General features: G+C 40.4%; 1 protein-coding gene across 3 annotated transcripts; it reads left to right on the top strand.

Annotated features, from left to right (window-relative positions):
• Nucleotides 1–448: 448 nt before the first annotated feature.
• Nucleotides 449–64,074, top strand: trabd2b (TraB domain containing 2B). 3 transcript variants are annotated; one of them, XM_086161905.1, is made up of 7 exons: nucleotides 449–854; nucleotides 3,515–4,084; nucleotides 38,845–38,991; nucleotides 44,789–44,963; nucleotides 59,047–59,143; nucleotides 62,096–62,374; nucleotides 63,248–64,074. In XM_086161905.1, exons 1-7 carry the CDS (start codon nucleotides 738–740, stop codon nucleotides 63,477–63,479), a joined length of 1,617 nt encoding a protein of 538 aa, XP_086018031.1. In that variant the 5' UTR covers nucleotides 449–737; the 3' UTR covers nucleotides 63,480–64,074. The 3 variants fall into 3 exon arrangements, with proteins under 3 accessions (XP_086018031.1, XP_086018032.1, XP_086018033.1); XM_086161906.1 differs by having other exon boundaries at nucleotides 62,099–62,374; XM_086161907.1 differs by having other exon boundaries at nucleotides 449–627.
• Nucleotides 64,075–136,129: the final 72,055 nt, after the last annotated feature.

A 136,129-nucleotide genomic window follows, 5' to 3' on the forward strand; every position in this document is an offset into this window, starting at 1 on the left:
CTTCTTTGGCTGAATGTTTTGGAAGTGAGTGAATGGGTGACCCAGGTTAACGCTCAAGGTGAAAAAAAAACCCTAGTGATGGGATGTTTTTTATTTTATTTTTCTTTTGAAATGTTGTTAAAGGGGGATGAGTGGAGCTTCTCCCGGTATCCCACAAACTTCTCTTTGTGAAAGCTGCATATCAGAATCAGAATCAGAGAATCATATCATGTGAACAAGTATACATGAGCCAGTAGGTAGATACTAGGCTAAAGGCACCAATCAGTGTATCGATAAATGAGCAAATTATTGCCAATTTGGTTGCTTTATTCACACAAACTTGCCATTGTTCTTCTAGTCTTTTAATTTCTAAGAGAGAAGTGTGCAAGAGGGTGCGGTGGAAGGGAGGGGGTGATCAAATCGTCCCACCTCCCACTTTCCACACACTCCAAACTTGCGGAGCGCACCGCTCAAACTCTCACCGAGTTTCCAACTCGGCATCGACTTCCAGAAGACCGCGCGGAGGTGAAGGGAGGAAGACAGTAATTCTAGAGTCGAGCACCAAAAGTGAGCGCAGGAGGAGAGGGAATGGCGAAGGGCTGGAACGGTCACCCAGCCGAGCGGCACATGTAGACCCGGAGGCCACCGGTAACGGGACTTTTTTTTTTTCGGTAGACGATCAGTGACAAAAGGGGAGATACGTGCACACACACACGTCTGCGCGGAGTTGAGTCACAGCAGTGTCCTGTCACCTCGGCATGATGGTCTGTTTACGGGGATTCAGCTGGGTCTTCCTGGGCGCTCTCCTGCACCCCGTGGCGCTCTGGCGCGCAGAGCGGCCGGGCAGACCGAGGCAGTGCGCTCCGCCCGAGTCGGTGAGTCGCGCTCAAATGCTTATTTTCAAACTGCGATTTATACCCTTTAAAAAAGAAGAAATCCCATTCCGTGCGATGCCCACTTGTTGGGAAAATTCTACTCATACATGAACGAAGACACTGTCATCCGGATTATAGCAACCCCTCGATATAACGCGCAGTGCGCCTTAATCCAGCAAATTATTCTCTGCGGTAAGGTCAAAGGTTACTTTAAAGGTAAACCAATCAAGATCAAAAAAAAAAAAAATCAGAATCGTTAAACGGACGTGGACTAAATTGTTAATTGACAAACTCCATGTGGTCAAAAAATAAAAATTACTATAAATATAATAAATTACTTGGAAATTTCTGTTTTCGATGAAGAACCACTATAGTTGTAGTTGCCGGAGCAGAAGAAATATACTACAACTACTACTACTTATAATAATAATAATAATAATAATAATAATAATGATAATAGTAATAATAATAATAATAATAATAATAATGATAATAGTAATAATAATAATAATAATAACAATGCTCCTATTAAATATCTATATGCAGTTTCAGACCTCTTTGTAGTGTATCTTAAAACACTCTGGGTTGCATATAATAGGATCAGGTGAGATTGAATTAAAAGCAGTCTGCAGGTGAATTGGTTGCTAGTCACTAATTGTTTTTGCTGTTTAGGTGAAGGAAACAAGAGGAGTACATCTGGAGGTGACTTTATTGGAAATGACAAGATTTTGTCTCAGTACAGACCATTAAACACTAATACTGGTTAAATGGGGGATTTTGTCTCGGTCTGACACGTAAGGTGCGCAGCAGTGTGGAGCGACAGTCCGCCATTAACTTCTTTGTGTTAGAATGAAATGCTTATGATTTTGTCAATCTGTTGCACAATGTGCACCTCATCCTCAGCACATTTGATTAAATCTTGGTGGGAGAGTGCACATCCAGTATATGTAACAAAAATTACATTGGAATTAGCAAAATAAAAAAAATCATGGTGAAAGAGAGGGAGAGAGACAGAGAGAGAGGGGAGAGAGACAAAGAGCAAAAGGCGATATGATAAAATGACACCCCCAAATGTGACCACAAGTTTACATATTATCACCAGATAGTCATTTATAAGCTTGATGTTTATTAGTGCATGATGTCTCTTATGGATCAAGTGTATGTTGTCAGCAATGACTGAAGGCTTCGTGCTCCTTCGCTTTGTGTGATTTGCAACACAGTTCTGTGGTCTCTGTTTTCTGTTAAGAGTAATTACTTCCATAAAAAAAGAGCCCCGCGCGTCAAGGCTCTCCGGGAAAGTCCAGCGTTAGTAGAACTTCTTCTCGGCCCATAGACAAGCCGGGCCACTTTTCCATGTCAAAAGTCTTCCTTTAAGGAGAGGCCTAACCTTTGCATTGGCTTGTTAATGAACGATAAAATGCTGCACATGCAGAAACAAAAAAGAAAAGATTCCGCGTTTCCCAAAAATGATGATGAAGAATACACAATTATGAATGTGAAGCGATCCAAACCGTTCACTCTGGTACTTCACACACTGTCAGCGAGACCCGGACAATTTGAAAATTGAGTCGGAGAGCTTGAAACAATGTAACTGTTAAGGCACAGAGTATTCTGACATTAAATAAAGCACTCGATTATTTCATCTTAAAGGAGATTATGGTAAAAGTTACTGTATGTTCATTGCAGTTAAATATGATGATAAAAGCACATCCCACAAGGCGAGTTTGCTGGCTTTTGGCAGCAATTTGGAAAGTTTTATATGACAAATGCTGGGTTGGCAGTGTAATTGGAACACAGCTGAAGGAAATCTTGATTAAATTTTACTGGTAAACATTTTCTAAGAATAACTTTATTTTACAGCAATAGGCTACAACCTTCAAGTGCCTGATTGCACTATGTTATAGAAGCCAGACGTTTCATAATGTTTATAAAAGTTAATTCTTTTTTCATATTTAAATAATGCCAGCATGAAAGTCCTAGCACATGCACAGCGCATTTGCAGAGCACTTAACAAGAAACATATTTTAAGTGCAATATGGCCTTGTGCTCATTCTAAATGACTGCCTTTAATTTCTAATGTGACATAGTTGTGTTCAAATATGACCACGAGGGACAAACATCTCGTAATGTAACCCATCGAGCGCAAAGAAAAAAAAGGCTGTCAGCGATGGATCTCCCTGCTTGGTGCAAAAAAGAAAAATCATAAACAAAAGAATCACAGCGGGGTCAGAAAGGAGAGCAGTTTTCTTTCAGCTTTTGGATTTTATGAGCTCAGTGTAGTATATTTGCACTGCAGCCTTCAAAATGCTTCCCAGGCCGAAAAGAGGCTTTGGCAAGTGAGGTATGCACCTCAACAATACACGGGGGTCTGTTTACAGCCCAGAGGGCCCCTCTATAAACTCCCTGCCTTCACCACAGCAGCAAGCCCTCATAGCACAGCCCGGAGCTGAATAGACATCATATCTCCCCTGCCCTCATCTCAAAATGGTATTTCAGTCTTTAACTTATTGGCCCCAACATATGATCTGCTGAACCACAATTTATGTGCCAGCTTTTTTTTTTTTTTTAGGTAATTGTTTCTGTGTCATGACGGTTGTGGTATTTTTGTTTCCATTTGCTCTAAAAAGTCTTTTCTGCATTTCTTATTTTCATATCCTCAGCAAGGTGACATGAACTCTTTCCTTTGGAGGATAAAGCGTGTTCCCCCTCTTAACCCCTCTTACCTTTTCGGTACCATCCATGTACCCTACACCCGAGTCTGGGACTTCATCCCTAATAGCTCAAAGCAGGCTTTCCACAACAGCAACAATGTTTTCTTTGAGTTGGACCTGACCGACCCCCTGACCATCTCAAAGTTGACCAGCTGCCAGTTGCTGCCCCATGGGGAGAACCTGCAGACGCTGCTACCTCGAGACTTGTACCGTCGCCTCAAACGCCACCTGGACTACGTTAAACACATGATGCCTTACTGGATGACAGCTGATCAACGTGGTCGTGGCCTGTATGCTGACTACCTCTTCAATGCCATTGCGGGAAATTGGGAGAGGAAGAGGCCTGTGTGGGTGATGCTGATGGTCAACTCACTGACAGAGTGGGACGTCCGCTCCAGGGGGACACCGGTACTGGACTTGTTTTTGGCTCAAGAGGCTGAGAGGATGGGAAAAATCACAGGGGCTGTGGAGCGAGTGGAGGAGCAGTGTCACCCTCTCAATGGCCTCAACTTTTCTCAGGTAAGGGCAATAAATGGAAAACCGCATTTTTTCACTTGTGCTATATGTATACACAGCTGGACAAATTGCACTAACAAGACAGGCCTAGAGGGGGCATGAGTAGATCCCGAAATGCCCAGCGGTCCGTCACTCTGCTTGCACTTAATTAGTTTTTTCATGATTAAAAATTCAGTTTGGCTGTCTTACCAAAAACTAAGCCAATATTTTGGGTGTTGCATTTTTCTGGAAGAAAAGGCAAAAACATAAGAAAAAAATAGGGATTAAAATGTGTACGCAGGAGACAGCTTTATGGTTATGGATTTCCCTGCAGCTCTCTAAACAAACATACTCAACAGCTGAATATGCAGAGAGGGTGTCAGGCTGAGAAATTTACATGCAGAACAGATTAGACAAGGTGAGAAGAGTGAAGAGTTGTCTCTTCCATCAATGCAGACTGGCTGTCAGGATTTGGCAGGGATTGTGATCTAGTAGAAAACTGAAAGATGAATACAATACCTTGAATCACATGAGGAAAACATAAAGATTATTAATCTTTGGTTTCTTTCTTGATGATCAGAAAATGAAGGGAACATGTTTCTATTTAAAGAATTAGTCAGCTGGTCACATAAGCTGGAATCTGAAGACCATATGTCACTCTGGGAGGTCCTATAAAAATCCACAATCAGCCTTGACAACATGAGGAAGATGCTTCGTTCTGACTTATGCTCCTTTTCAACCTTTGATCTACATGAAGGAGGAAAAACCAAGATCTGTGTGTGAATTCGTTCAGGACTGCTAACCAAACACATGCTCTGCATGCACGGCATGCCACACACAAAGGCAAAGTGTAAGCAGTATGCTTGCAAAAACTGCATACGTGCATAGGGTGGGGTGGTGCAACAGAATCTGTGAGGACCTCAGCATACATGTGACAGGTCTAAGGGCTCTGGGAGCTAATTTGAGAAGCAGTAGGCTCCCAGCCTCTCCTCTTTCATCAGCACCTCCTAACTACACTGTCAAAGTCCCAGTGTGTGCCTCTCACATGCCTGAGAGCTTTACTACCCCAAGAAATAAGCTTAGAAAACCACAGTGTGCTTCTGAGCAATGAAGAGGACAAGCGCTGATGCTGCCAGAAGGACTTTGCAATTTGTATAGTAAGTTATATCTCATACTGAAGATTTGTCCTCTTCTTAAAAGCATTTATGCCCCGTTACTTTAGTGTAGTCTCAGTCAAACCATACTAACAATTATATGTATTTAGCGTAACAGGCTCAGCAGTTAGTCCTAAAAACAACAGTGTTTTTTTTTTTTTTTTTAAATACACCACAACAGATTTGAGAACAGTACACATTCCAAAACTAAAAAGTCCTTTTTTTTCCCTGAAGACCTACCTCAGAATTTCCAGCACTGATAATATTTCTACTGCTTCAGTGTCCGTCAGAGGAAGGGTGCGACAAATTTACATTAAATCACATGTTTCAAGACAAGGGATCTATAGTGATGGGAGTTTTACCGCCACCTGGGGCTAAACCCTATATTGGCTAACCTGAATATCATTGCAGTCAAGCACAAGTGCATCAAGCACAAGACATATGAGTAACCCCCTCACGGATAGATATAGTGTATATGAGAGCATTACAAAGCTGAACTGAAACTGACATGGAAACCATTATTCTCAATTATAATAATTTGTGATTTAATCTGAAAACCATGGTTGATTGGATCCCTCTATGCTCGACTGTAACGGCGATGAGGTCATTAGGATGGATAGACGAAGAGTCAGAGAGAAAGTGTGTGGGTGGGAATGAGAAGAAAGAGAAGAAAGACGAAAAGAGAAAATAGAGATAAAGAATGACAAGGAAATCGAGGGAACCAAAGGAGGGCAGCGGGGTTGAGTGGACAAAAAGAAAATGCAGCGAGACTAATGTGCATCATCTCCCTGCTAACACTAATCGGAAACATAAGCTATGTTTGAAGAGGGATCTTTATTGGGACAGGTTCCAAACCTTGCTGGCCTGTATATTATTTGTCTCTAATAAACCTAGCTGCTCTTAATATCCCGTAGCTAACTTTACAGAATAGCTCCACTGGTGATCCATCTTCTGTCACAGGCACCTGGTCCCATTGGTGGCTGGGCAACAAGACTATTACCACTGGGAGATCTGCATGAATAAGCTGTTGCTGGGGGACCAGTTACCTCAGAAAATGTTTGTACTGAAAGAGGTTAAAGCAAATAAATCCTCGTCTGGGGATAGAAAGAACCAGGGCAGCTGTCCGAGCGGTTTTAGTCTGCAGTGGTGATATTGGTGATAGAGTAGGAGTATGGAGAGACATTAAGTGCGCCACAGCCCTCTTTGGACTCTTGTGCCTTAATGACAGCTCTGTCAGACTGAGGCCACTTCACGGTCAATTCATTTCCAGGAGAAGAGGGACATGTCACTGTGAGACTGAAGTCAGAGGCCGTGGAAACAATGGAGTGTCATGCTTCTCGTTTAGTTCCACTGATTCTGATCTAGGTGGTCGCTGTGACAATTAACAAAGTGTATAGAGTATCAGTTGGGAGGTGGGGCATTAGTGTGAAAAAAGTTACAAACAGCTTTACCTGTCATCGCATGCCTTCCAATATCTTACCTGATATTCTGTTAAAAAGGTCAGCCGGTAAATTTGTTATATTTGACGCATGGTTCAAAGTTACACATCAATAAAGATATAACAGCACATTTTACTTTAATTGGGTTTGGCAGACAACAAAAAGCCAATTGCTCAAAGGCAGGTTTGGCAAGGAAATAATGAAAAGGGGTTTGATTTTATTTATTCTTTCATATGGGTGTAACATCCTTTCCTTGTTCCAATGTTTTCTTATTCTGTAAACAGAGTTTTGTAAAATAAATCTTGCTTTTGCCTTTTCTTGCAGATAAACGAACACTGGTCTCACAATTTCATTGACTCAATATTAAATTTCCCTTTTTAAGTTTGTGGATAAACATAGTTGTTTTGTAATTTTGATACTATTATTACTTCACTACAAACCAGCAAATTGAGATGTTCTCTGTATTCATAACATCACAACAATATAGGATCTTAAAATCAGATTGTATATGTATCTTTATGGTACACAGCACCATAATGTAATGGTTTCTATTCATGTAATTACATTATTGGAAAAAGGAGTTAATCCTCTAGCCTATAAAAGCACTTTTGGGAAAGTTGAGGGCGGCTGCAGCCGCTGGGCCCCCTCACTCTCAGTGAATAAACACATGTATTTATTTTCCCTGGGTCACATTGCAGTTGAGGCCACCAGCCCATGTCGGCGAGAAATTACATCATATCAGTGGCGCCTGACTCCTGGCCAGGGGTCAAGGGTCATAGAGGGACGTGATATCCCAGTCACAGAGTGGTAGAGCACAACGGAGACTGGCAGTCTGCTGGGGTCAGTCTGGCCACTGCCCAATGTGATTGAGTACCTGGATCGATTTTTAACAAGCCCACATTCCAAACAACTCAAGCTATTTTTTGCCCCAGTTTGTGTACAGAGAGAGGCTGTGACTATAACATTAGTCCCAGGACGATCATCTCAAGGCTTGGGAGACGCGGTGCAACTTTTCATGAAAAAACAAACAAGCGTTTCTTGCATTTCCCCGATACGGACTTGCCATTGGATAAAATATTCAGACGTATGCTGCTACAACTTCGCACTTTCTGGCCTTAGTGGCAAGCTTTCAGGTGTGGCGGTACAGGGAACATTTCCCGAAGACTGTATTTCTTCATGGTAAAATAATATAGAATGTGAAGACATGTCGTTTGTGTAATATATTTTGGGAAATGTTTATTGAAAAATACACAGAGCCTCAATGGTAACCGCCGTGTACACTGATACAGTGGTCGTAAAGTGAAAACCTTTCCTGTGTGGCCTAGAGTCTTTGTTTCACATCAGTCAGTCATACTTTATAGGATACTAAATTTGATTTGTATTTGTCTTTCCACTTCACATTGGACCTCATAAAGTATGTGCCCCCAGGATACAAATTGGTGATTTGAAAATGATTTTAAAAACAGTACGGCTCATATCCAGGAGGAATGCGTTTCTCTGTTTGGATCCAGAAGTTTCTGGCTGTGCATGTAGCAGTTATTTGATAATCACTTATGGTGAAGGGTGAAAATAACATTGTAAGAATCTAGTAGTGAGCGTCTCCAGAGTCTGGGCAAGGGTTGCTGACAGCAGAAATGAAATCAAAATAAGATTCTGAAATCATGCAGAAGACTTTTTGTTTATCTTGGACTCTGTTCATCCAAATTGCACGTAATTTAAGGGTAGATTTAAGTAAAAACCCAGTCCATCGTCTAAATATTTACATTCACGTTGACAGTTTTGGTTTGACGAGTTGTGTTGACCAATGGGGCTTAATAACATAAAAAAGTGATATAATGCCTCAATTATACTCTTTCTGTTGACCTTCTCACTCCATTTGGAATTTTCTGTGTGATGTGTTGAGAAATTTGTGTCGTCTCATGCTAGCGGACGACTTATCTACTCATGTACAGTAGGATCACCACACAGAATGGAAAAAGGTTATAGCGATGAAGCAAGGGCAGGAGATTACCTTTACAGTGCGCTCGCTGACGTGTATATCCCCTCTGTAAGCATGCCATCTGAGGGTGTTTCACATCTAGGCTATAATTACCTGCGAAAATATGTGGAAAACTGCAAGGCAACACGTATCAGGCTGATCATCTGGTGCTGTCAGCAGGCAGACGGCAGTCCCACTGTTGCACTAATGACTTAATAGGCTCCTTAATGACCAAATAGCCCGCTGCCACCCAGAAGAACTTAGACAATTATTTGCTGGCCAGAACACTGCAGGCTGACTGAGATGGAGAAAGGGATATCAATGCCGAGAAAACAGTGGCACTGCACGCTGGTCAATGAGACGAATACAAATGTCTTTAACTTGATTTATAGTTTGTAAGACAAAGTTTGAGATAAAAGAAACAATACTGCAGCGCTGTAATTGAGTGTGATTGCAGGAGGCAGATAAGAGCCGAGAGTCATTGCGGTTTGGAAAATGTTCCATTTAAAGAAAGTGCCACAATTCCAGAGTTGTCTGATCTGGAAAAACAACAGTCAGCTTCACTTGCTACACCGGCTCATTTATGCAAAGTTAAAAGTGACCAATTCACCAATTAAGAAATGGAAAAACCCAAGTTCTCTATGTTTCAAGTTCTGTTGGTCGCTTTTCTTTGTCTTGCCCGTTGCTGTCCCAGGAAGAAACAAGAAACATCGATATTCATCACTCACGTGATAATTGTTCCCTGTTGATCAATGCTCTTCCTTATAAAAATCTATTGCCTCATTCAGTATAATGGCCCTGATAATCTGAGATGAAGTATTAATGACTCGAGATGGTGGCTTAAGCATGGCAAGTCGGAGCGCTCCTCCATACTAGTGTTCAATGTGCCAGAATCGCCCACACTCTCCCTTTGGACGGGAAAATGGGCATTCCTTTCTGCTTAAATTGCAACAGCCTCACATCACACAGGCTCACACACTCCATCCTCAGTCCGCACTCCTCTTCCACTCAAATACGGATAAAAATCTGTTAAACACATGCCTACACACACATACACACCCAGACACACTAGGTACTGAACTGCACAGGGTGTGAGGTTGTTTTCTATGGGAAGGGCAGGTAGTTTCCAGGATGGCTGAGGTTAATCTCAGGTTGTCTGGGCCAGAGGCTGATTGATCACAGACAGGAATGTGACTGACTGATTTCCTCAGAGACCCACTTGGCCCCTTTGGAATGTTATTGTCTTTTGGGACCTTGTTGTTTTATAACTTTGTTCTAACAAGGTTAGTCCTTACCATAAGCAAGGATCACTGTATATTGGCTGCTAATGTGATATCTTTTGCCACTGTAGTATTTCTACTTTCATAACATATCAGTAGTCAGTTCATACAGCTTTCTTCTTGTCAGCAAGAAGTATTCTACACTAATATATGAAATAAAATATAACCAAATAACAACTATAGTTAAATACACATTTTAAGGGCAGATTGAGTATCAATATGCTGCTAATTATGTGCCACTTGTCATAGAAATATAGTTAAACATGGAAAAAGATTGTTAGTAAGCCAGTGTGCAGCTTTTATCGTTGGATGCTTGTAGGTCTCACATGAACTGTGTCCTGGCCTGTGTTTGACATAAGCCACAAAAACCATTCCACACACACACACACACACACACACACACACACACACACACACACACACACACACACACACACACACACACACACACACACACACACACACACACACACACACACACCACTGTCCGGCGTTCATTAATAGGTGCAAGTAGAAAACAACTGTCTGTCTGTTGTGTGAGCCAGGCTTGAGGATTATGATGAAATAGGAGATCCCTCTCACTAAACCTGGTTTTGATGTGACCCAAGCGTCTTCCCGGCCCCCCTCTGGCTTGTCCCCATTATACACAACCCAGAGGAGCACTTCAACAATACTTGTACCCCATCATTGCACCTGTCACCTCTCCATGTGCCCTCTGTGAAACATATTAAAAGGCATAAATTTCCTTTAATATCAATTTCCTTTCATTCATCTTTTTTTACTTCTTTTTTTTTTTTAATCATGGTTATCTGAGCAGTCAAACTTCAAGTAATTGTTGGTCTTGTTTCTTTTTGGCAATGCGTTTGTTCTTACTTAGATTTTAAGCATGCTGTTTCCATTGCAATTTCTTTGAAGCCTTCATCCTTTGACCTATACAGCGTAAATTCAAATTTCTCAAGCAGTCAGTAGGGTAGGACAACCAGAACTTTTAAGTCAAGTGACGGAAACTACGAATATGGAATTTCTCATATTACCGCTTTGGCTTGAAAACTGATGATTTCATGCTTGTTCACAAATAAAGAGGAATGAAGAAATTAAACTCAACTGGAAGTGTTTTCTGCCAGAAACAGAATATAAAAGAGTCCCTGACTGATGTGAAAACTGTCAGTTAGACACAAAGCCCCACTCATAAACTGTAATAGGGAGCACATAAATTCTGTCAATTCATCCTGTCTCTCTCTGCACAATCAGACAGAAAAATACCATTATACACCTCTTATATCTGTCAGAAAGTACTTCTGACGGAGGCAGGAAAACTGCACTGCCGAGAGGGCAGACGAAAGCTGTCAAGAAAGTCAGACAGGCAAGAGTTTAAGCAGGAAAACTGAGCGAAGGTTGGTTGATGGATGTTGCCACAAGGGTCAGGGAGTAAAGGAACAGACAAGAGGAGAGGCGAAGTATCCGACGGGCAGGAAGCCAAGAAAGTAAGACAAGACAGCAAGCATAGAGAAAGGAAGAAGTGAAAGCAATACCATTGACAAAATATCCGTTGCCGTTGTGCCAGTCAACACAGTTTCACATCGATAAATTATTCCGAAGTCTTTGAACAGGTTGCACTGATCTGGAGCTCGATACTTCCTCACAACTGTTCTCATAAAGTCAGTAACTAATATATCAGCTGAACTTACTCAGTATGGATCAAAGTCTGTGTTTTTCAAGAAGCCTCTGTTTAAAAGGTGATCTGAATGAACAGCTGAAGCCCCCTATTGACAAACATCACCATCAATTAGCACGGTCTTCATTGAAACCCTTCACTTTCTACCAGATGGTACAAGGGATTTCAGACAATTGTGCAAATAGTCCTCTGTGTCACGTTTCCAATTTGAGTTCCCAGACCTTTTTCTGAGTAGGATTGACAGAAGGAGCTGGTAGCCCCTGTGTCTGCCCTCTGAATGACCCCTTCCCTTTGGCTAAGCCCACAGTAGCCCCGTCCTCATCTCCTCTGTACTCGAGTGGAACGTGACATTTAACAGCACAGACCTGAGCCAATTAGTTGCTGCTACAAAATTCCTCACAGCTTTGAGAATATACCAAGGAACGATGAATTATGAAATGATTCCTGCATATCAGGAAAATGACAGTGTTTGCTAGTGCAGTTTCTATAGTACAATCAATACCGCCAAGTGTTTTCATTTATATTATGGGAATTCATGTTCATTGGACATATTAAAATATTTTTGTAGGAGGAGAGGCAGGTATAATGATGCCAATCAGGCTTAAACCAAAAAAAAAGAGGAAAGATTGTTGTTCAGGTTGGTGGTATTGGAGAGAGTAAAAGCAACAATAACACAGGAATCCTTCCATTTTCTCCTCCTGACAGTTTCCTTTGAGCCAAAAAATAAATAAAAATCAACTAAAAAGGATGTTGCTCTGAAGTCTCGCTCCCTTCCCCTTTTTGGTTTTGAGGTTCTTTCCCCTCCTGCTCTCTCACGTCACGCTCAATTTCACCTGTCATTCACCAGTGCTGTTTTTCAAACACAGACCTTGTACCTTTCTCAAGGCATCCAGTCTCTTGGCATGCACTGGAACAGTTTAAATATAATATCAAACATATGGCAGAGTTTATGGAGCGTAAATGAGATGAGAAATCAAATTTACTTAAAGAGTCGTAGTTGGAGAACTGTGGTCTCTGAGGGGTGCTGTTGTGTTTTGGGAGAATCACATTGATGGGCAGCTCTAATTACACCCACAAAGTGAGTGGGAGAATTTGGGCAAGAAGGGATGGTGTAAGTCCATGCGCCACGAGGAAAGAGAGAATGAGAAGATGGGGGGGGGGTTAAGACAGAGGCAATCTCAGTGGGTGGCTCATTTTTCTAAGTCTGTGTTTCTCTCATTCTCTCTTGTGAGTGTGCATCATATGACGATGCGTAATTGGCCTGTGGTCACACCAGAGCTGTGCAAACAGATTAGCAGGGAAACATGTCAGCCTGCGGGGCCGCCTAGATGAATGTGTGTGTTGTGTGAATTACAGATGTGGGATTGTGTGGCTAATGGTTTGATGGAGTAAAACCTATATTAATGGTGAACAGGTGGGGCAGAAGACTTTGTTGCGGACAAATTTGTTGTCGTGGGTTCATATCGTCGCACACTGATGTGGTTACACACAGCACTTCATGCAGTGAAAAACATGGGCTTGTGACAACTCTTGAAACATTTTCTAGGTAGCCTTAACACTCTACACCATCATTTAAAATACAATATAAAATTGAAAAAAACATTTTTTTTGATCTAGCATCATCTAAAGTACTAGGACCACCAAATAAAGACATGAAATAAAATCTTGCAAAAATGTAATCAAACAATAGACAGATGTCTCTCAAGTGTGCATTCCAGGATCTGCGCTGAGGAGACAGAATCAGAAAGAATCGGGAGGAAAGAGAACGAGAGATAAGTCTCATGAGCGCTCTTGAGTTTAACTTGGCTGAGGAGTGTCTGTGCGGAACCACTCAAAGTTATTGGTTTTTTGATGCTCTTTGCCATACTACTTCCCCCAGCATTACACGATATAAGACTGGAATATAGGGTAACTTATAAGGGCGGAGGTAGTAGCATGCAGGTAGATCTTACATCTTGTATAGACAAGGTAACCTGAAAGAGATCAGTGGCTGCAAAGTAGTTGTGGGTGAGAGTGTAGCCAGACAGCATAGGATGGTGGTACAGCTAATGTTATCAGGGAGACAGGTAGGAGAGTACGTAGTGTATCATCTGGAAGGAAAGTAGATAATGAGACTTGGTGGTGGAATGAGGAAGTGGAAGAGTACATACAGAGAAAGTGGTAAGCAAAGAAGAAGTGGGACACTGGGGGACTGAAGAGACAGACAGGAGTACAGGGATATACAGTGTAAGGTAAAGATAGAAGTAGCAAAGACAAAACAAAGGGCGTACGATGACTTGTATGCTCAATTAGACAGTAAGGAGGGAGAGAATGATCTATACAGGTTGGCGAAAGAGAGATAAAAATGGAAACGATGTACAACAGGTCCGGGTGATTATTTAGAGAGAGGAAAGTGTATTGACAGATGCTAGAAGAGTGATGGATAGATAGAAAGAGTATTTTGAAGAGCTGTTGAATGAGGAAAATGAATGAGAGCCAAGGGTAAAAGAGGTGTCTACTGTAGACCATAAAGTCGCAGAGATTAGTAAAAGTGAAGGGAGGAAGGCAATGAAGAGGATGAAGATTGGAGAGGCAGTTGGTCCTGATGATATACCTTTGGAGGTGTAGAAGTGTCTAGTAGAGGCAGCGGTAGAGTTTCTGACAACTTTAGAGGGATAATGTTGATGAGCCATACAATGAAGTTATGGGACAGAGTACTAGAAACTAGAATGAGAGCAGAAGTCAGCATTTGTGAACAGCAGTGTGGCCTCATGCCTAGAAAGAGTACTACAGATGCAGTATTTGCTTTGAGAATGCTAATAGAGAAGTACAGAGAAGGCCAGAGGGAGCTGCATTGTGTTTTTGTAGACCTAGAAAAAGCATATGACAGTGTGCCAAGAGAGAAACTCTGGTATTGTATGAGGAAGTTTGGAGTGGCAGATAAGTATGTTACTGGTTTAGGACATGTATGCTAGCTGTTAGACAGTGGTGCAGTGTGCTGTAGGGGTAACAGAGAGGTAGAGGTGGGACTCCATCAGGGATCAGCTCAGAGCCCCGTCTTGTTTGCAGTGGTGATGGACAGGCTGAAGGATGAGGTTAGACAGGAATCTCCATGGACCATTATGTTTCCAGATGACATCATGATCTGTAGTGAGAGCAGAGAACAGGTTGAGGAAAATCTAGGTTGAGGTATGCTCTGGAAAGGAGAGGAATGAAGATTAGTCTCAGCAAGACAAAGTATATGTGTGTGTGTGTGAATAAAAGGAACCCGGGTGGAAAGGTGAGGCTACAGGGAGTGGAGATCAAGAAGCTGGAGGATTTCAGGTACTTGGGGTCAACAGTCCAGCGCAATGGAGAATGTGGAAAAAGTGGGTTCAAGCAGGCTGGAATGGGTGGAGAAAAGAAGAAGACTAACAGCCAGAATGAAATGAAAGGTATACAAGACAGTAGTGAGACCAGCAATGCTGTACAGCCTAGAAACGGTTACAATGACGAAAGGACAGGAGACAGAGCTAGAGGCCGTAGAGATAAAGATGCTAAGGTTCTCTTTGGGAGTTACCAGGACGGATAAGATCAGGAATGAGTCTATCAGAGGAACAGCACTTGTTAGATGTTTTGGAGAGAAGGTCAGAGAAGCCAGATCGTTCGAATTTGAATTAAAAAGTTGAAATTTTTCAGACAAGGGATGAATAACTTCATTAGATTAAAACTCTCAGCCTTTGTCTAACATCATGTTTAACTATTATTATAGAATGTACTATTCAAGAGCTTCAACTACCATTCATGTCTCTTTGAATTCTGCAACACCCACTGCTTCACCATATTCCAATTTTTTTCCGCCCAGTATTCACATAACTGCTTTATCCCCTTTCTAATTTTCTATATACATTTAACTTCCCTTTCTTTCATTATACATGGCCTTATTCTAAGAATCGTATCATAACTATGAATATTTTACTCCTGCATTGTAGCTGTAAAATGATCATGCTGTTAAATACTTTTACTTTGACCAGTTATCTTGCCAAGAAAAGCCCAGTGCCCCAAATCATTCCAGTAAAGATCCAGTAACTGCATGGCTACCTGGTCTTTTCATGTTCAATAAATTAACATCGTACGGACAAGTGTGATCCTGGCTAAAATAGGATGGAGATTTATAACATTTGTATTTGCTCCAAACTAAAATAACAAATCAAAATAGTGGCGAATGATGAAAAGTTAAAGCTTTTGAACTTGGGTTCTCCATCCAGACAAGATCTGCCATTAAGTCTACAAAGGACTCTCCTCTCTTCTTTTTGACAAACTACTTTGTCATAATGGAATTTACTTTGTTCGAGCGCAGTGTCTGTCCCACCATTGTGCCAGACATTATTGTGATGGTGTGTCAGCAAGTGAAAAAAGGTACCGCAATGGTGTTCAATTCAATGCATGTGGTCGCTCTCTTGCGTCACACTTAAACTTTTGAGAATCTCTTCATATGGAAAATATGGATTCTGGATACACATAAATAAATCCCATCTTTTTGATAGATTTTTCCACTACTTACTCACTCAAGTAATGGTGTCAGCGCCTCGGGCAACCGACAGAAGCCTCACAGACAAATGGGGCAGGCGTGCGTGCCATTGTTGACAGGCAAAAGCTAGATCACTGTGAAAATCTCGCATAGAGCTAGTGAGTATTGGAATGGAAACATAAGTCTATGTCATCAGCTTGCCAAAATGCACCAGGGAGAGTGCATGAGAGGCACAGAGAAGGAGTAACAAGGAGAGATGCAGAAAGAGGCCAGACACCCTCAAAGCCTCTGTAGTCAGCTCTGCTGACAGCCAAGCCAAGCACATGAGAGCTGTGTGAATGGCTTTTTAATGCCTGCTAACAACCACGGTATTTAGTGGGATGGGGGGATGAATGAAGAGATGCTGTGAAGGATGGAAGGGGCGCAGATGGGAGATGACAACAATGTTTGGACATGAAGTCCCAGCTGACCACGGCTGCACTGCTGCCCTCACTACAGGCCCTGAGGCTGACGGACTCTGGGTTTCATGCTGGAGAGATCACATTTTTTCAAGTTTGTGGTCTTTTCTCTGACTCCATCCTCATTTATCTTGGTTGTGTCTCACTATTTTATTGAGGTCTTGTTATTTTCCTGGAGACTGACAATTTCAGTCACGGTTATGTGGAAATCTGTGGTAATTGCCTGTAATGCTCTATTATCTATAGATGCATGTCCAGCTGGCCAGTGATTACACACTTGCTGAAACTGGATTCATATGATGTTGAGAAATGCAGTCCATTTTCAGTACAATACCAACACCAATGAAATATCAATATTGATTTTCAAGAACTCTCACTGTATTGCGGCAATGGTCAGAAGGAACATATTGGTGAGGTTTTGTCCTAAATTGGTTTTGACTCACTTTCCACTGATACTTCATGACAAGTGTGTAGGAGAGGGAATGTTACCCTCACACTGTATTGTGATGGTCACAGTGTACCTGTATCTGAACCACAAAATCCATCAAACTGACAAAAACCCATTTTTGTTGATTTTGTTGTGTCAGTCAGTTGGCAGTGGCTGTACATATTACGCTACAGTGGAATGATAAACTTACCATCACACTCATGACGAATCTCCTGGGGAAGGTTTTGGCGTGTGTTGTTGAGCTGTAACATCTGGACCTCAATAGATATTTCAGTAGCTATTTCATTTTATAGCTAAATGAAGCATCGGTAAACATCTGAGTTTGATTTCCATAAATCGGATCTATAAATAGTTAAATTAGCAATTTATACATATTAATATTAACTGCATATGAATTACTATTATTTTTTGCTAAAGGAGCAACAAACTTTTTTTCAATTTGATATTGCTTCTGTTGCTCTGTCTAAACATTGAGGACTTTTGTCAATAGTTTGTCAATATTGTTACGGAGTTCTGCGTAATGAGTTTGAAAAACTATACAGTTTATGTGATGTTGGATTATGGAATTTTAATAAACAGAAGATGCAGGATTTGTTTCTTTTTGTGTGCAGCTAAGGAGAACGCAGATGTAAGAAAGTGATCTGTACGTACAAAATAACAAACCTCATCGGTTTACGTCATCCACGCTGCTTACACAAAACGCCCTCAGAGTCAAACAAAAGCTCGATGTCTCCCTGGAAACCTTAGGAGGAGGTAAAGATTAAGATGAGGCAAGTACAGAAAGATGGGAATTGACAAAAAGTAAAGAAACTGGTAAAAGAAATCTGCAAAATGAGTTTTTGCAGCCAGGATAAATCAAATATTATTGTAGTTTCCATCTAAGTCAGATACAAATAACGTTTTCTAATCTGTAGCATATGTTGTTTGTATAGGAAAAGTTTTCCTACATGATTTTTCAGAACATAGTTCTATTCCCTCATTAGATATACTCAGGAAGCTACAGTAATACCAATTTGGTTGGAACCGATTGCAGAGCAATGTCAAGATAATGGTCACTGGTTTTTAAATCCTTCATAGGCCCACACCAACATGGGCTCTGAACAGACAGAGCTGCTCAAGTTAGCGAAACCTTCCGTGCTCATTTCTTCCTTTTACACTCAAAGCGATGCTGCCAGATTTGGCAGACCAAACCCTGGATTGCTGAACACCTTCTGCTACTGACTCATAGAACCCAGTGACACTGACAGCTGCTTTAAGGTGGCATCTCCTCACACCTCACATGCACCCACACCCCAACCACACTGGCCTTTGACAGGTTATTTGTCAAAACCATCAGCAGTCTCAAGAAAGTTTAAACAGAATCACAAAGTGTTAAGTCTGGTTTGATGTTTCCAGGAATTCCATCCGTCTTCGCCCGGTTGAACCTGGGATGAGGCAGACTGTGGCAATGTGGGGTTCTTTGTCTGGGAGGGCGTGAAAGCCATGAAAAGATGGGTGTTCCTCTCTACTAAAAATTTCTTTGTGGCAAAAAAAGAATTAAACTGCACCAGAGGTTGTAAGTAAAATAATTTTAAAGGATGACTAGGTTCAACGTTTCTGCAGCAGCACTGCCCACCCAGGGGGACCTGCTGATCTGGCTCTTGTAAAAAGCAACTTGATTCCACTTTCTCCCTAAGAAAAATTCAAATACTTTCCTTTTAATCAACAGTGGGTTCTTTGACGACACAGTTAGAGGGAATGGAATTGTAAGTTACGGTAACATTATTCAGAAGGAAAATACATGTTTAAGCTTGAATTCTTCCTCGACTAGCTGCCTTTTAGATACTCCAGAAGGGCTGACTGTTTTTGATAAAGACACACTTGTTTGGGGTGGATTTGAATCATTTAAAAATCTCAAGCAGCAGAGACATTTTAAAAAATGATTAAATACCACCTCTCTAATATAATGAGACATCCTTGGCTCTCACTTGCCGTCTGTCTTGGCCGCTTTCCTTCATGTGTTGGCTTCTGTCGCACTTTGGAAGTTGCTGAAGGGAGAAGGTCCCGAATTCAGCTCCTCTGAAAGAGAATCCAAACCTCATGCTAACAAGAACAGCGGGCCTAACAGGGAGTGACAACATATTGCATTGAAGTGCTTTGTATGTATAAATACATGTGTATGAGTATATGTGTTTGCACAGAATATGTATGTGTGTGTTTGGGTGTATGTGTGTCTGTGGAGGGTTCGGAGGTGGTGCCAAATATCTGTGTGCATTTATTATGAAAAAGTAAACATCCCTGGTGAATTAATAGCATGCATGCAGGAATCCATCCACATAAATGCATGCAGGGATGAGTGCTAAAATGCACACAAACACATCCAGTCATAAAGTTGTTCCAATGCATCAATCACTCAGCAATAATCTTCTGAAAGAATTTGATAGGAAACTAAAGGATAAGCATCTCCTCCCTCCTCGCACAATTCCATCATAACCATAACCACCGGCTTTCCCTGCTCCTCTGGGCTCAGATGAAAAACAGATGGGTCACATGGTAGTGAAAGTTAGAAATAAAGAGACAGGAAGAGGAATAAAATGGGTGTAAGTCAGATGAAGGCTAGGGGGTCAGAGGTAGACAGGAGAGACAAGAAAGCGCTTAAGAGAAATTGTCCAGGGAGACAGCAAGGGAAAAGGTAAAGAGGTCATGTAATATACATTAGAGATAGAGCTAAGAGAAAAGTGAGGGAGACAGCGATAAAGGCAAAGGAGAGGTCAGGCTGGAAGCAGGCGAAAAGTCGTTTTTAGATGAAAGGAATCCAACCAATCCCACGAATGATAAACATGTGTCTGTGTCACCCATCCTGCAGCTCTGCTTTGCTTGTGTGTGTGTGTGTGTGTGTGCGCATACTAGTGTCTGCGTTGCTCGCAGTTACAGACACTGACTCCTGACATTGACAGTGCGTTATGATACACACTTAGTTGCACAATGACATATTTTCCACAATCTCCACTCGGGCGGGGGGAAACCAACTGGATGAGTGCTTACTGACAAAAACCATCACACCCTCAACCCTGCAACCACCAGATAACAAAGCATTGAAGGCGATCTCCTGTCGTCTCCCTGCTGCTCCTCCTCACGTTGCGTTCTACATACAAGCGCACTGTTCCCCTCAAGAACCAGACAACTCCCCTTGAACTCATTGACAAAACAATGTGGAGGAATGAATGTCTCCAAAATACACAGGAGTAATTTGAATCCCTCATCGGTATTTTTTTTTTTAATCAGTTTTCATTTTGATAACAATTTGATTAAAGTTTTGTTTGGATTAAGTGCATGACTGCTGTGGCAGACTTATCATTTTATATGTTTAACCAAAGGAGTAGAGAAAAATGAATTAGTGCTTGATTTTTGCACTGCTACATATCAAATCAGTAAATAATAAAATTAAAATGATAGTTCTAACTTGTGTCTAGCTGTACTTGTTTTTTGTAACAAATTGTAAATCTGCTGACAATTTACAACAACAGACCAAAATATACTTATTTTTAAAAATGCACTGATGTTTTTATTGTGAAAATCTGCTCCCGTTTATATTTAAGCTACTCAAAGCTTTTGGCTAAGCTTTTCAAAAGACTGCGGTCATGGTTAGATACTTCAACTGTTGGATCTTTCATGGAGAAAAGATGTCTCGACGCTTTCAATACTTAAAAACCAACCAAATGTACCTAAACCCTTACTCTAATTTTGTAATGCTATGGTTTTGTCATGGTGTTTTCAGCAGTAACGCTTGACTTCTGATACTTTTCTTTCTGATAGATGCAGTCTGCATACTCTTTTTAGTTTCACATTTCTTTATAAACAAAGCAGCATAGCCATTTGATTTCTTGCAGATGTAATGCCACCTCCCTGGTATTTTAAATTATAATCAAGAAATTATAGAATTTTAATTTTAAATAATAATCCTCTCCTCTCCTCTATCATAACCTCTGTCAGTCAGCGATCTACAGCTGATCTAATGTTGAGGTCCCCCAGGCAGGGATTGGATAAGAGCCTCTGTGGTTCTCTGTTGACTCATCAAGGTTCATGGCGGGTTGCCATGGCCACTGGCAGCCTGGCCTGAAATGAACCAGGGGGCAGTGGTGGTTGGGATGGGAGCTGGACAGAGCAAACACAGAATCATTAAGAAAGGGAAAATGCGAAGGAGTGAGAAAACTATGTTGACTTGAGGAGAAATAAGACTTGTTTTGTCAGAATAAACTCTTGGCCGCCTTCCATTTGTTTTAAAGGCCAGACTGCAACATCGGTCTGTCCATGGTTTCCAAATGATCTCTTTGGTGATGCATGTGTTTGTATGTGTCTCTGTTTATTCTGGTATGGGGTTTTTGTGTACTACTTCATTTTTGGTATTTCCACAACAATAGCTGTAGTTCACAAGATATTCACTCATGGCACAAACTACACAGCTACACAGCAAAGTCGCTAACCCATAGGAGTGTGTGAGTGTCTGTGTGTGCAGTCCCTGAAGCCATGGCTATTCACCCATAACCACATTCTGACGATTAGGTCACTGGCACACAGTCATGCATGCAGGACTGCATTCATAGACGAGCATACAAAAATATACATACAGATTGCGGCATTGCATGATGCGGCTCGGTTTGAGCTCAAGTGACTTCAACATTTTTTTTTTCAGTGACCCTTAGTCAACAACATTGTGTGAGCGAGAATGAGACACTTTGAGTAGCACGCTTCATCTCGACCCCAGTACTTAACAACTGCTGTAGATGAGGAGTGCTGTGCGGAGTGCTGTGAACTAAACCAGCCGTGATGTTGTGAAGTCCCATTGTGGAATAAGACAGGCTTGCATTAAACAGAAAGTGTGGTGTGATTGTAAGTGAGAGCAAAACGCTCTAGAAAAACAACTATTCACAAGATTGAAAAGTCGGTGAGACGCCGGTATACTTTATACGGTATACTCATTATAAAGAAGGATATTTATAATTAGCTAAATGAAATAAATGAACTGCTTATGAAACTCAAAGCAGCTTTCCACCACAGAGGAAATAGTTTCCTCTGTGGTGAGACAGACTGAAGTGAGCCTGATAACATGCATGAACTTTTATTTCTGTGGTGATTAAGAGCAATATAATTCTAAATAGTTAACGCAACTCGACCTGAATAACCTCTGAGATACAACACATATGAAGTACCATTTCATATATAAAGTGTATTGCGCACACGCCAGATGAGACGGCCTCTAAGAGGGCAAGATTTGACAATGAAATGTCATTGAAATGAGTCAGCTTTGCAGTGATGAAAGGAGAAACCCAGTAGGTGCCAGTGACTCAAAATGCATAGGTTCCAAGTAGTACTGATCTCAACCGCAGAGCGAGGCGATGAAAAAGTACTACAACTATTGAAGCGACTTATCACAGCAACCAGGACGTCGAACTTCAACAAGTGGCAGTTATTTGAGCAATAAATAGCAGATGAATTCCTTCTATGTGCCGTATTACATTTGAAATTCCATCTGTCACCTGCAAATGTGTAGGCATGTTTTCTCAGTCTTACCAAAAGCTTGGAGCAAAGTGTCTAAAAGAGCTGCAATTGACTTTCATTTTGGTCACATTTATACCACTTGGGGAAAAAAGCACTAATGTTTTCCTATAGAAATACTGGATTTGTGCAAACAAACTCAGCATCAGGAGGTGACTGGCCTGACCAGCATGCGTGGATGAGTTTGCTTGAGGGCACAACTAATTTAAACCTGCTTGCAACCGAGTGATGACTGTCATTGGTGTCTGGGACCATAAACACTATGTAACAGTTTCCACAACCATTTTTAAAGGTAATACTTTACAGTTCAGCAGTGCTGCATTGAATGTTAGTGCAAAAGATTATAGGTGTTATTTTTGGATGGCTCATGTGTTTTGTGCTGTTGCCAAGGTTGTGTATGCGCAATGTACTTTTAGTGATACACCTGAGTTTCTACAAAGAAAGTATGGTATAAAGTCTGTCTTGTCTGTCCTGTTTAAAAAAAAGAAAAAGAAAACGCACAGAAATGTGGCATTAAGCTCAGCACTATATTTCACAAACACAATGAACTAGACTTGCTTGCCTCCTCACATAAATCGATGGACATGTCAAATTATAACATTGTTCTTATTTTACTCTACTGTCAATTGTTGGTTGGTTTCATTGTTTATTGATTTTTGAAAGATTATTTATCCACTCCTCCTATGTCTGCTTCAACATTCTTCTTCTCAGTGTGGTCTCCTTGATGATTTGTGGCCCATTTAGAGCCACAATCATGTGATCTTTTGGTCAGGGTGACCACAAACCCTTAGCAAGGCTTACCAAGTCTGCCAATCTGGGCTATTCTGACACACACACACATACATACATACATACAGAATAAAATAAACAGATGCAGACAGTAGTGTGTGCCTATATAAGACTGTTATGATTCTCAGATTGGTTAATTGGCCATTGTCAGTGGCGGATCTCTTCTGTCGAAGCGTGTGCTGAGCTGTGGTCAAACCCAATGTTTTCCTTTGCGGGGGTTTGGGTGTTAAAGCCATTAGAGAAAGTAGTCATGGCCTTAATCACACAGAATCTCTCCTCGCCAAATACTTTACCTCTCATCTCTTGGTTGTTCGAGGTTGGGTGAAAAATGGACATATGTATGAGTCTCTTTATGGGTCTAAATTTGTTTCTTTGAACTAGAAAAAACCAGTGTGTACGTCTTATAATTATTCATGTGATCTGTGTTTTGCAAGTTTGGTTACGTAGCAAAGCAAAACAAGCTTCGGTAGCGCATTATGGTTTATGGCCCAGGAGAGTAAAGATGTATGCACATGAACAAGAAATACATATTAAAATAGAAAATGTGATCAATTTAGAAAAACACTGTATATATTCAAAAATAGATAAAAAAAATCAAAATTACAATTTAGCTTTATCTGTAATACTGGCTTGAAAAAGGATGTTCAAATGACACTAAAGGGACCGCCGATCTCTTGTTCTCTGATTGTACAAGAAGTTACAATTATCACATTAAGTTGTACAAGCTCTCACACATACTTGCAATCCACACACGCAATCATACATTTTCCAGGATTTTGTTGTCTTTCTCCACCCACACCCACACAAATGGCTATAAATAAATTTTGGAGAGTGTAAAAACATTTTCTAATCCTTGAAAGCCTTGTGAAATAATGAGAGCTTTACAATGATGGTTAAAGGCCCCTTCTATGATGTCACAGGCAGCAAAGCTCCCTGTCAGGGCCAGCCAGGAGAAAAGGCACCCAGAATAAAGGGCTCTGCAGTCATGACATTTGATTTCCATATCCAAACCACTGACAAGGGATACTTCCTGTTTTCTATCATCATCTCACTTCACTGTCTCTCTTGGTGCTTCGGTATTTTTTTGTTTGTTTGTGATTTTGCCATCTTTTTCCATGTCGATTCTGCTGACTCTTCTTTACAGGCAGTGTTTCCATGTTATTATTTTTTGTTATTTGCATATGGAAGCAAACCTGCACAAAAAAGTTGTTGCTTAGATTTATCATTAATGTAATTCATTAACCTTCAGTGATGACTGGGTATCAACAATAAATGTATGTATGATCAACTTGTTTTGATTTATAACAGTCAGGCTAAGTCAAAGTACTGATAGCAGGGTATCAACTTTAAGTGTTTTATTTTAGTATCACATTACAAGAGTAGATGTATACATTTGAGGTTATAGCGACTGGTATGTTTGTCAAGGTAGGAGAAAAATCACATGCTGAATTTCAAGTATAGGTCATCACGAGTGTGGAATTAGTCAGTTTTATAGATTGGTTGATATTAAGATTTGTTCCCATCTGTGCACCAATGGGGACCTTGATTTTCAAGTAAGTGATATTGTGCCAGCAGCTCCTGTCTGTTGCTAAACAGTCGGTGGTGCCTGTTGGGCAGAGAAGTTGAAAGTAGTAGGTTGAATAATACAAATGGGTTTGCAAGTAATAACAGTTTGGGAGATGATTCTAAATGGATCGTAAATCTGTGAAAAACACTGGGTTATCACTTACTGCTCTTTCTGTGTTCGTGGCAACATGTGAGACCCACATTTTTAAGTAGTAAGTACCAAATAGTTACTAAGGGAGCCACTCTCGTGAGATGTGAAACATCTTAAAAAAACTGAACAAGTCCAACATTTTTACAAGTACCTTGACCTGGATGATTGACAACCTGCGCCGACGTATAAAAAAGTAATTTTTTGCATGATATGGAGCCTTTAACTTTAAAAGGGAAACACACAACACAACCTCCTTCAAGAAATGTAGTTCAGATTTGAAACTTTCCAGATCTTACCCAGATGGGATGCATGTGTGAAGTAAATGTCAGAATAAGCTGGATGAGACATTAAAGGTTTGTAAACAACAAGGCTTCTTGTGCAAACTCCGCTTTATTGCCAACTGACTCATGGAGGTGCTTACTCCAAAGGATTCACAGTCACTGTGGGTTTTCCTGGCTTTTTAACATGCCTTGAATGAAATGAAAACATATTGGATTCATACAGTTGATGCGAGTGAGCGCAACATGGTTACCAAACATATGATTGGAATAACAACATAATTTTTGACTTTGGTCCAGTTATTGATTTTATTTGGATTTCACTCGGCAGGGGATACAAATTAGTTTTATTTTTTGCTCGTAAAAAATGTATTGAATTTATTTTTACGAGAAGATTTGTACTATAGCAGGAATATGTTATCCATTGTCATGCATCTCCTTTTGAAATATTTCAAGTTGGCTAAATACACTAAAGTCTATAGAGATGTCATATATATATGTGTGTGTGTGTGTGTATATATATATATATATACATATATATATATATATAGATAGATAGATAGATAGATAGATAGATAGATAGATAGATAGATAGATAGATAGATAGATAGATAGATATGTGTGTATATATATATATGTATATATATACATATATATTCTGCTACCTGCTACCTGTTCAGCTTCACTATGGACAGCAAAATAAGAATTTCATTGAACAGAGAAACATGTTTCCAGACTGTACATATGACAATAAACACTCTGAATCCTCAATCTAGAATCTTGAAAAAAGTCACCCCAGTCTCTCACACACACATGCAACTCACCTTCGAAACCACAAAGTCACAAAGTCACAAAGTGAGCAAATTGAACGCCAGATTTTGCTTCAGGGACATAATAAGTAACACTAATCGAGTTGTCATATTACTGTATACTTTTGGGCTGTGCAGTACAGCGTCCTGAAGTTTGCTCTCTCTATTCTGGCCCCCATCTTTGACCCTTCTCCCCTCATCATGTCTAATTCATCCCTGCAAGTTTTGGATTGAAAGCAAAGGAAGCTGTAACTTGTGACATTGAACTTGATTAGTTTGTTGTACTGATTGATTTGATGTTTTGTCCATGCATTCCTTTGTGGTCTGTATTTTCGCAGATGTACATCTGTGTGTTTGTGTGTGTGTGTGTGTGTAATAATGTTCAGGGCTTTAAGATGAATGTAAAACATTCAGATGTAGAATATTTGAATTAATGTACTGAAATCTCTACTAAATGCGTGCATGTACCCACACACACACACGCACGGGGGGAGATGGAGCGGGGAGTGGGTAAAGTCGTACACATTGGGTCTGTGTATTGCACTAAGTGCTTCAGGCTTCTCTATGTATTTTTCAATCTTGTCCTCTCTCTCCCTTTCTCTCTCTCTATGCCTCTGCAGCCTGAATGTGCTTGCATGAAATTGCTGATTTGCCGTGAAATGGTGTGCTTGTGTGGGATTACACTACTTTTGCTTCAGCATCAAGTCTAATAGACCCGTGACCAAGGGGAGCACAGAACACGTCTGGTCCACCTCACCCGGCTGCTCTTGTTTCTGTGACAGTCCCAGTATAGAGCAAAAAGGGAAAACAGTTGTGACAACAGGCACATATGGACCCGTAAACAGTATCCATATGCATGCACACATGTCTGCAAGCACTGATTTGCAAGTGCAATTCCTCAGAAAAAAGACTTTGTGCATGGAAATTGGAGGATGGGGGAATGAGAGAGTTCACATTAAAATCAGATTAACCTGAATTGTGAAAGAGAAAAATTTTACATTTTCCTTTTTTTTTTAGGGTCAACCAAAAAACAATGATATACTGTGCATATTTTGATATGATGAATACAGAATAGATTTTTTCTCAGCCTTCAGCTGAAAAGTAATTGATTCAAGTGCAGTAAAGCCCAGCTGTGTGAAACAAAAGTTGACATCAGCTACAACAGACTGGAGGTTTCTTTCCCTCAACTCTTTTAATCTAAGTGTGGCCTTTTAGAGATTGACTCAGTGATGCCTGACTTGCAGCAAGGTTTTTTTTTTTTTCCTTTTTTTTACCTCTCACAGCTGCTCAATGATTCATTTGACTTTTGAGGAGGAGACATTCTTTTGCTCTCCTCATATTTCAAAATGAGATTTGCCTTTAGGTGACGGAATAGATTCCTATTGTTCGGACCATTTGCAAGAAAAAGTGGCGTATGATCACTGTCACCGGTGTTTTTGGTCTCCCACTTTTCTTTGACACCCACATCACCGTGGACTTAAGCTTCACCTTCTGCCACTGTCATCTGTCTAGGACCTGGTTTGTATTATATATTGGCTCCTCTGGATAAAAGGGACCACAAAAAGAAATGGTCACATTGTGAAATTGTTACAAATTTAACTGCCGGATTAACCTTTACTCTTGCTTCCATCTGAAATGCTCATATAATTGAAGTTATCACATCACCATTGATTTACTGACACTGACTAGTGACTGAAGGAACTGGAGTGCAAGATTAGAACTCCACCGGTGAGAGCAGTATAGTTGAAATTCATAACATATGGCAAATAGACAGTATTTCCAAATCAATTATGTGTCTACTCCTACTTAAAATTAAACAAATTGAGCAATATCCCTCACTTTACATTTTTTGGGGGGGAAGGATCCTATGTGGATATAAAGAGAGACCCTTAGACTTTGGGGTACGGGAAGGTCAAGAAATGGAGGGGGCAGGAAAAAGAAGGAAACAAATTGCTCTATCTTCTGTTCTGTACATGTAATGGCTAAATGTAATCATACATTATACTTCATGCTAAATCTTTTCTGCTTTTGCTATTTCTTTTTTCATTTTTACCCCATTTCCAGGTGACAATTTGGTGACTCATACCCTGCTGACTCCCCATTAAGAGTCAATTATGAAATTATGACTCATCAGTTGGATTGGAGATATGTTTTCTAAACAATAGTCAGTCCTGTACTTTATGGTACTCAAAGATGTTTAGAAATTCTGACCGTGCTACTCAGCATTTTTGGGGTTAGCACAAATGCAAACCTAAGCACAAACAGTTGTTGAAAAAATGATTTATAAAGGGAAAAAGGTGTTGACTCTGTTCAGCATTACATCATTTAAAGTGCATCACAATGGTGCTGCAGGTGTGCCTGACAAACACACACGTGCACCCATACACACATAGAGATAATTCGCTGTGAGATTTTTTTTTTGAAAACGAACATGACAATATTCATCAATGCTTGTTTTTAGTTTAGATTAATTCCGTCTTCCCACAGTGTGATTCTGTCATGTCGACCATTAGCTGTAAAAAAAATCCCTTTTTCGGGGGGGATGCCATCCCATAAAAGCGGACTGCGGTGGTTGTTCCTGGTCTGAGGTCATTGACTCATGTTTTACTCATATGTTCATGAGCTTCCCTACTCCCTTTCTCACGCAAGCATAGATTTCTCACATTAAATCTGGTGGAACTCAACAAGATATTTTCTTACAAGTATAAAGTAGTCTGTGAAATGTGTGGACAACATGATATGGTTAAAATGCAGCATTTTAAGGATAGTCACTCGACGATCAATGAGGCCTAAGGTCAAAGGTCATTCAGTGCCCCCCCTGTACATTCTATAAATAAATGTAGCGAGGTGTGGGTTTCGCTCTTTAGAAATATCGGTTATTGCTCAGTCAGCCTTTCGCGGTAACAATGGCTGAAGCCCGTTCAGTGTCATTCACGACTTCAACTTTGCTTTTCCCAGTCAAGGGACCAGAGGACGCCTCCGGAATGCCACGGTAATCGAAAATGACCAGTCAACTGACAAAACACATACTCTGAAATAAATTTGATACTTAAGGATTTTAAAGTAATGTTCTATAAAATATGTCAAAAATATATTATGTCCAGTTTATCAATGACACATTTGGGCTTTGTCTAAGACCTAGGTAATACAGGACGTATGGCTTCCTGGAAAAGCTGTCAAAGTTTATAGCATCCTATATGTTCTTCTTTCTCTTCTTTTATCTGTTCCCTTTTGGGATTGCAACAGCAAATCATCTGCCTCCTTCCAACCTTCTCCTCTGCATCCTCTCCGCTCAAACCAGCTAACCCCATGTTCTATTTTGCACCATCCATAAATCTCAACCCTACACTTTTGGTAGCTTCTTAAATATGATTAAAGAAAATTAACATCTGAGGGAAGCGGTCATTGGTTCAGATAAGTGTTTGAGACATTAAATCATATTTTAGGCAACAAAGGGTTGTTGTGGACCCCAAACAATTCCCGCTATAATGAAGGAAATAATGCATTATCAAACAAACCAATACTCCATGTTTCCCCTTTTTTTTGTTTGTTTTTTTATTGGGTGATTTTTTTCAATAGGGTGAAACTACATTTTAAAGAGCGGGCCCAAGCATCATTAGGGGTAGCATTCAAAACCTGCTCTTCCAACACCTCATAAACACAGAAGGTGTTACCTTCCTCTGCAGTGAATCTAAAGGGAATATAACAATATTAATTTTTCTGGACCGTTGCCGTGAAAGCGTGGGCCACACTTTCAAAACAAAATTTAATAGACAAATCAGATTGTTAACACTGACTCTGGGCAAAATATAGTATTTATGGTGAGAGATGAGCTACATGCCCTTCATTAATGGATCAGTAATACTTTATTATAGTCTCTGTTTACTGGGGAGGCAGGATGGTGATGATGACTTGTATTAGTGGCTCTGCCAAGTTAAGCAGTGAGATTTATTTGTGCGCAAGTGAAGTTTGGGCAACACCCACCTCCACATTCACTGGAGACTCGTCAGAGGAGGCAGAACGGGTTGGATCCTGTATGTTTTGTGAGAACAAAAGTGTCTGCAAAGAGAAAAGTGTGAAAACTGGCCTGAAGTAAGTGGCAAGAAAACAGTTTAGTTTAAGTCAGAAGTTCTGAGACATTTTTAATATGTAAATACAAGGATATCTCCATCATTAGACCCTCACATTTTGCCTCACAAAAATAATTTTAAAAAAAGGAGGAAGAGAATGGAGCTTTCAGGCAAGGCAGTGAGCGGCAGGCTTCTGCTACTCAGATTGTCGCCCTGGTAATCCCTGGATTTCCTATACTGAGAAAGGAGGTGGACCAGGCAGGGTGAGAGACTTAGTGAGACAAAGTAAAGCAAAGAGAAAAAGTGATGTGTGAGTGTGTATTAAATCATTTGTGTATGCTTATTGGTGGATGTGTTTATAAGAGTTCATGCGCGCAGTGTTTAATGTAGTATTAACAGGGATAACGTTTTGGAAGAAGCAACGTCTCTCGGTCACTGCAGCTCGTGCCAAATGGGATGAGTGAAAGGGCTGCGAACCGTCAAATAAGCAAACATGCTGAAAGGGCGCCAAGTGATTGCAAAAGTGTTTTGGTAATCCTCTGACACTGGAGAGCTCATTTAAGTTTTTTTTTTAAATTCTTTTATATTGTTGAAGCTTTCTTCGAAAGCCCTTGACAGTGTGACCTTATTATCTGGAGAATCTAGGCGAAGATGGTCTGAGAAGATGTTTAAGGAGACAACAAGGAAGCACTCTTGTGAGACTCTCCAGATTACTTTGATGTCGTCTAGCATGACACCATTTCTTCCCGCCGTCGGAGTAGATTTACAGATCAGACCACTGTTGTCTCTTAGTACACTTCTGTGTGCATTTAAACGCAACATGAAGGAAAATAGATGAGCCGTGTTTTCTCCTTTTATGGTCGTACACTTGGGCTTTGAAAGGAAAATACACTCAAAAAATGCTGTCCACCTTTTTGTGTAACTGTTCTTCTGGGACAAGGAATGGGATATCGCACTTCATCCTATTCTTGGGTTGCTCTGGATGTTATTTCAACTCTCTGCCTCCTTTCCCTCAGTCACCCCGGGGTGCTGTGAACCCAATCCCCTCTTGTCATCTGCTGCCGGAGCCTATGGGAGAAGCTGGCTCTGCCCTGGAGGAACCCAGCAGTGCGTGTCCTGGGTCAGGGGTCTCGCTCTTCTCTTGCTCTGGCAATGAAACTCAAGCAGCTCGGAGAGAGATGTGAGCGGTCGAGGGGAACACAACACCCTGTTGCAGTGTTTTCTTTATCAGGGACCGATTAAACGGCCAGTGATAAAAACAGCTGAAATCGCACACTGTTTGAATGGTCTGAATTTAGCGTGTTTCTGACTCTTGGAGTATCTTGTGCTTGCTTATGTAATATTAACTACAGTTTGCACAGGGAGAGCACAAACTTCTGTCAAGGTCCATTCAGTACTTTAGCATAGATGACATTTAGATCACCAAACGTGTTAGTTGACATACCTTTAAGAATTCAGTTTTTTCAAAGAATATAAAGACTTGCTCTGCAGCTATCTCGTGTGTAGAGTATTGTTTGTGGCATGCGATCCATCCATGGTGTATTTTTGCAGAATCCTTATGCGTCTGACAAGCGTAGAGGTGGATTTGGTCGATGCAAACCAGACAGGGAATATTTTGGCACACATCGAAAACACTCAGGGCTGTACAGAGTTTAAGGGAATTAGATGTACATTGTGAATGTCACTATTGTTGGATTTCCAAATTGAGCACTGAACGAACATTCAGTGATCAAATAATGCTTTGTATTTTGGTCTGTCTGAACTCAATTTAAAACATAAAAACAAGCAGACAGCAATTCATCCTTCTGCAAATTTGTGGTTATCGTCTGTTAAGTATTTACTGAAGTAACATTGTTTCTGAAATCAGTCCACCTAAGCCTCCAGACAATAAAGCAGATCTGAAGTTCATTTTCAATTTGTCACTGATCTGGCTTGTCTACAAATAGCCCCATTTTACAACTTGTAAATAGTGTAACATGCCGTGTTTAGAGCCTTCGGAGTACACAATCATTGCTTTTCAGAGTAGAATATTTTTTCTCATCATTTTGAATGTAAATCTACATGCTTGAGATCACTTCTCATGATATATGTTTCCAAATCCATTGACATACAATTATACTGCTATCCTTGTAGCAGTGAAGAGTGAAGACTCTGTATTGTAGCAGCACAGACTCTTCAGGTGGTTCGAAAATACAATCAGTTTCTAACAAGTGTTTTTTGCCTCCATACATTTTTTTACACCCCGTTGTCACTTTGTGTTTCTGTGAGGCCTCCAGGCCACAGCTTTGCTGAAACAGCATACCTTGTTTTTTGAGAAATCATTTACATTATCTGCCATACAGTACTTTTTTTTTGTTAAAAATAACACTGTTAATCCATTGACATATACATTTAAGTGTATAAGACCATAGTGTCATGGTGAACAAAAGCATTAGACATCAATGAAGTAGACTTATTAGCTCACTTGAATCAACTGGAAGTAATTTTTAAGGATTAAGACAAAGATGCTTCTGATACCTGAACTTAGACATAATAACCTTGGACTGGAGATGCTAGTGACATATGTTTTACGCTGTAAGGACTTGCACACTCTTCTAAATGCTTTGATGATGAAACTATTTGTTTGTGATGTAAATGTTGTGAGGTGTAGAGCAACTTGAAAGAGTGTCCTAACTTAATTTGCCTTCTGCAAATCCTGGTCTTAGCTTTTGAGTCTACTTGACTGTTTTTGGTTTACTGAGGATTGTGGATCCAAGATGTTTTATTAGCTTAGAAAGTAACAGTGTGTAAAAGATGACGAAACTGCCTCTATACTTAAAAAAGAAAAGGACCCCTGAGAATTACTTGAGCTAAGAGGTTCAAGAAGAGTTCAACACTTTTTCACTGTGTGATGAAACCTCAAAGGCCTGTTAAAACAGTCTCAAAAAATGTCATTTCTTAATATTAGAAAAAAAAAAAATCTGGATGTCATTGCTCCTATTTTGTTCAATTCTTTTACCCAACTTAAATTACAATGAGCTCTGCAGTTGCATAATTGTGTCCACTGACAGAAATCACTGAAATCTAAACCTGCTTGGCGCAAGTAATAGCCAACCAGAGCATCGCTGACAACTATTGTTTCTTTAAATAAGTATCACTTCTCCAATAACCCCTGTTGATTTTTAATGACTAACATAGCATTTCCTTTCCATGCTGTGAGGCCTCTTCATATTAGAAATCATTAATTCAAGTGAACAATTCACTTAAAATTTCATCACAGCAGCTTACAACATTAGGCATGCACAGCCGGGGATAGTTTGTAGGAGGCCTGGTTTCATTTTAAGAGGTCATGGGCTAAAAAAATGGCTCCAAACAAAAAGCAATAGATAGTGGTTTACCTAGACCAGGAGCGCGCAACTGGTCAATCTACTGTCTTTTAAAATACTGCACAACTTAAAAAAAACGACTCAGCCACAAGCCACAGAATACACTACAGTACAGGTGGCGTGGGTAGATCGCATGTTATTAAAAAAAGCTGATAGGCTGTCATCCATCCCCAGTGCAGCATTGATGCACATAAAGAATAGCCAAGCCGAGATCTCAATCCGAATACCATTCCACCATGACTGACGAACATTTGGAAGTGTGTTTGGGGCTGAACTACCTGTTAGTTTACTGAGTCCATTCAGTGCAGGAAGTCATCAGAGTCAATGGCCAAAAATGTACACAATTGTATTTTGCCATACATGTTAATGGTGTGATGCTAGGGAAACAATACAGATATCAAATATTAAGTACAGTTGGTATACACACACACACGTAAGTATAAATTATTTTGACCATTTTGATTTAGTCATTTTAAGAGTAGCTAGCAAGCCAAAAATGTGACCATTATTTAATGATATTAGGACCTTACTTTATTTAGTAAAATCAAGAGAAATACATGGATCAAAACCAGTCTATCTGCCCCTGATGGCATGGCTGATACCCATCACCTATGCCCGGTCTTACTCACATACTTTGTGTACTCACAAACCTAATCTCTCCACTTTGCAATCTGAGAAGAATCACCTCCATCTGTCCAGCACATGCTCCTTTCCAAACGAACAAGCCTTTATATGTAGTCCTTTCACACTTTAAACCCCTGCTGGCATCTCTTCTATTACTCATCCTCTCTTTGTTGTTTCATTTGGCTCGCATGAAAGTTAAATAGTTTCCCATTGTATAATGGAGTGAGGATAATGCATGACAATATAACAAAGTAACACAGTATTTTGATTACTTTCCCTTGTAATGGATAATCTAATATGCTTGTTTATAATAGGTATTCATTACTTGGTTGCCTTTCAAATAAACAATTGGTTGTTTGCAGCTGTGTGCAGAGTTGCTGGACTATATTTTCAACGAGGACCCTAAGACCTTACATTGTTTGTGTGACATTAGAGAACTGTTTGGTGCAAAATGTCCGTATCCAGTGAAGTCAGATAATGGTTTGTCAGATCCACTGAGAACACCTTTAGATTGCAAAGCGGGGCATTAGATTTAAAATTGATCAGAACCATCATTTAAAAATCTATCTCAATAGCTCAAGTAATTGTATATAAATAGTATGGACTCACATTCCCTCGTCCTGTCTTACTAATTTTTTCCATCTTTCTCAAAGCAATCCAAACGCTTGCACCTAAAACAAAATAAAGAAAAAAAAAAGGAAAAGTGTTTTACTTTAGTGAGGATAACAGCACAAAAAGAAGTCAAATAAAAGAAAAAACTGTTCTCAATACTTATCTAACCACTATAATCATTATAAGAGTGTTAATTTTGGTGTCTACAGTCTGACTCTTCCTTCTAAAATGTTTTAGCCAAAAGGCTTCTATCCCGTCACCCGCATGCTGAAATTCAGATTTAGTGAGATATAATAAGTGATTGATGGATCTGACAAGAGAGAGCTCTCTCAGTTCCAGCACCATGTCATCAGCACCTACTCATTACATGCCTTGACTTGTAACATCATCAAACAGGCCAACGCTATTCTGAAGAAAGCCAGGATGTATTGTTCAGCAAAGTCAGTTAATGCACTGTGCATACCTTGATATATGACATTTTTCTAACAAATGAAATGCCTTCCAGTTTGTTTTTTTTACATTATATTTTAACTTATTTCTGTCTAAAGTCTGTCCTCTTCCACTTTTTCCCTAATGCGTTTTTTGCGTGCTGCTTTTAATTCACAGGCCCAAACTCTTCTTCATCAGTATGCTCAGAGCTGTCTTTTTTTTTTTTTTTTTGGAACAGAGTCCAAGTCAGTTACTTTGAAAATAGCGGGTAGAAGAGCTCGTCTGTCAGACTGAGTGGACCACTTCACTTCAGCTTAAGAACACCCACTCCTTCTGTCAGCATGCATACACAACCGCTGATCCAAGGCGCGCACACGCACACACGCACACACGCACACACGCACACACGCACACACGCACACACGCACACACGCACACACACACACACACACACACACACACACACATATATTCACAATAATGTTTGCATTTCTCCCTTCCTCCTCCCCCAACCTTTTAACTTCCCCTGAGTGATTGACATGCTCTTTCATTAAGCCCAGTACATGCTTGGCTGCCATGGTTACACCTGTCAAGATATTCTTCTCCTGGAGACTGACAATATTGAAATAACAACCTCCATAGCAACACAGTTGGTACTGTCTTCCTATACAGACCCCTATGTCTGTCCCCCTTTTGCAAGTTTTGTAAGACTAAAAGGAACTATTGTGGCTGCAAAAATCAAAAAGCATCCTTCATATGCTCTTTCAGCTTTCTCTCTGTAGGGGATTATTGCTATTATTGAGAAAATGTTCTTGACATGACAAAAACGCAGATGAGTCAAAAATGTGAGGAACTGGATACTTGCTGGCTCAAATCAGATTCTCCATTACTAGAATCAAGCACTGTGACTAGAATTAGCCTCAAGGAGTTTTTTCTTGCCATGACAAGACACATGGGCAGACTTTCAAAACTGCCTTTACAAAATAAGTGGACAGGTGGAGAACCAATTAGCAATGCAAAAAAGAGATTTAAGAAAATAAAAATGTGATTCAGTTCTCTGCTCCAACTCATAGATGAAGTAATAATAATCATCATCATCATCATCATCATCGTCATTACTGTTTTCATCATTATCATTAAAAAAACATGTGCATCACTGAACATTTGACTGAGAAGCAACACAATCTCCACCAAAAAAATGCTTGCATTTGTAAAATATGGTATATATATGAATGTAAACAAATGCATGTGTGCATACATGGTTGTGAATGTGTGTGTCTGCCACATGGGGCTAAGTGGCCTGCCACTGTAAGTTCTCTCTAGTGCTGACAGAGAAACTTAGTTTCCTGCAGCTGATGAACGGCTGCTCTGCATCATGGATGACAGTTTATTCATTATCTTCCTTCAACTCTGTACAGACAGAGCCGGCCCTCGAGATCAGTTTGTCAGCACCCAAAAAAATAGGCAGATGCCTCCACATCAAAGCTTTTTCACTCCCAATGGTCCATGAAATTTCAGTCTCCTTCACGGGTGGATACTACTTTTTTGTCTTGTTCAGTTTATTATTTAGGTGAACAGGGCTCATACACATGATCTTCCCCAGTGTATTCAGGTGGAAGGGAACTCTGTTCAGTTTCTGCATTATTATTTTGGTGGAGGATCCACTGGTGCCAGACCATGAAGTCCTTAATCAGTCCGCTGTTGTCATCACCATCCATGATGAGTCAGGAAACTTCTGCTGCTGGCATTTAGATCTGCTGCGAGAGGAAGGAGTACAGGAATGGAGAAGGAACTGGCGCAACTCAAAATTTAAAGCTCTCAAGTGTAATGAACTGATCATAGTCAGATCTACAACAACACTTATGTGATATCTCTTTTTTTTTTCCTCTAATAAAAAAAATCTAAATAAATATACAGGCTTGCTCAAATTTCATATTCTTACTGAAACTGGACATTTAAGACACAATTTGAATAATCATGTTACAATTGTAATATAATCTAAATTTCTTTTGTTTTATGGTCTGTCCCTTCTCTCTCAGTCTGTGGCCAAAGACTCTGCAGGCTGATGTGAAATATGTGTGTGAAGTATTTGTAGGGGAACACACATAGTGCTCCCTAAAACAAACTCACGCACACTTATTTTGTGTTTTGTGTGTAGGAAACAGTGTGAGGTTGTTTTATGCAAACATTGCATTTATGCATCTGGCACTCAGGGCAGTATCAAAATCTAATTTGAGATGGAAATAGACATTGTATTGAGGTATACGGTCATTACTGAGCCAGCAGGAGGGCTGCTGAAATGGGAAATCGGGTGCTGAGATATGGGTTTATAAAAGTGTGGGGGACATGTTTTTTGTGAGAATGAAACGGTCGCTGGTTTTCTCCAAAATTGTTCCTACGTTACTTGCCTCTCAGCAAACATAAGAGCTGCACTGCGCGTGAAAAAAATCACATCATAAAGAATAAGTAGGATCAGACTCAACTATAGACAGATAAAAAGGGCTTATTAGACAAGTGGGGTGGATAGAAAGAGAGCTTATCAGAAGTATTTTTGCATTATGGAAAAAAATAAACCCAAAGCCTGGGTAGGACCTCCGAGAGAGGGAGAGAGAGTCACAAGGTTGGGCTTAGAACTTAGTTGTGATTATCCCAGTGGAAAGGTTACCTGGAGTTTAAACATTCAGTATGCACGATATGGGCACGATATAGGACTGCAAAAACATAACCTAATTGTTTGGATTATGACCCAGACTCTAGACATCAGACTCAATCAATTGTGCAGCTGCATCAGTCTTTAGCTGTTCCGTAAATCATATGTCTGCATGTTGACGCTCTCCCAGCAGTATTTTCCAAAGCAATAGTCAGGTTTCTTGGCGAATGTAATTAGGATCATAGGGTGGTGTGGTTTGAAGATATGATTAGATGAGTCACTTGGCGCAATCAAGTAAAACAACTGTAAAGCATTGGGGGGAAACTGTGTCAGTGCAATGTAGAAGTGTGTGAAACCTACTGTAGTTCCACTGAGGGTGGGAAAAAAAAATCTCCTCATCTTTATGCACACCTTTGATTCCTACAAGAGAGCTTAACAGTGATTGACAGCTATGTCCCAGTTGCGGGGCCAGTCAGATGTTGTCGGCAGCAGCCGGGTGTTTAACCCACACTGTGTAGGGGCGGCTATGCGCTGGCGTCTGCCGCACACAATGAATTCCCCCTAAAGTGGATTTACTTTTGATATTAATGAGTGTTGTATATTTATGACACCCTGGCCCTGGTGAAATAATGAGAAAAGATATTTTTGTTTTCTGCTTTTTTTTTTTTCCCTTCCTGCCTTTACGAGACTTTCCATGCCCTCTGTGGGCTGCTTTACCTGTAGTTAGCCTCGATGGAAAAGTGTATGAAAAAGTCCCGACTGAAATGAAAATGCTGCAAAAGAACTTACAATTCTTGAACTCTCAGTATAACGGTTTCATTGTATAATGGGACCAGATTATATTTTTTAAAGAGGAACACGGGCCATATGTGTACAGTTCTCCCCCTCATTGAATTCCTCTTGAGCACATAGCAGAGAAAAACTGGGGTTGTGGACAGAGAAACCAACCCTTCCTGTCTTTCTGTCTTTTTCTTTCTTTTATCAGGTGCTGTTTGCTTTGAACCAAACCCTCTTGCAGCATGAGGGGGTTCGGGCAGGCAGTCTGCAAGGCTCCTACACGACTGAGGACCTGATCACACACTACAACTGCGGGGACCTAAGTTCTATCATCTTTAACCATGACACAACACAGGTCTGTCCTACCGTGTGATTTCATAACAGCATGCTAATTTGCACAGAAACACACACCATTATTTGGTTGGCCACTACATATTCTTGTATTTGACAGGTTTTGTGTCATCGCACCCCAAAAAAATCTGTCTCGGGAGTTGAGACACGCTCAATAAAAAGACATGCCTCACTTTTTACTGGGCTACAATCTCTCCCTGCCAAGAAAGAGAAATCCCTCTCTTTCTTATATCATGATGTTTTTGATAAAATAAAGGAAAAAAATCAAAGGTAGTTACTTGCTGTTTCTGTCCAACCGAATCTGTACTGTCAGCAAAATTCCAAATCTGGGAGACATTTTATTTCAGTTTCTAGCCCTCTCACATGCTTCATTCTGCAGAGAGCTTTTGGCTTTCACATATACTTCACAAAAATTTACATTACCATCATAATACTTGTTAAGATAATTCATTTGATTGACTGTTTAACAACACTGGACCAGATGTAAAGGTGTGCAGCATCTGATTCCATCTGGTTTTACATTTTGCAGCTCAAGGTCTCAAAACACATATTTACAGACACCAAATGCAGTTTCTCTACAAAAACTGAGGGGCAACATTTAACTCCTCATAATCTGAGGCCCTATTCTCATTATTTGTGAAATGGCAGGTGGTGGGTAGAAGGTAATACACAACAGAATGCAATTATAACAAACACATTTCAGCTATGGATTCCATCAAAATCAATCAGTAAAGTCAAGGACAGACAAGGAAATGGGGATAAGAAGAAAAAACTAAAACAAAGCAGAAGTAGAAAAAGGTAGATGTCTTGTAAAAAAGCTTCCTTGTAAAAAGAGTGAAATGATGAGCTGATAGGGTAGTTTGCTCTTTGTAGTACAATATTTTACGAGCAAACATGACTCAGCAAATATTATGGAGTTAACACCATGTTGAAAGATCATATATGGGAGAAATGAGGAGGAAGAAATATATTGATAAAAACACAAAATTCAAAGACCGACCCAAAGATGTTTACAATCGGGAAGGTAACTAGGAAGTTACCTTCTCGATGGTAAACATCTGTGTGTGACTTTGCCTGGAGAGTCTGCAACATTGTGATTGTAGATAAGCAAAAGGAGAGCAGATTCAGCTGTACAGTTTATGAGAGCAGCTGCCAATTCTCTTTCCATCTCATCACAGGAAAAATGCTTATAAAGAATCATGTTGTACAGGATAAAGTAGCTCCGAAAGTGTTTTCCCAGAGATGTTTCAAGGGGTCCTGAGCTAGATGTTTTCTGTTATATGGAGCAACTGTTAGAGATGCACTGATCACAGGATCAAGACTTTTTATTAACCTCAGCATTATCATACAACATCGAACAATGAGCTGGACAAGACACCTTTGCTCAATCTTTCAAATCCATCTTACAGCAACTGCGTGATGGGGTTCATGTCAGAAGTAATTATGGTCAAAGTTGGACCGAACCACACTGTTTTTCAGTGTTAATGACCTCCTCCAAGCCAACACCAACCTGTTGCCCTGGAAAGAGACAGAGTCCAACTGGAACACTAGCTTGATGGAAGTCAACTCGACGTCTGCCAGTTCAAGGCCCATAGAAAAACAAGGACTTTCCAATCTTCCAGCTTCAAAATGCAGATGACTGTGCTGTTTAAGCAAACAGCCCTGAGTAAATGCAGCATGATCCAAACAGTGTTTCTGGCATCGGGCCCTCAAGAGACCCTCGCCCTGTCTTGGGATGATCGATTTCCACACACTTTCCAAAGAGCTCTGTTTGAGGCAACAATGGCCAAAAAATATCTCCACGGTGCAGCCCTGGTCCGTAGAGAGGACCTAAAAAGATGTTCCACCACTGTTATGTCAGCACCTTGGCTGTACTCCCAATGTTGGCAGGGCAAATGTTTGACTAATAAATCAGGCTCCAGAGTCACTCATGGCATCAGTGCAGCATTCCCCTCCAGAATTAATCTGCCAATGATACCGGAATTTGTAAATATTTTTCATTAAAAATTCTGAAATATCAATAAATGATGCTGACTGAATTATTTGACCTTCAGAATAATTGCAAAATATTACATTTGAAAGAAAAGTATTGTCCTATAGCCAAAGAAAAAGAAGACAGTAAGAGAGGGAAAAGGCAACATGCAGGACATACAGGCTGGGAGACTGGATGCTAAAGTGGAGCGGTGGTGAGAAAAAGAGAAAATACTGCTCTGTGCCTATACATTTCTCAAGAGAGAAAAAGCTAATGGCCTTTCCTGTGATAACCTATCTACATTTTTAACTACACTCCCATCTTGCCCTCTCTCCGACCATGTACTCTCCTCTCTTTTCATGAAACACTCACGCTATCCTCACTTGTCAGAAATGATGAAGCACTGCTGCTTAACCCCTCTCACTGACTTATTTTCCAATGATAATCCAAGTCTGCTTCATTTTTCACTTGTAAAACTTCTTTTTTATGTGTGCAAAGTCCTGTCAAACTGGAAGACACCCAATCACACACAAAACAATAAATCAGGCCAGAGACAGCTGTATGGTTGTGTTAGATTTTTCCCCACCCAAGCTAAAAAGGTAAATGTATTTTCACATGATGGGCCATGAGACTGTCAATATTCCCTCTGGCTGCCCTTCCAACTATGTGAGTACAGTTTATGAAATAGAAAGGCCCATATTAGTAAACCGTTGTGCTGTTTTAGTTAGAAAGGAATGGCTCTTCTGGTACACCATAAATCCACATGCCCAACATGATTAATTGGAATGTGTAGTTTGAACTTGCTGTTTAGAAGTAGTTAGACTAACTAAAAACACATTGAGTTTCAGTTGCATGATTTTGAGCTCAAAGTTGTGCTCAGAAAACAAAATAATTGTGAGAACTTTGACTTATCTGTAAGTAAAAGTCATAGACAAGCCAAAAATAAATTGTACTAGCCCCCAAGGGGACAAATAAAGTTTTTTTTTAACATGAATTTGAATAGCAAATGAAAATGCAAGTATGCTTGTTATATGAGATTTAGTGTAACACTAAGAATTTTTACATTAAACTTCATCTTTGCTCTTAAAATATATAAATGACAGGTTTCCTGCTCATCTCAGTAGCAGTCATTTCATTTAAATTTCAATGACACAGGCTCCCATTTGTGGTAACAGGACAGTATTTCATTCTACATATATATCACAAAATATAATTGAAACATTTTGAATGTATGGAAATAACATTGACGTTGAGACACCTGCAAAAACATACAATGCATACCTAAGAGAAAAACTTTTAGTTCATATATAGTTTGTCAAATCCTTCAATTCAAACAGTGAACGCACCTGCAGTCATACAGCCGAAGATTCAGACAGGGGCAGACAGAAGTCAAATGTTGTCTTTCGTTCCCCAGACTTTCCATCACTCACATTTTCCAACTGAAGATTTTTTGGAAGAAAGGCTGAAGAAGAAGGGCCTTTTCCTTGTGCAATACTCCTCCGTGAATTGGTCCACTCCTACATTGTGCATAATGTTGAGACTTTGAAATTGTAACTGAATTGTAGTTTATCATAGAAGGAATTTCTAGAAGGAAATATCAGGATCCAAGTTTAGTGTTGGAATGTGGACATGATGGAGGAAAATTGTAGCCTGGCAACTAGACGAATCTGCCAAGCTCAAGTTTCGTTTCCCTCTTCAGATCCTTCTGGCCGCCCTCCCATTCATTTTGATTTCCAGCGGTTTCTCAAATATGGTCCAATCACAACTAGTTATATCGGGTGGGGTGGGTTTAATTCTGAGAAAGGCCAATATGCCCAACCCTGCTGAGGCATTTGAGTAAACACAAGATGGCTGCCACCACTAAAATGGACTCTGTGTGCATGTGTGTGTGTGTGTGTGTGTGTGTGTGTGTGTGTGTGTGTGTGTGAGAGAGAGAGTGTGAGTGTGTGTGTGTGTGTGTGCGTTTCAATTTAGAATTTTATGATATTAGCAGGAACAATTCATTATGTGAACAACATTATGTTTTATAACACCGAGTTACACCAAGGTTCCTTTAACAAGATTTAGTCTCCCATATATGGTCTTTAATGATTTTTTTAAATATTTTTTATATCTTTCAAATAATGAAGATTTGAGTTTTTTTTCCACTCATGATTTTCCAGTTTCATGTTGATTGGGATTTTCCATTTGTAAAAAAAAAAGACGGTGTTACTCCCAGATGGGGTCTTTTGACGACTGAATAGATATAAATATTCATTATAGCTTTAGAAAATTAATAAAAGAATGATAATAATTACGGAAATTAATTCTCAGATCTATATCTTTGGGGGTTCTTAGTCATCCACGTCATGGTAAATTCTTGTCAAAATTTTCTTGTTGTGGCAACTGGACTTGATCATCAGAGAGGCTTCTTCAGTTCTAATGACCTGTGGGGAGTTTCTGAATATAACTGCCAGGGTTACGGTGGGTAAATGTAAGAGTTGATTGGCCGAAACTAGGTTGTTATGGAAATGGGGTGTTGTTTGTTGGGACAAAAGAGCAACTTTTCTGGGATTGGAATATGAAAAGGTAAAGCTAAACAAAGGAGTGAAACCTGTTGGATCACATGACCTGAGGCTCATATGGAAATTACCAGAGGCTGGTTCTGGTGGTGAATCTTTCCTGGTTGGTTGGAGGGTGCAGATGGGCCTGGTTTGTGTGTGCAAATCTGTCTCGGTATTAATCTCAGAACAGCATTATACCTTTGTGAAAGGTTGTGTCTGGGGCCCCCCTCCTCTGTTCAGAGATGGTTTTTCTGTTTTGACAAAGATGGCTTCTTTGAATCCTCTCTCTAACCATCTCTAGCCAGAATACGGACATTGCTGTCTTCCAAACAATAGCTTTTGTCCTTCAGGTGTAGGTAGACCATGGAGTCCGGTCCTGAAGTGGTGGCTCCCTTGTGTTGGACCATCTGTTTGTGCAGAGGTTTGGTGTCTCCGCTGTAGACATCATCACAATCTTCAGTGTAAATCAATCAGTCAGAGTCTGTAATACTGCTGCTCATGATAATATAAACAAATTTAATTATTATTGTTATAGTCATGTTGTATGTATCCCATCACCTAAGTAATAAAATACACAATATCAACAAACATTATTCCAAAGCATCTAGAATAGGGATTACAGTGCAATGGGGCTCTTACGCAATTCAAACGTTGGTATGCACGCACAGTGATATCCAAAGAGGGAAGAAAATTCTGAGTGTCCAAGAAAAATGATCCAGTGTTTGCAGTTCAGCCCTCCTTCTCACTCATCCTTGCAGATTGAATGCCTGTTACATCTATGATCAAGACCAAAGACGAGTACCAGAGGCTTTGTGAACTTTACCCTCCTGCCTGGTTCTTATAAAATCACGCTGCAATTAAAAACACCTTGACACACTTACTTGAGGGTACGCTGTACTTTCACATGTAAACAATTTCTTGTTTGTGGACTCACATTTGTAAACACATTAGTGTGCACAGATACACATGGTGTTGACACACTCCCAACGGCGCTCATTCATACTTTCTCATTTAGAAACCAGCTTGTGGAATGTTGCCGTGCTTTGATCGTCCCCAGCCGAGCTGTCATACTAAGAACGCATTTGGTTGCCATTTCTCACACGTACATGGAAACCCTCATGCGGCATGAATCATCCCTCCATATTTTCTGCTCCCTTTAATGGCCTATATTGACATCGGTTGTGTATGCGATGTTGGCACTGACTATGTTACTTTACCTTGCACATTTTTAACATTCATTTTTCAAAAATCAGATTTTACAACTTATGTTTTCTTGTTTCTTTTAGCTTCCTCATTTCATCAACAGTTCCTTGCCGGCCCATGACAGAATGACGGCCCAACAAATTGACAGCTACTTCCGCCAGGAGCTAATCTACAAACGCAACGAACGTATGGCCCGCCGTGTGTCTGCCCTGCTGGAGAGAAATCCAAACCAGACATTCTTCTTTGCCTTCGGTGCAGGTAAGTTATGCTCAATTGTGTTTGGAAGTGTTAATGAATCAGACCGCAAAGAATTTTGCTTCAGGTTGGCTGTCACTAATAAACAGGGATTAATCGCATTGTTTCAACAAGTAGAATAAAAGGCAACACGTGAGGAAAACAGAGGAGCTGACAAAGATAGGAGGACCAAAAAAGTATAAAAAAATTATAGAGATTGCCTCAAAAAGGGATGTGTGTCAAAATATGGGGCAGACAGAGAAAATGAATTGGTTGAATGGATGAAGATGCTGGCATAGGAGACAAGGAAGACACTCAAGAGCATAAACACTCAAGCAAGCAAAATATATAGAAGAAAACAGTATGCCATATTTTAATGTTAATGAAAAATTATGCAACTTACCTCGACATGTTCATGACTAAAAAGGCTGACTTTTTGTGCGAACTTAAAAAAAAGCTCAAAAAGCATCTTGAATTGCTATCACAAAGGACTACAGTTACAGATTCTAACAAAACATGCAGAAATATTGATAGTCAGTTTGATCCTGCCCTTTGGTCACCGTAATCAATAAATCAAATTTCAAATAGTATCAACTTACATAGCCTTTTCACAAAGTAGCATTTACCCATTCACATGCACGGATGATGACAGAGCTGCCATGCAAGGCACTACCCTGGCCATCCGTGTGTTGCCCAATGACACTTATAGATTGGAGGAGTAGGGAATTGAACCACCAACCTACTGAGTTACAGTTGAGTTACCAACCTCCATGTTACCAGCTCAAGCGGGACCATTTATTTTACAAAAATTCATGGTCTTTTTGGAATCTGTAGGTGTTAGAGAATGGATACAGATACGACTTTTAGTGTTTTTATTAGTTATTTACATTGGAAATGATAGACATTAAGTTAGTCGATGAGAAAGGAGGATTCAGGAGATAGTTAGGTTATTTGGAGGAGGTTTATTCTCTCCGGGGACCATTGAGGGTCATGCGGTCATTTTTCCTCAACTGCTTTACTCGTTAACATATTTGGTTTTTATTGATTGTGTTTTTTATTGACTTTGTTTTAGTCAGTCAGTGCCTCGAGGTTTTTATTCAGAGGTGTACTTATTGAAGCGTACATGTTCCAGCTGAGCGCCATGCATCTTTTTCACAACATCAGTGTCTAAGTGCAGGAAAGACACCTGTGTATCTTCCACTCCTGCAGCTCCTCTTACCTCTACATCCCTGTGAGGGACTGATGATGATGGTGGATCTCTGGGTCGTAGGCTTGAGGACAGAGGGGAGAGGAGTCGAGGAAGCCGAAATGAGAGAAATGGCAAAAGCCTCAGGAATAATTAATAAACAAGACACAGCTGAGCACAAAAGGCAGGAAGGAAACAAGATTAGACACACGTGGGAAGCGTATTCCAAAATAAAACAGGGACTAACTAATCTGAAACAACAAACGTCTGTAATTAAAATTTCCTTCATCAAAGATGAAGTGGAAAGTTGCAGTCATCGAGTTTCTCTTGGAAGCGTTTGTGGAGAGGAAGGCTGTAACATGCTTTATTCTACATTACTCCATCCAAATACATCCTGGATGCAGCTGAGAATGTGCACTCGCATGTAATTGTGAAGTAAATGAGAGATCAGATTTACTTTAGTCTGGGACAATGAATCTGTCAGTGCTAATGTGTGTTTATGGCGAACAATTTGCTCTTGTTCGGGTCTGAAAACAAAACTGGAGAAAAAGCAGGACAATAATAGTGCGCAATGGTTACCAGATCTCTGGCACTGAGAATGGTGTGTTTACACACATGTATGCGCGCACACGCACACACACACACACACACACACACACACAGAAGTCTCAATTACAGCCAGTTCCCACCTCAGAAATGAAGAAACCAAGAGCTGTTTGTTTCAATTAGCATTCCTGGCTAATGCTGCTAATGTTTCCTGAACAGTGTAGTATGTCCTGAGGGAAGTATGTGCCTGCCTGCCTGTGTTTGTGTTTGTGTGAGTGTGTATGCATACGTGTGTGTGATAGATATAAAGATAGAGGGGGGGATTACTGTACACACATGCTATAGTATTTGGACAACCAGGTGGAGGATGCCTAAGCATTTATTTTATCATGGGTGGTGCTGTCTTTGGTCTGGTGTTTTTCTGTGTATATGATAGTACTTAATGCTTAGTTCCTTCCTCAGAGCATCTTTTTCCCCTTGACTGTTTAGCTGGCCTACCGCAGTGCAAAATAATAGCTCTCTAAACAGCTATTTACCTTGCGTATGCAATAAACTGTGATGTAGGAATTCATTTGTAACTTTATATATAGTGTTTGCTTTGACAGAGTGATACATCCTTCTCCTGTCATATGCCGTGCTTATTCAACAATGGAAGTCATATGAACTTTCGAAAAGTCAGCAATCCCAGCCCAACTCCATAGGCCACAAAAAACACTGAGTTCTTGCAGTGGAAACAAAGAAAGTCAAAAACCAGCCATGTTTCCTACTACAAATTGTTACTTTATAAGTTATAAGTAAAACTATTTGTTGTCTATGAATATAAATCAAGTATTAAATCAAACCTCTTTCCTTTTAGTGAGTATCACGTATCTAAGTTTAATTCAATCAAAAACTGGACCTGAGAGGTTTGTGCCATAGTTTAATCAAGGCATAAGTTGACATGATTTATGTATTAGATAATATTTTGGAATGAGACCCCTAAAAAGTATTACGTTTCACCATTCTTGACTGCCTACCCGCACTACCAGGGCCAGTCACTGCAAACATATTGTAGGGGACATTTTACGAGTCAGCCCAGGGATGAGAATATACGCTGCACAACTTTTCAAATGTAGGAAGGATTGGAAAGGAGGATGGTGCTCAGCCAAGGGATCTGACTGCGTGTGCATTTGTGTGCAGCCCAGTCTCTATTTGTCAGCTGAGGTTAAACAGATCGTCTGGAATTCATTCGTGCCTTTTAATAGATAGTGACATAATTGCAATCGCGTTTAAAATTAATCTGGTTTTACAGGTACAAAGTCAAGGCAGTTGTCCTTACTGCTACCTGCACTGTCTTGTTAGGGCCATGAAAATCCCTGCCACAAATAAATGATAATGTGAAAGATTTAACCGATAATGACCAAGGTCATATTTTTCATTCTCTTTTCCAGTGAAATCTTCATGACTTGCATCTGTGTTTGATCAAAAGTATATCAGCTGAAGGGGAACATGTGACCCTACAGATGGCAGTATCTTGCTACGGGTTTAAGTTGAGGTGCAGCAGTTGAGGTGCAGAAAAAACCTATGGGGGGACATTTACAGACATTTGTGCCCCAGTTTCAGTAGCTCATCACCTTTGTGTCTAACTTCTATTCCACATTTTCAACTCCTTTCCATTCAAGCTGTGCTAAAAACCACTCATGTCAGTTACAAAGCAAGTAAAAAATGTATAGCACTTTACCAATGTGTCACTGCCACTCGCTTCTATGTTTTTTTTTTTACTGCTTTCTTGCTCCCTTGTGTTTTAAAGATGAACCCATGATAAATGGCTAAAAGTTGGAATACAACCATAGATTTAGCATATTTACACACATTTTTGCGCTAATTCTGGTAGAAAGAAAAAGGAAGTGACAGTGGGATTTATAGGAGCCATAAAACCAAGCATGCTGGGCCCAGACACATTGTCACATTCATACGCATACTTGAATTCACAAATTAACATGCATACAGTCCGTGTGCACAATTTTTGTGGACATTCATTGCGTGCAAAAGCAGAACAACTTTGTTGTAGAAATCTTAGTGTGGTCCTGGAAAGTCAAACCAGATGCTGGTCAATGAAGCACATGAAAATGAGGGGCAAAGTCATGCTGCACACTCATTCAATTTTGCACATTTAATTTGCGTATAAGTACTTTCTGACATAGTACAGCGGCGGACCATTATGAAAGGGCTGCCCTCTTGAAGCTCAAAAACAAAATTATTATCTACCAGAGCCAGGAAATTAATAATCAATTACAACATATTAAGGGGATTTTAAAAGAATAACCAAGGACATAATTAAATCATTTGTCCAGATGTTCAATTCTTTGTTATTGTGTGAGAAGTTAGTAAAGCGAACGAAGGGGAAGTTATTAAATACTTACTGGGAAAACACATTAATTGACATGAGCAATGACAAAAAAAAATATGAGACACTACGGTGTAAATGTCTACCATATGTTCGCTATAGCTGCAGTATTGTGTCTGCACTGTGAAAAGCTGTGTTTTAATAACTGATAATTTATTTTCAATTTTATGGAATACAGGTGAGGCACAGCAACATTTTCCTACTGCATTCTTTTTCCCAATACACAAAATGTCCATGTCTGGCATATTCATTGACAGTAAATGCTGTTTAAAAGTCTATCAATAAATCTGAGTGTCATTTGACGTGGGTTTAGTAAATCAAGCTGAATAGACCCACTCTCTTGCTGTAGTCAGTGCCTTCTGTCTCTCACCTCCTATTTCTGTCTATGAGATGTCAGTTCTTGGCTTTGAGGTTCCAAAACTGTCCCTGAATGTCCCATTTTCCCCTCAGCCAGACGTCCCGGACTCTAAAATCAGTGCATACTGCTCCTCACTATTTTCAGAAATACTCTGGGAAGTGGTCTGGCTTGCTCTGTGAAAGGAGGCTTGCTTCTAGTCTGATTACGATCTAACCACAATGCAATGTTTTGGTTATTAATACAAATAAAAAGGATAGAAGGTGTCAGGGTTAAGATTATCCAGACATATTTCAAAATAAAATCAGCCCTAGGAGATTTTTAACGGCCCTTTCTGGGCCAAATGTGGTGGTGCAATAATGTGATCACATAAAAACTGAATCTTTATGGTCAAATGTCAGAAATCACATTAAGATGACGTGCATATCTGCAGGCACTGGAATCACAGGACTCGGCCCTTTCTTGTGGATTATAAAATGGAATAATCGTGTTGTGGGAATCAAGATGCTGGGAATATTGACGCTATAGCCATGATTGCTCTATTATGCATTGCAGTACAGATAAATATTAATGGCCCCGCTTTGCCTCGGAGCCCTTACTTCCAGCCTCAACATTGTCCAGAACTCAGAAGGAAAACACAACTGTCAGGAATGAGCTGGGGCAGCTCTCAAGTCAAGGCCCTCTAGAGTTACCTCTGTTGTAGTCTGATCCTGGACTGGTTCTTTTTTTCACAGGTTAATTAAATGATATGATGTGTGTATAAAGTGGTTCAGGCAGGAAATCCATCTTCCCCGTACTTGCTCCTACACCATCCTGATTATTAGTACTTTCAGGTGCAAAATGAATGTTTCTGTGCTTGTGAAAGCATTTTTATTTTCTCGTTTTTCTTTGTTTTTCTCCATCTGAACACATCTGCTTGTAGATGGAACCCAAATAATGACCCTAAACCCAAAACATGTGTCTTGCAACTAAACCTAATGAGATCTCAAGTATGCTTTTTATAATATTGAAAACAAGCCCCTGCACTATTCCACATTCTCTAAACAATACATGGCATCATGGAATCAGGAAGTTATGGTGAACAAATTAATCAACACAAATGGGTAAACAACTTCCATACTACTCGATCCCCTCAAAGTATTGAGTTTACCAGTTGATTTATGAAAAGAGACCTTAAGTTAAACACCATAAAAATTACATCATGCATTCAAGTAGGTGAGATGACTTTCGTCCATTAGGGGGAATAGAAAACGCAGCACGAAAAAGCTTGGAGCTCCGCAAGGAGTTGGGGTGGAGTTGGGGTGGGTGGTCTACAGTGTCTGCAGTAATAAGGTGGGTGAACCTGTGCTTACTTCTTAACAAAGTTACATGTACTACCTATCTTCTCAATAATGCCTTTTTCCCCTGTTCAAAAACTTTTAATAGACACTGGGACGGGTAGCATGTATTCATTTTCTTTACACTGACTAAGATTATTACTTTTCAATCACTCTTCCACATTTTCTCTGCGTGTGTGTGCTTTGTGTTTGCTTTGTGACCAAGTGTTATTTCATCCCCTAACTTTATACAGCTGTGGTCATTGTTATTCACTATTACAATCAATATTATGTAATGATACAACTCCCAGGCAGCCACCACTACAGCATGACGTGTCACCCTAAGTAAAGCCAAGTGAATGCAAAATTGGTTCCCCTTAGAGAGACTTACAGCAGCACCAGATGATTGCAGTAAAGGGAAAGCACGCTGGCAGCCATGTCGTACACACTTTGGACACATGTTCTGTTGCTTTTGTAGACAGACAAAAAGCCTAAGGACACTCTTTCTCCTCGATTTCCACAGAAAAATGTGCGGTTTTGTCATCTTCTCCCTCACAAACATACCCGGCTTTTACACACAAGCGCGCAGAGTCGTGAAGAGTTCTGCTGGAGGACACTGTGTCTTGCTGGAGCTCAGTGGTGTGGTGTGTGCAGAAGGTTTTCATTTGCCAGTTCTCTGGCAGCCGCTGCCCACCGTTATTGAAAACATCCCATGGAATTTCCTGACACTTCCATGGCCTAGACACCATTTCACATAGTGTACATGTGAGCCTGTGTATGTTTGTAACACAATTCATTTATTGCACAAAGAGCTGCGGATGTCAGTGATACACATGTTGTATTGTCTGAATTTCTTTATCAAAAGCTGATTTTTGCATGCCCTGCCACACGCCTGTAGCAGCCCATTGTCTGGGTGGACTGAGCCCATGTATTTTGCTTCACATTTGTGTTGTGGTGTTAAAGTGAAGACTGCCTGCCTGGCATGCATGTCACTTGGTTTTTGTGGCCGATCCTCTCTGCAGAGCTGCTTTTTTCAGCAACTTGCCTTATCCATCCCTGCTTTTCTCTGCTGAAAGCACATCCTGTTTTGTTCTCTCTCCACCTGCCCTGGCCAGTGGTCTATTTGTCTAACTCCGCTGTCTTTTTTTGATCTTTGCTATCTTTCTTTTCCATCGATGCATCACCCTTATTGAACCGATGGCCCCCCCCGGCTGGCTCCTCTGCTTTTCTCTGTGTCTGTGCAGACTACTTTGTGTGTTTCGCCTGATGGTCTAGAAGACATGTATTTGCATGTGTATTTAGTAAAGTCTGTAGTCATTTTGTCTGTTAGGAGAAAGTCAGTTCAGTTATACTTACACATGCATCTTTTCAAATTTCCCATTTTTACAAAAGAGTCCCATCCCTTCCAGTCTATAATATATATATATATATATATATATATATGAATATATATATCCATAGTCTGCTGCTTATCCTCCATTCAGGGTCACGGGGGATGCTGGAGCCTATCCCTAGCTGTCACCAGGCGAGAGGCGAGGTACACCCTGGACTTATCGCCGGTCAATCGCAGGGCCCCGTATACAGACAAACAATTAATCACTCACTCATTCAAGACATTTTTTTCCCCAATTTCCTTCCAATTAACCTGCAGCATGTTTTGGGACTGTGGGGGAAACCCAAACAGACATGGGAGAACATGCCAACTCCACAGAAAGGTCTCCTTTCTGGACCCTCCTCCCAGGGTCCTTCATGCTGTAATATATATGTGTGTTTATAAACATATATATATATATATATATATATATAGAGAGAGAGAGAGAGAGAGAGAGAGAAAGAGACATATATATATATGTATGCTGATTTTTCAGCTTTTCCCAATTGCAAAGCATGTTGAAGTCTATAAATGTTATCAAAGCTACTCTTCAACTTCAGCAATCCAAAACAGATATCCAGAAAAACACACTATGATTTTTAAGTAATTCATTTGCATTTTATTGCATGTAGGTATTGCCTACCAACCAGCTCTCAAAGACATATGAGTTCTTCTTACAATTCTTCTTCTCCTGTTCTCCACTTATTACTTGTATTAACTGCACCAATTTGAACTTGGTTCCCTGTATAAAAGACGCCTCTTCACACACTCAGTCAAACAAACTCCAGCCTCTCCACAATGGTCAGGACCAGAGAGCTGTGTAAGGACATTAGGGGTAAAATTGTAGACCTGCTCAAGGCAGGGATGGACGACAGGACAATAGACAGCAGCTTGGTGTGAAGGCAACAACTGTTAGCACAATTATTAGAAAATGGAAGAAATTCAAGAAGGTCTATCTCCCTCGTTCTGGGGCACCATGAAAGATCTCACCTCGTGGGGCCTCAATAATCATGAGGAAGGTGAGGGATCAGCCCAGAACTACACAGCTGGACCTGGTCAATGACCTGAAGAGAGCTGGGGCCACAGTCTCAAAGAAACCCATTTGGAACACACTACGCCGCCATGGATTAAAATCCTGCAGCGCATGCAAGGTTCCCCTGCTAAAGCCAGCACGTCCAGGCCCGTCTGAAGTTTGCCAATGACCATCTGGATGATCCAGAGAAGGAATGGAAGAAGGTTTTGTGGTCTGATGAGACAAAAATAGAGGTTTTTGGTCTAAACACCGCTCACTGTGTTTGGAGAAAGAAGAAGGATGGGTTCAACCCCAAGAACACCATCCCAACCGTGAAGCACGGAGGTGGAAACATCATTCTTTGAGGATGCTTTTCTGCAAAGGGGACAGGACGACTGTACCGTATTGAGGGGAGGATGGGTGGGGCCATGTATCGCAAGATCTTGGCCAACGACAACCTTCCCTCAGTAAGAGCCTTGAAGATGGGTCGTGGCGTCCAGCATGACAACAACCCGAAACACACAGCCAGGGCAACTAAGGAGTGGCTCCATAAGAAGCATCTCAAGGTCCTGTGGTGTCATCGCCAGTTTTTTGGGAGAGCTGAAAGTCCATATTGCCCAGCAACTACCCTGAAACCTGAAGGATCTGGACAAGATCTTCACAGTGCAGTCCAGCATTTTTATAAACAACATCAAGAATATGATTTTTTTTTGTTTACTAGACCACAAATATTGTGCTGGAATGAATTTTAATGAAGAAAAAAAAATCCACCAGAAACCACTTTTAAAACAAAGATGTCTTTTGATCTGTCTGATTCAAATGACAATAAAATTGAAACACACATGGTTTTGCCTGACCAACCAAGTTGAACCGGGATGTTGGCTGACATACATTTAAACCACAGCAGCAGTGAAATGAACTCTCCATTATTCTCTTGTCATGTTACATTGTTTTGTGAATGATTCTTGCAAATTTTAGTTTAATTGATGGTTACTTCAATTGGTTTCCTCGCTCTGCTGATATCTACTGGAGATTACACACTTCATTAGTGACCAAAAGAGGATCAAATTTAGAATCTATCATTTTCATGTTGCTTTCAGTTCACTCTCTTCCAAGTTGGTGACCACTAACAAGCACTCATGCACTTAATCCAAACTAACGTCATCACAGGCTGCATATGCATTCACGTACCTACACACTTCCTCTCATGACTTCTATCTGCTGGCTGCATAATGTTATAATGCATCCCAGAAAGACATACAGGACTGTCTCAGAAAATTAGAATATTGTGATAAAGTTCTTTATCTTCTGTAATACAATTAAAAAAACAAAAAAAAAACCCACTTTCATGATATTCTAATATTTTGAGATAAGTTTTCTTAAGATGTAAGCCATAATCAGCAATATAAAAATAATAAAAAGGCTTGCAATATTTCAGTTGATTTGTAATGAATCCAGAATGAATGACTTTTTTTTTGTAATTGCATTACAGAAGATAAAGAACTTTATCACAATATTCTAATTTTTTGAGACAGTCCTATATGGACACACACACACACACACACACACACGCACACACACACACGCACACGCACACGTGTGTGTGACATTTCCAAACAGAAAAAAGATGGCAGACATATTAAAGTTAGTTTCAAGGTGAATGATTTCTGCTTTCTATAAAAAGTTGAGAGACACAAAGACCTCCACGCTGTCTTCCAGTGTGAGTGCGTACATAAAGAAGTCCTGCTCCACTAGTTGAACAGCTGCTCCTGATACTCTTCTTGACCCAGAGGGGAGAGATGTTTAAGTCTTATCGCTGAAAAGAACGAAAACAAACAATATTTGGACCAAATTTTATTCTTTCCACTGTAGACTCATCTCCCTTCTATTTTGCAACACCTCAATGTTCCTTCAGTCACTCTGCTTTCTTTAATCTACTTTTCCATTATTACTGTTATTTCTTACCCACCTTTCCCCATTCTTTTAATTTTCTTTTAATTTTATCCCTGCCCACCAGCAGAGCTTTAGCAGCAAGCTCACAGTCTAAATATTTAAACACAGGGAATCACTTTAAAGCTTCCAACAATGAACCGCTGAGACCTCTCTGCAGCCCCACCGCATGCAGTGGCAGGCCTTTGGATCTGATTCCCAACTGGCTCTCTTGATCTTTGTATTTGACCTGAACATTAACTCAAACTTGGAAGCTAACAGCCCAGTCAGCAGCTGTCAATCACAAGTGGACGGTGCAGAGAAATGGACGGACATCATACCTTATGTCTGGAAAGTAGAGTCAATCTGCCGATGAGGAATGGGAGGAGAAGCGAGAAAAGGTGCCAGATTCCAATCATTACTCAGTGTCGAATATAACCGGATAGGGGGAGTTTGTCTTTCTGCATTTTTATTCCGACCCATCAAATTAGGGACCTTCTCTCTTTTTTTCAAGGCAGTAATTCAACTTTTGTAAAGTTGGTAAATCTGGAAAATGTGCAGCTTAGGTTTTTGGATGCTGGGTTTGTTCAAGTCTGTGTAACATTTTGTCCAAAAGAGATGAGATGAGATTTGGAGGCAAGCATACTGTATTTAACTGCTGCCGCCACAGAAACCAATATCATTAGTGCACAAAATCCTGTATCAAAATCACAGACTCGACAAAATTCACAATTGCTCGTATTCTCACGCACATATTATTGAATATATTTCAGTCACCCGATTTCCACCTAGCTGCATACCGCTGCAGGATGACCATCAAATAAATAAATAAATAGTGTAGAGTGCTAATGCTTTTCAGGTGAAGGCCAAACAGACTTTATAGACATTTACCTTTTATGACATCCCCCTGACAGCGAAATACATATGTATTCACACCCAAACACAGACAGTATTGTCTACTTCTCCTCGGTCTGTGCAAACATTGGCGTCTTTCCAGAGGAATTTGGAGAGGAAACACATGCTTAGCAAATACAAAGTATCCATGTATATTTCTTTGTTTTGTTTAGTTTATTTTTTTTTTCAGTCCTCCCTCTTCATCTAAGACTTTTTTTTAATCTCTCCTTCATCTGCTTTTCCAGTGGCCTGTTCGTCATTTTCCTCCCGTAGTCTGTTGTACAATTTTTGCTGCCATTGCATTTTCAATCTTAGCCAGCCAGCCAGCCAACTATGTGGGATTCTTTTTGCACCACTGCGGCATATCACTGTTCATGTAATTTGATTGTAAATATATTTTTGTCCAAAGACAGACAAAAAAAAATGTTTTTCATCCCATGTTCTTCTCTTCTCTTTGCATTTCCATGGCTATCGGAAGGTGCGAATGGGCTGTTCAGGGATTCAAAATGCTTTACCCTTTTGATACACACTTTTCTTTTAGCGCTGTGTCAGGAACAGGTTGTCCAAAAATATTTCTTAGTTGTTTCTGTGAGCGGTGATCATCTTAGAAAGGTCATTACAAAGAAAAATTGCATCAATAACTGCTCTGTAGGGCTCTGTAGGTTATTCATTTGCATAATGTAAAACAGTCTAACTGAAACTTATTAAAAAATTTAGCATCATTTAAACAGATAAAATCAATCTGCTTTATCAATATCAATATAATTCATGCAGTATATGCTGCAGAACAGGCAAAGAAGTATGATAGCTCCCGAGGCCCACGTTTTCTGTCCATTATAAATTTCCCACAGAAAAAGTCGAAGAAGAACCTTAACACTCACTTTACTTGTATTACCCCATACAAGAATAAATGAATTAATAAATAAATACAGAATTACAAATTCAGAGTTAACTTGTAATGTCAGTATAATTCCCAAACCATCAGACCTTCAGAAAAAAACAAAAAAGAAAGCTTTTATTCCAAACTTCAAAGAGTATTCCTAGATTTGTTGCATTCACATTTCTTGGAATTTGATTGTGATCTATTCACAATGGTGATCTTTTTGCACATAATATAATCTGTATGTTTTACATTATTTGATAATTGAATATTATATGTGTATTAAACTGTGTCAATTCCTTTTATTATAGTCATGATGCATGTAGCTCACCAGGCAAAATCAGACAAACAACTGATGCAATATTGTACCAATACTTGGTCCAGCTGTCTCATAAAACCTATCCATAAATATTAACATTGATTTCCACAAAAATGGTTTTCACAAGGCTGGACCAAGTGTTTAAAGCATGAAGCACGCATGATTGCATACGGTTTACCATGTTCCAGCTAGGTTTATTTCTCCAGACACGGACATTGTCCTAGATTTTAAAGGGAAATGTTGTGCACAGTTAAATTTAAATATGGTTTCTCACTTTGTCTCTTGCTGTTCAAATATTTAAAGTGGACCAAGTCTTTTCTTCCCTCAAGTATAACCTTAAAACATTACTGACAGAGGACTGATGAGAAGCAGCCCACAGCTGCAAAAGATATATTTGTCGATGTTGCAGCGATATCTCTTGGATGACTGGGCAAGAAATGCTTCTTGTGATGCTATCTTTGAGGAGGCAGAAACAGTTTGTTATTCTTTAAAGTTGTTGTACTATTTTTTTTACCTCAATATAACAATCGGTTCCTCTGTTATAAAATTTTATGAAGTTGTGAAGCACACAGGTGCCCTGCAAGCTCTTCCAATTTTTTTTGCTTTACTGCTGTCTGTTATGGTGAGTCTCACATGCATATTGATGGTTTACTTTCTCGCTGTTTGTGTATACTTGTAACAGGGATAAACTGTTTGCGAATCGAATCTGTTTGTTTGTACAGAAGGATGTTTTAAGAGGAGATTGGATTTTTATTTGCAATCGTTTGCAAGACAGTGAAATCATCAAATAAAGTTTTCACAAGGGGGAATAGTGAGCAGAATAAATGATTTACTCATGACAATTTTAGAGACCTTAGGTTTTATTCATTTATTTATTAAGGATGACAGCCATGAAAAGAATCTTATCAAATAAACAAAGCCGTACAATTTCTGCCTTGTTCTTTTGTTGGTTAAGAAGAAAACTGCAGCACGGAAAATCCAATCAACACATCAAGTGGTCAGCTTAACCTCGTACTCAGCATTCAGAAGAGAAGTTCTTCTTTGTTGCCTATCTAAAATAAATAGATAAATAAATAGATAAATAAATAATACAAATATAATAATAATAATAAATAATGACATTGCTGCTTGTAAACAACAGGCCAGCATGTTGTTTCAAAACAGCTGTCTTAGAGTTTGCTCATAGAGGAAAGGAATGAAAGACAAAGAATTAAAAAAAGAAATGGATTATCTTGGTAAATTAACAAATCTCTTTGGAAATATTCATGGGTTATTTTGTTCGTGATTTTTTTTTTTTTTTTCAAATTGTGTTTTTTACCGTCATTGCATTTGGATGATGTGTCTTCATGTTTGGCACAAAGCTCTTCTTTTAATTTTTTTCATGCAATTTCATCCAGGCGCTGACGCTTTAAAAGTGGTTTTCAAGGAACCAAAGTAGACAATCCTCATTTCTCCAATTATCTGGATAGGTTGACAAAACAGAGAACACGTAAACACTGATACAACAATTCCTGTGTGATTTTGTGAGCGCTCTGTTTTTTAAGAGGCCGTTGACTATCTACACAGGATATTGCAGAGCCGCTTTTGTACTTGGCTGCCGAGAAGGTACGACCTAGAACTTGAGCAAACAGACAAGTTGCAATTTGGCACAGGATGTGGTGATGAGATGGACCAGAGAGCCCTGACAATGAGAGGACTGAATATTTTCAACTTGCTGTCCAAAGGTCTTAGGAAAGAGTTTGTCCATTTGTGAATTCCTGTGTTGATTAGTTTTACACGACATGTGTGCACGTCTATAATGAGAGAGATGATAGCATACCTGTGACCTGTATGTAAGGAATATTGACTCTGGACATAAAATCAAAGTTAAAATGCTAACAGAAATTAAATGTCTTATTTTGTCTACTATTAGGTCACTTCCTGGGTAACCACAGTGTACTGGACATCCTGAGACAGGAAGGCTACGATATCGATCATATGCCATCTGATCACCAGTATTCTGTCACAGAGTAAGTAAAAAATGAAAGCCTGAAAGGCCATTTAATTTCCGTGAAGTATTTCATTTCAATAGTGGCACAGAGACAATGTGGTTAGCATTTCTGATTGACAGGAAGGAGGTTCCCTAGACTGGAAGCCTTCTGTGTGTGGTTTCCATGTTCTCCCCTTGTCTATGTGGGTTTCCTTTGGGTTCTCTGATTTCTTCCCTTGGTCCAAAAGCATGCAGCAGGTTCACTGGAGACAAGCAAATGCCCAGTAGTGTGAATGAGTGTGAATGGTTGTATGTCTATATATGGCACATGATCGACTGAGGAGCGGCCCACGGAGAACGCCGCCTCTCCCCCAATGACAGCTGGGATAGGCTCCAGCATATCCACGACCCCGAGTGCAGGATAAGCACTATAGCTAATGAACAAATTATTTAATTAATTTCCAATTTCTGCGGAGTGCGATTTGTGTTTATTTTCTTCCCTTAATTTGTCATTTGATTTCCATTTGTGCAGAATATTCACTGGAAAATCTATAGATATTTCAAATAAGCATGTCTTTGTTTTTTTGGGGGGGGACAGAGGAAGACCTTTATAAGTGCAGGCAAAATCAAAATTAAATCTCTTACTCTATCTATTAAAAAAAATCAATTTAGCCGTCATTGCCATGGCCTCTGTTTTACCACCTGCTGGCATCTGGCTCCAGTAAATTCTCAAAGGATTGACTGAATACTTGGGAGCAGGATACAGGATGTTATCGCCTTGAGGAGCAGGACAGTTTATCTCTCAAGTAATCAGCACTAAATTACAGCTATTACATTTGACCTAGCTGAGGCATATCTTCCTCCAGTTAAACAGTCTAATTCATCATTGGAATTCAAAGCACATTTAAACACATTTATAGCCTAACTTCCTGCTGTTAACTTGTGCCCGGTGCACATATCAATTAACATTTTTATTTTATGTTAATATCGTCATTCTCTGTCTCTTTGGAAATACAAATACAAAAAAAAAACACTAGAACAAAAGAGCAATACTAATTACAAATTAAATGACACTTAATGGCTATCATGGATTCTGGCAAGGTCACAATGACCATTTACACTTTGAAATTTAATCTGTTGTTGTTCTGATGAATTGCAATGATAGGTTGGGTTTTAGTATTATGTTAATGAAGATGAAAAGAATGCAATTGTTGCAGGCATACAGATACATATGGATAAACTTCACATCAAAGAGCCCATAAAACAGAGAATGAGAGAAAAATTATCATTCTATATACAGACAGATTGTACTAATTGCACTATAAAACAAATAAAGTTCTGCCATTTAGGAATCCTTTGATACCTCATCAGCTCCCTCCCTTCCTTCCTCCCTCTCTCCTGTCCACTGAGCGCAGGCTGCCAGCAGCAGTTCTGCCTCTTCTCAAGAACCACTGGTACTGTGGTCAAAACAAACAGGCATGCATGCGTATATGCAGGGTGGGGACCATGCCAAGGTGAAGGAGAGCAGCGCTGCCTGCACACACATACATACAAACACAATCACACATACATACAAACACAATCACACATACATACAAACCCACTCAAATACTCTCACACAGAGACTTGGTTTCTGTCTTGTTGCATTTGTTGTTTCGCAAAACCCACAATGCAATACATTTAAGAGTATGAATGTGTGTGTATGTGTGTGTGTGTGTGTGTGTGTGTGTGTGTGTGTGTGTGTGTGTGTGTGTGTGTGTGTGTGTGTGTGTGTTAGTGCACCCCACTTTTTTGGTTTTGAATTCCCTCCTAACCTCAATCTATGGGCATGGAATCAGGCTGAAAATGGAAAATCGAGTAACAACAGGGTTGATCTCTTACAAAAAAGACATAAAGAACGTTCGCATCGACCAATCCATCTGTGGCTTTTACAAACATCTTGCTGCAAATCACTGTTGCCGCTATGCTTCTCTCCAGTCAGTGCAGAGGGCTTTACGTTTCAGTTCTGTATTCAGAGATGACAAGTGGACTGACTGATTGTGGTCGAAAACACCAGCATGAACTGCACTGCACATACACAATCACACACACAACCACATGACCTCACACTTACACCATGCATTCACAGACACTTCTAGCTCTCTGATACAAGGTGTCGTGACAAGCAAGGAAAAATACCGCAAGACGCCTGGATGAGAGGTGTTTATGAATGTTACTGGCCTTAGACCTCAATATTTTGAGGCAATTGGCAATAGTTCTTAAAAGCGATTATATGACTGACAGACAGAGCAGACTTGATCTGGGTTTGGCTTCACAGTAGTTTGACTGCAGGCCTGGAGCAATCATCACTCTGACCAAGCCATCAAATCCTGTATTAGGGGGGGGTCAAGTCTGTTACAACAGTTGTACAAACCATAAAATTTATTGAGATGTAAAGGGAAAAAAAGTGTTTTTGGTGCATTGTTTGGTGAAATGGCTAATGGTTCTTCAGCACTTATTCTACACAAAAGGATCTTCTTCATGTAGCACCTTGCAATAAAAATGCGAGTCATTTTGAAGGAGGAAAAAAAGTGGTCAAGAAAGTATGAGTAATGGGTGGAATAAAACAGCATGGCAAATGTTTTTTAGGACAGCCCACTGATTCTGGGTGGTCTGCTTTAAGCAGGAGTCAGTTATGATGGAACAGAGTAGCCACATGAGTTACAACTTCCTCAAACGTTGCCTGCTATGTATTTCTGTCACTTACTACACCACTTATAGAAAAAGGCACCCTTTATGGCGTTCTTGTCCTTGAGTAAAGCACTGGTGTGTGTCTGGAAAACAATTCACGGGTCACAACGCAGAAACAATAGCACTCGCAGGCAGTTACTTGAAAATCTTAGGAAAGTGCAACTCGGAGATGAATACTTGAAAATGAAAAAAAATTTGTGAATGAAAATAAATAAATGAGTATACACTTCCTCTACCTGTCACACCTGTCCCCCTGATTCAGTAGTCAAACAGATGAAGCACCTGCAGCACATCCCAGCAAGGAAAGCACTGGAGTGAGCACAGTCTCTCCCACCAGCTGGCTGACCAGTCCGGCAGAGCTGGAGCAGGAACAACATGGAAACATCACAAACCGTGAGGAGGATGAACTCCCACACATGCTGCTCCCGGACAGCCTGAGCCAGCTGGAGGAGTTTGGGCGACACAAGCGTCCTCGCAAAAATCACCGCGGCCACGGGAGACCCCGTCTCTTCAGTGACTTATGGGTTCGCATGGAAGACGGGTAAGATGCCAGTTATGGCATAGCTAATAGAGCAGTTGTGACTTGGGTTGTAATAAAGTTTTGTAGCTGTACTGTGCCCTTATTGAAAGGTATAACAATATTACTTGGGTAGATGAAAACCCCCGTATCACGTCATTCAAATTGAATTCTATGGTTTTTATAATATGGTTAAAATACAGAATCATTTTTCTTCATATTTTGCACTGGAATTTAATGGAAAAATGAGAATGAGAAATGTTCTTTTCACTTAATGATTCAATTCTTCATGGAATAAATCAAACAAAAGAACGTCTCAAATCTCAGTTATTCTTCGTAAAATAAATCATATTCAATATGAATAAAGTACAATTTTGCCTTTTCTGCAGGTTTTACATGAAAATGAGATTAGGTGAAAATTATACCAAAATTATCAATTGATTTTGTAAATAAATATGTATTATCCTGCCATTAAAGGTTCTTGAATGTTCACTTTTAATGCACATAGGCCACCTGGTTAACTGCATGGTGCATTCAACCTCATCACAAACATGTGTTCTTCCTCTGTACTAAAGTGTCATGTTTAAAAATATTTATATCTGCTGATGTTCCAAGTCATGCTTATGATATAACATTTTCGGGGGACTGCCAGAACTTGGTAAAAGATGAGAAACATTTGTTTGTCTGTCCTGTCCATGTTATGCAAAGGTGTATTAAATTTTCTTTTCTGGGGCAAAATCAAAACAGTTAATATTAATATTTGAGAATTTGACCTCAAAGTCCTGTATAGCAGTTGTCAAAATAGCGTTTGGTTTTAACAATCTCAATTTTACACTGCTTGTACATTCAAAGAATAACAAACTAAAACTCTGATTTGTTGTCTAACTCTTTCTCCAGGACCATCCCACCACCTAATGTTAGGATAATCAATGGTTATGTGACGGTGGAGCCTCCCCTGACCCATCAAGAGCAGCGTAAACGGATGGAGATCCATGCAATGGAACAGCAGCCCAGTCCAGCATCTTCCACTCCTAATCCCAGTTCAGCACAGCCTGTCTCAGTCCACAACATGCTCACACTGACATGGTTTATAGCCTGGCTGTTATCACACATGCTGTTTACTTCCTGACCACTAGACAGTGTTATCAAGAAGAGGAACACTCAGACACTCTTGTATCCATTCCAGCAATAGAATGTAACAGATAAACAACAGAGAACGCTGGAGGGATATTTTAGTCAGAGCATGGCATTGTGAGGCAGAGCAAACCTGCAGCCAGCTTCCACCACAGAGTATTCTGTTCCTGCCTTTCATAACTTGTCAAGCCTCAGAGTTTTGTGAAGAGGCGCTCCGCAAAGATACAGGCAATGGATGGACTGCATTGGACTCCGGAGGGCCGAGTCTTCAAATGTCATAAAAATTTAATGGTAGAGACCCAAAGCGCAGTGACGACCTGTTATTATAGAGTTTGTGTTGGTGAGTCCTCTAGCCATTAAAACTGATGATACAGTATAGAAAAAATATGATTAACATTAATAATGAGAATAGGAAAAAAAGACAGCAATAAAAGCTATATCTCTGTGATGATTGTTTTACAGTCAAACAGTTGAGAGTAGCAGGGGGAGCATTCTGTTGCGTTGCTCTTTTTTTGTAAATTGTGCATTTTGTTTATAAAGAAATATTGTATATTTATTATTTCTGCAAGGAAAGAGTATATTTTCTTGCTTTTAAAGATAAATGAAAAAAATAAACTTTGGAAAAAGATCCTCAGGGTTGTCGTTTCTTTCTTCCTTAATCATCAAAAATGGGATGTTTTAATTGAGAAAGTTAACGTAAAGAACTCTTTAGCCTCAACTCTTTTCCTTCCATATAGCTTCTTTTTTAATTATCATTTTGAAAATAGTTAAATTTTTTCAGAATATGTCTGTGTCATATAAATATAACCTGGCTTGCACATTACAAGTTTGTGACACACATTAAGATTAAAAGAATACATTATAGAGCATAATTGGTCAGGTGATAAAATTTAACTTTTTGTTTGAACTTAGAGGAGGGAACACAGAGGTCTAGAAATAAGCTCTGGAAATAAGCGGCATATTTAACAGCAGTCTGTTTCAAAGAATAAATACAAGACGTGAATATGGTCTGCCATCTGGTGGTAAAAACCAAGGAGCAGAACTCTCAACATGCCTCAAGAAAAAAACGAAACGAACGAAAAAAAAAATAAAACAATAATTCTGGTAAAAAAATAGATAAATAAACAAGAATGAAGATATAGTATTGATAATAAAAGAACATAACTGTAAACAACTAAAATTGCATTTATTTCACAGGATGATTTAGGATTAAGATTTAGTTTAAGATTAAGATTTAGTTGTTTGAACTTTGATAATTAAAAAGATACCCATGCGTTCAAACATACTGAAAATTATTTATTCATTTTCAGAAAATAACAGACAAACAAAACAACATCAACAACCGAAACGTTTGTGCCTTTTCTCTTCAGCCTGCTGGTTTCAACCAAAGTCAGTTATTATATTTAGTGACATTGCGATGAACATGCTCTCTGGCCTGGATCGTAATAATGCAGAATGAGTGAAAACAACAGTTAAAATATGACAAGGCCAAGCAAATTGAAATTTGAGGCTCCTTTTACCACTTTGATGAGGACGTTAAATAATATACAGCATTTTATTTTCATGAAACAGTGTAATAGAAAGCACTGAAACTAATTCACATTTCTCAGTGATTATTATGAACAAGTAGTGTTTGTTTATTCATTGAGAAGCTATTATCAGCATAGAGTTCTTCAGTGCCTTGGCTGAAGTGCATAGAGGCCACAGACAGATTAACTGTTTCATTTGCCGTTTATTTTTCTTTCTTGAAGCTATTAAATTATTTTTCATAGGGTTTTTTGAGGGGGAACTTTTAGTTGTATTGGTGTAGATATAACCCCAGTGGCTGACAAAACACCTAAACAAATAAAGACAAGGACAAATTGGTTTTGAAAATCAGATAAATATTAAAAGTAACACAAGTAACAATTAACACAAATAACAGCAAGGTCGAATAAGTCTTTGCAGATTTTTATCATAGCAAAATGTTGCATGTTGCAAGAGACACCTTTTGGATGGCTGGACAGCTATTCATATTGATGAATTAACAGAAAATGAATAAAACATCAGGACCCATCACAGTTTCTACCTTTACCACTAGGTGACGCTAGAGTCACATGCAACTCAAAAGAAATATTGGTCGGCCCGAGAAATATTATTTCAAGCTGCCAAACCGTGAAACCGTGGAGGCCAGAGGGGTCTTGCCATTGTCTATCTATGTATAAGAGCTTGTGTATGTGTATGTTTGTGTGTGTGTGTGTGTGTGTGTGTGTGTGTGTGTGTAGTTTGTATGATATGAAACTGTATTTTAAATACTAACTCTGCTCAAGTATAAATGCTTATTTCCACTCAAAGCAGCGGTGATATTAAGATATTTCAATTTAAGATTTTGTCTGATGAATGTAGACAAACTGTAAAGGCTTAAATTTTAGAGGAAACGCTTTGATAATTACTTCAATCTCTTGAGGTGTTTTAATAAAATGTTCCACATCATATTGAGTGGATGACTAATTACAGCTCAATTTATTTCAATTTCTTAACACTCCGCTGTCTTCTCTTGAATACTGAAAAAAAAGCAAAGAGCAAGTTTTTTAGAATAAACAGCTTTTCCGCCCCTTAAGCCGAGACAGGGTAATATTTGCCTTAGCTAGAATACCATTTTCCCTGGGCTTTGGGGTGTTGTTTGAGCGAGTAGAGGCCTTGACAGGGTGCTTTGAGGCCTGACCCTCACTCTGCTGGGGACACATTGCCTGACGCATATAAATAAAAGATTACAGTGGAAAATCAATTTCTGAGCAAACTCATTAAAAATGCCCCTCACCTTAAATGATTCCCATTTCCTCCCATTCAACCTGTTAATGCTTGTCTCTTTTGAGACTACCCGACTACCACCGCCACTGCCTCATCCCCCTCCCACCCCCACCCATGCTTCCTTTGCCCTGTTGCGCTCCTCCGGTGGTAATTACTTGCACAAGTCGTTTTTTGCCCTTTGATTTGCACCGTTTCACAAATGAAGGTTAAGTTTGTTTAACCGTGCTGGATTTGCCAGTCATGTTAAAGCATATAATGTGGCAGGCCTCTGGTTTTTCCACACACCTCGGACAGACTGTGTCCCCCCCCCCCCCCTTGACACACACACACACACACACACACCCCTGACTCCAGCCCACCCCCATCACTGTTGGTCTGGGCCTCATGGGAGGGGGGCCAGTTTCCAAGGTTAAGGCTTAAGGCTGAAGGACTGCAGTGCTGCAGTGACTTGAGTAGAAGGGTTACAGGAAGTTGTTAATAATCACCTTTAGTAAAGGGATTAAGAATTAAACTGCCATTTTGACCTGAAGGAACATGAATGTATATTCGCTGAGATGACAAGGAGGAAGTTCTTGGCATGATTTTCTTAACTCCTCTCTCTAAAAACTTGGACCTTGAAGATACTATGTGTTTCCAATATATAGTGCACATGTAGTATAGCAGCTTGCTGAAAAAGGAAGAGTGAAAGAAATATAAGTGTTGTCATGTTTTCAAATTTCATTTCAAATCAATACCTCATGCAGGCTGATAGTCAGTGGAGCCAAGGTGAACATTGATTTCAGGAAGCAGGGGATGTTAAGAGCATTTCAAATGAGTTTTGCTTTGATTGCTGAGCTTCTGCTCGCACTGATCACATCAATAACCCACTGTAAGGTTTGTTTTCACACAACTAAACAACAATGATTGTCACATTCCCAGTTATTAAGATCTATTATATGTGCTGACAGCCACACAAGAAGTCATTCTGTTTTTTTGCTGAAGGATGTTTACAAAATGTCATTTTAAACTTTGGATCTATAATTACGAGTAGTAGGGACTGCATGTCTGCCCGTACCGCGTCTTGTGTGTGGTATGTTGGCCTACTCTATATTTCACTGGGAGCTTTGATTCTCTATCTCGCCCAAGGCAGCCATAAAGCTTTGGGAAAACAAAAGTGATCTTGGCGCCAGGCAGATAGCTCTTATCCTTTCAGATAATCTTGCCGATAGCGAATGCAAAGCCGTGCCCTGCTAACTTACAGCTCATCTTTGTTTGGGCTGGTTGAGACATTATTCTCCTCTATTGTTTAAGCCCCCTTGAAAATGTGTGGCTTAAACCAATAGCATTGAGACCTATGGCCTTGTAGTGCCTTTGCACGGGTCAGGTGCAAGTCTCCAAGGCAAAGCTGCATCAGCTGTAGGTAAATTGTGGTTTTGTTCACTGAAAAGAGGTCATATTTGTTTAGCTATGGTTCCTTTACATGAGAAGTAATTTCATTTTGATTGGTGTATAATAACAATTTAAACCAATGGCTGTCTCTGCTCATCGGCTAATGTGTTGTACATCCTATGCCACAGGGCCAGTGTCAAATACAAATCAATATCATACATGAACATGAACAGTACACACAAACACATTGGGCCACCTACCCCTTAATAAGAGTGAACTACAAAACAATGGCATAAATAAGATTTTTGATGCTTTTTAAAGGACTGATTCAGATTGATTTTTGATTAAAAAAAAGGAATCTCCCAGCCATAGCAGAAGAAATAGTTTTGTTCTTTTATATACAATTCAACTTGAATGGAATGAAAAAAAAGGGGGAGACTGAAGAATAAGACGATAGATACAGTATTTATTGTTGGAAATGTTAGTTGAGTTATTACTGTGTCTCCCAACCCAGCTATCTTTCTCAACTGTACTTTTATCACAGCAATAGCAAAACAAAATTTTCCATGGACAAATTTGCCAAGATGACTAAAGTAAATTAAAAAATAGGTGAAGAACACCGTGTTTGTGTATATGTCTTTCCTTGTGTCCAAATGCATGTCTTTGTGTTTGCATTAAAGGAGGGTGGTGAGAGTGTTGTGTTTCACAGTTTTTTGCCATGATATACTGCTTTATTATTCTGCACAAGGGGCACTTCACATGTGGAATGGGTTCTCTTTGATATCGACAGCAGCTTGAGGGAGAGAGTGCACTCAAAAACAGGCACAGGCGAATTTATTCTGGGAAAAAACAGATAGTTGTGTACTTCCCTGGCAGTGGTTGTCACACATGCGAGGAGCCAACCGCTTTGATGCTCCAGCGGTGACACTCCACACGCTAATGAAATATGGTAATTACAGCCACATGAAAGCCCTCCTAGACAGAGCTGGAGAAAAGGTATAAAAAACAAATATGACTTTATCCAAAGATACCCACTGTGATTAATTCTCCTTTTCATAAACATATATTTTATGCTGTTCACTTGCTACAAAGCATTGTGGGCCATCAGTTGACCCAGGAACTGGCGAGGGGAAAAGGTCCACTGATTAAGAACCCTATTGTTTCCTTTCAATAGGAGACCCTGCCTGCTGTGGAACACAGGATGGAGGAGTGTGGAAAGAAAAAACACCTCTAAAGAGAGTCCTCTGCTCGGGTTGCCGCTCCTCTTTCTTGGGCCCTTTTTCTTTGCAGCAGCAAAGATTCCTTTTTTTCCTGTTTTGTAATTCACCCGATCTGGACAGCCAAAGCAAGTCCAGGACACCAGCGCTCAGTTCTATCAAACCGCTCCAGAGTCCAACTTGTGGAAAAAAACAGTAACACGATTGTGGGAGGTAAGAGATTTAAAGAGAAACATTTAAACTTTACACCAGAGAAATTTGAGCTATGAGCACGAGCCCGCATTTTCCAGTCTCCTTACTAAGGGCCTGCATTACTGAAAAACAAATCAGAGTTAGTTAAGCAAGAACCACAACTTGATATAATGTCAGTTACATTCTTAAAAGAGGAAATGGCTTTGCAATTGTGCGAGGAGGCCTTATTAAGTTTGATGGTACATTTAGCTCTGCCAGTAAGTCACAAGTAGGAGTCCTTTGGTCTCTGAGAGGAAAGCCGGGGCTGTCGGATCAGAGTTGACCGGGATACAGTAAATAAAGATGGCAGAGCACAAAGTGTCTGAGAGCAGATCTTTATCCCGTGAAGGAGTTATAGTGGTGCTTCTACACATGTTCATTCACCCACGGATCAAATTTTACAACAACTATTTCTGAATCCACAAATCAAAGATAACAAGTCTAGAATATTCCTGCAACAAATTTGGTTGCCAAGTTTGGTCGGGCAGTGTGAAATCTGATCATTTGGATATAATAACACCAGTATTGTGTCATGCGATCCTCAGTGACCCCTCAGCAACTCCTATTTTGTAATGTTTGTTATTACAAAAAGGGTTTAGGAGAGAAGCAACACATTTGGATTCACATTGCATGAATGTATTTCACTTTAAATGATTTATTTGCAAGTATACTTAACATGTAGAATTAGGTGAAGTCACAATGCACTACATGTCACTGAATAGGGGTCAGAAAGACGGGCAGAGCCAGAGCGAGAATAGAAGAGGAAGCTTTGTGTTTGACCATCGGTGTTTGCTCACAGTCAGACGGCAGCGCAACCCCCATCCTGTCACACAGGCACTTTCTCCTTACTGACCAGCTCTCCCAAGGGATGTGGCTGGAGGTCAGGGAGAAGGTGGAGGTCAAATGGGCTCTGATCTGGTCCTGCTAATAGGGAGGGTGTGTGTATGTGTGACTATGTGTGTGTCTGAAAATTGTTGTGGGGGGGCTGACCTGCTAACTGAGGCTAAAAGCTATGTGAACAAACACACACAGTGATGCAGTGTTTGGATCCACGAGATCAAAAAACACACGCACACACACAAACTCATGGGTGATGTATGCATGCATGCACACTCTTTAAGGTCAGACCATGAGGTGAGAATGTTAAATGACCAAGCTGAGGACATCAAATATTTTCCTACCCATCACTATCAGCAAATCTCCTGCTTGAAATCTTAAACTGTGCTCACGTGTGTGTGTGTGTGTGCGTGTGTGTGTGTGTGTGTGTGTGTGTGTGTGTGTGTGTGTGTGTGTGTGTGTGCGTGCGTCGAGGAGAGGGTGCCCATGTAACAACGGCTTAATGATGATGAAACCATTGAGACAACTTTTATTGGAGCACACGCCGAGTCAGAGAGATATGAAAGCAGACAGACAGGCCCAGGATGTGTGTGTGGGCGCCAGTAGACACACACAGATGGGGATTTAAGGGGAGACTGTGGGCAATCCGATAGGAGCTTGTTTCTGACCGACATTTCTAACACCCCAGCTCCTTTTATCACTCTCATCCAGGTGTATCCAGGTAACTCCAAGGCCAAGCTGCTCTTAAAACCACGACAGTCAAGGTAACAAGTAATTGCGGAATGATACTCGTAAAACCGCCTGTTTGCCTACAACTGAACTCCGCCCTGCTTGTTATAGATGCCAAACTTGGACCGGCACGAAAGCTTAAAAGATGAAGTGACGCGGAGCTGAATTGCTTTATCTCTTCTTCTGCCTTATGCAACCCTTTTTTTCTTTTTTAATGTATCTTGTATCTCCATGCTTCATCTTCATTTTTTCCAGATTAGTGTTAATGCAAATTCTTTTCTGTCTCTTGTTGCCTTTTATCAGTCCTTCTCCCCCTTTTGTGCCCGTATTTCTATAATTTTATGAGTAGCTCTGGCACCCTCCCTCCTTTAATGTTTGATTCCAGATGATAAGAGGAGAGCAAGGGATGAGTTTGCCTACACAAGTTAATGTGGTCAAAGGGCAGCGGCTGTGGAGCGAAGTGAGAGGTGGCTGCTGTCACTTACACCTAACGCACACTACGAGCACTCAGATTTGGCCGGTGAAATACAGATGGTAAAACTTAGCCAAACTGGCTGCGCACACACACACAAAAAAATTACATTGCAACAATTGTCCATATCTGCTTGAATAGTTTGATCCATAACACAATCAAGGTATTGATCAGGAGTTCATCTATAACTACTCACTAAAGTGCTTACATTCTGAGGGCTGATAAGATACAGTTTCTCTCTGCACTGAGGCCAGTAAAGACACTGCACATTGTATATTTGTACGCCTTCTCAAACACAAATACGGATACATCGATGTAACCAGTAACTCTACAAACTGTACAATTTACTGTCAGTACAGTCACAATCATTTGTTTGTCTCAGACCCCAAACAAACAACACACTTGTCTACATAGCTGTGAGTGACACAAACCGTAACTGGTTGCCCTCCTCCGGCTCCACATTTTACCCTCTTTTAATCTCCATCTTTTGTTCTCTTGTCCTCCACAACCTGCCCCCCCCCAGTACCCCTCACCACCCATTTTTCATCTGATTTCATTCCTCGTCCTGCTCTAGCCATTATAAATTCATTGTGTGCTGTTGTGGCTGATTGAAGTGATGGGCTGATTCCTCCGAGCTTCCTCTCTGATGGAGGGTGCTATCGCAAATGACCCAATGGGTCTGTTTGGATAACACTGACCTCTTGCAAACCATTGCCACGTCTGATGTGTTGGAGCTCTGTGAGACTCACTGCCGTGTGGGATCGGAGAGATAGAAAAAAGGTTAAACGGATAATCCAAAAGTGGCAAGCGATTGAGTTAAAAGAAAGACGGAATACATTGTAAGATGAAAAGTAGAAGGTGTGGGGTGAACGAGGGTGAGAAAAGGGGAGATTTCGGCGGGCAATGATTTGAACCGTATTGTAACTCCCACCTGCCCTCTCCAAGAACAAAAGTGTTAGTCATCATCAGGGTGAATTGTGAGGGAAGAGAAGGGGCCGCACCGTTGGTCCTCCTGATCTGCATTCTGCCCATGGGGTTACCAGGGTAACCAGTACAGTATACCATGGGGTGAGGAGGGTGAGGGGGCATGGAGAAGGTACTCACTCTTTCCTTGGACATTGATATTCATGCCTTTGTTCAGCAGGGTTTCCGATCACGTTCATTAGGAGAAAAAAATATCCTGTTTAAATGGCAGGTGACCGGTCTTGGACATTATGGGATCAATCAGGATCCAGTCATATTTAAAGAGAAACAAGAGACTTGATTTTATCTTTTTCCTCTCTGTTTTGGTAGTCCATTCATCTATTTCTTTTATTGTCTGTTCCACCATTCAAAACAAATAAACAATTGCAACAAAAAAATGAGATTGCTGGACTGTTAGTGAACCATATCTCAATATCAATATCTCAATATCTTTCAACTCAGTCTAAAGTTGTAATCACTAAATCATTAGTGATGATTATATCATATTTTTTATAATATTTAAGTCTAGCTTAATGTGAGTCCTTACCAACTTATTTCCAGCTTGACAAAAACTGAGTGTCCTGGCCAGTAGTGTGGATATTAAAAATATAAAAGGATAAATATATTTTTTATCTGCAATTTCAAATACAATAAGGGCAGTGGATTAGTGATTAAAGGGTTGCTAGTTTGAGAGATTCACTAAAGATTCTGCTTCTCAGTGACTTATAAAAATAAAGAATTCTGTGTAGTTTCAATAAAACTGTTATAATGTGACGGATCATCAGGCGCATCATCTTAGAAAACCAGAATGTGAAATTCAAAGGTAATAGTAGTTTCCTATGATTTTATTCAGCACATTGGGGGAAATAGAATGCTTTATAAGATTTATAAGATGCCAAGTTCTCATTTCTAATACAGAAAAGTGGATGATCCATGCAAAACATTAGTTGGTTAAACTTTAACCTCCCAGTCTTGCTGGAGACAAAACATAGCTTATCTGAAAAGAAAACTATCAGAAAAGAAGACTGTCAGTAGCATTATGTTGGTTCCAAAATGTAACATTTGATTGAAAGAAACTACCTTGAATATTATATTATTTTGTTTGCAGCAGGGAATTGCCACTGCTTTAATATTCTCTGAGTATATTGTAATTTTTGTGTTTATTTCTCATTTAACTCATCAGACAGTGTTTATGTGCACAGAGTGCTGGTAGCTAGCTTATAAGTGGGCAACGGGTGTCTCCGCCCATGTCCATGGCCTTGTGTTTAACTACCTGCTTTATGGTGTACATCAGAACATGCATGCTTTAAGTGCGCATTTGAAAATAATGGTCTTTGGCATTATGCAAGTCTTTGCACACACTGAGTCAATTTTTAAAAGTTACTGGGGGCAATATTATTGTTCATGTCTGAAAGGTGGTGGCTGTAAAACATCATTGCAACTTCTTTATGTGACAAGATGTTTTACAATCGCACCAGTAAAAGCTATTGAGAACCATGTAAGATTGGAAATGGTCAGCAACAGCAAACTTGGACATGCTCTATCTCTCCTGACGCAGCACTGAACGCCTCAGTGTGAGGAGTGCTGATGCCCTAAGATAATGTTGTTCTTTAATTAAACTATCTCTGCCCTGAAGGCTAGAGTCGCGGAGGAGTGGTAGACCAAGACAAATGGCTGCACATGGCCACATGAAAACACTGAGTTGTGAGGAGCATGTATCCCTTTTCAACTGAGAGTACCGGTGTGCTAGTGCACTTGGAAAAAAAGTAGAAGGAAATATATTGATGCTATGTGTGTGGGTCTGCGTGTGTGTGTGTGTCTATGTCTGTGTACGTCTTTGTGTGTGGGTGTATATACACTTTCCAGACTGATGGCCAATTAAAACAACCCACCACTGAGTCAAAACATGAAACTGACTCTTGCAATCACAGTTATGAGTCAACCATCAGAGCTCATTACAAGAATCAGGTGATCAGCCTCTGAAGGAAATTCAACTGGTAAAATTAAACTTGGAACTGAATATTCTTTTTATTACAACACTCTATATCCTCTATATTTTAGAGGTGCTGGTGCATATGAGCACATGGATACTTATGGGATATATATATATACACTCACATATTTATATATATGCATATATATATAGATATATAGATACATGCACGTATGTATATAGATGTAGATATATATACATATATACCGTCGATATAAATATCTACACTGTGAATACATACAATATATGTATATATATTAGTAATATTATGCATTGTTACAAATGAATCTACAATTGAATCTATATATATTTGCATTGGGACAATGCAACCTTTTGCCACAATTGTGGTTTTTCACAATTGTTTTTGCCACAGCATGCCTTTAATGAGAATCTGGCTGAAGAAGTAATCCCATATTGTTTACAAATACTTATGTATGAGAGATGAGATGAGATGTACTTGATCCCATGCTTGGGAAATTGTTTGTTTGTATATGAAATATGTTGAGCGGTTATATTGGTTAACTGCTTAGAATCTGACTTGAGTTCACTTCAGTGTTAGAAAATTGAAGAAATCCTCAGTTTTCTCAGTGTGATCACTTCGGTATGGAGCAGTAAGTTGCCTGTGCATCTGTAATTTATCTCCTCTCATGTGTGGGGAGGTCAGATTAACTACTGCTGAGATTTGAGAGGAATAATTCCACTATCTCTGTGTTGATCCGTGTCCTGCGGTTTTGTCCACCCGGCCTCAGGCAACTGCTGTCTGACAGAAAGTTGGCCCGCAGTCCGTTGCTGAGAGCACAAATCACTCAAGAGTCGACCTGCCGCTGCGGATGCAGCTTGCATGACGGCTGGAGGAGGCCTGCACTTCAGCCTACAGGCACCAGGAGGAGGCATGAAGGTGGAGGGACTCCTCCTAAATGGGACCGACCTCTGCAAGCTCACAGCCAAATACCAAATGCATATATGCAAATGAAAAAAAATCACAGACAGACAGACAGACAGACAGACAGACAGACAGACAGACAGATAGACAGATAGACAGATAGATAGATAGATAGATAGATACACACATTTAAACAAATACACATGCACAGTATTTATAATACACATGCACACACATATAATGCATATATATTATATACACTGTGTATGTATACTGTGAAAATATACAAACTATATTTATGTTGCATATATTTATATTCACTCACATATTGAAGGAGAGAGACAGGTTATTGTATTTTAAGATAAATGTTTTAAAACCTAGACAGACGGACAGACAGACAGACAGACAGACAGACAGACAGACAGACAGACAGACAGACAGACAGACGGACAGACATAGGAGAACAGTCCCTCATTGAGGCCCCGGGGTCTGCATGGGTCAGCCTGAAAGAGACTTAACAGCAATTGTCCTGCTGGTCATCTCACTCGATAGGATGCAAATGCGTAGGTGTATCTGCCGTGGTGTGGGAAAGCCATTGATTTGAGATGAATACAGTGGCTACTCTCAGGCCCTTCATGGTTATTAGGACTAATAGAGAAACATAAAATAGTGAGAGAGAGAGGCATAGATCTGTACAAATACTCTAAATAGCTGGCTACTCCACTGGCCTCTTGGAGAGTTTGGCTTGCAATTTGCATTCCTTTGTGTGACAACTTGTAATCCTCCCCTCAGCATGCCAAGAAACACACAACAGATTTATTGTCCCAGTCAACAAATCGTTTAGGTCATCTCAAACCTATTACCGCCTAATGCAGAGGGAGCCCCACTGCCCCATGCTTTGCCTCGGCTCAACCAGCAGAGACCTTCACACACACACACACACACACACACACACACACACACACACACACACACACACACACACACACACTGCTCTACCAGGGCCCCATGGCTTCACTGCTTTGTTGTCCCTGAGTGTATTCAGGCCAAATGTAGCCTCCTTCTGGAGTTTTGTAATTTCTCCGAGTGTCTTGGAGGCCTGTGAGAGACAGAAATCTTGAGACTGTGAACTATTAGTGCGTTTGTGTGTTAGTGTGAGGACAGGAGCACCACAAGCCGGACAAGCTGGGATTTCTTTTTTGGTTGTGTTTTTATTTTGTTTCATTTTTTGTTTTTTTTTGCACTGCAAGCCCACCCAGACTGCAAACGGGAACTCTGCTGGGAAAAAAATACAAAGACAATTTTGAAATCAGTCATGACATGATTACTGTCAGGTCTCCTAAACCAGGGGGACACCCACATTAAAATAACATTTAACATGATAATAACAAACAATTGGTCAATTTTCACAACAAATGACATTATCCAAAATCACTGCTCAGATGGTATATAAGTAAATAGATCAATTGATAAATAATTAAACAAATAAAGCAATTAAAAGAAATAATAATATGCATGAATATATTTTGAGAATACATATATACTGTAAGTTTATATATGTACAGCATACAGTGCGTTGATCAGTTTGATCTTTCACATGCACACCTAAATAGATAAAGAAAGATGATGACCCATGGACATAGCGATGTGTACATACATACATACATATATACACATATATACACACACAGGCATATATATATATATATATAGAGAGAGAGAGAGAGATCTAGATATATATATATATATATTAATACAGATATTCATACGCATACATAACCCCACATACGCACCCACCAGCCGACATGCACACATATTTAACTTTAAGGCTCACGGGTGGCATATTGTCGGCCTCCATACTCATTGTATTGTTTTGAGTCAAATTATGACCTAAGATGTTTTGTCCTGTTATTGTGTTTGATGCGCTGAAACCACATCCTCGCCTGTCTGCATAACAACACAGTATTTTGGGACAGGCGTGCACAGACTGACTGACTGACAGGCTGACGGATAGTTTTTTGTTGTTGTTGCTGCGGGCTCCAGTCACGGCATTTCACATCTCTTGTGCGCAAATGTATATGTATTTTTGTGTATATATATTAAGCGTGTGAGGTGTAGTATCAAGTGTGTCTGTGTGTGGGTGGGTGGTTTGGAGGCTGGTTGGTGGTGTGGGGTTGGGGGTCTTGTTGAATGAAAACTGAACCGGATTCATAGCAGTTGAACTGAGAGTAAAAGACAGATAATGAAAGTGTGAGGGGAGCGGGAGACACACACTGCAGCCCATCTGTGTGTGTCCGAACCCACTCAGCAGGAATCAAACACGGGGTCAGTCCGCCCAGAGAGAGAGAGCGAGAGTGAGAGAGACGGCCAGATATCTTCCTCACTACCAGTCGTCTTCCAGCAAAAACACAACGGGCCTTTGATTCATTTGTTTGGACACACACATTCATGTCTAATTGCTGTTTTTCTTTTTTTAGCGCACCCCACAAGGCGCACATGCATCACGCAGGACAGGACAGGCAGCCCATATGGCACCGAGAGCCTCCTCCAGACCGCAGCGGACAAGACGGCCCCGCGCCAGGGGCCCGCGGATCCCACGGCACGCAGAGCGCAGCGGAGCGGATGCCTCTTCGGCATCGGAGGAGGAGAATAGACCTCCGGGTCACGCATCTTTGAGTTTGCGCGCAATCGAATTTCATGCAAACACCTACCCGTCACTGTTTACTGGATTGATATATTTTTCTTTCATACAAGATGTGGGAAAATGCCGTCTCGGTTAGTTTTTTTTTCCTGGAGTGTGTGTTTTGTACACAGCAGTCGTTGCTCATAAAAAAAACAACATCATTAGGAAGTAGGGAAAAAACTCCTAAGGTAGAGGTGAAATACGTTCTGAAATGCGTAGGCTGCACGGACTTGCCCCCCCCCCCCACCACACACACACACACACACACACACACACACACACACACACACACACACACACACACATACTAACATTACTTTTGCAAAAAACGCTAATCTGACGGCAAATTGGGTTGAACCCATGCCAAGCTCCGGCAAAGAATGGATGATAAATTTATTATTTTTACTATATATATAAATATATATATTCTGGCCAAAACTGTCTGCATCCATACGAATCACTACGCAACGGAAAAGGGGGGACTATTACGCAGGTGAAAGAAGGGGTTAAGAAAATAATTATCCGTCGTTGTACCGGGCGGACAACATCGTGAACCTGCATCAAAGCCTAAACACATGTTCCCCATTTTCCGTGTCGCTGCCGTGCACTTACTTAAAGAGCCATAACGTCTCACATTACATAATTCTTTCACGTTAAATCACATCCATCGCGTTTGCTCGTTTTGCACCGCGGATTAAATTCCGATTGTCAAATAATCGGCGGCACTTAACAGCAGCGGGATATAAAAATGATGATGAGCTGGTGACTGGTAATAGAACAGTAATAAACTAATAATAACGTGATAAGAGGCCTGTGTTCTCATTGATTTTCCCCTGCGCTGAATTGATAGCTACGTTTGGATCAATAAGGGGGAGAAAAGGGGGTTCCTCCGCGCCTCTTGACAAATGTTTAACATGGATCACAGGGAGAACTCCGGAGCTGGATTTAATTTATGGTGTCAACTCGAATTCTCTTTGCAGAAGCGACGGTGCTTGGCAGGGAGGAGCTGGCGTGATGCAGCTTAACCGGCTCACGATTCACACTATATTCGGCCTTAAAATAATGGCATGAATCTTTGCAATTATTTCGGTTTGTAAATACCTCAATCTAAAAGGTGATATTCGGGAGTCGATATTTCCGAGTCTTATTGCAACATTGATAAAATCCATATTTTTCATGAACAAAAATTAAAAAATGCTGTGACATAATTTGAAAAAAATAAAGCTATTTATACTTCCACATTAAAACATACGTCTTCAAAATGTTACATTTACAAATGGGTTTCGTACCTGGTTTCATAGTCCCCAAACTCTGTGCATAATGTATACATGATATTATATCTAACTATATATATATATGTGTATATATATATGTACATTAAAATAAAATATTTGTAAACACCTTTTTAGTTCAAGAACAATGATAGTGTAAACCAAAAAAAAAGGGAAAATTATTTAGTAGGAACATTGTCCTGCATTTCAAAAACTCCTGATTTCAGAGAGTTAAATCCTGTGGTGGCAGGTGCTTATTACTGGTTATTAACAGATCAAATTGGCTCAAAGAGACCATCATTCCAAGTCTTGAATTTCTCAGCTTCACTCCCCCTCTTCTCTGGACCTCCTCCTCCCCCTCTTTCTTTAAGGCCTACGATCAAAGCTGGCCTCACTGCCAAAGTTTCCCATCAGGGGGTTCCTCACCCTCACCTACAACAACACTGCCTGTGGAGGCCCTCTCTGATGCAAACACACAGGGGCAAAGGCAGGAACCCACACACAGATTCAAACATGAACTGAGTTTTCCCACCTTTACCCAAAAAGTTAACGCAAGTCAATCATAATCTGAGGAGAAAAGTTAAAATTTGAGGACATCAGAGCTGAACATTTGAGGACACTTTGCATGTGATCACAAGGTTATAGTGCCAGCGCAGGTCAATGCGTTGTGAATCCGTTGTTTGTGAAGCTGTACCAGCGTGTTAATGTTTGCAGACATGCTGATGGATTCATGCGAGTTCATGTGTATTTCTGGTGAGTGAGAAGGATGTGGAGCGTTATCCAGAGTACATGCCGAGCGCTGACTGAGGATACACGTTATGCACCGGGAGGTGCATTTTCCACATACAAACAGACACCAGAACAAACAAGCGCCACAGCTTGCTTACATATGTAAGACTGTATTTAGTCCCACCTGTAAGCTTTTATCTGAAGGCCTGGTGCCCGAGCTACTTCCTCTTCTGTACTTGACCTCAAAACTCCTCTCATTTGGCATGTAAAACCCCCAATTACAGACCCCAAGAAACACTTTGGTCTCCTGTTCAGGGGCGCTGAGCATTCCTCTGCAGTATTTTCATGTTTTGCTCATCACAGTGGCAATTGTTTGTTGACTTCTTTTCTTTGCCTATCCTGATGAAGAGTTGTTGGTTCTCTGGTCAAAAATCCAGTTTTCCTCCACCAGAACTGGAAGTAATCCTGCCGGAACATCTGGTGATGACTCAGACTGCATATCAAATACACATCACATGTGATTCATTATCCTGAGGTTTGCCTGTCCCAGGCAAATTGGACTTTGTATATTTTCAGACAGTCCCATGCATATACATGGGACCCGGCTGTGATGACACATCGGGCCGATGAAAGTGTTTCCAGTGTTTGTCTCTCAGTTCAAAGGGGCTGATGGGTACCTCCACTGGTGATGTGACACAGGAAGCACCTTGGGCCAACCTTCCACCCTCACCTGTTCCCCAAAGCCCCTGTCACCCTTTACACTCCTTCCCAGCAATACTGGGACCAATTAAGTAATTAAATGCCAATTAAAGCATTAAACGTCTCCTGGGGGCTATGAGGTTTCAAGTCATGGAAATGGGTCGTATTTCACAAAAAAAAAAATTTGGATTTGACAATGAGTCTGTGTTTGTGCATGTGTGAGATTTTTTTTCGTCATTTGTATTTTCATGCATTAATCAGATAATGGGGCTTATGAGTCTATTATTTTCAGGACAAAGTGCAGAACAGTCTAAGAAACTGCGAATAAACCAATAGGATACAATTAAAAATCAGGAAAGGTTTTATTGTCACTCAGTACGACTGTTTTGCCCAAACAGGTTCACACCTGTCTCACTTAAAAAAAATAAAACATCAAATGAAGCTTATATACCAGTCAGCATGTGTCTGCATGTTCTGCAGTCCTACAGACCCCAGGTACATGGGGGTATAGTATTAATAACTTACAGGGTTGCATAGAAACAACTACCTTGAACACCTCTTACTCTGTGCTGCATTCATTGTATTCTCTGTGTGTGATATTTTTCCTTCCCTCAGCCCCTGAAGCTTCACCGGACAAGGCTTAAAACTGTGCCGGTCAAAGTTGAAGGGGAAAGAATAAGTCAATTGGGTAAAACAAGAAGGGTGATATCCATACCTCTGCTTATGACTGGATGTATAAACGTCAGATACTTGATAAGGAGTCCCGCAATTTGAAGCTGAAAAGTCTCAATGATAAAGTTGAGGTTAATATCTTTTCAGTTCACATGGTGTTACATGTAACGTAAAACTCCACTCCACTAGACCGTAAATTTTCACTATGTTTACGATTATGTCAGTTAGTATATTTTTTAGCTTTTATTTTTAGATAAATCTACTTGATATTTTCACTAACGTGTGAAATGATCTTTGGGGCTCCCCGGACCTTTTTTTCTTCCCATTTATAAAACCCAAGACAAAATCCTATCTGTCACCCATACCTCCCTTAAGAGCAGCTGTGAGTCAACTTCACCACTATGTCTGCTCCCTGTGTGCATGTGCAAAGGTTAGCCTTGGCCCTGCGTGCTCCCTGTAGGCCTAGTTATTGGACATTTTTCCTCTACATTTAGGACCAACAGACTGTGTCCCTGGCTCCCCCTCATTCTGTGTTTACCCAGGCCAGACGCCACCGCCCTTTCAGCAGGTTCACATCAAGTTCTGGGGTTTCAACTAGCGAGGCAACGCCTGCGTCGAGCAATCACATCATCATGACATGGCAGAGAAGGTGGCAAGACGTATAGTCACTGCTGTTCAAGAGAGGAAAATGCACAGCATTCTTGCCATTGAGTGGAGCTCTTCACAGGAGACGGATGGGGGGATGCCAGGAAGGGGGCAAATTACAAAAAGAGGATGGATAAGCGGCTCTGACTAAAGAAAAAAATCCAAGGATTATGGTAACTGAATGATGCAATTTTTCAGTGAGTGAGTAAGCCAAGCTCAAAGATATAATTATTCTATAAAGATGGTGAATGCAAGAGGGAAAGTATTTTCTAAGCTCTATGGCTTCTGAGGTAGTTATTAGAAATGTTATGTGAGATGAGAAGAAAGGGGAATTAGACACCCTGGGAGTGAAAACTATGTGGAGGAGTGACATAGAAGGAAGGGAGACAAGGGGTCAGGTGGAATGTGTGAGTAAAACATGAGACAACAACCCAATCGAGTGCAACTGTTACACACCATCATCATTTTGCATGATCAGAAATTCCTGCCATAGATAGGCACAAATGCAAAAACTCACATACACACATATTCACAAATGAAGAATTCAGTGAATGCTGCCAGCAACTGCTTCACATGTGCCTTCAGTGTTGAGAGAGAATCACAGGAATGGTACAGTGAAGAATTTAAAATATCTAAAGCAATCTTACACTTTCCTCCTACTGGAGGAATTTAAGCTTGTTCTGTTTTCTAAACGTCATGAACCCCTCCAAGTCATTGATCGACTAACTGGCTATATGTTTTCCCTCAGATGAAAAGATTAATTTTAGATAAAGGCCTCTTTTTGACATGCAGGATACAGCCTTTCATATGTATGGGGTGCACACTTAAATTAGTAGTCTTTTATTAAGTATTAGCCCCTACTTCAACTCTCTTCACCCTGTCTCTTTATCTCCCATCTCTCCTCAACTGAATGTTTCTTCTGGCTCTAAGCTTCCCTGTCTCTGTGCATCAACAAACACAAGAGGAGGAACCAGCAACTGTATTAACAGATGGCCTGAGTCAATAAAACACACACAAATCAAGCGCTGGACACATCTGCTGAACGTAGAGCCTGACTAATCTTTCTGTGTGGCTCAACAGGAGTGATGGAATCACAGCAGCCCAGTCAGATTAGGGGACAGATCACCCAGGGGACATCGGACAGCTTTGTAATGGATTGTAGCGTGGCGATAAAGCCCATCAGAAAGGCCAGAGGGGCCATGTTATGGTCAGATTAAGTCAGTAGCATTGATATATATATATATATATATATATATATATCAATGCTACTGACTTAATATATATATATATATACACATATATATATATATATATATATATATATATATATACATTTAAATGCAATGTGATAATAAGGCTGTATGTATGAGTTGATGTGTGTGTATGTTTATGGGTTTCCAGAATTGTATAAGGAGTGATTATTTAACTCTAATTTTTATATGTAAAAAATATGTTTTATAAATTTTATCTTTTATATGTAACATATATTTATATTGAATGAATTACATGAAAGTAAGGATGCAATTTATAGGGTGCTACAGTAGCTCAACTTGGGTTTAACAAACCATTTCGGTCTTGCTATGCTTTCTCAGCCAAACTAAATGTGATGTGATAATAAGGCTTATTCAGTCCTAATGGGTGTGTCAAGGTTGCCAAAATATTTAGGGCAACCCCCTCACTTAATGTGTGACCAAGCAAAGTATATAAGCTGCTGCTGTAGCTAATATAATATACAGAAGAAACAGAAGTCGTGAGAGAGGGATGAGGCTAAGAATTTGGAGAAGAGGGGAGGTACATTAATAGGGATAGGATTGATAATATCTCCCATTAATTATAGGCCTTTAAGTACATAACGTATCATCATAAAATAATTTTTCACTATCAACTCTATTTTTTACAGTACAGGTATTTCCAAAGCTTGAGATTTGCGGCATTTAGCATTCTAGGGGGGTAAATAATTTTGCAAGACAAATGACACAATCTTAGTTCTCGCAGTGTGAACACAACCATAGCAGCCACTGACGCTCTGAGATGTCCAGAGCTGTAAACACAGGCGTCACTCATAGCACCCTGTTGAGTTAGAAATGCAAATAAATCATTATGGAAGGAACTGCAATGTGACAGTATGAAGACCTTGTATGTGGCCTGTTATTAAATGCAAAGTTCAAATGTTAATTCCCCATTTCTCCATTCTGTATGTTTTCAATTATGAGGAAATGTATGAAAGGAAAATGAACAGCAAAAACTGAATTGTGGTAAGTCTCCTGAAGAATAATGACAGCTGAAAAGAGCGCCAGACATCAAACAGATGTAATCAGATGAGGTCGATAAGCATTTCGGCTCAGTTAATTCCCAACAAATTATCTAATCCAGATGTTGCACTCTTAGTGTAAACACAGTGCCCTGCAGAATCTTAAAACAAATAAGCATGAAAAAGGTTTAAAGTTTCAAACAGAGCCTAACCCCGGACAGAGACCTTCCCACTGAAAAAAACTACAAAATCCACCACAGTCCCACTCTGCTGCCTTCTTGAAACAGGAAAATGTAAATATGGTAATATTTAGCACGTGTTTTAAAACAGATCAGCTTTCTCAAGCTGGGAGAGGGAGAGAAAGGGAGAAAGGCAGACAGGGAGGAAAAGAAATGAAGAAGAAGAAGAAAAAAACTGGCCCACACACGATAGAAGGCCTCCACAAATTTGCGTGTGTTCCATTCTGTGCGATGTGGACAGGCCACGGTTTCCTCTGTTTGCACACTGCTCCACGGAGAGCGCTTGCCCAGTGTTGTTGGCCTTGACAGAATCCAAAACACCAAACTAGATCTGTCACACTGAGTCGAGAGAGGCTACGAGAACTTAACAATAGGAAAACATGGCCACGATTGGTCGGGCCATCAATCTGTACATTGTAAGCATTTTTCATGGAGGAAAAACACTGCTGGAAGTTGGAGGAGAGAGAGACAAGGAGTGAGGGAGGGAGAGAGAGCACAAGAGTGTGCAGAGGAGAGAGAGAGCAGAGGGAGGAGCAGAAATGGAAACATGCTGGACATATGGATGTGTTTAAGGACCACCAGGGAAGGGAAACTTGTGCATTTTCGCATAAACCCTGATAAACTCCAAATATGTAATTACACAGGGTTTAGGGCCTGTCTGTTGCTGATTCATTCAGGAATTCCTGGTTACGTCTCTCAGAGTGTTCGGGTGTAACAGGGTTCTTTATCATTCTCAAGTGGCAGATCTGCTCAGCTTTAGTGCAGCCAAGCCTTCCACACACACTCAGCCCAGAAACTGCTCAGTGTGAGAGTGCCATTGTCCCTCCGCCTATTTAACAAGGCTGTGTGTGAACGAAGAAAGCAATCAAAAGAAACTACATAAAAAGGAAAAGGAATGGCATTCTTGTAAAATACCTGTAGCACATTTAAAGGTTTCATCACGTTGCAAGATTTATAGTTCTTCAATTCCTTGTCAGTGTTTGTAGCCAATTTGTTGTGCTCCAATAAATAGAGAGGACTATTTATCAGCAGACCACATGGCAGCCATTTATGGCACCTAACAAGAGGCAGATGTGTTTTGTATATGTTTTCACATGCAGGTTTGATGTGCTGACAGGCCAAGACAGATAGCTCAGATGTACAACCCCTGTCTTGACATCAGTACTGGCCGTAAACATTAGCACTGATTATTCCATGGAAAACACAAACATACCTTTGTGGCCATCCCCTAACAGTATTTGTCTTTCTATGACAATGGCCTTTGATTCACACACAGGTTGCTGCCAGCGAGATGTGCACCGAGGGAGTTTGCACCTTTCTCTGCTGCCTTTGAGAGCATTGCATAGGATTGTGTGGGTCTGCGATGTCTATCGCTGAGCATAAACACAAACTTTGCCTTAAATGTTTATGTTTTAAAAGTGTCTATTTATCGTGTGTGTGTGTGTGTACGAGTGTGTACGTGTGTCTGAGTGTCGCCAATTATCCCAGCTATAAATACAAGATCCCCATCCGTCACTGAGTTTCTGGGTGGCTGCAGCGCCGCCATAATTGGTTTCATATGGTCACCCAGATCTTTCTGTTTCGTCTGCAGCACTGTTACACTGCGTGTGTGAGAGAAAGCCGCAGGGGAGAGTGAGGTGTATGGGGGGAGAAAGATGAGTGACAGGACTGAATAAATACAGAGTAAGCACAGGAATAAACAAGCAGATGCTAAATGTGTCTTTTGTCCCGAAATTCATCTCAAATTGTGAGAAGAGGAAGGGTGGAAAAGAGAGTTTGACTTGTAACGTCAATGCTGATAGATGGATAGATGGATAGATGGATAGATAGATAGATAGATAGATAGATAGATAGATAGATAGATAGATAGATAGATAGATAGATAGATAGATAGATAGATAGATAGATAGATAGATAGATAGATAGATAGATAGATAGATAGATAGATAGATAGATCGACAGACAGATAGATAGATAGAAAGATAGATAGAAAGATAGATAGAAAGATAGAAAATATAAGGTTAATTATTATACATATATAAATAAAATGTAAAATGTTCAGTTTATATCCCACTATCGATGACTAATAAGTGCAAACACATACATTTTGAAATTTGAATAATATTGGGCTTTAATAATTCATTTGGTCTCATGACTCACGATTGACAATTCACTACATGATCCATGTCTTCACGAGGGTTTTTTGGCAGATAGGACAATATGCCTTTTCTCCATCTCGTCTCCAGGGATACCTGATCAATAGACATATTAACAATAAATTAGAAGAGTGCGCCTATTGATCACCTGTTTGATAATCTGTGAAGCAGTGACAGCTGGTAAGTAGCTCCCTCTAAACAGACTGAATCACAGAGGAATCCCGGGGAGAGAAGTTGTGCTCCTCAATTCAAAACTGCTGTTTGGAATAGCAGTTCAGCCATACAAGACATTTTAGGGGGAAAAAACAAGAACGGCCTTTAAAATGAATACCTATATTATTTCTTATTTTCTTTTTAATTTATAAGCATCAATGTGGTTGTTACATTTTCTATACAGTAACTTGATTCTCATTCTTTTATATTTATTATTGTAAAAGGAGCAGTGGAGAGCATATAAATCATATACTCTACTCTCAGAGAATGTGTACTCAAATCCATATTCAAACAGCATGCCACTTAAATAATCACATGGCAAATTACCCTCATTATGAATCTCCACATGAACAAGTTCTCGTATAACTTCCACTTTTCTCCTATTTGTGCACATCAACTGCATTGGCCTACTGCCTGTTTTCATCATAGTGGGGCAAAAGCAGCTGACGGGAGATTATTTTTCTCTTTGGCTCATATAAACCTATTAAATCTCTGTCATTAGTGTACGAGCTGCTGCGAAGCAAGACAGAGAGTGGGGCCCATGGTTCTGCTCACACCATGTTGCCTGGTCTTGCGTGCTCCTCCTCACCACAGTCATTACTGGCTTGCTGTGACTCTAACTGCCTCACTTAGTTCATAAACACACGTGAGGTTTTTCAGTTGCCGTAATAAAACAGATTATATTTAACATATCTGCACTTGGATTATATTGTAAATTTTTTTATGCATTTTACAAAGAAGTTTATGGTTGAATGTGAAAACTGTATTGTAAAGGCTGACACTCACGCATAAACACTTTAAGCTGTAGCTGGCAAATAACAAAAGAAAAATTGGCAAATGTTCCCTCTTAACACACTTATACAGCTTGTGTGTTATTTTAGAGTTGAATCAGTTAATACCAATGCATTTAAATTGAGGAAAACATCTATGTTTTATACATTTCATTCATTTTCATGAGTCTCATTGAGCCTACAAATTATATTTAAGCTTTGACAAAAATATGTGTTCCAATAGTTTTACACTATGAACTCAGTGGAGAAATTATTCAAACAGCCAAACCTTGACTATGACCGCTAAAGATTCTGTCGAAAATTCATGCCCAATATTAATCTGCTAAAAGTAAAAGTAGGCATGGGCTTCTTAATTCAACCAGTTGGAGGAACTATATTAATAACATAATTGTGGCTTCAGTTTTAGTTTTTTCATTTTCTGCATTTTAATCATTTGGCTTTTTGGCCCCTTTTCATGATACATTGTGCATTTTCTTTGATAAAAACTTTTTTGGCAACTCTTTTCCAGTAATACTTGGCCACATGTGCAAGCAAATGTCACTTTGTGCCCTTAATGCAAATCAATTATTTGATTAAATCCAACACTTTCATACAAAGGGACATAGTGCTCAAAAAACAATCTCAAAACCTTTGTGTAACAAGACAAAAATGTTTCAAATTGAAATAACAAGCATAGGGGTCATTCAAGATCTTATGGGTAACAATACCTGTCTAACTCTTGGCTATAGGATATGTTCAGGGGACATTTAACTGAAGGTATTTCTTTACAATCAGCAATTAAAGTCCAATTCATTGGAAAGCTATTTTTTAATATTATTCTATCTTCTATAAAATCATATAAGACATTCAGTTTTTATCGCTGAAGCGGAAAGCAAAATACAGAGGAAACTAAAACAAAAAACCTCTCAATTTTGCCAGATTGACTTTATTGCAATTCAAAATGTCTGAGCAGACCAATGCTCTTTACTATGAGTAGGAAAAGTAAGTGGTGTCTGAAGTGCAGCCCCGAACCTGATTTACACATAGGTCCATAAATCACCATGACATTTTCAACTATGTCAGCTGAATCCTGTTTTTCACGGTGTACTGTACACTGTCTGTCAACAAGCGATATGTCTGTTTCAGGATAGATTAAGACATCAGATTCATGCAAGTCGGTCTCCAGAAAGAATATTTGGATTTTTGTGGGGGCGACGGGCAGAGAATGCAATTGACAGACAGCGGGAGTTCAAGTGGAGAGTGCTCAAGTGGAAAGAACGCTATGTTGCGAAAGGAAAAAAAAAAGACCTCGCTGGAAGATAGAGATGGAGGGAAGAAAGTGAAAGGAGGAAGACAGGAGGTGAAGAAGAGGACAGCGAGCACTCATCAGGGGGATAGCCATGAGGAGCTTGGAGGCCACAGTGTTGAGAGCAGGCCCTTGTGTAAATGGAGATGTACAAACCTTTGCTAACCTGGATCGGCCAAGATAAAATATTTATATATGCTATTGTGTGACAGAGAGCTGTGCTGAGTAGAGCCTTAATTTGTTTTTCTCCAGGGTAAATTAATTCCCTCCCCATCATCAGCACAGTGAACCCATAGTGATTACTGCTAGGTCTCTCTCTGGCCTCTGCTGTAATGAGCACTTGAGAGATTTTAATGGATAAAGTCCACTTTACAATTATGCTTCATCTTCTCCATACATTTCCATAGATTAAAGGTGAAGCAGATTCACGGCAGGGAAATGGATATCGATCTCTTACGGCCGCATCTCCTTTCCTTTCCTCTCCTTTCTCTCTTCCCTAACCCTTGTCCCCTCCTCATCTTTGGGTGAAGGCCATTCAGAGCTATATACTCACTAAAGAAGCAATACGGAGAGAGTGCAGACAGTTAACTGTTTATCTTTTGGAGGTATAGACAAATCTTGTGCCAAGTGGATGTTTATTGCTGTATCATCAGCGTACATGCGCATTTTAATGTGTATATGCACATACTTTGAAGTGCACCTTGTCATACATTTAATAAATGTATAAAAAAGAAACTGCAGAATGAAAACAAGGCAAGGTCTGTAGATGAAAACAATATGTAAAGCACAGTCAAAGGGCACAAAGTGTGAACAGTATTTGGAGCCCAGTACAGATTGACACTGATTGCCATGCTATTACAGGCAAATAGCAACACTTGTTCGGGAGTCGACAGGGCATAATCATGTGTGACTAACAGTGATGAAGAGAGCGCTACAAAGGAAAGGCAAGATGGTGGAGGTACAGGCTCTTTGTCTCCCCTGCCATCTTTCTCATCTCTGAGTAGCATAGAGAGGCAAACAGAACAGGAGATGATAAAAAGATGGAAGCCACTCAAACTTCATGGCAGAGATGCCCTTTCATCTGTTTCAAGACAATCATGTTGGGTTCTACATGTACATTACTGCAAAGTAGTAATCTTCACTTAGAACAGAAGGAAGAAAGGCAAGAAGATGTGAAGAGGTGGTGGTACAAGTAACTCCAGCATAATACGTTTCTCTTGATACTTTGCGGTTTTGATTCCAGAAAAAAAAATCAAGCAATCTTTTTCATTTCCTCCTGTATTGCTAAATTCTATAGTGAGAATGTAAATTAATCTTGACAAGTGAGTTTTGTAAAACTAATTTGCTCGATCATTATGAGGTATATTTCATGTAGAGTGGTGGGGAAAAGGGACAAAAACTGATCGATTGTTCTTGTGCTTCTTATAAAATTATATCCTGTCGCTATTGTGCAATGCAAAGGTTATCAGCAAGTAATGTTTGTTTTTATTCCTATTAGAGTAAGGCTGCTTTTTAGTATGCTTTGTTTTCTCTGCTGGCTGGCTTACAGTGGGGATGAGTGGCAATGGCACACTCACCTCAGGCTGATACATCTTGCACTTGTATCACAAGCGTGTCACATGAACTATAGGTATTCATTATGGTCTCAGTGGGAACAAGTTAGAACCATCACAAGAGAAGTCTCTCAAGGTGCGTCACTTACGAGATAATGAGATCTACAGTAACATAGTTAAGCCTTTAGCCACAGCAGTTGTATGTTGAGGTTCTTGCTTCCACGTATGAATTTCTTTTTCAGTCGATAATGTTGTCAGCTGAGAAGAAAGTTGACCTGTTAACAAGGCATCAGTCGATTGGACTTAAAAACCAGCAGTCAGGCAGCACACAGCATTAAGCAAAAATATTTCCTGCAAGGAAGTCTGTTGAAGTATGCATTAAACCTTAACAGTGGAACTGTAGCCCATGGTTTAATGAAAGTAACCTGAGATCCCTGTTAAGCAAACTGAACCTGTGAAAAAAAAACCTCCACATCACCCTCTCTTCATCTCTCATTAAAATCGTTTGGACCTGTAGTTTGAGCCAAGCTCAGTGGCCGCTTTCCATTTCTTTAATCTTTCAATTAGAGTTATTCTTGCACTCTGCATATTTTCTCAAGGAAACATTAGACGTTTCTGCTGATGTGCTTGGCCCTTGCAGTTCAGAGGAATTACCTAATTGATCGATCCTGACACTGATGCAGAAGAAAAATATTGTGTGATACTATGATTACATATCAACAATATGCATTGTTTTATTAATGTAGTTCTTTCACTCATTTGTCATTGAGCCCAACCTTTCCCTACTGAGATGTTCAGGAACGAGTTGTACCGCATCCCACATGGTTCGGGGGAATCACTGATCCGGGAAATCACTGATCAAGAGGCTGCCTTTTGCTCATGGTTCAGCCATGATGGGTTAAACGTATGTTATAAATAAATCTTATGCATAACTGGATGTGAATGATTAAGCAGTTTCTATTTCTATGACATCTTACAATTGCCATAGTTGAGGAAGGCGGGCCTGACCCAGACATAAGGACACTCAGGAGGTAGGGTGTCTTAAGGGGTTTATTTGGCGAGGAAGATTATGGGGAGCTGTGCTGAGACCGGGTTGTCTCCTGGGGGGTGTCATGGGGGTCTCAGGAACAAGGAACTGGCAAGGGGGGGCATCAGGAATCACAAGAACTAGGAGCTGGCTAGGGGAGGTGTCAACCATCAGGAACTAGGACTTGGTGAGGAAGCGCAAGACAAAGGCCTGCTAAATCTAGGGCTGCCTAGATTTAGCAAAAACTCTTGAGACAATGACTCAGCACAAATAAGCACTTCTTTTAATGCAAAGGGGGGATGTTGGTTTTTAAAACTCTGGTGCCATAGTCCAGTGTTTGTGAACCGGCCTACTGCCTAAATAAACCTCTTCATATGGAATTAATTTCTGATTTTCACAGAACCAGAGCATCAGGACTGGATTTACCTGCTAAAGCTTTCGCGAGAAGAATTTACTCTCACCTCTACCCCGAGGCAATTTAGGTATAGGTGCAAAGGGGGGTGAATGAGAAGTGCTGCTACTTGACACATACTCCCTAAAAAGGAAGGATAAACATTGATCACTCACAAAATATAGAAAAATCTGTGTAAAGTTGATTAAGGTTTATCACTCTGCCCCTGCTTGGGTTTTTGCGTGCATGGAATTACAAAGCAGCCATAATTACTGTTCAGTTTGATGAAGACGGTGGCACCTTGAAAAGACTCAAGGACTCTTGGAGATAAGGGAAAAGACTTATTGTCAATGTCTGTGGAGGTTCTCATTCATCCAGGTTTATTGGTTTATTTGTTAATGCCATGTCATTTCTACTGAATTTTACACTTTCCATTTCCACTGCCAAAAACTACAAGTGAGAAATTGACTTTCTACAATGACCAATTAGCAAACAGAAGTAGCTATAAACAGGGAGTTCCAGATAGTCCAGATAGTGAGTATCTATAGCAAGTTTGCTAGTAGACAAATTTAATTTAAATCACCAGAAAGGACAGTACAGAAATGACCCTACATGCCTTGTCAGCTTTCCCTGTGCCCTCATTGGTTCCTCCCACGGTCTGACAACATGCAGTGGGTTAGGACTCCTGGTTGTCCACAGATGTGAATAAGGTTGATTGTTTGGTTGAATGTCTCTCGATGTAGTTCTGTGGACTACTGATCCAATCCTGATGTCAGCTGAGATTGGCTCCTGGTCAATTTCTCACCTGTCTATTGGCAGCTTCTCACGATGAGTTACGTGTGAGCTTCTCTATCACTTCTCTGACCAAAGGTAAGTAATATTACAGGCAGCTGCAGGGCAATTCCAGGCATACAGTAACGACATTATTCCGCTGCAAATGATTTAAGAAACTTGCAGATCCTGATTTTCCAAGGAACATATGAATGAGAAGTAAGGCATCGGTTGACTGAGAAAATGCCAAACTCAGTTATGGCACAACTCACAATAGCACATCAAGGAAGTATCGAGGGAAGGTGAATCAGCCACAATAACACAAACAATGGAATCAAACTGATGCTATGCTACATTCAAGAAGCCAATTAACAGTGAAGATGGTGCATCTCTGCATGATTTCTGCATTAGGTTGTGGGTGGAACCCTCATCTTGCACTGGATGATGAAAAACCAGGTACACTGTATATATTGCTCCACCTGACGACTGCATCCGTACACCCAACCCCCCATTAGTGAAGTCTGCTTTAGTCTTTTATCTAAATATAGCAAATTTACAAAGTAGATGTCTCACATACACAGTTTTTAAGGGGAAAAAAAGAAAAGTATTTGTTTCTCAATAAAAAAATGCTTATTTACTCAGGTGTGACACTTGTAGTGCCTGACTATCTGACCCCCTTGCTGTCTACAAAAAAAGAATTACAAGATGAGGAGCATGCTCATCCAGTTTGTATTAAAATTTACATGTAACACACTCTTGTAATTATGCTGACATTTTACAGAAAACTTTATATAGCTGTGAAAAAAGTGAATACAAAGAAGAAAGTTCAAATTGAAAAAGGCAACATTTGAAATGTTTGGGAGATTCAGTGAAAGAGTAACATTCCGTTTATGAGAAAATGTGGAACTCACTCCACCCTCCCCTTCATGTGTGCTTTTCTGCAGCTGCCTATCAAAAACTAATATCCTCAAATTTGACGCTTGTGTTGTCCTTTGAAATTAGAAAGAATCTGTGTCTAATGCAATAAGCCAAACCTGGCTGCTGTGAACTCTAACCTCTTTCCCCTGATCCGCACCATCCACCACCCAACCTCCCTCCTTGTCTCTATTCACCATCTTCCCTGTTCCTAAGAAGTGTTTTTTGCTCAGTCTGTTCTGTTGAGACCAAGAGAGGCGCCCCGGATTTAAAGACCTGCAAACCCTTTCTCCCCAACTAATGTTCCCACTGCAAAAATCCCTTTTAGCCAGCCTCTGCACTATCCCCTTCCAATCCCCACTCATTTTTAAATACAGTAACACAATCTTAAGGAAAGCTGATATAATCTTTTCTAAACTATAAAAGTCAGTCACCCAGAGAAACATCTGCATGGTCAAATTTAAAACAAACTGTCAGGCAGTCTGGTGTCCCCATAAAGAGCGAGCAGAGAGGGAGGAGAGACGGAAAGTGAAGAAAGAGGGGTGAACAGGGGAAAGTATAGATGGAGGGTGAGAATTGGGGAATAACTTTTGTCCTTTACTTAAACTCAAGGCTCCTCTCATCTTGATGATTATTTGAAGCCAATGAATCATCAATGCTTACAGTTTTCACTGTTTCAGTTTCATATATGACAAAGCTAAGAAAGTGAAAGCCACAATGATTGACATTACTAGTATTCTATACATCAATTCATGTAAATGAACATATGACTGTATTTCGGTCATTCATATTTTTAAGTCCAGCAAATGTTATATATTGAGGTAAAATTGAACATTCAGTCAAGTGAAGATGCTGCAATCAAATTTATAATTACCTGTAGGTGATTCTTGAAGTCAAAAGTAATTGGCTGTATTTTGTTAGGGTATGAATTAATTTTTCCTACTGAGAAATAAAAACACTGGTACTACTTATGTGTCTCTGCAAGATTTGAAGCAACTGCCAACAATTGGAAAAAAGAAAAGGCAGACTGACATTTCCAATGATAACAAATTCAGCACAGCGATAAAGTAACTGTGTAAAAGTCCCTTTTATAGAAGAATGCAGGCGTCTAAAACATCAAAGAAAATAAAATGATAATTAGAGGGCGCTGAGCATTTGTTTCAGTGATTTATTCATTAAATAAAAAACAAAACAAAAACAAGCTGCAAAGTAAATGATTAATTTCATAGTTCTGTGTTGAAATTGAAAATGGCTAAATAAGTTTAACGTCAAACAATTGAGACAGAAGAGACACAACTGTGAATTGCACTCAAGATTTGTATATGAATTACTAAATTTTGAAATGTGAAATTAAAGCCCTAAAGGATTCATTTCTACCTGTATTCATAATAATTCAAATGTAATTGCCTCTAATTTCTGTTCAGTTCCCCCACCAACTCAGATGAGTAAGAGATATTACACGAAAACACTAAATCGAACAGACGACGACTAATTTCAACATTTATTGTTTGAATTGAAATTGGGTTTACAAATACAATTTTAAACAATAAATGAAGCCACAATTGTGAAATGCATTCAAGATTAGTGTATACCTAATTGAATTATGAAGATTTGAAATGAAAGCTTTTAAAGAGACATTTCTACCTGTTTTCACAGATGAATGATTCAAATGTTATTGGCTTTTATGTCTGTTAAGTTTGCTCACAGGCTAAGATGAGTGAGAAAAATAATGTATCCGTTCAGCCCCCGATTCAGCACGTGCAAGTAAAGAAACTAGAAATCAAAATAGTAAAGTATACAGTACGCTGTTCATCTCATGGTTCCAAATGTAAATTTTCGTGTTAAAGAACGCATTACCCAGGACTGAATATAACTAAACAATCCAGCACTCTTCAATCCAATTCCCATGGGGTTTTGGTTCGAATGCCACTGAAGTACATGCTGAACAGGGGCACGCAGTGCCTGCTCTTCTCTGCCCCGTCTGTTTTGAGCTGAGTGTTGGATTGGTTTAATTGATTTAATGGGAGAGCATGGAGTCACAGCAGGAGATGGGAAACACAGGATGCTTTAGGTTAAGTCAAGTGTGTTGCACTACTTTAACTCGATCTTAGACAGCCTGTGTCAGCCAGGAGAAACTGGTGATTGGGGGTGATACGTGAAGGCAAACACAGACAAATACTCACAAGCAGAAAGCATCCCGCTCACAAATTCGCACACACTTGTTCCCTGTTAAGAACACCATGCTCCCTTTTAATGGTTTGAATAACACCCAGAGTGGTGTGTTAAAGCCTGAGCGCGATGTGTATTTGTGTACGTACTCACACACAACGCAAGGGACACAGTGGCAGCAGCCCGTGCTAATGCCACAGTGAATGGTGTGTCTAATTACTTGGCTTGGAGATAGCTTTTAGCTAAATCATCCTGCCTTCTGAAGAGCCTGTATCAACAGTGACAAGGGCCTGGACAATTACATTAGCCCTCTCCCCATCCACTGGGTCCAGCACTAACAATCAGTGTGATTTGCTGCCTCTTCATTGTGGTCATCCCTCTCTCCATGACAATGATGTTTTCCCTGCAAGAGAGACAGAGAGAGAAGGATGGAGGGTCAGAGATAGAGAGAGAGGAGGAGCGAAGGGGAGATTGCAAAAGAAAAGACAAAAGTGAATGTGGAAAAGAATGCAATATGAGTGGAGAGGGAAAGAAACAGCAAGGGAGAGAGTTGTCAGTAGGGGTCTTACTTATGTTAATGTTTTCTCGGCTCGCGTTTTGTGCTGGGTAAACCCGGGTGACAGCAGCAAGTGGAGTCTTCTGGTGACGTAAATTGATACTGAAGAGAGGCCTTCTGGCTGGATTGCTTAACAGCCCACAGGGCCAAAGTCACCCGCACACCAACACACACATATACATAATTACACGTAGCCCAGTAGCCACACAAAGAAAGTGCATACGAGCCAAAGCTCCAAATCACATTACAGTCAATGCAGAAATTTCATTCAGCCCTACTTAGCGGCACTTACATTTGCCAACTATAATGTAAGTAAATGCAAAATGAGGCTCCCAAAGTGGTGCTTTATCTCAGATTACTGTACATTCCTCCTTTTTATTTTCCATTTTTCCCACTGCCAGTCTCTCACTTACATATGACTCTGCAGACATATGAGGCGCACATAAGCACATAAAATAAAGTGAACAGTACTCACCAGGGAGCAACTTCACAGTGTCTGAAAAGGGGATCTGATGGAGCAAAGGAAGACGGAGTCAGAGAATCTAAAGGTCACATGTTGACCTTTGAACTCCAAACCATGTCAAAAATACCAGTGGTTTTGAGTTGTGGGGAATGCCACTATACCTCTGAGAGACACTGAACTTTTGCCAGAAGGTTGAAGACATTTAAAGTGTAAGGGGAAGAGATTTTGAACACTTTTTGAAAGAGATAACAATGTGTATGTTTTCAAATATTGTAATATTATATTTAAAAAAAAAAAGTTTTAATTAAACTAATGGAACTTGGAACATCATGTCTCTTCAAAGGTGTTATTTACAATTGCACGTAATAGTAAAAACATAATCAAAATCCCAGAGATGCAGACTTTACTCGAGATCTTTCTCCCGCAAAATGTGTTAATTAAAATTGAAAATGAATTGAGAAGGAGTCAGAGGGGCAGGAAGAACCCTGAGCAGGATATGGACACTATAGGGATCAGAGTGGCGACAAGTGGGGTTGAATCTCTTGACAACAGACTGTTCCAACCTATTACCCTACTAGACCCCCCCAAATGTTCTCTCTCCAAACCCCGCCAGCACGGTGTCCTCTGCTCTGGGGGGGGTACCAGTCACACTACAATGACACCAACACCAGCTCTTACAGAGTGAATGGAGAAAATAAGAGGGGGGGGGGTGTGCTCTTCATGTGGAGGGCTCTGCAATCACTGTGCATATTTTAATGGGTGCACATTGTCACTGTGGGGATCATGTGGTGACTATTACAAATTCAAACGTACCTTTATTTGACATGATTAGGCATGCTGGATTGCATTTGCTACTCTATTCTATAATTCTTTGTTGGTAGAAAATTCCCAGATCTCTAAATAAGATCTACTCTTATTAGAGCTTGGGGTCCTGCCATAATGATGAAGACTTTGTACCAACCATTCATCAAAATTGTTATGTATCATAAACTGTTGGAGAGGGGGAACTTTTACCAGCAGTAGCCCCAGGAGTGGAGAAAATGATGCATACACCTAAACCTTCAAGCAAACTGTTGAAGATAAATGGAATTAGAAGACAAAAGCTCTTCAGCAGAAAAAGAGAGATATCAAGAGGAAAAAAAAATTCCCTTTACTGCAGAACAGCCAGAACAGCCATAAAAAATTGAAAAGGAATCAATGGACGGGGAGGAACAGGCGGTGTGAGGTGCAGATGCTGGGTTGGAAGGCTCTAAAAGGAGAGGGGAGAGGAGTGAAAGGTGGAGTTTTTTTGGAAGCACCTCGGATCTCCTCATGTTAAGGAGGCGCTCCTGGAGGTCCGAAACAATTGTCCCAGTCAATGACAGGAGCTGTCCTGCCTGGTTTGCTAACCCCCCCAACCCTCCTCTCTATCAGTGGCTGCGCTCTGCACCACACAAAAGCTTGTTGGGGGATAGTGGGTTAGATGGGTCGAGAGAGCGGCATGGCATTTTAATGGTGGTGGAGAGAGTGAGAGAGGAGAAAAGGTGCTGGGGTTCGATAGGGGAAGAAGATGAGAGGACCAAGCCACACATAGACATGCACATACACGTGCACACATGTGCACACATACATGCGCAGACACAAAACCAGATTCACACATGTATAATCACACAGGCGCGCACACAAACAGGCTCACAAACAGGCTCACACACTCAGGTACACATGCAAACATGCATATACACACATCACAGCAGCATCATTGTAGAGAGCTTTTTATCTGAATGATTACCCTCAATTAGATCCCTGCTTGGAGTGGCTGAGGACACATAGCAACATGGAGAGAGGAAGCCTGGGGGCTGAAACCAGTGGAAGACAAGAAGGGAGGGATAAGAGGTTGAACGAGGGCAGGCACTGAGACCTACTCCTTACCAAAATTCCTGGTCCGTAAGAGGTGGCAAATCTCACTTTCATTATGTTAATTAGTTCATTTATATAAAATGGAGAGACAGAGCAGAGGCACATTCAATTTTTTTTATAAAAAACTGTATTTCTTCATTGGAGATACACTGCACTGGAAAGTTGGAGCATAAATTATAAAATAGCAGAGCAGAGAAAACTGTGAACATGAAAAACATGTTGGTACATCCGACAGTGAAAGTTTCAATTTAATAGCCTATCAACTCCGTAATAAAAACGACTTTGGCTACTAAACAGTACATGATAGTCATGTATCAGCAAGCTGTTGATGATTAATAAATATTCAAAAATTTCGCCCCCTCCAAATTCAAATGTTTATATACATGCACATATCTTAATTGTTAATTTTCAAAAATATTATGACTTTTTTTGGAAACATATAATTTACTTCAAACAATCAATGACCCTTCATTAGGTAGTTTGATGGTAAGACAGTTGATGAATGGCCATATTCAGCATTATGTGTCTATTTTGAATCACTATCAAATGCCCCCCCCCCCCACACACACACACACACACACACAAACACAACTGCCCACTAAAGCCCAGTGTTTACCCTGTTTTGTTGTCACAGGAACTCTAGATGCAATTTTCCACTCTACGTACACCCAAACACAAACACAGACACATAGAAAGATACACATACATTTACAGCTATGCATACACACCAACACATACAGTACAATACACTCAGTACTACAATTACCCCTCAATTAAAGTTAATGACGTGACCACTTCCTGACCAATCACCTGCAGCCTTGCCCTGACTCACACAGTGACACTCTACTAACACACATAGGGTCAGATAGTTTATAAAGTTAGTGGTGAATGTAGGAATTGTTGGTTATTTTTCTGACCACTGCGCTTTGTGATTTTCGCTGTATCAGGCAGGTGGATCATAGACTTTCCTCAATTTATGGGGATAAATGTTAGCTTTTGGTGGTTTCCTGTGTATGCAGACTGCTTTCAAGGCGCTGACTACACAAACACATTCGCACACAATATGTAGACATTTCCTGGCTGAAACAACCATTTCACCTCCTGGTCTGACTCATGGATGGGTAAGAAAATATACTCTTTTCTCATTAGAGAGGAGCTGATACACTTAAGCCTTTTCCTTTTCTTCTGTTTACCTAGCCCTTCTTTACTTATTGTAGTTGAGATGGAATTCAACCCGTTTCACAAAAATATTGGAACATCTCCTGTTACTACATGCTGAATCCCGTAATAAGGAGCACAAACTGGAAAACAAAGAAAAACAGGAGCACAACCATTGAGCACAATGGGTGATCATATTTACCATACAGATTTGAGAAAGCAAAACATCCCTGTCATACTATGACGGTAAAAAAACATCAGCATCATGTTTTTCTGTTTTTTGATTGTAAACCCATTGAAGACTAAATATAGCCAGTCGTCAAGAGACAAGCATTTTGTGCTAAAAAAGACAAAAAATACATGTATACTCAAACTGTGTGACTGAATGTGTGGCAAAAAAATCCTCAACAAGCTCTCCCCCTCATGATCATAGGATCATTACCATCCCATACAAAACATTAGCGGATTGACACTATCACACTGACTATCCAGCTGAGCCCCCTCCACACATAATTACAGGCTCTCATTTCCCCCTGCCAGGAGAACAGGTGCAGGGGGAGAAGGAGACCAGTTCAGGCCCACTGTCTCCTTGGGCTTAGAGCTTTTCCTGGCTATGAGAGGCCTGTATTGACAGAAACAGAGGGAGGACGCCAGTGCCAATAAATCACTGTGAACATGTAAATGCCACTGCACCACATTCCGCTAAAGAGCAGGAGGCCAAACAGCTACAAGTTCCTTTCTCTTTCTGTTGTTTTAAGATCTGACCCCTCCTCCGACCCACACACACCCTATCCCTGCCTGTTTTTTTTCCCTCTCTGCCAACATCTCTCACTCCTTCTGTCTCCATCATTCTCTCTCCCTCTGCTCCCCCAAAAAGCTAATAGCATAATTTGAGTAAGAATGTGTTCAGTGCTTCCTGTAAATTCTACCATTAGTCATCCAAATGACCCCTCTGTTCCTGTCCTTTCCATGTTACTGGCAAAGCTTTGCTCTCTGAAAAGCAGGTAGGCAAATGGAAACCAGGAGCTAACTAGATTAACACAGTTTCAGCTTTCTGCCTGTTTAAACCTCTTTTAATGTTGCTTTCTACATATATAGCTGAGCTGGTTCATGGTTCATATGTACATATGAGGATAAATGCCTTTGCGCATTTGTGTATAAGGCGGAAGCTCCTCCACTCAGCAAGGTGCCAGGGTAGGGCCCCAGTACTTACCCCCTGACACTGAGCTGTTAACCAGGAAAAGCAGAAGAGGAGATGTGCAGGGTAGAGTGGGTAGTGTGAGTGTGTGTGTGTGTGTGTGTGGGGGGGGGGGGGGGGGGGGGGGGCACTGGGGAATAAAGAGAAAGAGTTTGTAAAATCACCATGGTAGCAGAAATTACTTGTTTATGGTCCCTTTTAGAGAAAAAGCAACAATTATTTTCCCTTGGAGTGTAGATTTGTAAATTTATTTGAACTGATTAGACAAGGGGTCTTTATACTGTGCAGTTACAACAAAACATAAACATCTTCGTCTGGGATTGGCCTTTGCTACGGGGAGCAGGCAATTAGCTTTGGCGGAGAGAAAGGAAGGGCTGTATTGAAAAAGCAAACACACGTTGACAAACTTAACTCAAGATGATGCAACATTTGCTGGATCTAGAAATAGATTTGGGAATCTGAAACCAATTATTTAAGGGAGATTCTAAAAGATTGAAAATTAGCTCCATAACAGATGTTTTTTAACTCGTGATTGACTCTGAATAAGATTATTATAACAGTTCCACATAAGGTTTTCACGCACAATAATCTTTGGACCAGACTATACTACAGTACTCTAATTGTCTCTCTATTTATATCTTTATTCATATTTATTGACACTTATAAATGTGACGCTGCTGTGACAAAAGAATTTTCCTTATGGTGATCAATAAAGTTTATCGTATCTTCTTTTCATTCATTCCAGCGTGAACTCGACAGTAAACATCTATAAAACATTCTCACATGGATCCCTTCATTGAGAAGTTAACTCATGTAGCAACTAACATGGCAACAGTTGCAACTATCAATTGTACACCAGAACTAACAGGACCCTGAATGCCTCCACGCTGGCTATTTACCTATCCATACACTCTTCCCGTCCTCGATCCCAACAGCCCGAGCACCTCCACCCTGCCCCCCCCCCCCCCCACACACACACACACACACACACATCAAAGGCCATCAATCTCCTGCAGTACAGGGGGGAAAGGCAAATATTTAGAGAAGGACTGAGCCCCCATAAATCTGTAGTAGGAGAGAGAGAGAGAACATGATACCCACCCTACTCCTCCAAATCTTCACCCCCCAACCACCATCACCCCACTCCCTCACCACTCCTGTGTCTTGACAGCTAAAGGAAGCCCTGGGAGGCCACAGGAACCAGAGAGGAAGAGAGAATGAGGTCTGTGGCAACACCAGCAAGGAAAAGGACAGACCAGTGTGAAGATTAAGAAAAAAAAAAAAGTGGGTGAGGGCACCCTCCCACACTCAGAGGAGACATGCACTTTGGGTTGGTAAAAAAAAAAAAACACTCCAATGCATAAACAGAGGGCTCTTACTTACAAATACCGAGAATCAGCAGTGGACTCATCTTCATGGCCTTTGATTTACTACTACTCTTGTTTCCACTTCAACAAGACTCAGAATATTAGTGATTATTTATGTCCTTTCTCATTTGAAAACAATATGGCTTTCAGTAATAAAGAAAGGAACGCTGCACTGACAGGTCGGGGGTGGGAGGTCACTGCGAGAGTAAATTGGGGGCAGATGAAATCCTGAACAAAGCAGGGCTAGCCTCTACAGAATCTTGGGAGAGAATGAGGACTGCTGGATGTGAACAGCTCAAAGGGAGGCTTTACATACAGAGAGAAAAAAGCTATTAGACCATGTTCCAGCCAACTTGAGCCAAATTCAACTTTAGTTGCCACACTTACCTACCACCTTGAAGCAACCCTCCAAACCAAACCACTTTTGCTGCTTCTCCTGGTGTAAAACCATTGAATCAAATGTATATATCTATGTATATGATGTATAAATACATACACACATAGATATAGATGGATACAGAGAGAGACAGACTGACACAGAGAGACAGATGAACAGCTGATATATGATATTCAACAGATAAATAAACTGATATAGAACAGCTACAGCAGCAAAGGGATGTGAGCGACATACACATAAGCTCACATGAGAAGACACACACACACTTGTAGTGTGTTCCCTCTAGTTAGCTGTCAGAACAGTGCGAGGGATTTAAGGGGCTTTCCGAGATCTGTTGCCCCCTCTGACTTCCCAGGGGCGAAGGGCATTGATCCCAGTGCAGAGTGTGTGTCCTGCTCCCCTGACAGACTAGCTGATTGACTTTTCAGCCCCAGAGGGAGACACCATATACAGCGAGACACCTAGAAATGCCTTAACATCGTAGGGGTTGATGTTCTAATAAATAAACTTTCACTGAGTAGGTAGAAATTTGTGAGGCCATGCATACATTGTTGGTGAATTGATTTGGGTACACATACAACATGACCAAGAGTATATGTATGCAAAACACATACATGCTTGCTTACACCTTTACCACTGTCACCACCACAGCTGCCATATTCATGAGTGTGATCTGCATTGAGCTGCATTATCACGGACCAGATCCTGCCTTTGTTCTGCCCTTTGTTGGTTTTCCTGGCTGCTTCAGCCTCTGTCAAATGTCATGTCTCTGCAGACTCCGTATTCTCAGCATCAGTGTCAATAACTGAACGTACAATATGATGGCAGCTTCTCAACCCCAAATGCACAGGGGATTTATTTTTTACATCTGTGGTTTTGGCTTTGTTCCTCCTCTCTTTTACATTTCTCTGAATACCATTTCACATCCAAAACACTGTGGGATTTTGAAAATGTTTCTCCATTTTCTCTTTTCCAGTAGCTTTTTATTTCTCAATAGTTCCCAGGCTATGATGACAAATTTATTTGAAATGCTTGAGGACCACTGTCAATGGAATCAGTTTTATTTAAAGAATACTCTCATTGTGCATTTATGATATATTCACATACATTGCCAAAGAAAAATCTGTTTTCAATTTTTAAAACTCTGTTTTAATATTATATTATGTTTTTGTGGAATAGAGGTTTGGACAAAAGGTATTGCCTTTCCCCCTTTTTTACCCTTCATCTTTCAACAGAGACACTGGATGTGCCCGGGGGAGGATGAGGGTGGGGATGTCCAGGGAATTGGCACCTAATTGCTTCTTACTGATCCAAATAGCACATCAGAGGCAATGGCCCTTCAGTGGACCTCCAAGGAGATCCACTAGTTCAGGCCTGTTCATTACCATGCTGACCCCCCAGTTCGACCCCTCATATGTGCACATATTACGCACACACCTCCACCCCTTCACCTACCCTGGCTCATTGTCTCTGGGGTTTAATTGGAGCGATGTTCTCCATTGTGAGCAGGCTCAATGGCAGTGGAGGACTCCATTGTGGGGCTGAATGAGGCCAGGAGTGTTCATTAGGTGAGTCTCTGAATAAGGCCCTCTGGCGGTACAGTACTGTGGGACGGGGGTTGTAAGGGGACCTCCAAAGTGAGTGAAACTGCATGCTATTCTCTCTTCTCTTCTCTTAGTATTTGGGTTTGGTGATGAATATGTATCTTGGTGATATTTGCTATAACAATGCACAATGCTTAGTTAAACTGTGCACAGGGCTGAGCCTGATTATTTTTGTTTGGTGAGGAATAAGACAAGGCTGCCCCATCTGAAGACAGCTCTATGCTTTGGCCACTGAGCCTTTGCTGTCTTGTCATAAGGACCGACTCCATGGCCTTTTATTGCCTTGGTCCATTGGACACAAATGGTCCCTCATTCTGTGCACTTATGGCAATGATGTGAATGTGTTTGTATCCAATCAGGAGAACACATGCTCACTCCCAATGCATCAACAGCCTGACGAATGGTGAAGGTACAAGTGGGTAATCTATGCACAGGTTAACTGGGCAAAGACTTAAGCTCTGCTGCTGGGTCAGTAGGGGGTTCAAACGTTGCTCTCTTTGCCTGCTGGCCTCAGGTTGGGAAAGAGATGGGTTTATGGTGTTATGGGTGTATTTGGGGACTGAAGTTTTAGATACAGAAATTAGGAGGGAGTGAAGGACAAAGTGCAAGCTTAGTTGTCAAAGTAGGGGTGGTTACAACCTCAGTTGCTTTAGAGGAGAAGAGTTCTTGTCATCAATAATGTGGCTGCCTTGACTTTCTGGCATCAAGTTGTCACGTTTTCACCACCAAGGGGCTTGTTGGAGGATAACCAGAGGATAATCTTGGACCACTTCTGGTTGGGGAAACACTGGACTTGAGCAGCAGTGCTCTATCTTGCTCAGGCCTCAGCGACACTTCAATCAGCCTTCAGACTACAGACGGTGAAAAAGATTCACAGATGGTGAAAAAGATTCATTGTGAGTGTGGGCCAAGTTGGCTGATCACTGTGAAACTGCTTTTGTGGCAGGCTGGACAGACAACCTTTCTTGATGCAATTTTGATCTAACTGGATTTATGTCTTCCTATAGCTCAGTCCTTCAAGCTTGGCAGATCTTAGCAAACAGGCGGGCTCATGGCTATTGGAAGAATGTTTGTTTATTTATTAACCTTTGAAGTCCCACGTTATCACAGAAATCAGCACTGCCTTTACATAGCATATGAAACCATGAGCAATAGATCATTCCCGCCACAAATCATGGCAATTAAATCTTCCTGTTACTGGCCATCCTGCCACAAATTGGAGAGGAGGAGGACAAAGAGGGCCTGCACTAGGCTTCAAGACCCCGGGTTTAAACAAGTTTCAGGAGGCATGCAATAAATAAAGACCAATGCGTAACCTGTGTCAAGGTCCTCAAGCTCGAACTTTTAACAGAACTGAATGAGTTGATGTGCTTTGGTTGCTTTGGATCAGACACCTCCCTGAATGGCAGCTGGCGAACCTTGTACAAGTCACCACTTAAAAAACGGACGGGTGACTTCAATAGCCACGAAAGATACAGAACATATTTGATTCTGAGGTAATGGGAGACTGTTTTGTTCACACTTCAATAAATTGGTTCATTTGTTTGTTGAATGCCCCAGGTTAGTGCCATTGTTTACATTGTTAAAGGGTTGCTTTCTTGGTCTTGGGGTTATTTTTACCTTCTTTGTGTTTATCTCTGGTCTATCAGAGAAAGAATAAGAAGGTACCAGTGTTTTTGAATTTTTTGTCTGGTTCTGCCAAATTAGCCATTTAGCGTATCCAAAAGAATAAGGCTCCCAAATAAGGAAGTGAGAATCCAGTGTCTGTTTTCAAAGCACTAATTAAGACACCTATAAAAAGTGGACTATGATTACGTAACATTAATTGACAATACGGTGGTTTCATTTATGTTTGGGCTATAGGGGGCATTTTGTGTTCATTTTGAGTTGATGGCCCCATTACTGTTATTGAGTTAAACTGTGTAATTTACATTCTTTTAAATGCTTCTCATTTAATCTCAGTGTTTGAAGAAAGGTTTTCTCTTTTTTTTAACTCAACTCTCTTCTCTTCTCTGCTCTTCTCGCTCTGTTTGCCTGTTCCTCTTATGTGGTCTCCCTTCCTAAACAGCCTGATGCTTAGCACTGAAAAGCAGTGGCTGCATTTGTTGGAAGGGCTGGCTTTGTGTGAGCCAGGAGGATGAATCGTAGGAAAGGAGAGAATAGTAGATCAAAGGCAGTCTACAGAAAAGCAAAACCACCTCCTCTGATGGAGGGAGCAAGGGAAACTGATGAGTCTTGGCCCATGAGTAGTTTCAACATTTCTCAGTCTACATGGATCCTGCTCTCACCAGTGATCCATACCCTATGTAACACGACCGTAAAAGCGGTACTTCATTGAATGCTCTGTAATATCTTTTATGTCCTTATCACCAGGAGGTTAAGAAACTATTTCAAAAACAAAGCAACATCCCACTATCAGAAATTGTCTCTTCTTTCAAAAAACTTTGATAAGTCCTCACTGGGGAAAAAAAAACAAAAAAAAAACTTCAATAACTTGGTTATGAGGCAAATACTACGATTTTGATACAGCCTGGAAATGAGCTTGGTCCTTTAAAAGATATATATATATATATATATACACATATATATATATATATATATATATATACACACACACAGCTCAAAAAAATAAAAGGAACACTTAAGCAACACAATGTAACTCCAAGTCGATCACACTTCTGTGAAATCAAACTGTCCACTTAGGAAGCAACACTAATTTTGACTTGTTTTAAGGAGATAACATCCATTTTTTTGTCACTTTAATTTGGAATGTTTCTCCAAATCCAGATCTCCATGAGTTAATAAATTTGATTTTAATTGATAATTTTTGTGTAATTTTGTCAGCACATTCAACTATGTAAATAACAAGGCATTAAATACTGATACTTACTAACCCTAACCCTAGGATGTGTTATTTTAGCTTTCCCTTTATTTTTTATTTTTTTAGCAGCCTTAATATACATATATATAAATGCATGCACACACACACATGCGCGCACGCACGCACGCACACATGCGCGCACGCACGCACGCACGCATGCGCGCACGCACGCACGCACGCACGCACGCACGCACGCACGCACGCACGCACGCACGCACGCACGCACGCACGCACGCATATTCTTTTCCTTTCAGCTTTTCTCTTCAGGGGCCGCCACAGCAAATCAGCCTTCTCCATCTAACCCTATTCTCTGTATGCTCCTCTCTCACACCAACTAAATTCATATCCTCTCTCACTACATCCATAAATCTTCTCTTTGGTCTTCCTGTAGACCTCCTGCTTGGCAGCTCCAATTCCAGCATCCATCTACTAATATATCCACTATCCCTCCTCTGTACATGACTGAAGCATCCCGGCCCGGCTTCTCTGACCTTCTCTCCAAAACATCTAACATGTGCCGTCTCTCTGATGGACTCATTCCTGATCCTATTCATCCTCATCACTCCCAAAGAGAACCTCAACATCCTCTTTAACCTCTTCATCTCTGCAACCTACAGCTTTGCCTCCTGTCTTTTGATCATTGTCACTGTTTCTAAACCATACAGCATTGCTGGTCTCACCACTGTCTTGTACACCTTTCCTTTCACTCTGCCTGTTAGTCTTCTATCGCATCGTACCCCTGACACTTTTCTCCACCCATTCCAGCCTGCTTGAGCCCTCTTTTTCCACACTCCGCTGCTCTGGACTGTTGACCCCAAGTATGTAGAATCCTCCAGCTTCTTGATCACCACTCCCTGTAGTCTCACTGTTCCACACGGGTTCCTCTCATTCACAAACATAAATTTGTCTTGCTGCGACCAACTGTCATTCCTCATCATACCTCCACCTCTCTAGATTTTCCTCAACCTGTTCCCTGCTCTTGCTGCAGATAACAATTACATCTGCAAACATCACTGTCCATGGAAATTCCCATCTAACTCACCCTTCAGCCTGTCTATCACCATTGCAAACAAGAAGGGGCTCAGAGCTGATCCCTGATGGAGTCCCACCTCCACCTCTCTGTTACCCCTACAGCACACCGCACCACTGTCTCACAGCTAACATACATGTCCTGCGCCACTCCAACATACTTCTCTGCCACTCCAGACTTCCTCATACAGTACCAGATTTCCTCTCTGCATCCTGTTGTATGCTTTTTCTCGGTCTAAAAATTGCAATGCAGCTCCCTCAGACCTTCTCTGTACTTCTCTATTGGCAGTCTCAACCCAAATACTGCATCTGTAGTGCTCTTTCTAGGCATGAAGTCATACTGCTGCTCACAATGCTTACTTCTGCTCTCAGTCTACTTTCCACTACTCTTTCCCATATGGCTCATCAACTTTATCCCTCTATAGTTACCGCAATTCAGCACATCCCCCTTATTCTTACAAATGGGCACCATCACACTTCGTCTCCATTCCTCAGGTATCTTCTCACTCTTTACGAGTGTTGTCTCACTCCTGTTGTATAACTGAGCCAGAAACACTACTGCTGCCTCTCCTCAACACTTCCATATCCAGTTCCACAGGTATATCATCAAGAAAAACTGCCTTTCCACTCTTCATCCTTTTCAATGCCTTCCTTGCTTCACTTTTACTAATCTCTGCTACTTTGTGGTCTACAATAGTCACCCCTTCTACCCTTCGCTCTTCAAAGCATTCTTTCCATCTTCCCATCACTCTTATAGCATCTGTCAATACATTTCCCTCACTATCCTCAATCACCCAGATCTACTGTAAATCCTTTCTATCGCTATCTCTGATTTGCCAAACTGCATAAATCATTCTCTCCTTCCTTACTGTCCGACCGAGCATACAAGTCATCATATGCCCTTTGCCTTTACTACCTCTTGCTTTACCTTACACTGCATCTCTCTGTATTCCTGTCTGTTCTCTTCAGTCCCCTCAGTGTCCTACTTCTTTTCGCTGTTAACCCAGGCCTCGACCGATCCAAGATGAGATTCTTAGGTTCTTAGGTTGCCCTCCTGAGGCTGGCTCCGGGAGACACCAGCCTGTGCCCCCTGAGGCTGCATTTATTTATACTGTATATACTGTATACTGTGTATATACTGTATACTGTGTGTGTGTGTGTTTGTGTGTATATATATATATATATATATATATATATATATATATATAACCCTCTTTCCTCAGATGCATGTGGTGTTGAGGGTTTCCTTCAAGCCCAGCCAGTTTACCACACCAGATTGCACATCAGATTGCTGTATCTAAGTGATGTGAAGATTGCACATCACTTACCTTTAGTATGGGAATGGCATAGAGCATAAAACCTTTTAATCCGGTAATTCAATGCCAGTATTGACTGTGACTGTTGCAGCTCTCGTTCCAGGCTCCTGAAGTGAAATGTTCAAGCCGCCATGAAGCTGACAGTTTTTGGCAGACCTCTGTCAGCCAGCACTCAATCCTTTGCCAGCGGCTGAGTGCTCTATTGTTAGTCTGGCGTGCAGTTGAACGACGTCTGTATGACAGACTCAACTTCACACTGACCAGAGCTCCTTCAACCACTCCCTGCCCAGCCGCTGATGTCATCACCTGCTTTGCCAAAATGCACAGACACAAACACATACACAGAAGATCTCTGCTCTTTTATTCGTCCGTAGCACGACCTTCCGCTGTTTACATTTTTGTTACAGACTAAAAAACAATACCAGACCTCTTATTCGCCATTTTACATACACACACACACACACACACACACACACACACACACACACACACACACACACACACACACACACACACACACACACACACACACACACACACACACACACACACACACACACAGTCCAAGCCTCACGCTTAATGCTAATCTGACATCATCAGAGATGTGTGTTGGGTTACTTAGGATTATGTGTACATACAGAGCCAACTCTTGAAACTGTGTTATTGCTACCACACACAAACACATATTATTGTGCCTTAACAAGGCTGCGTTCAGGTTTCTCAAACAGGATGATTCATCTGTCTCTCAGCTCTACTCTGCAGATCCCTAACTTCAAACAGACTCACTTTCCACTCCTCTACTTCCCTGACAGTATTTATTTTTCTGTCTGAAAAGCTCACATAAAGCTCTGCATGGACAATGTAGTGTCTGCCTCCTGCCAGGGTTGTCACTTCTATAAGTGAGTCCAGTCATGGAACCGGGAACATGGATTGAAGTCATACATGCTGCAAGCTTGAGCACGCATTCATTCACTGCAGCATTGTGGCACAGCCATTTGCCACCAACAGTGCTTAAGTTTCTATGCGGTCAAGTATAGGTGTTTAGGCTATGGAAATGTTTGTGATAGTCATTTAAATGAGGAATAGTCAACGTAATCCATTCTGAGGGGCCCTGTGGAAAGGGATCCATTTTTTGAGTCCCAGGTGGTATTCTCCTGTCCCTTCCAGTATTGGCCAGAGCATCTGCTGAACACAAACACTCTGGGGCCTCCTTTGCTGCAGGATGACTGGATGTGAAGGGTAGAGGGTACATGTCAGGGTTTCACTGACCCTTGAAACCTCATAGTGAGGGAGAAAATGGCCTATTGGGGCATTGTGGATGGATGCTCCTTAATCTAAACATATCCCCAAAATAAAACCACCATTTTCTTCGAGCTCTAAGTTACTTGATTGACTTGTTGAATGTCTCTGTAAATAAACACAGTAACAGTACATTCATGTCAAATGTCTAAAAAATTGTACTTGTGAGGGTGAAAGTTGGGAAGTTTGACAAATTTTGCAGTCTTTTTGAATAAATGCAGCTTTCTCCATTGCCCACATGCAACACAAATAAATACAGTGTGTACAAAAAATACATGCTTGTGATTAAAGATGTGTCACTGGAATCTATGAAATGAGGTATGAAGATTACTTGGTGAACATTATTTTCCACTGTAAAACTGTCTTGGCAAATGTACATGATCAAACGTTTAATTTTTTTTCATGTATAAAAAACAATTTGAAGTCGTACAGCTTTGGCCTTTGAACAATTCTGTTTCTTGTTGCATTACAACTGCCACATGTTGAGCAGTGGAGCAGTAGACATTGTACATCTCAACATCTTCCTCCACCTATGATTCTTATGGTTTGCATGTGTACTGGGTATTTCTCATCATGAATCAACATAAATCTGTCACATGGTTGGGCTGAAAAGCAATTATTCTTGGTGCAAATCCTGAGATTTAAGGATGAGAATTGTTTTGAAGTTAATATAAGGTTAGATTAGGTATATGTACATAGTGGTTATGGTTGTAGCTTGGTTAAAATTTGGTTTGGCTTTTGAAAAGTGCGTGCTACCGCGGACTGTAGTGTAAAAAGATAAACAGGAAAAACAACTTCCGTATCCTGTCTCCTTCTCTGATCACAAGGACGGATTTGGACGGATAATGTATTCAAGAACAAAAACCCAGTGTCACCGCACCCAAATCTTTCTCATCTCTGGCATGGAGAGGAACCACTATGAAACTGTCTGTTAGTGCAGCAAAGGACCACACGCAACAACCCAACCACTCATCAGAGTGAACATCTAGTTATTGTTGGAGAATGGAAATTGTCTATCTGTCCTCGGTATGACTACAACAAAAGTAAGATTATATAGAAAGAAAAAGGTAGAAATAAACAGAAAAAACCTGCTTAACAGGAGAAAATAATCAATGCATAACAAGACACTTCTATTATTGATCTCTGTGTATGCAATTCATGTCACATGTGCTACAACACAAGCTATTATGGTATGTGTGAAATCCATGCACAAATGCTTTCAAGCCTGCATGCTTCCATGTGTACGTGCTTGAATTACTGCTGAGGGAACCCGGCAACACTTGTCCCCTGCAGCACTGTGAGAATGTTTTGCAGGCTGTTGCGTAAAATTCTCTAGTTTGTTTGTTTGACTTGCCTTGGTACTATAAAAACTTGGGACAGACCATTGGCACTGCCTTGTTTACATGCCAATGCTGCGACTCCAGAGACATGAAGCATAGTAGGTCTAGGGAACAAATGTTTCCCCACGCTACCTCACCACAGAAGGGCACTAATTAAGGGAGTCGTGCGGGGTGTGACGTGTGAACAACTTGCTGTGGTGGGACTGGGACAGGATGAAGAGCTGGATCAAGAGCTGAGACTTCAGTGAAGCTCAACTGAATGACAGGACATCTCTCTCCTAATAGTATAGAGCTGTTTTTTAATCCTGCAACATCACAAACGTATCATGTAAAATGGTCAGATCATGAATACAGTTTGGTGAAAACAGAAAAAAACCTGGACAGACAGCTAAATGAATACAAAAATGGCTGATTGAGAGAGTAAGACAGAAGAAAACAAAAGAGAAAAGGATGCAAAATATATCCTGCCTGAAGGAGTGCCATCTGTGGTTGAACACTGAAAGAGAAAGAAGAGAACAGAGAGAGGAGAGCCAGGCTGAGGTCCACAAGGTGGGAGTCCAGCTGCGTCCCATTAGGGCTGGACCACATGTGCCTGTGGGGGGATTGGGGTTGGGGGGCAGCAGAGAGGGCAGCAGAGAGGAAGTGCTGAGAGCAATGGGCCTAGACCCTGTGAAGCTTTATTAACCCTGTCGTCTGCGCCTCTCAACAGGGCCGCTCACACCCCTCTGCAACACTCTCCACCCTACCTTACTCCCTCCCCTGCCCTCGGGCACCACCACGGCAGAACGGTATAAAACTATTAGAAGAGGGGAGACGGGACCAGACCACCCAGACACACATACATACATACATACACACAAACACACCCATAATGGCTACCATGAGGAGACCTTAGCATGAGAGCTGCAGCTGAAAAGGGAGAGGGACATTCACACACTAGAGTGACACAAACTGCAGGGAGAGGCAGGACACATGTAAGCGAAGAAATCATTCAGTCCAATAATAAAACATCACCTGCACGAGAAGCCATCTACTTCATCAATCCAATTTATTTTATCAAGACTATATGGCAAAAAATCTAAAACACATCTGTCGTACTACATTTGCAAAAAATTCTGCCATGACCATCTGTGTGTGTCTCTATTTCTGTGATTGAGAAAAGTGCAGATGGAGAAAAACTGACACAGCCTGCAGGCCGGTCTGTGTGTTTGTATTGCACAGCACTGGCATATCTGACGTGCCTGCAGGCTCATCTGCCGCCTACAATCCATCCCACCATCCTTCCACCATTCCATTCTCCACTACATGGGAAAATCATTGCTGGAATCCAAGCGCCTCCTAAAATGCAATGCTTATCAGCCTTTTCAATGTGTCTGATTTACAGGGAGGGATAATAGTGATCATCCACACAAGGTAGCAGATGAAATCTGCATCTGAGAGTTGTCTGTCAACAGTAAACTGGGTTCACAGATCCTAAATACAGACCAGAAGACTCAGAGCTGATTATACTGATTGGCAAACGGGATCATGGCTCGGGCTGCTCAAACCTCTTGTTAATCAGTCACTTAGAATGTTGACACTTCTGACTGTCTAGATGAGGACAAAAACTAAATACATTTCCCTGAGTATTATTATGTAGCTTGGACAGAATTAAATCTTAAGCTGCTATCAAAGTGCTTCAACGATGAAGAACGTGAACTACAATTTGGTTATCTTTCATGAGGTCAAATAAAAAACTGACCAGTATAAAATAAATATCAAAGGATCTCTAAATGCCCAAAGGAAATGAATACCACAACTTCCTTGCTCTTTTGAAACATCTGATGTGTTTACATGGCTTTAAGAGTTATCATTAAGAACTGATTATTAAACTGCAATATTCAATCCAACACAAAGATTTACTGAGGCAACCGCCAATGCCAAGTTGGTGGTGCACTGTGTCTATTTGCTTATGTTGTTGTTGTTGTGTGTGTGTGTGTGTGTGTGTGTGTGTGTGTGTCTGTGCGTGTGTGTGTGTGTGTAACTGGACTCGCTCAGCACAACAAACACAACAAACTGTACAACCGGATATGCTTCTTCTCCCTCTCTTCTAACGGACCACAGCAGTAAGCCTACAATCAGTCTTACAAGGTTTAATGCTTCAGCCATTCTATCATTAAAAACAGTCTGTAAAACTTGTCCCACGACTTCTTTTGCTCGTAAAAATAACATTTATCTTTTCAAGTGCAATGTAAATCACAAAGTCCTTGTTTTTTTTTATTTTTGCCAGTGCAATAAATGCCAGCTTTTTCCTCTAAATAACCTTCTGTAACCAGGAGTTGTTGCTCTGTAACTCTACAGTCTGTGTGTGAGTGTGTGTGTTATATGGATGTGTGCATGCATAAACACACGTGTGTATATAAGAGAGTGAATGCCTCAGATACTGTGTTAATGGCTTAAATACACATTTAATTAACTTCTACATGATTATACACCATCACCTCCTCTAAATTGCAACCACAAAACCACTATGTATAACTTGTAAATTTTACCAATTTTTCAATTTGCATATGTATGCTATGTACATAACATGCATATGTTTATTTTACTGATCGGTCAATGCCCATTCTCAGCAGTGTCTCTGCCCTTCAGACTATTTATAACTGCAAATTTTCTTCATAAAATGACACAAGGGACCTCCGAACCCCATCCAAAACCACACTCATCCATAACCTGCATATCTATAATTCCATAATTAATTCAATAAAGCAAACAAATTATAAAAAATAAAATTATGGTCGAAAACATAGAAGATTATATCATAGTATGAAGTGATGTGTATTCATGTGCATCTGCAAGGCCTCTTGAATTACTTGAATTATTGTCTGACTGGTGCTAAAGTTAAAACAAAAAGAAATGCCTTCCTGCTATGCCAGCATTTCTGTTCACATGATTCTTATTTTTGCTGTGTTTAACGCTTACCACTGACATCTATGACTTTCTAGAAATGTCAGTGACAAATTAAATTATAAATATCCCCAAAACAGTCTTAAAAGCATCTCAAATCTGGAATGTTATATATGATCAAAATATATAGTGGACTGGTGGGCAATGCCGTAAAAGGCTGTTGCCCTACCTCGTCTGGATTACACGAGAGTTCGAGGAGGAGAATGGGAAAAGTAAGTCATCAGTGAATTTAGACTCCCATAGTACAAAGGGCTTGACCTTCCTTCAGCTATGATTAACACTGTGATAGAGAAGGGGCCTCCTTTTTCATTTAATCCCTGCTTTGACCAAGCTGCCCCTGAATTGAATTGCCTCATTGCGAAGGATATGTTATTTCTTTGCCATTCACACCTGACTGTGTAAATACGGTGTGTATTTTCATTCCAGTGCAGCTTGACGTGATCGACGTTTTACAAGTAGCTCAATAAAATTCTCACTGTTACAGAAGAAGTTAAATGTTCTCAGAATTTACAAGATAATATTCAGGCTAGGTTTAATTGACTATTGGTGATTTCTATTTTCATTTCTATTTTGACAACAGTACCATGCATTACATCATTGTCCTGTGAGGATATCCATTTATTATAGGACTTCTTACCTTACCAAAAACAACAAAATCCCAACATCCAAAGCCTAAAACCTCCACATTATCTGTTTGCACTGAGTTTCCTCAGTGTAAAAAGGCCATCACCTTTAACCAATAATGTATGGCAATAGAACATTTTTCCAGAGGTGCGCGTGCAGAACTGCCTCCTTGGCTAACAGAACCAGTGAGTCAGACACGAGTAGACATCTAATTAAGCAAGGCTGTCTGGGGGATTATCTGAAGCATTTATATATTTTTATTTATATCATATAGCATGGTCTAGGGAACAAATTAAACCCAATCCCAGCAATCAGGAATCCCATGTATAGAAGTTTCTCCAACACAAACGTGCATGCACATTGTGAAAGTTTGTGTGTGTGAGTGTGTGTTTGTTCTGCGTAGGTGTGACTGCATTTTATTGCTTTAAATACAGTTTATGATTATAAATTCACAGGGGAATGAAAAACAGGAACAGGTGGGTGAAGTATGTCAGAGGTCGGCTTTGTTGAGCGTATGAATTCAAGAGGGCCGATGCACATTAATGAAAATTTTTTTATCCACTTATGAGCTAAAGTGTTTGAGTACAGTCATGTAATGGATGGGCTCAAGTGTTTATGTCAGGTTTTTAGATACTTCATGAGACCTAATAGTTTTAGGCCTACATACAGAGTAGTATTGATTATATCATCCCTGATACCTGCGGAATAAAGTTATCCTGCATTAGTTGTAAAGAAAGTGTTATACTTGGGGTTTCAATGCAAAAACCCCTAAAAGACCGCATGTTACAGGTCATTTTAATCTCTGCAGCTCTTAGTTTTTCTTCTCTCTCATTGTCATCTACTACGTCTTGTAATTTCTTGACTGCTCATCACTTGCGTTTCGCTCTTCCACTGTCCTGTTTCTTCTCTTACCATATGAACTTGTGATGAAGATCAAGTGTACCTTAGCATGTTTACCCAAAGACACATTAAGTATTATATTTCACACCTTATCAGATAGTGATGCTACAAAGTACAAGAATCTGCAGCTACTGAAGAATACAGTGCCAAACCTAGCTTTACCTTATCAGCTTTTTGCAGTGGCAAGGAAGTCCTTTTATTTCCCGGCAATTATCAATCTCATCATGGATATTAAGGGGAGTAAGAAAGCATGACTCCTAACACTGTGCCTAATGGCAAACAGGGTGGTCCAAGCTGACAGAACAGCGCCCACTGCAGCTGGTTAACATCTACTGTCTTCTCAGGAGTTTTCGAGTTGAGGGATTATCTGTTGGCTCACTGCTCCATCCTGGTTGTTGCCCTTTACACTCTTAAATTGTCTGTGTATTCACTGCACAGATTTGTGGTTGCCATATCCTCGGGGCCACCTGTCACTTTTGTCTCTAAGGGATAATAATTCTGTGCAGAGAGGAATGGGGAGCATCTTCAGCGTCTGTGGAGTCATCTTTCCCTTTTACACTCACAAGAATCTCACATCCATTTGTCTGTCAGTCTACCTAACCAATAATAAAAACTGAGACTGCATATATTCCATGCAAAACAATATATGCCGTATGTTGTGTGAGTGTGTTTGGTAGGGATTTTGTAATAATGTACCAATTTATACTGAGTTCTGTTTATGCAGCTTTATGAGAGAGTAAATTACAAGGAGACGCAAAGAATCACAGGACAGTAAAAGAGTTAACGATTGGGTGATGCAGGGAACACTGTTGACCAAAGCAATATATTAAACAGGCGTGGACTGAAAAACAATGAAAACAAATAAATAGTTGTAGTTAAAGGACTTCACTTCAAATATTGCTTTCACATGTATATATTATTTTTGTGATTATTATTATCATCACCAATAATGATGGTGATGATTATCATTATTGCCATTATTATAATGATCATTAGCAGTAGCAGTCATAGGGTCAGAAATCAGAACTGAGAAATAATCCCAAATAAAAAGGAACTGTGTGGTGGATAAAGACTGACAGGACTAGAGTGATTTACAGGCGTACAAAGGAGAATTGAAAATAGCAAAGGGGAATATGAAGTGGCAGTCTAAGTATTCAGTGTCAGGGCAGGGTTAGATTTCCAACTGCAGCATTGTCAACACTTTCACTCCTTCGCCAGGCTCTGTGTTTCTCCACAGCCCACCGCGCAATGGGCAGGATATGGGTTTGCCCTGAGAACAGGAGCTGGCGTGGCCCCCGTGCCAAAACCACTCTAAGTTTACAACACATGGAACCTGCGAACATGACACCCATTCTTGGTGGAAAACAGCATGCAGGACCAATTCTGTCATCCCAGAAGCATCTGAAGTCAATGTTCAGGCCCCGTATTGCTTGATGTTGTTGATCCACTCCCTTATTCCTGCTCAGTTTGGATTTCCATTCAGCCATACAAATATTGTCCTAGACGAATCCTTTGGATCGAAGCCGTAACAAGCATCCAATGTCTCCATAAGCACTGCTTGCATTTGACTGAGGGATCCGCTTGAGCAAAAGGTGAATCAGGAGATTGGGGAGGTGGGGCAAAGTGAGACATGCCGGGTGACTGAGATATGAAAAATGTTTTTGAGAGTAACACTTGAGGCGCAAGAACATGTGTGCTTGTTTAACGTTGGTTTGGGAAGCCGATAGGCATGTAGTACCAGGGTAAGAGGGAATAGGTTCTGTGGCTGCTAATGTTTAGGTTTTGCAATGCCTGATGACAGATTGCTGTTCGTGAATGCGGCTGTAAAGTTGCCCAAACTGCTGTTACAGCCTGAATAGGAATTGCCAATGACTCATAAGAAACCCAGCTCTGTTACAACATGACAGCCTTAGATGAAGCACGTATAATAGAATCATGGGGTAAATGTATAAATAAATGAAACAATACCACAAACCATCATATGTTAAGCTTGGCCATGACACAGATGTGACATTCTGACTCAGTTCTCACTTAGTTATCATAGTTTGGACAAAACCCATCTAGCAACTTGGCCTTCAAATTGCCAGCGGAAAATTCAAATTATGTTTGTTGATTTTTACTGTATTTAAATGTAGCATTGTTTCATCACTGATATTTATTAAATGAAATATTGACATTATGTCATACAAAATTGATCAACTATGCCTTGCTTTGGATGAGTGGCCATTTATGTAGTTTAGTTTCTTTTTTATATGTTATCTTGTTCAAATTCTGAAAGGGTCTTTGTGTCAAAGTCTGTTTGGTTTCATATGTTTTAAATTAAAAAAAAACATTCTAATTGACAGGGAAAATCCTTAATCAAGGATGAATGTTTGAATTTCACTTCGAGTGCTCTTAGGACAGCATTAAAAAAGTACAGAATTTCCTCATCGCTACCCATAAAATTTAGCACATACAATCAACATCTATCCCCGGTGCATACCTCAGCTGGAAATTGGTTTAATTACTTGTACACTTGTGTTTTGCTAAACCAAAACTAACAAGGTCCAAGGTATGACTTTTACTCCCTGCAATGGTACTGATATGCAAATGTCTTATTCGCTGAATGGAGCTAGAGAAGTTATTTCCCCGCTATCAAATCTCTGCTAATCTAAGCAACCAGACACTTAACAGATAATGAAGGTTTTTTTTTGTTTTTTTTTTGTAATGTCAAATTATTGCTTTGACCTTTTCATCCCACATCAATCAGGATGCTTTCTGTTTTTCTTAGACAAGAGGCTGTATGAATTTAGAAACTGTGGCTTTCACTGCTTTTTTTAATCATTGCTATAATACAGCCAACAGGAATAATTTATCTTGGCTAAATGCCCTCTGTTGTTTTAGGACCCGTGTAGCTTCTCGATTAAAGTAGTCATTTTGGTCTACACCTCATTCGGCAGCCCATAAAGAGCAAAACCTCAGAGAATGTGCAGTGTAAGCTTTGAAAAGAATAACAATGAACCTAGAATAGACCCAGTAGTCATAAGAGAAAAAAATTGATTGAAAAACATAAATAGAAAAAGGGGATCAAACAGCATGTAGAGAAATATCAGATGCTTTTGATTATCCCCGATTGGATACAGCACTCCTTTCTCTTTCTGGCATTCTTACATGCACATGCAGCCATTAACACACACATAAACACACACAGGTCGCTGATCATGCTGACCACCCAGCCAGTGCCCTCTGGCCCCCACCTCTCACCTTGCTCAGGGGCGCTATAGCTGAGAAAAACTACACCATTCACTTCCTTCCCCTCTCTCCTAGAGTAGATCCTCCCTCCCTCCTTCTCTCAGTGCTCCCATTCATGTTGTAACAACTCGTAAAGGAAAGAGACTTTGACCCCCCTCAGTAAAAAGTTCCTAATCTCCTTTATGCATCTGTAGTGTGTAGGAGAGATCTGCAAATACACATCGACTCTTCTGCGGATGACGGCTGTGTGCTGTACTCCTGTTTGTTCTGCCTTGTGAATACACAACTGCAACGTGTTTATGTAAAATAAAGTAATGACTCACAAGCCTTTGCAAACTGTCTGATTTTCTTCTGATTCCCATCCATTTTAGCCATCTGGGGATTTAACCAAAAAATACTGATCTCATCATAAAACAAAGGAGCCTGATTAAATGAAAATGACCCGTTACAGACACAAATTTTAAAAAGTGTGAAGCCAGGACAGCTTTATCTGCTGAGACTCGCTGATTAACAAGTGCATCATCAATCTTAATATAGTGTGATGAATGTGTCTTTCTAAATACTCGCGTTTCACTCATGACCAAATAAGGCACTGTTCTTTTACTTTGTCATCACAGGGTGCCTAAATCTTCAGATAGTGATTAAAGGCCAAGCCCAATGTGGTCACGCGCACCTGCACGTGCATGGAGAAAATTTAATGGAGGACATTTAAATGTGACCAAAAGATGCACAAAAGCTATTCATGGCAGAATCATCACCAGGGACAGTCAACACTTTTATACTGTACTTTAAAATAATTTCACTACAATCACTGTAACTTATACCATAATGGATTACATAGTGAAACCACTATATATGGCCTCGTCTATTACAACAGACAGACTGCCCTTGTAATTCAGAGATTTTTTTTTGTCTTATTCTATACCTGTTTGTTGAGAGAGCATGTTACATAATATATCTGATGGTATGTTTGTACACAATAAATTCTGCTTTCACATACACTGCAGGGGTGCCCACACTTTTTCGCCTTATGAGCTACTTTTCAAATGACCATGTGAAAATGATCTACCATCATTAAATATCCTGAATATAGATATTTTTATATATCTACTGAGTATACTTAACACAATAAAAGTTAGTGGATTTTGCATAACTGCATGAACCCTTATGGCACACTACAACAGAATACTTTTTTGGTAAATACCTTATTCTGATGACTTGAATGGAGTCAGCAGCATGGTTGAAATTAGCTGTGAGAAAAATAACTGCTGTCCTGACAGTTGGGATTTTAGTTCCTTCACCTTTTCTCCGTCTCATCTCACTTTTCGGAAGTCAGTGTCGTAGTTTTTATGAACGGTCTGAAAATGCCGCTCCACATTTCCCTTTTTCGGTATAGCAATGGCAGACCGGCAGAAGAGGCAAACGCACTTTCAAAATGACATAGTTAAAAAAAAAAGGCACCTCCAATTCTGTATGGAAATAATACATTTTAGTATTTTTACTTGGTCCGGCTCCCCTACTCATTTTTATACACATAAGTTTAGAAGACATAAATTGGAGGCTAACTCGCTAGCTTGCTAGAGCGTGCACATGCGCAGTGACGCCTGTGTCAGAAAAGGTCAGACCGACTGTCAGTCATGTGACAAATTTCATGGTGAGGATAAATAAGAATAAGAATAAGAACAACTTTATTTGTCCCGAGGGAAATTGCGTCTACCTTTTCATGCCACAATATCTAATCGCGGGTGGTTGGGAGTGTTCATTTATAAAATAACATATGAATTTGCTTGTCATTACAATTACTATTATTGTTGATAAAATTACTGTTAGTATTTTCAACATTGTTGTTGCTGCTGAAGATGTTGTTAATGATGATAATGATCTTGTTGTTTTTGTTGTTGATGACAATCTTGCAATTATAATAGTTAATATTGTTACTATGACAATATATTATGGTATTTTGTTGTTAATTCTATTATAGTTGTAGTACAACGAGAGTGCAAATGTGTGTATTCTAAATTCTTATTGTCATATGAATTGTGAAAACGGTATTTGCATGTTTTTGAGACACACTCTCTCAGCCTGGCAAGCAGACAGACTGTCTTACCCGGCTGTTGTTGTTGTCATGACAGCACATGGGGAAAGTGACAAAGATAAACAAAAAGCATGCTTGAGGAAAGTCAGGCAGACAAGACTGACAGTCGTTTAGGTTTAGACAGCTATGGCCATATGTGAGACCAGTAGCAGCGAAGCCAAACAAAGGTCAGAGGTGGGATTGTATTTGAGTTTCCAACTTCCAGACCCCCAGTGGAACTCAAACATGTCTGTTTCTCCCCAGAAAAAAAATATCATCCAGGAGTGGAATTCATCTGCTTTGCGTCCTCCAATGCTAACGCACCTGTTTCTCTGTTTATCTAAAAATGAAAGACATTTTACAATCCATACTTATCTATGCCATGCAGCTGTTTCCATACTCAAACACTGAGAGATGCGATGTGAATTCAAACAAGGAAAACCTATAAGGAAAGAACCACAAAAATCTTGTTCGGTCTCAATGCTTGGGGTTTCATATTTTGATTTGTGTCATTGTTTGCTATCCCTTTTTGCAGTTTTCTTTGACTAACTTGTCTTTGTATTTGTTTCTTATTTGTTTCTTTCAAGTTCATTAAATCATAAAAGTTTAATTCCTTGTGCCTCTCAGTTTGACATATGAGCCGTGCATGACAATATGTGAAACGGGACATTTTTCATTTATGGTTATAGGCAGAACTGCAATCCTAGACACATATATGTAATTTTACATTATACTGTTGTTTGCTTTACCCATGTGTGGATGTGTATTTATGTAAGTTCGACATCAGGGAAATGTGTTTGTGTGCATGCTTGCTTGAGAGAGAGAGAGAACAAGAGTGTGTGTGTGTGTGTGGGGGGGGGATTGCTAGTCATGCTCCCACTACCACACTCTTTATAAACACATCAGTTGGGCTGACAGTGCGCAGCGGGAGGGCAAGAGAGCCTTGAGACAGGCCGGGACAGAGGTCTCATAAAAAATCACTTCTAATTTATTTCCCTCCAAATTGGAAAATGCACGCTCACACCTGACTAAATCATCACGCGTCTGGAGACGGCCCCCCACTGCACGTTAACGAAACCTGATCTGGGTTTTGCTGTACGGGCCCAAGCCAGGCCTGGCAGAGAAAACACAGCGTCACGCCACATACACACTTTGTAATGGTTTCTGCAGATGTTCTTTTCCCGATAGCCTCTCCAAAGCTGTATCCCACACAAATGACCCGACCCCCCACCCCACCAGGCTTTATCCAATTTTTCATTTCCATTTTTTGTGGTTAAGGTGACCTTCACATGCCCTCTTGTGTCTTCCCACCACCTTATCTTTTTATTTCCTGCCCTTTGCGCCTCTTGCATAGTCATTTTTCTGTTTAATTGCAAACTCAATTTGCCTCCATCAGGTATAAGTTCTGGATACCTTCAGAAAAACACCTTTTATAACTAGTTACTCATTTCACTGTCTCCTCCTTTTGAGTCTTGCTTTTTGCAGATTTTTAAACATAGCAACACCAATGGCAATGGTGGACATTTGGATTCACAGAGGCCAGCAACAGACCAGCATGTACACTAGTCTAAGCACTTACGATAAAGGAAAACAAATCAAAAGTAAGATATGAGGAGAGTTCCATACATGTCTTTGGACTCATTTGCACAATTTACATCCACAGGTTTTACTGTTGCTGCTCAAAGATCCTGCCAGGATTTTACACTGAGCTAAAGATAAAGATAAAGATAAAGAGAATTAACAATGATCAGCACTCCATTTTCACATAGGTCATCAAATTATTCTGCATGTTTGTCACAACATTGTTTTATTGATGCTCCTCAAGCCAATATTCATATCCATAAGTGACGGCAAATCAGTTGTTTAAATAAAGTAAAAGTGTAATCCTGTCTGAGTGTAAAAAGCTTTTGAATAATTTTGATTATATACTTTCAAGAATAGCCCGAGTCAACATCATAGAATTTCATGAATTTTATGAAAATTTATTTTTGTCCATGCTTAACCTCAGCCTAATGCATCGATACATCATGAAATACATTATTTTTTCCATCTAAAAGATTCAAGAAAAATTGAATCTTGAACTTTGCTGCACTCTGCTTTGAATCATACTTTCAATCAATCAATCATTCTATCCCCTGTATTTGATGCCTTGTGTCTTGTCTTATGTTGTTCCCAAAGCCAGGGAGTGATCATGAGTCAGCGGATAAAGCCTTACGTCACTAATAGGGTTTGGGATATCTCATTTAAAAACACTAGGTTCGCCTTGTTGGTCACCAAATAGTTTTTTTTTGTTTTTTTTTTTTCAAGTGGAAATATGTGGACAAGATGGCAGTGTTGGAAATTTTAAGGAAACAGTCACACACTAAGGCATACCATGTTTTTTTTTTTTCTTTTTGCTTTGCTCAGCTTTTGTTATTAGAACATAGTTTGCAAAATGAGCTTGATGTTTGAGTAAATAATACATATGAACTAAAGACTGAGACCATAACATCGCCTAAACTGCTTAAAGTCTTCTCTCTGCACCAGAAGCCACAGAGCTGAAAGTAGTGTGGCTGGTTTATGGTTGGCAAAAGATAATACCAGTGTCCTCTTTCTCTCTTCTTCCAGGTCTTGTAGCACCAATTTCAGAAATACTTTTCCTGTTTAGGCAGTCCAGATTTATATGTTTGTTTAAAATATCTCTCCTGTGGTGAAATATTCTGGCATGACAAAAAAAAAATACAAAAAGAGAACTGCATTTAGATAGCCTCTCCTTCAGAAAACACAAGGCAAAGATTTTCGCTGACTCATCTGCCTAAGTGGCTCAACATGGCTGTCTAACAAGTCATGCGTGTATATTCCAAACACTGGGATGACCTTAACCTTCCCACCACAAATACTTTTCCCTCTCATTATCTAATGAAGACTGCAGCAGACAACTTACAAACTAAACACAACAACAAATCCCAGCATGCCATGCAAAAATAAAAAGCTGGGAGAGACCCTGAGAGAGTGAACCAGTATAAAGAAAATCACTGAACCATAACATGAGCATTGCCGCAGAAGTTCGCGAGTAAACACTAAGCCAGTAAATGGAGAAATAAGTTCTTTGTGTTTTCCGGCCTCCACAGTAATTGACATGCAACTTGAGATGACGTACTGTATGTAACAATCTGTTTTTCAGACCAAAGCACATATGTGATCAGAATACATATAGGGAAAATAATGAGGACATTTTAACATGGAGAACTAAAACAGTGAGAAAGCTATTCTCTGCTCAGACCGCTGTTAGCAGCCCCATTTCCATGGCCAGTTTCAGCTGAATGGTGGATCTTACTGTCAGTGGAAGATAGGATACTGGTCAGATGTTGAGGATATGAGATAAAATTGTTACAAAATCAAGGTCAAGACCTCAGAGGAGGGAGGGGCTGGGGCCTGAATAGACACATGCTTTCACTTTACAATGTGTATCATTAAATTTCTGTATTTGGTCAAATTTTCGGCCCTGTCTCTGTTTGGGCTCATTATAGCAACTCAAAATCATAAACCCTGTGCCTGACCAAAGCAGCATTGGTTTTCCAGGCCATAACATTGCGTTCACTTTGGGTATTTTTGTGTTTAATTTCAGCAGTGGTATAAAAATAAATGTTGGTAGTATTAAGTATAGGTTAAAAATATTGTACCTCCACTATTAATTATACGGCATCCATATAACTCCACCATCATTTTTTTACATATTGTGGTAATATTGAAGATAAACAGACTGAATCTTATCTGATTAAGTGCTATGACGAACAATATTGTCAACACTAAAGATTCAGCATGTGGATCGGCATGATTTTTTTCTCAAGAACAAGCCATGTGACGTGCAATATGCATTGGTATTTTAGTCATAACTCTACAGAAAGATCTTGAGATTTTTTTCTGAATCTTTGGGCTCTTATTCAGATTTCTTTGCAAGACGCCCACTTACAGTTTTGTCTCCCGCCAGCATGCACAGCACATGTAATCTCAGACTGTGCAACTAGGGAAGCTGAGAGTGGCTACAGGACCTCACACAGTTTAAAAGGATGGTATTATTTTGGTTTGCGTAACCAGAAAACCAAACAGTTTGATGAAAGGAGCTGTAAACTGAGTTCAGATCCAACAGTGACATTGATTCTCAGTGGAACTGGAAGTGCATTTGACTTCAGCTCTTCTCTTGACACACTTCAGCCTTTAAAATATGGTAGTTGTACAAAGGCTCCAATATTTTTCATGATACCTGGAGCATTATTCCTTGACCAATGAGTAATACCGTTTCTGCTGTTGTCATGTATATATTTTCAACTTTAAATTTGGCGATAATAACCCAAACAAATGAAAGCTTTAGTTCTTCCTCAGCTCTTTCCACATTACTTTTGAAAAAGGGCTTTTATTGAATCACCGAATTGAGGACAAGATGAAGAAAAAATGACTCATAATGATTCATAAGAGTATGAAGGACGTGTGAAAGAATTGAAGAAATGAATTTTGTATATTTGTCATTGGAACTTGAACAAGTCACCTGCAGTCCTCTGGTAATGCTGTTTACCCCTGCCTACACTGATATTCCATCATCTCCAACATATAATTATCTTGCCTCTTACCACCTGTTGTATAATATCTGGCTCAAAAGGAAGGTCATAGCCAAAGGCCATGAGGAAAAGGAGTTGGATTTACATCATGGGTTAATCAAGTGCTAATAATAGATAATTTCAGGGGCACTCTGTGTTCTTTTTTGACCAGAAGTGCTCTGGTCTGATGAATGTAGCTGATCTAAAAAGGAAAATGGTGTTAAGGGTGGTTTTGGTTGCATGCTTGAAAATCCTTGTGATGTTTTATTACTTTATCTTGTTCAGCCTTTTCATAAGCCATGTCCACATCTGGAGTGGAGAGGTGGTTGCTTTTCCCAGTGACCAGGTACTTTGCCTGATCCAACCTTTTGTCTATCCAGCCTGATGAGGGATCTCTCTGATATGCAGTTCCTTGGTGGTAAAATAGTTGCTTCCTGTATGTCGACCAGAACTTGTGGTCTATCAGGCAGACAACCGTGGTCATTTAATCTGCATAACAGAGGTAGTTGTCTTTGTTACTTTATTTGTGTACATGCAAACTCTGACTTTCAAATGATAGCCATATAGATGGAAAGAATACTTACCATGAAGACATGGAGCCGCCTGATGCATTTCCCAGTGCGGGCATAAAGACCCACTGGCCAGGCCAGAGGAGGTGAAGCCCTCAAGTCTATTACATAACAGCAGAGGAAGTCATCCATCAGTGTAGTGAAGTTGGATGGCACTCAACTATGTCCCTCTTTTTTTGTCTGAGTGAGTTGCAGCTTGCAGTGAGTGACGGTGACAGGACCATGGAACTGAAGTGTTTGAGTAAGCCTCAATCAGTTTGAGAGAGATGTGTGTGTGTGTGTGTGTGTGTGTGTGTGTGTGTGTGTGTGTGTGTGTGTGTGTGTGTGTGTGTGTGTTTTTCCTTAATGATCCACCATGACAAATGATCAGCCCTAAACAAACACCAAGGAAGCCACCCATCGTGTCCACACAAATAAATAAACAAACAAACAGAAGCAACAAACCAACAGGCTGTCAAGCAGAGTGACTGGTGAGTATCAGATGATCAGTCTCAATGAGAAAGAAAGAATTCCATGCCGGTTTATTTAGCTGTGGTAGACTATGTATATTTATGTGCACTTGTGATACTGTGGTCAAAATATATACATTTGCAAAGTCATCCGTGATACAAATTAATCAATATGTGAATATTTTTTGCAATGCATCTATCTCCCCCTGTATGTGCATGTGCATGTGTGTGTGTGGGTGTGTGTGTGCGCATGTCCATGTGCAGAGGGATAACCCAAGTCATAGCAGCACAATGCAGCAGCCTTTTCAAAGGCTTATTTGTATTATTACAGCTTGTCCAGCTGTTCAGGACAGGCAAACAGAACTAGTTCACCAAGCTGCAAAACACAGACCTCCCACCCCATCACAAAACCCCCGTGGTACAGCCTAGCCTTGCTGTATGGCTCAGAAATGGACAATCAAAAATGCCTACAAATACACAAACTGTCTTTTGTGAAAACCAATTTCACAAATTGAATGGTCGCACAAGGAATAGTTTGTAATACATAGTTTTTTGTGGATAATTCACGGCAGGGAGGGGATTTTACACTGCAAAAAGTGTTCATTTTTCTGGTATACAAAGGCTAACATCTGTGTACTGTGTATGTGGCAGTAATGGAACTCAAAGAACATCAGCCACCGTAAAACCTTGTTGAAGAAGCAGAGGAACATTTGTAAAGCAGGCACTTCCCTCCCTGTAAACGGTATGAATGGTGCCAAGACATTTGTCCACCGCACTATAGTAAGTAATGTTACCGCCTATCAAAACACAGAGTCTCTGTTCAACCTTGGACATTCAAATCTCACACACTACACTAAGCAATGGACCTGAAAACAAAATATTGCTTTATATACATAGCTATCTACTTGGTGAGCCGATGGAGATTAATGCTTGTATTTATAGCACAGACTTTTTGTCTGCAATATTTCTTTGGTGTGGGTTCAGTGTGGATTTTGTTGCCCTCTGAACAGCTCCCTCCTCTGGAGATCCTCCGGTTAGAGGTGATTGTGGTGATTACAATCGGAGTAAACTAACACTTTTGCTCCCACACGCCTCTCACTCTTCCACTTCATCGACTCCTCCATTCTCTCCTTTTCACCTCATTTTGTACCATTGTTACTTATTTTTCTGCCCTCCAGTCATTCTCCCTCCCAGTTCTTCAGTTCCTCATCTATCCTGCACTCTCCCCTACCTCCCTCTCTTCTCTCCCCATGCCCTGCTCCCTCTCTGACTCAGGGTCCCTGTGTGCCTGTATGTAACATCAGTAAAGCTGTCAGGCAGCCAGGCCAAGGTAAACAGCCCAGTGCTGGGTTCAGGGGTGATGGGGGCCGAGATGTTATTCCTCTGGAACCCAGGGACCCCTGGAGGCTTCTGGCTGGGGCCAGGGAGGGGCAGAGGAAGATGATCTCCTCAGTTGCCCCTAACATGAACACACATCAGCTAGTCTCCTCTTTTGTCCTTTACTTCATCACTCTCTGCTCATCTTTGTCCTTATATGTACAGTTTGTCACTGGCAGCATGCCCACACAATGACACGTACCCCTCATTCACATTATGATTATTTTGAAATAATGTAACGCAATCATGAGCATTAATACAGTTGGAGCTGCAGTAACTGTAAATTTTATTCATTGTCCAAATATATGTCTTACATAGAGTAAAGGAAAAGTGAGAATGTGATTTAAGTTTCATAGACATTCTGTGAAATGTAAATGCAAGAGAAAGAAAATAGTGGGGGGGGGGGGTGCAGCGAGTGGAGGATAGAAAAAGAGTGACTGAATTAAGGGCAAATAGAAAAAGCTTGATGGAGATAGGGCAAAGCGATATCCCTAACCTAGGCATGACCCTTCCCAGCCCCAGAAAGCTGCTCCCTCAGAGGGAGGCAGACAGAAGTGGAGCAAGATTGGGAACATCCAGAGGTTGCAAATCAGAGGCATTAAAAACAGCGCAACTGGGAGCAAAGAAGACAGAACGAGGGTAGAGAAACAGACAGAGAATGCTGGAGTAAAACAAGGTTTTAAAAAATGGGCGAAGAGGGAATTAACGGGGAAAGCCAAGCAGTAAGAGTAGAGGCAGAGAGGAATCGCTGAATGAAGACAGGAGACAGTCACGCCAAAAAAAGCATGTAGAATTGAATTAGGGGAGGAAAGGCCACTAAGCAACCGAAAGGAGAGGAAAGCAGAGGTGCAAGAAGGAAGAGGAGGGCCATTGCCTTTCTTACATCAGCCGTTACATCCCTCTGTGACCGTTGAGAGGTTGACGGGGGGAAACATCACAGAAGGGATAGAAGGTTTGGAATAATTAAAGAGGAGCATGAAAGGGAAAGTGGGAAAATAAGTTCAGGCACTGTCGATTTTAAACCTCTATAGGTAGCAGGTGGGCGTGTCAAGCATGTTCTTGGAGTCCATGACCGATCCTACTCCCCCGCAATTCTTCCGAAATCTTTTAAAGTTACAGTGATCAAAAGAAAATATTCAGCCTCTTTGACCTTCAGCACTGAAAACAGATGGGGGATCAGAAAATGGCACTGGTCAAGACCACGGTAATTGTTGCAATTTATAATTCTACCAATAACATTGATATCAAACAATGTTAGTGGTTTAACATGATTATCTATTTATTGTGTTTTTTTGTATTGTATATTTCCAATTTACCTTCACGCAGCCTTCATGTATTCACTGTCGTTGTATTTGTGAAGTGTTATAGAAATCAGCAAACTGTGTTTACCTCACTTCTTCTTTGAGCTGGAGTTCTCTATTTTCTCATTATTCTCATCTTCATCTTCAGCTGCATTCTACAACAATGTGAGTTCTTTCCATTGCAGGCATTGCCACCTGAAGAGCCTGTCCCGACCAGCTGACCTTAGATACACTAGACAAAAAAGATATGAACGTGCAGGAGTCACTCCCTCAACCACCAAAGATCCTCAGTATCAAACCCACTTTTTTCCCCATTCAGATTTTCTCTGATGGGCTGCCATCACAATCTTGCCCCCAAGCCAGGACCACATGTTGCCCATGATACTGTTCACACTGTTAGATGTGGCTGTCTGTCACTGCTTCTCTCCAGATGATGACCTTCTTTCCTGCAATGAACTATCATGAAGTCTATGTCATGTTTAACAAGTCTATCATAAGGGTAGTTTTTGATGCGCCAATGCCTCTTCATTCTCAGAATCTTCCCACAGAAAATATACGTCCGGCCTACGTCCATATTTGTAAAAGACACATTGTAGTATTATGATCACAGTTATTTGTATTGCGATCAGAATTCACGTACATTTAAATTGTGTCTAATTAAAATATTACAGTATTTCTTTATGTTGTTATATGGAAAACATTTCCAGATTTTGTCAAATTCCTAAATTTACATTTTAGGTTGTTATTAATGTACCATAAAAATGAATGATCATGGTTCCTGCACTGTGCAGGAAGGATACAGCAGAGATGACCCGCTAGCTTGGAGTATTGTTTTCAGGAATGTCATCTTGTACTCCCACAATACTAATTACAAATATACTGGCACAGCTTGACTATACAAAATGCTTGTATGCTGTCCGTGGTGCTGAAGACCATGGCAAAATTTAACCGCATGTCACAGCGGTTAATCTTCCATAGCCAGAGCCCACATCCCTAAACTGTTAAACAGCAAGGGATTGAATATAAGCCGAAGCCACCCTCCACAATTCCAACAAAAGCACAAAAGCAAGGGAGCCTCCCCTGGCATGAGGTAAGAATAAAACCATTGATATATTCTGATTCTCCCCTATGATCTCAAGCTTTGATTAATGACTTATCATCTATCTATCTATCTATCTATCTATCTATCTATCTATCTATCTATCTATCTATCTATCTATCTATCTATCTATCTATCTATCTATCTATCTATCTATCTATCTATCTATCTATCTATCTATCTATCTATCTATCTATCTATCTATCTATACATACATACATACATACATATATAGAAAAGGAGAGAGAAAGAGAAAGATTTTGAGACTTTGTATCTACTATATTTCATCAACCTCAGCTTTTCTTTGACTTTGTCAAGAGACTGGGCTCACAGATGGATTGTGAAGGTGCACAAAGACTGCTCTTCATTGCTTCACTGGAAGCTGAAAAATCTTCCTTTGGGCCGGAATTTTTCAAGTACCCTACTTCAGGTGTGATGGTTTATTTTGCAATCAAAATTGTGTTACCTTGTTTACCTACCTGCAAACCAAGTTTACCATCTGGGATAATCAAAATGTTGAAGCATGAAGCAAAGCGAAAAGGTTGTGTTGAAGATCCATGTTTTTTGTTCCTTGTCAAAATATAGCCTTTGAAAATTAATGTAAAAAAGGTGAGAAAATGAATAGAATGTAGATGTCAGAGCTGTTTTTAAATTTATCAAAAGGCAATTTCGGACCAAAATAAGAAATCAAGAAAAAAAAGAAAAAGGACAACTTCTGTATATACAACAGTAGTTTCAAAAATGAAATGATAGAGGTTGCTGTGATTATACAATGTATATGAATACTTTCCACCTTGATTATCAAATCACAGCAACAGCCTTTCTCCTTTAACCTTTAGTGAATGGTATTTGCAAGATCAATCAATATCCGCTTAAAGAACATCTTATAAACATTTTAAAATGAATGCATTCCCTCCATAAGTAACCTCTGAAGCATCATCTATGTTGTTGCATCTATCTAAATATCTGCTTCTTCTATCTGCAGAGAACGAACCTACGTGTAAAGAAGAATACCATGCAGACCCTACCCAGAATATCATAGAACTGAACAAACACTCGGATAATTTACTATACTGTACGCGTGCCATCTAGGATGTGAAATAATTACACCTTGAAACCAAAATATGAAAGATGAAATGTGGTTCAAAAGTAATAATATCATAATTATGTCTTGGTGGCACTAACAGTTGTGCTTACCCGTCCATCTACCTCTGCTTTGCTCTTGCTCATACACATACATACACTCCCCCACTCTTGATCTACTTAGATGTGCCACATCTAACTGCCACTTAACCTCACTTTCCCTACTTACCCATCTGCTCGCCCCTTCAGCTTCCAAACTACCATCCAGCCGTGGCTCCAGCCCTGCGAAATGACTCTACTAGTCATGAACAACATTACCCCCCAACCTCCACCACCACCACCACCATCCAAATGCACAGACTCACAAGCACACATACACATACACACGATCAGATCCCCCTTTACCTCTACTCAGAGTGCAATCTCAAGCTACTTCAACCCCACATCAGCCCCTCGCAGTGTTGATTCTCTGCAAGGCTGTCCTTTTTTATGTGACATTTTTACTCCATAAGGAGTATGAGAGTGGCCTTATCATCTTTGGCCTTTTATTCGCCTTGGCTTTGAACTTAGCTCTACGGTGAACTCTCTTGCACTCGCCCTCACACATAAATACACATACACATACACAGATATGCTCACAGATGTAAAAATGCACTCAAGTTTAAACTACTTCTATGCTAATAGGATTTCACCCAAGAAACAGTCTTTCAATGAAGCACAGTGATAAAGATCTTTTTACAAGCATCATTCGCAGGCTGCCATTCATAATTTATTATGTAGCGTTCACCTGCATGTGTGTGTGTGTGTGTGTATGAGTGTCTGCGTGTGTGTGGTTATACTTAGCCACATAAAAGCTGAGAAGGTCAAACATGAGCTAATACGAGGAGGGTTTATAAATTTAAACCTTGTGACTCACACTGACTTTGATTCATCATCTGCATAATAAGGGAAAGGAGAGCGGTATGTGTATCTTTTCGTACACATTGATCCATTTCCCTGTATCACACTCGTTTTGCATTTGTCCCATGAAACTCCCGCTATATTCTGCCTCTCCACTGAAGGGGCTGCTTTCAGGCTGTGACTCTATAAATGTTGTTGTGGTTCCACAGGGCTCTTGTGTCATGAAGAATCATATGGGCCCATATTGTGTGCAATTACACTAACACTTTTCACGGATAACTTATACAGAGAAAGAAGTCCATCTTTTCAGTCAGGAGATTATACTGCAGCCCCAGTCAGATTTGTATGAAAGAGCCAGTGTCATGCAATATCAAGAGTATTTTCTGACTATGTTAAAGCTTACTGAATTACAACCGCATAAGCAATTCATGCAAATTCAACCCTTTTATCGCCCATTGTAATAATTGTATATACAAAATTGCACGTTTGTTTATTTGTTTTAGGGCACCAATAAAATGCTCTTTGATGAAATCTGTCATTTCTCAACAAACCCTGTGTGCTTTTCGCTTTGATATTACACACTGCGCATGCGTGTGGTCTGCAGCCTGCAGGCTGATCCAGGCTGCGCGTCTGATCGACGTTGGTGGCGGAGTGTGAGCGGTCCAGAGGAGGAGAAAGTGAAGCGTTGTGGGACCCTGGTGCGGGGTTGGAAAGGCGGGGGAGGAGGAGGGATGGGGGTTAGAGCTAGGGGAGATGGTAAGATAGAAATGGACGGCGTGGACACAATGTCTAATGGCAGTTCCAGCTGAGAAAACAGAAATACCCGAGGAACACTAAAACCTGAGGGGTGAAAAATGTGCGGGTCTGGCGAGAGGTCAGATTCCCCACCGTATCTAATTCGATTTTACAAACTGTAAGAAAACACGCTGCTGCTCTCGAGTGCTGGTTGGAAACGCGTTGCCAATATTTCAATTTTTACACTTCATCATCCAGCTTTCATGTTCGCCTACTTTTTTGCGCCGCCGTCTTTATAAACGCAGCCCGGCTTATTTATGTAATTCACAGCGATCGCTATAGAATAACTCAAAGGCCAATTCGTTTGTATAAAGCCCACAATTTACTCAATGCAGCTGATGGGAATTCAAATGTTTGATCTTTGCTTTTCTATTTTATATCAATGAGCAGAGATCAAGCAAAATGTTGATAAATAGCGCGGTTGAGCTGCAGCCTTCCTTTTGGTGCCATGCAAAATAAAATAATCAGGCAACTCTGGACTTCACATTAAAAAAAATGAAAGAAAAGAAAAGCAAAATAGCATTGATGTTTTATTTTCAAGGCGAGCTTTTATTCCGGGTGAGCTTTGTATTCGGTCCACTTCTTTAATATTCATCCTGCTCGCAAGGCTGCAGCTCCGTTCAGGCCTGCGAAACGCATTAAGTGTAGGAACAGGGAGTCCCATAGACAGCGCTCACTTCTCTAAATAAACATTAGTCTTAAAAAGTTTGGCCCCTCGACCTCAGGACGATCGCGTTTCACTCTGGATAGTAAACTTCAATTTTATCGCGAGGTTTTGTTTTCTTTTGGTTTCTTTTTTCGAAAATACAAACTTTCATGCTGCAAAAAAAAAAAAAAAAAAAAAAATTGAAGGAAAATGTTTCTACCTGGTTGTTGCAGTGACGCATTGATTGCTCCGACTACATTGTAGGAATCACGATTTGGCATTAATTTTGTTCAGCTTCGCTCATTCACTTCCACATTACCTTGATAACTTGAATAATTTGACTGTTGACTCCATTTTCACCCTCACTGCTTCTCATCTCCGCGTATGCTTGGGCTAAAAACGCCATAAGCTACTGTTTTGGAGTGCACTTTTTATTCTGATACTCAAAAGTTTAGTATCTGTAACTACACGCTCCGGACAGCGAATAAAGTCGAATCAACGCCGGGGATTAATGATGTTCAAATACCCGAACAGTCCCTCGAAGCCATCACTTGATTTTTATTTGATATTTAAAATACATGCTGATATCTCCTTTTTTTTAATTTTTGACGTCTAAACTAAATTTATAAGTAAATACAGACTCAGTCCCCTTCTTTTAACCAAAGAAGAAGCGTGCAAAACACTCACCTGTCCTAAAGCCAGTAAGAGGAGGTGACAGAATGGACCATCTTGATTTTCTCGGTTCAAGTGACACACACCGTTTGCAGGCGATGGATGAAAGATATCTACGATTTTATGAAACATATGAAAATGCAATAAAAATGGGACTTGATCAGATTCTTCTGATGTAAAATCGAATTTCCTCACACCATCGGACAGAGAAGTAACGCCAGTCCACTTGCAGTCTCCCAGGACATGATCGGGGTTTCAATTGATTATCAGAGGTCGATTATTTTATCCTTTGACTGTAAATCTGATGTCGATTTGACTTTAATTGTAAATTCACCTACTGCAATCCTTATTTTTCAAGACGCGTGTTTTTTTTTCTGCATCCGCTTGTATCCTGACGCTTCCTTCCGCTCGACTTGGATCAGCTGTCCGTCGGTCGATCACATGTTTGTAAATAAACAAATATTATCGGCGATCAAACAAGTTAGAGCTCGACACCTTACGTGGTCGATTACACGTGACAACCTCCACTCCCACGTCCCCCCAAATCCCACTCCCACCCAAATCAGTGGCGGTTGAACGCTGCCTCAACCCTTTGAATGTTTTAGTACCAAGTCCATGCGATGTAAGAAGAGACCCTCCCGATCCCACACTTCAAATGAGGATTTGGGACAAATGAGAAGCTCCAGGAAGTGAAGACGGGGAAGAAACCTTTCTCCACTGACCCCACGGCATCACCTGCTATCGTATATTCTGGTGCCCCCGACGTTCCGCACGCACACACATACACACACACACATACACATACATACATACAACCCTGGAAAAAGAATACTGTGTGTGTGTGAGGGGGGGTGGTCCCCTCATCTCTGTAGCAGGTGTTCGTTCAGTGTGAGTGTGTGAGTACGTGTTTGAGTGTGTGAGTGTGTGTGTATGTCAGAGTGAGCGGGGCGAGTGTCTT

This window comes from Fistularia commersonii, chromosome 16, assembly GCF_037954325.1.
Source record: "Fistularia commersonii isolate RoL2024-O1a breed Wild chromosome 16, RoL_Fcom_v1.0, whole genome shotgun sequence".
NCBI lineage: Eukaryota > Metazoa > Chordata > Actinopteri > Syngnathiformes > Fistulariidae > Fistularia > Fistularia commersonii.

Excerpts from the sequence above, each read along its gene's own strand:
- trabd2b (XM_086161905.1), top strand. The coding sequence starts at position 738 with ATGATGGTCTGTTTACGGGGATTCAGCTGGGTCTTCCTGGGCGCTCTC. Across the intron at positions 855-3,514 it reads AGTGCGCTCCGCCCGAGTCG|CAAGGTGACATGAACTCTTT; the intron begins GTGAGTCGCGCT and ends TCATATCCTCAG. Across the intron at positions 44,964-59,046 it reads CTTCTTTGCCTTCGGTGCAG|GTCACTTCCTGGGTAACCAC; the intron begins GTAAGTTATGCT and ends GTCTACTATTAG.